The 144,179-nt window shown below is 38.8% G+C and overlaps 4 protein-coding genes across 7 annotated transcripts; 3 read left to right on the forward strand and 1 right to left on the reverse strand.

The window, feature by feature from the left end:
- Positions 1–15,778: 15,778 nt before the first annotated feature.
- Aos1 (SUMO1 activating enzyme subunit 1) lies at positions 15,779–17,674 on the reverse strand. The gene is made up of 6 exons (XM_014358441.2): positions 17,458–17,674; positions 17,067–17,238; positions 16,733–16,989; positions 16,446–16,618; positions 16,210–16,342; positions 15,779–16,139 (listed from the first exon to the last, which is right to left on the reverse strand). Exons 1-6 carry the CDS (start codon positions 17,550–17,552, stop codon positions 15,980–15,982), a joined length of 990 nt encoding a protein of 329 aa, XP_014213927.2. The 5' UTR covers positions 17,553–17,674; the 3' UTR covers positions 15,779–15,979.
- An 809-nt stretch (positions 17,675–18,483) lies between these two features.
- On the forward strand, positions 18,484–21,205 carry LOC106643347 (FERRY endosomal RAB5 effector complex subunit 3). Of its 2 annotated transcripts, none has more exons than XM_014358442.2 (9): positions 18,484–19,041; positions 19,109–19,330; positions 19,411–19,614; positions 19,685–19,803; positions 19,894–20,030; positions 20,103–20,229; positions 20,300–20,418; positions 20,486–20,611; positions 20,682–21,205. In XM_014358442.2, exons 1-9 carry the CDS (start codon positions 18,545–18,547, stop codon positions 20,793–20,795), a joined length of 1,665 nt encoding a protein of 554 aa, XP_014213928.2. In that variant the 5' UTR covers positions 18,484–18,544; the 3' UTR covers positions 20,796–21,205. The 2 variants fall into 2 exon arrangements, with proteins under 2 accessions (XP_014213928.2, XP_089445648.1); XM_089589522.1 differs by having other exon boundaries at positions 19,688–19,803; positions 19,894–20,024.
- Positions 21,206–22,739: 1,534 nt separating this feature from the next.
- Positions 22,740–27,027, forward strand: LOC106643344 (uncharacterized). The gene is made up of 4 exons (XM_014358438.2): positions 22,740–22,977; positions 23,455–23,811; positions 24,655–25,262; positions 26,284–27,027. Exons 1-4 carry the CDS (start codon positions 22,897–22,899, stop codon positions 26,651–26,653), a joined length of 1,416 nt encoding a protein of 471 aa, XP_014213924.2. The 5' UTR covers positions 22,740–22,896; the 3' UTR covers positions 26,654–27,027.
- Positions 27,028–44,382: 17,355 nt separating this feature from the next.
- On the forward strand, positions 44,383–100,023 carry Optix (optix). 3 transcript variants are annotated; one of them, XM_089589387.1, is made up of 5 exons: positions 44,383–45,924; positions 59,323–59,331; positions 75,794–75,814; positions 97,438–97,848; positions 98,557–100,023. In XM_089589387.1, exons 1-5 carry the CDS (start codon positions 45,245–45,247, stop codon positions 98,993–98,995), a joined length of 1,560 nt encoding a protein of 519 aa, XP_089445513.1. In that variant the 5' UTR covers positions 44,383–45,244; the 3' UTR covers positions 98,996–100,023. The 3 variants fall into 3 exon arrangements, with proteins under 3 accessions (XP_089445513.1, XP_089445512.1, XP_014213916.2); XM_089589386.1 differs by lacking the exons at positions 59,323–59,331; positions 75,794–75,814 and having other exon boundaries at positions 97,438–97,864; positions 98,528–100,023; XM_014358430.3 differs by lacking the exons at positions 59,323–59,331; positions 75,794–75,814.
- The last annotated feature ends 44,156 nt before the right edge of the window (positions 100,024–144,179 follow it).

Here is a 144,179-nt window from a genome sequence, read left to right on the forward strand (position 1 = left end):
AATACTTTGATGTTGAATGGACAATTCATTAAGTGTTATTTTATGGCTTACATATATTCAAGGACTTTTTTAGTTTTATTAGAAATTCAAAAAATGTTCTTCAAAAACTCACATTTATATTCGTAAATTTAGACTCGATTCCTAATTTATTTAATCCAACGGAAAGTATGTCGGTTTCATAAATTTTTAGTATAATAACAAAGAAGCAAAAGGGTTTACGTCAAACCAACTTATTTGATATTAAGTATGCCTAGATATTGTTACAGATGTATCATGTTTAATGCAAACAAATTAATAACAGAAAGAGGTCTAATATATACGACAGGATAAAGAGGGGCTGTAGCTCAAGGATGAAAATATTAAGCTCTGTTAAACTAGCATAGAAGTTTATCAGAAATAAAGGGAGCGCAGGAAAATATAATGCTTATGTTGTTAGCAATGCTGAGATTACCGAGTAAATTCGACTGATGCTGCCATTTTCAGAAGCCCATAAATATGTAATACTTGCTATGTCGAGGCCACTTTTTCCTCTCTCTCTCTTCTCGTTTTTTTAACATCTGACTTAAGATTTAGTTCTCTTCATGTCGTATTTTCTTCTCAATACTACTATGACAAACCTCTTGTACTATTGTTTTTGTGCGCGAGCATTGCGGCAAAAGCACTGGAGGAGAGAGGAAGCTTCGGTAAATCATTTGTCGCAAAAGAAGATACAAGGCCTTGTACAAAGGAAAGAGGGAGCTGCGTATGATGTCCTAAGGGATGAGCGTCGCGAGCTAAGAAACCTATAAATCAACGATATAGAACCAAAAATACTTTAAAGCGCCACCCAGCAGCAGCAGCAGGGGTTCAATCGGGGTATGCGATACATCGCAATATATCGAAAAAGTGTAGTGGTATTAAGACTATCAAGACGTCAATCACCTTAAACTGCATTTAAATTAGGTTATAGTTACGTCACGTTTCATCTCACTCTCGATGTATCGAATACCCCGATTGAACCCCAGTAGTGCCTCGGTGCGTTCGTGTATACATAAGCTCGCGCTTATAAGCTTTCCTCCACTCTTACTCCATGGCGGTAATATGTATACTTTCAGAAAAAGTTCCTGCAAGACAACACATACTGGGATGGAAACATGTGAGAATATCGTTTGTCTCTATTTTATCACTCAGGAGTGGAGGAGCAACGTTTTATTATTGGAAGTATGAATGGCCGGCGACGCAGAAAATTGATTTTCCAATGCCACTGGCAGATAAGAGTCTACGCCCTTCCACGAGTATAGATTAAGAGGAACAAAACTGTACGCTTGCCAAGTGACTGTTTCCACTGTCACAAGCTGCTTTTGAATACAACAATATGCATGCGTTACTCATAACGATAACTTACTCTTGATATATATTTTTTTACACTCAGTGAATACTTACTGTATGATAAACAACGTAATTTCGACGTTTGCTGTACTGCTGCCATTTGTATCTAAATTATGATAATATGATGATGATGATAATAAAAATCAATAATACTAAGGATGTACTGTAACTGTTTAATGTAAAATACTGTTCAATTATGTTTATACTGCAGAGTGAACGTATACTAAAATCAACAAACAACTTTTTTAATAAAAAGAGTGTCTTAGTAGTTGAGCTGTTTCTCCGTTAACATTGAGAATATTGACTATTTTATTGCGTATTCTTTAACAAATTAAAATTAGCTTGGTTACGAGATAAAAGAATGTTCATCCTCAAAAGTTTTATTTGGCTTAATTAGGTAAAGATTTTTATTCTATAAAGAAGCAATACGCGTACACATACCTAATTAAAAAAAAAAAAAAAAAAATTAAAACTTGTCAAGTTCCGCTTATGTCTGTGAAAAAAGTCCAGATAATAACTGAGTGTCCCTTTGGATTTTAACTTTTTGTCACTTCGATGGAAATCAAAAACACATCTAGAGTACGAAAGCTCACGTGTTCCGATGTAGTTGTACAGGGAGCGCGTACGTACGTGAGCACATAGTTCAAAAGCTTCATAAACAAACGTACACATGCGAGTCATTCGGGATATTAATTGAAGATGCGCGTATAATAAGCGAAAGAGCGAGCAATAGATTGACAACACGGCCAATTAGGTACTGTGGTGCGCACAATGCGCCGTTATACTGCGAAAAACAACGTTTGGCGGTGCACTCGATGCATCTCTGCCAATGTGCACCGTACGTGATGATAACTTCTCCCTACTATTTTTTCTTCTTCGTTCTGCCTCGAACCCTCCAATCGTGTGGATATACACTGCACGTATACAGCGCTTTTATACGCTCGCCCCAGCACTCCGTTTGTTTCGAGAATAATAATGGAAGATGACGAAGGGGAAGCAGCCGGAGGCAAAGTGCAGCTTGACAGACCTTGAAATTTAAATTTCCGACGATGCAGACAGTTATTGGGTGCACCGAGTTGCCGATAGCGCGCATTATACAGCTACAAGCTTATTTTTTTCATAGGCCTCTGTGTTTTTTGAGATGCTTCGTTTACTTTGAATTAAAAATTAATTTTTAGGAAACACATTGGTTTATTGATGTTGCATACACTTAGGTATAAAATTTAATTAATAGAAATACGACTTTTTGATCAATATTATTTCTTAAGTCGGAATCAATGACACAGGCTGATACCCGAAAGGAAACAAAAAAAGAGAGAAAACACAGAGTACAACAGGAAACGAAACATACGTCTTTTACACTCATGGAGTTGAGAAAAAAAAAGAAATTTGTGATGTAGTGGGGAGTACGACACGCGTGACTTGGCGAAGTTTGATGCATTTCTCAAGGTAAGATGACTAAAATAACGCTCGACAGAATCGAACAAAAGCGTGAAATATAGACTATGTACGTGCTCCACCCTCTCTCTCTCTCTCTCTCTCTCTCTCTCTTTATAAATATATACATACATATTTATATATATATTTATATATATATATATATATATATATATATATCTTTCTCTTTCTCTCTCGCTTCTTGGCTAAGTTATGATACATTTCCGATTTGCTCTGGTAGACAGCAATGTTGAGAAAAACATAATGGGCAGGAAGGATACGACACAAGTACGCGAGCATTCTATTACTGTTTTTTGCGAAACTGATGAGGTAGGAGAAAATAAGGCATCGCTTTATGTTTCAATGAAGTTGTAAATTATCGAATTTATTGTTGCTTACATTGCTTTCTATTCTATGTATGGTAATCGAACAAAAGCAACTTAAATGTAAATTGAATGATGATAACCACTTTTTTTGAAATTACTAAGTTTGACAATTTACTGTTTAATTTAACCACAAATGTATTGGTTGACAAAATAAGTGTTTGCGTCAGAGTTTAAGCATAAATTGTTAAGAGAGACTACAATCGTATAATTTTACAACATCGTTAATGATATGGCATGAGAAACAATAATTACCACTAAGAAATATTGTATGTTTATTATTCAAAATGATAAATATATCATGATAATACACTTTAAAAATGATCAATCAATTTCTCATTTTCTGTAGATTCGATTTGTAACCATTAACGTCTTGTGAATTTATAACCAACATACATACATTTACGTAATAATGAGATTGTTATTTAAAAAGTAAATGAGAATACAATTCTATGAATTGTAACTTAAGAGACATTTAAAAAAACATGAAACAATAATAATGCCGTTAATTTATGATTAACATTACAAAATAAATGAATGAACAAGTTTTGTGCTTTAACATTCTAAAGACCATGATTGATGTATTCTATTAGACTGTTTTGATCGATTGCTGCTTATTAAGTTTGAAATCTCTGCAATTTATGTGCTTTTTATGATAAGTTTTCTTAAACGTTTATTAAAAATATAATTAAGTTTTAAATTTTTCGCTTTTTAACTAGCATTGCCTTATCGAATAACACTACTGTAAATTCAAACAAAAACAATAAACCAAGTAGATAAAGTCCCAAGCACTTGACATTTTGCCTTGCGACACCCAATCAAGTTTATTAGCCAAAGACTACTGAACAAACGCCCATGTATATATACATACAAAATGATACTTTTTATTTATTATTGATATGTCAAAATAATGACCATCGTAAGTATTTGTATACAAAATAGTAGAGCTTTCTTACTGAACAAAAAAGAAAGACAAGAGAGTCAGAAAATGGGTGTGTTTTACCATTGATACAAGTTTGCGCCTGTACGCACGAATCTTGATGGCTTAATACATTATACTTAATACAAAGAAATCAAAAAGCAGTATACGATTGACTGACGCCTCCATGGCCTGAGCGAATTCGCTTGAACTCGTAAGAAATTTGAATATTCTTGCATATGCATAGGTGACGGCGAAAAGAAATAAAAGCGTACAAGAGTCTCGGATAATTAAGTCGTGAGTAGAACCAATTCATAAAGAATTCAAGTGCACGAACCTAGCGCACGAACGTAGTTGATATGTGTACATATGTATGCGTATTAAGAAGTTGGACCCTGTCTGTCTCACGACTCATAATATTAATGCCTCGTATGAATATACAAGTGAGCAAATGTGTCAGAGAGAATCGATTCTGTTTCGTCTGGGCAATTGACCCTTTCTTTACTCATCAAAATGTGTTATGTATTCACATATATTCACAGAATGCACTTTTTCTTTATACCTTTTTATCAGCTGTTTAACCTCTGAGTCAGGCAGTAGCTTTCCCAGCATAAAAAATCATTATCAGTAAGAACTTCTTTTCTCATAAAAGCGTAAAAACAATAACGTGTTAAGTATAAAAAAAAATTACAGTCTTGTATCTATAATATACAGCCCAAAGCTAAGACGCTAAGATCCCTATTCATGTTATAACGAATAGTAAGGCCATTTCCGCTTCCCGTTTTCCTGTCTTCCAGACGTAAGAATTAATTGTTATGACCTTACCAATACTCAGGTTTTCAGCCGTTCAAGGAATAAGATTAAATTTTAAGTTAGGAGTTAGAAAATTTAAAGATCGTAAGTCTTTTGTAATTAAATTTTCTCCACTGATTTATGTGAATAAATAAGTAGTTACTGATCAAGCGATCGTAATAGCCAGCTGCAAAGCATATTTATGTATAAGTCATCAATGAGCTCAACTCCAACTATCTGCCCTACGTATTTGAGCAAGGAGAACAAACACAACTACCAATATAAATCCAAATTAATTCTAGAGCTTGATGATTGTTAAAACAAAGCACTATTTGATGAGGTTGTAAGGTACCGAAATAAATTATGAGCGACTCTACGCGTGTGAGTCTGGTGATGGGGGCGTGGCCTCATGCGTTGCCCCTTCTAAACAGCGAAAGCGTCGAGGTTTCTTGCGAGGAACGAATTCAAAAATCGACCTAATTGCTCGGGAACTACCGTCTGGGCTGGACCTCTCTTGGCTGACTCACGAGACCGGTCGCCCGTCGACGTCTGGCCACAAAAAACAAAAACTAGCCGCAAACCAGCACCCATATCCGGTCAGGAGGTTGAGACCAGGTTTCAAAGGCCCTGGCGCTTGGCTCTGAAGATCGGAAAGGTCGGCTCACGTGCCATGATGGCAGAAGCAGTCCTGTGACCGCGACGGCGTCTTCCGCATCGGTTCCCGAGCAGGAGCCATCACGTCCGCAAGAAGGCGTCAAGCTAAGTACTTGTAATATAGCGGGGAAAAGATGAATCTTGCGAGTTTTCCTAATTGAATTCTATTAACCTAAGTACTTATAATATAGCGGGGCAATTCTAAATGTATTTTTTGTAATATTGCGCAATATATAATTTGGTTATATCTAGATAAATTTTTGTTTATATTATTTGGTACCCGCATGCATGAGTAGACCTTCCGCCTGACCTGGTGAGCGTTCCACTCTAGTGACGTGGAGCTGTGTTTTTATATATAAATAATTTTACAAGGTAAAGGCAGAAACATTAAAATAAAATTTTATAAGAATTCGTAACACCATAAGACATTTCGGTGATCCTGAATACAAGGACATCATAAGACAAATTTTAGAATTAGTAACTAATCAGGAATGAAAACAATGAAAAGAAAGATATGCAATTCGTTTTACGATATAAAATCCAAAAAATTCTATAGAAAAACTATACAACAACAAGGCTCCTTATTAATACGGAATTATCCCCCATAGCACACTCAGTTATAAGTATTGTCTGAAAAATCATATTACCTGGAATCCTGAAAATAGTTAAAACCCTTACCTTTCAGATTTCAAGGATTTAATGCAAAACTTACATATTATACACCCATTATCAAATTCATAACTGCTGAAGTACTTGCAGATGACTTAATGTACCATAGCTATTCCCATAGTAGTAAACAAATACTCAAACATAGCGTGATTTATATAAAAGTATTTAAATGCTGTACTATCATGAAGAAATCAAAACTGAAAGAAGTACTTAAGACACAATACGTTGTACTAACATCGTATGTGAGAGTAGTACTAAATCGCAAGCTCATATTCTATAAACTCATGAATAAAATTACCACTTATTTGAAAGAAACTACAGATATCTTAATTCCCTTATTGAAAAAATCCAGCTAATTATTATTCACACACGAAGTAATTATATAAAAATTGATTAATACAGACTAGCAATACCAGATTGCAAAATATTTAAATCGGATATCTTAGAATAATATTAGAAGCCTACAGATAAATCATTATTACGGAATTGCTCAAGGGGGGCCATTTTCAAGAGCTACACTCCGTGAACTCGAAAAATTTGTTTCATATCAAAAATGGACGACTAACACAAAATTATACTTTATGCGTGAAGATAAAACATGAGAAAATTCTGAGAGCCAAGTTGAAATAAAGCTTAAATTGTATCGATGTAAAATTCATCCCAAGTAGAAGATAACTATACTCAATTAGTGTCGAGTTAATTTAAAACTAGTGTTACGTGAGAGCTAGGTTAGAAGAATGGCCGTTTTTAAATTACTCTTCTAGATGATTAAACATATTTTCCCGTCACACTTCATCCAGGCTTCGGACTGGCAGTCTCAGAACAATACTGGCGTGTTTAAAAAAATATGTTTGGCATGTTGAGTAGATATATATATGCATCATAATCACATCTCATGACTTAGATATTTTTCATGCAGTATGAATGCGTTTTTCGTCGACATATTAACTTAAGTAAGAAATAATTAAAAAATTTTTTTAATTTTTGTTCAGAATTCATACATTGCAAAGTATTTCCTTACGGAATATATACTTGATTGTTTGATGATATATAGAATACATAGTTAAATTGCTACTTGATAAACGCATTATCTAGCTTACTTTTTTACGTATTTTAAAATTTTTTATCAAGATTTTAAGAATTGATAGATTAAATACATAACAACTTACAACTTATCAAACATTCTGGTAAAAAGAGAATTTTATACTTTTACAAATATAAAGTTTTCCAAAATCAGATTCAGCATATTTTGAACGGATATTTTGTTCCTTCTTGAAGACATACAAATTGGTAGCTCAGTTTTATACTGTAAAATAACTTAGTTCTGTATTACAAAATCGGAAATCTCTAACCCCTTTGTTCCTCTAGGACGAAAACTTAACCTTGAAACAAAACAACTTAAATTACCACGCTCTAGTAATTTTTTTTGTCTGAGATTTTTCTTTATAAATTTTTCAGTAATTAAAAAAGGACGAGTTATCGTTTCTACCGTCTTTTTTTGAGCACCTGTAAATCGAGAAAGCAAGAGTTTAAAAAAATATCATGTAGTAAAACATAGATTGTCCTATTTATGAGTTATAAATTTAATGCAATGTCATGTACTTAACTATTGTATTGATATTGTAAGCTTCAAAGAAGTTTTTATTCAGCTTGGTTTTTTGTTTTACTGTACCTACTGTAACTAACATCCACTAAAATTACATTAGCACAAAAAAATCGTGGCTACTACCGCAGACGGAAGCCTAAAACATTTGAAACTATCTTTACTCAGATACCATCAAGGCAGAGTAAATTTTTAACTCAGAGTTAGTTCGACTTTACTGGACACAAAGCAATAGCATCTCAGGGCTAACTTGTACAAATGCGGGTATAAACGTCCCACGTGTCCATGTACACATTGAAACTGATGTAAAAAGCTTAGACCAATAAAACTGTCAGAGGGCGAGTCACGTGATATGCTATTTTTTCGCGATATGCTGACTTTGATAAGAGCGAGTGGAAAAGGCCACCCATTGCAACTTCCATGAGCGATTTCGGCTATTATTCGTTTATGTAGGTGTGGATGTACGTACCTGAGCAGAGTTCAAGCCATTGCGTGTTGTACAGCAACACTCCTGCTTCGTGTTCCCATGTATACTCACTTAACGTTCATAAAGAATATGCTGCTAGCGTTCTTTTTTTTGCACACTACAATGAAAAAAAGGGGTGGTCGGCGTGTACGATGTATCGCGTTTTACGAGACGCTCGTCCTTTATACTTTCTGTCTGCTCATTATCGCACGCCTCCTTGCTCTCTTCGTGTAGCTTACATCTTTTTTTTGTCTAAACTCAGACAGGAAGGCAGGCAGGCAGACATGCTTTCGGATTTTATTAAGGTTATTTTGTTAATGCATTCATGCGAGACCGTAGGATGATAGCCGACATTACGATGTTATGTTAGTTTTTTTCGTCTATAAGCCTACATCATCGCAGAAAAAGAGTAGTCCATCGGTGGGAAATATTTTTACACCTACAACGCCGACGTTTGATTTTGTCGTCTTTTTTTTGGTCATTGGCTCTCCCGTGTTGATATTCATGTACGTTTGCATCATATAACTCGCCAGGTGATGGGAACAAATTTTTCACTGTCACGCTAGATGGCCTCTCAAATTAAACAAAGGTAATTTTTAAGGTTTTGAAATTTAAGACATATTTGTAGTTAACAATTTATAGTAAAGATTCCTTTGAAAAAATAAATAAATAAATAAATAAAGCTAGTGTACTTTACGTATTTCCGCCATATCATTGTATAAAATACCAGTTTTAAAATCCAATTTGTCAAAAAGTAGAAAAAATGGTAAAAACAATCTTATGGGTCACATTTGTTACATTGAAATTTACTCGAGTCAGAATCATTCCAGCAAATTTTACATGATTTAACTGAAAATAAAAATAAACAACAACTGTTTAGGACTTTTTTTATTGAAAAATTTCCACATCGAACGCATCAACAAAAATTAATTCTCCCACGAGAAAACAAAAACGTCGACAGAAACAGTAATGCCCGTATTTAAATTTACCCACGAATCTCCTGCACCATTTTTCCATGTCCGGGATACAATAAAAATTCGTCTACTCATTGTTTAGCTTCATCCTGAGTCCATTCCGGCACACTTATTACTTTCCCGGAGTGTACAAACAACACTGCGCATCAAGGCTTAGTAGAGAGCGGATTATTTTTCATTATAGATAATTAACTCCAAGCCTATAAGAGCGAGAGAGAGAGAGTGAAATAAAAAAGCGCTGAGTCTCTCTCCTGTACAGTCGACGAAAATCTCTCACCCCTCATTTTCATTTGAGCTCGATTTTTTCGTACAACTACACACAAAACAGAAATCAGAGAACGGCGCATGGAAAAGGAGGAGTGAAAGACCAGAATCGGGGGAAAAAAGGAACATCAGCAGAGAATATTCGTTAACCGGGAGGATATAAGCCGCCCACAAAGGTGGATTTTCTTTGTGAGCCTCCCTTCACCGAAGAATTTTCAGACTTTTGGTGTTGCTGCGTTGCGTACTTTCTTTCTATTTTTTTCCTGTAAAAGCTCGGGTCGGTTTCCACGTTCATTTGCTGGATGCTGTATACATATATTCGGTATACGAATACTATACGTACGTGGAAAAAAGTTAATAAAGAGAAACATCGTATACACCCAATCTGGGGAGGAAGAGGAGGAGACAATAAGAAGACACTGATAAGGAAACGCATTTCTTTCGGAGGCAAACAGAGGGATTTTTCTCTGGTCGTTTGGTCCGTACTTTTGCACTTGTATATATATTTTTCAGCCAGCCACATAGAATGGGTATCTCGGCGGGGCAGTTTGTTCACGTGTAGGCGATTCATAGCACTGTCGACAGAACGTGTGCGAGGGTGGAAGTATACTGTGTACACCTACTCTTCAACTCCGTGCCTGTACTTTGGGTAGTTGTGAGACTCGTCGCTACATAATGTTTGCAGGGTATATGGAGGGTACACAGTCTAGAAATACCGGACAATGTACACACGTGATTAGAGAAAAGATAGTGTAACAATGGGAGAATTTTTTTTTCCTTTGATTTTTATTTTTCTGAAACATTTGTGATTTTTCGCTTGGATTAGAGTGCTTTATTTGATTTGTTTCAATTAGAATGTGAACAAAAAGTTACATGGTCTTGAATGATGATCGAAAAACTAAAAATAATTTTCGTTCTTTGAAATGAGAATAACGATACAGAGAGAAACGTTTGAAAAAATTTTTTATTGATAAGTTTGGCGCTTAACACTTCAGTGTTAAGTTCTTATATGTTTTCCAGATAATCAATAGATAATACGTTTACAAACCTGAGACAAAAAAAATTTTTAAATGACTATACTCTAAAAGTAATTTGGTATACTGCTCCATCGACTAAAATTTTTACTTTTTTTACAATAATTTACTGTTTCAAAAAATAAGTTTTATCGTAAGTACAATGATTTGATGATGTTCTGAACCTACTTTTTGCTCTGATCAGAATATTAGAAACTTCTCTGAAAAAGTTATACCTGTGAAGGAAAAAATTTCATAAAAAAATCAATATTTCAGCCGTATGATATCATGTGTAAGAAATAAAAAAAAATACATAATAAAAAAAAAGTATTTAAAGTATTACTGTTATAAACATTATCAAAATGCACTGTAAGTATTCCAATAGACGACAAAATAAGAGTGACAGGCAAGTTCAGCATTTAACAACCCATCGTTGAAGAAGTATAAAAACGTCACTCTGGTCGTGAGTACATTTCTTGATTTTCCAACCCAATCGTCACGCAAAAACTAGTGCCCAAAAATTTAAGCCTTTACAGCCTGTAATATTAGCACTCAAGCCGCTAAACGTCATAATGAGATACACAGAAGAAAAAACTTCGGTTCTTCGAACTTTTGCATCTAAGCAACTTTATAACACGACCTTTGCTCTTACTTTAAAAACTGTTTTTATTATTAGTATGCATTCAGTCGTTCACGTCGTTAAAAAAATTGGGGGTTCAGGAAGGCCCACGCGGTCGTTGCGGTGCGGCTTTTAACGCCGCATTGGCAATAATTTTTCGAGTCACACCTCGTAAATCATAGGCTCGTTTCGGCACGTACCAGAGTGCAAAAAAAAGACCGAAATTCTGACGCGCACCCACGATTGCATACGCTTTTATGAATATTCAATTGTGTACCTATACTAGTGGATGTTGTAAGTCAGCGTTACATATGCCAGGCTGGCGTGGATTAATCAAGTTTCGTGCGAGTGTACGCGTTGGATTGATTTTTTTTCACTTTTTTTTTTTAATGGATACGGATAGCGCTGGTAGTAGTTGAGTGGGTGTAATTCATCAAGCCGGTGCCATTTTTTTATTTTGGCAGTTTTACTGTTGACACCAAGGCTATGGTTTTGTTGATTTGCAAACGCTCGGATGAATGTGTATTTATGGCGTGAGGGCTTTTTAAAAAAAAAGCGATGACACGACCAAAAAAATCTGGAAATTAATCAGAGTTTGTTTGGTTGAGGGGAGGAAGAGCGTACATTGCGAGCCCAGGATTTTTTGGAGAAACTAAATGAGAATTTTTATTCTATTGGGGAAGTAACATCTTTGATGGGTATTTGTGATTTTTTAATTCTACGTTTAAATAGAAGTTTTGCTACTGTATTACTGAATACATTTTTTTTAACCTTATAAAATACAAGCATGTCATTTTCCATGACCAAATGTAGCAATTTTCCGTCAGATTTTATTTCAAGTGATTCGATGAATAAGTCTCGGAGAAAGTTGTTAAGAAAATCCACGCAAGAATTGGACTAGGAATTTTCTTTAAATGAATTTTCGTTGTCATTATTTGACGATTAAACGTATGTAACTACGTTTTATATGTTTTTACGTCAGTGTACAATGAAAATTTTCACAAAATTTATATTAACATTTAAAAAATATTACATCTGTACTATGAATACAAATTTAGAAAATAACAGTAAATGAAAGTACATAAGGTTTCCAACTAACTGACTACGATTTTTTTTTTAACGCAACACTTCTTCAACAAAAAATAATAACGTGAATTTGATTAAGCCAATACAAATTGAGACTTTTGATTTTATTTCATAACACTGTTTTTTTACTCGACGAAACAAATAGTGAAAAAAATTTTACGTACATTTAAGGCAAGACAAAGCATGATTACATACTAAATATTTTACCTCTGACGCTTTAACTTGAATGTATGAGAATTAAAAATAATGAATTAAATTTCAATTTCCCTTTTTCATTTGAAAAACTCCTTGAGTACTTGCTTCTTAGGTTTCAAATTGAAATAAATGTTAACTAAAAAACTTGGTTGTTACAACAGAATTGACTCTGTTTTGTATTGCAATATCTCTTAATAGTTCACAAATCAAATTTCTTGTATAATAGCTCATAAGTTAGTATAAAAAAATCCATGTGATTTAAAAAAAACTCTTCAAGATAAGAAAAGTAAATTTTAATTTCTCCGTATACACGCAAAGTGATTATAATTATATCCGTACGTCTAGTTAATTATTCTAACAGTCTGGGTTTTCCTCGAAATATTACAAATGGTCACGAAAGCGAGCACGAAAGCCAAGATATAGATAGAGAGACAGAGAGTGGGAACTACTAAACTGTCGCCTCACGTGTTTGCTCGGTGCTCAGTATTCGAGTGGCAATCAATATGTGTATGCCTGTGTACACATACATATATTCGGTAAATTTACTTATATATTTGCTTGAATAAAAAAAAAGTGGGTGGACAGATGGAGGCGTCGAGACGAGCCCTTTGAATAGGATATACATATATGTATATATATACAGCGGAGTCAATTTTTTTTATAGTATGGTATAGGTACATGCATACGTATATATACCTATGTAAGTAGAGTTTATTAAGTGCAGTGCAAAATCGCGTGACGGCGCAAAAAAGAGAAGGAGAAAGCCCGTCATGAATGTCGACGACTTCTTGCGAGTACCTATAAGTACTGTACTAACTTACGTATTTCACCTCGCACCACTGTTTTTTTATACCCTACTTTGTTTCAAATTGCTTTGTGTACCGAGGAGTCGCATTTTTTTCAAAGGTGTTTATCGCGTTCAGGTGAGGAGAGTTATTGAGGCGCCAGACGGTATGCTTTTCGACGTTCACAGAAGTGGAGTATTAAATTTGCATTAAAACGTTGGTCACGATATAACATTGTTGGGACGAGGGACATCTTTTATTCTCAACACTATTGACTTAATTTGTTTTGATATGTTATGAGGAACCGTTATTTATCGTTAAGAGATAAATTTTACTTCACATTAAAGATGTAATTTTTCAATATCGATGATCATTGAGCTCGACACTTTGCTGTAAAATCAAAATTTTCCACTGTACAAACGAAAAACCGATTTTTCCATTACTTTTAGTGATTTTTGCGATCTGGGATATTTTGTCACTTATCAGAGAAAATTTCTTTGAACAAAAAAGTAGTATTTTAAGAGATCTACAATTATTTGTTTGACATTTAGTTTTAGAACGGATGGTTATGGGAAAACTTGACTTTGTCACCGTAATCATAATTTTCATGTATTGCAGAACTTTTTTTTAGGTCCACTTGCAAAGCTGGAAGTGCTGAAAATATTTATCAAATCCTTTCTGAATGCAATCCATTACATGACCAGAGTTACTATGGAACAGTGACTCATTAACGCGTCAAAAAGATAACCCAACGTAGTATAACACGTATAATTAAAACAGCCCGCCTTTAACAATCAATCTGAAATCACCCATCAGTTGCATCATCACAAATACCACTTCTACACAATAATCGCGATGACCAAAAATGAAAAGACGAGCATGACAACTCGTGAGATCCGATTGTGAGTACGATCAAGCAGTCAATTATTTATATCCCACACGTTTGTACGCAGATCGACTTGCAGTGTGTCTACTCGTACACCATATCCGTGCAGGAACGCCCGCATACAAGTACACATACTTCAATCCATCCCTATCCATCAGTAAACGGGCGCGTGCAAGAGGAGACAGAATGAGGTAGAAAAAAAACGGCACCAATCGTTTATCTTCTCGTCGTATCTCTAACACTCGAATCGACTATGAAGCCGATTCGACGCGCATTTCACAAGGGACAGTGTATAGGTGGGTGCACACGTGCCACCGAGGATTCATAATGAAACGTCAGAATCTCTGCACTGTTGGGCACAAAAGGGGAGGAAAGGGACTGAGGGATGATGGGTACTTCTCTTGTCAGTGATGGAAAAACGAAGCAAACGAATGACGATTCGACGCGTTCGTTGGGTGACACGTGCCAGCGTCGTTAGAATCTGGAGTTTTTCCGAGTGTGCGGTGGTGGACGAGTGCGTTTGCTCGTATGTATACCTGCTGGGAGATGGTTGGCTTTTCTCTTTTCACTCGACGCGTATTAGATCAAGAGGTCTGATGGCCCAGCGGACGAGTTTCAACATTTAGGAAATTGTGTTTATTAATCTTCGTTTTCGGATGCAGGGGGTGCGACTGATGAGGATTAGCCTCGTGGTTCTAGGGGAGCTATTAGATTATGATTAATCTTTTTTAACGGACTCGTGTGCGTTTTTACCTTTATTGCGTGCTGATGAGTCTACATTTTGAGTTACACGGTGTATCATATTGTATAACATTATATATTATAGCTTCGATATTAGATAGGTGTTTTTTAGTGATTGACTTCTTCATCACAAAAAGTTATTCATTTTTTTGTATTAGAGCTTAGAGCTGGCTCGGCGAAAAGAGTAAAACAACGCTGCTACAAGAAGTCGAGAATTTAATTCCCGGTAAAATCACTCAGTTGTTTCTGTGATACACAAAGACAATACACAGTGTACGTTAATTGCGACTGCGTGGTTTATTGTACATGCGATTATAAAGCAAAAAATACAAATCATCGTAATATGTAATGTTAAGTTTCTATGAGTTTATAGTATTGTGTATATAATATATAAGTATAGAGTTCAGTTAAATTTAAGTGCAAACACCATAGATGGTGCTATGCACTCCATAATATTCTGTATGAAAAAAAAAGTTGTTTGGGTATTGACTACTAGAGGAAGACGATTTTGATTTTTTTCGTATTGTTAGTGTTATACTATGAAGAATCTTTTTGTACATCAACAAATTTTTCAATAACTAATAGTGATACTATAGAATGAAGAAACGAACAATTTTTTTTCAACATAGCTACTTTTTACAGAAAATTGACGATATCACATAAATTCTAATTGAAATAGTTTACTCTGATGTACAACCTAATGAACGGCAGTTCAAAAATCGTTACACAAACTACTGTACGTGATACACATGCATATTGAATGGTGAACATCTAGTATTAATTGATTATTCAAATATTATATGTAATATTATGTGGCACTAAGAACACATTGACGACGATAACTTGAGATATTGACTGTTCGGTGCGTAAATATAAATTAACTGGAGTTTTTTACAAAATTTTATTCAGAAAACTTTACCCAATAACTGGAAGATACAGTACATATTTAATACTTGTTTCACATAGTAAAAAAGGTATTTTACATTTTTCAAAAATATATCAGATTTTTCACTTTCGTTGATTCTCTGAAATAGAATGCAAGATTCTATGAACAGTTGTTTCATAAGGAATGATTATACTTAATATAGATATTTATTCTATCATAACATTAAACATATTGCAAGTTTATGAAAGTCGAAGAACCTGTCCACACAATGTATCTGGATTGAAAACGAATAAATTGTTATGAGGTCGTTCCTTCTGAGAAACTGTTTTAATAATCTCTTGGCCCATTACACCTCCCACAATAGCACACACAGGGCTGATTTGTGCATATAGATCTCCACTAAAAGTTATTTTTTCCATCACTTACTGCAATTTTATTTAAAAAAATTTGTATGTACAAATACACTTACTTCAACAGATGATCCAACTTCTCACCAAGACTATACTTTTCAATCACTTTTTTGGCTTCATCCCTCAAAGTATTTAAACTCCTATCACTTGGCAATGGATCTCTCTGATGTTTTTCACGGAAGTTTAACAAAACTGTAAAGTCATTAAAATTATTTTTATGTCAATTAGCTTTAAATAGCCTTTAAATAAAAAAATTTCAAGTTAAACCAAAATTCTTAACTTAAAAATGACTTACTTAGCATTAAATAATATATTTCAGTATCTTTTGGCAGTTTTTTAACATCCAGTATTTTTTCAAAAGGAACAAATTTTTCAAAACTCTTAATAGTAACTGTAATTTTTTCAAACTTTTCTTTTCCTGCATCAACACCATCCAGCACTTTAATTTTTTTATTTTGGACTACATCCCTAATTTGAAAAAAAAAAAAAAAATGAATCGTTTGCACACATTTGGGAATATTTTTTGTAAAAATGTTACAAAAACAACTCTAATGCATATTTGTAAAAACGATTGAAACTTACTCAGCAAACTCATGGTTTACCAAATCTGCAAATGTATAGCCAAAAGTTCCAAAAACATCTCCAGCAAAGAACTTTTTGTTGTATTTACGGCAGATAGTATTGACTCTCTTCATTTGATCAGCAGTACATTCAGAGACACAAACAACATCAAAATCCTTGAAATATTCTTCTGGCTTGTCATCAATGTTAGCTGGATCAGCAATGACATTCACCATAGAATTCAAACTCTCTGCCCTTTGCACTGATGCTTCTGCCCTCTGAAACAGACAACGTAATTAACAAGTCAGATATCCAATTTAGCAACTTTCGTGCAAGCAGAAATCAAATAACTTACGTTTTTTCCAACTTCAGTGCTTGGGATAAAGAACTGGTTACAGGAATCTAAATCTGTAACTGAACGATGGTCCAGAAACGTGACTGACTTAACTCCAGCAAGAATAATGTTCTTGGCCACCTCGGCATGATATCCATTTAATCCTGCCAGCAGAACACTTGCAGCCCTGAGACTACAAAAACAAATATTTAATGTAATGTAAGACAATCACTGACAAAGGTTCAATTAACTGATATTGTATATACCATAAACTGATAAGTGATAAAGAACCTATTATATTTAAAAAACTAAAATAAAATGCTAAACAAACAATTCTGTCATGCGTCAGTATAAAAAATAAACGTTCACTCTGAAAAGACCGGTATAAAATAGGTTATGTAAGGTATCTCACCGTTTTTGCGACTCGAGACCCCACAAACGAATCTGCCTGTCGTACAAAGCAGCCTCATCTTCTGTCAGTTCTTTACTGTAGTCCAAATCAACCATTTTTCAAAACCTAATTTTGTATTATCACTGTAAAACTCTTTACAATAATCAACAAGTTGACAACAATGACAACACTGCAGGTAACGCGGCTTCAGGCTTACCTATATATAATTTCTGCAATGGAACTGTGGACGTGTGGTGTGGACACTCATCATTTCTGCTATGGAAGATACATGTGATATATATATATATATATATATATACTCAACACGTGTTCCATTGTTCTACAGACATGCCGCATATTAAGTATTCTAGACAGTATCGACACCTCGCGGATGGCTGAATGCACTATTGCACTACAAATATCCTGCAAGCAACAAGCTATAAGTTTTCTTATGTTGGTAAATGTGTGATGATAAAAGCGCGATTGACTTTTGAGTGACTCACCCCAGTACATATATATATGCAGACGACAATTGTAGAATATGTCTAATTCGTACTGATGTAGACTGTAGTGGCCTTACTTACAGTTGGTAACTTGGTACTGAGTAAGCTTGATGTTGTGTTGAACTCTGAACTCTGACTACACAACTTTTGCTCTCTCTCAACGTAGCAATTTGCGTCCAGAGATACTTACAATGTTAAATAAAAAATGTATGTATGTACATATCAACAAGCAACTTTAATTACGGAATATCATGTGAACGTATAGAGTGAAGTTCAGGCATAAAAATGATGACGAAAGTACTCTGACAGTGATTATTTAGTGATTTAAAAATATTAGTCAATAAAGTGTTATTTATTTATTTATTTATATATTTTTGTTAATGAGTGTTCGATAAGCAACAGTGTCAGTTAAGTGATTTTTATCATGAAGAATTATTTTTCAAATTGTACTACTGCAAGATTTTTATTTTTACATGTAGGGATTTTAATTTGATTTTTTCTGTTTAAGTTATTATTTATACATTGTATTAATCGTTAATTTCAGCAATAATTTTTTTGAAGTTCATTTTCTGAATCATTTTCGAAAAGTGCAAGTTCATTTTATCATGGAAGAAAATTGTATTGAAAAAACATTTATCTTTAAATTCCCAACATGTACGTCAAATCAAGAATACACTTTAGAAGTTCCTGTAAAGATTCCTTTTCAAGGATCAGTAAAGGAAATGGTGCATCGAATGATGACGTCTTTTAAACTGCCCAGTTATATTGAAGCTGATCTATTAGAGTTTTTGAATATCAACATTAAACAGTGGACTTTAAAATTTCATGATGATAGAGCTGAAAAACTGCTTGATGCAGCCAAAAAAGGTAAACTTGATGTAGAAGAGGTCATCAAAAATTGGGAAAAAGCTTACAAACAAAAAACTGTTGAGCATGCTGAGCCATTAGGAACTTCAGATGAAGAGCTTTTTGCTGCAGCTTACCACAAATTGGTTCATTCTCCATCATTGGAGCCTATTTTACAGGCTGAACATAAATTTGGCAAAGATGTCACAGAGGTCGTCCAAATGAGAGATAAAGACTATGAGCAATTAACTCTAAAGTAATTATTTGTATACAATCCATTAGAACATGACGTTTTAACCACAGTTAACTCTTGTCAATTCTAGACAAACTGAGGAAATGCGATTGGCTGTGGAAACTCTTGAGTCTGGTTCAACTGAAAAATCAATCAATAACATGGCAGGTCGTCACTTTGAGGAGCAAAGCTTATTGCAGGGCCAATGGGGATCTAAAATTGATGCTCTTAAACTAGAACAAAGGAGACAGTACAGGAATTGGATAATGAGATTGTTAGAAGAGCAGCAAACGAATATGGTTCCTACCCCAGTGTTAGTAGCTATCACTAAATTGGAAAATTAATGAAATAGTTTTGTTTTGTATATATCACATCAAATTTGTAATCATTTAGGGAATCTCCAATGGTCTCTATGCCACCACTTGGTCCAGGATTAAATGATTTTATTAAAACTGACGAGAAAAATACTTGTGATTACCAGCAGTTGGAAGAAAGTTTTACTATACACTTAGGTTCTCAGTTAAAACAAATGCACAATATTAGAATACTCACAGGTGATGTCCTTGACTTTTGCCAGACGAGGAATTGTAATTCAGAGTATGTATCCTATGTAATTACTTGAAAAATAAGTATAAAAAGCAATTCTAAATTTGATTTTTGTTTTTAGAAGCTTAGATCCTACTCCCCAGAGATTACAAACTGCTTTAGGGCTATATTCTAACGATTTGTGTGGACTGGTCCTGTTGAGCGATAATCATTTAGGTAGCTACTCAGGAATGACTAAAGGTTTGTATACATTACAATATATGTTTGCATTAATTTCTATTATTCTTAAAATTAACATTAAGAATACATACTAAGTAGTAACTATTTTAGAGCTTGCTTCAATATCACAACTAACAACAGAGTTTCACTTCCTTCCCATTGATGAACAACTTGAAAAAATACGAGAAGATGTAAAAGAAGCAGTAGCTTGGAGACAAGCTCATCATAAAGAAGATAATGATGTGCAGGTTTGTTGTATCAGTTATAGAAGATTAATTCTATGAACTATACTATAATTTTAGTTAATTTTTGTGTTTTAGCAACAAAATAAAAAATCTACGTCGAGCAAAACGTTACAAACTGGCGATGTTTTTATTACAAGGCATTCCAATTTAGCTCAAGTTCATGTTGTATTTCATATGGTAGTAAATGATTCTCTAAGATCAGGTAAAATATATTTAATTTTGATCTAAAAAATTTGTTTAATTTACATTTTTATTTTATAAAATATTTATAGGAGACATAAACTCAAGACACCCAGCTATTTTAGGTTTAAGAAATATTTTAAAAACGGCTTGCTGCAATGATGTAACGACTTTAACGATACCTGTTCTTTTGGTGCATGAGATGACTGAAGTAAGTCAAAATTATACTAAAAAAATTTATTTAGAAACAAATTTAAAACATAAATTGTGATTTTTAGGATATGACGGTTGCTTGGTGCACCAAAAGAGCTGAACTTGTATTTAAATGCGTTAAAGGTTTTATGATAGAAATGGCTTCTTGGGGAGGTGCAGAGTTGAAAAATTTGCAATTTTTAGTTCCTAAGGTAAAAAGTTATTTTCATTTTTTTTTTGATTGTGTCAAGCTTAACATTATCATTTCCTTATTTTCAATAGGGAATGTCTGAAGAGGTTTTTGGAACCTTAGCGACCATGCTGCCAAGTATTTTTAGAGTTTCAAACCCATTGATTTTTAAAGCCACTAGCACACCACAGACACCGAAAAAGTGACGCAAAAGCAGTAGTAGTGTACATTTTCATAATTGTATATTTAAATTATAAATATTTCGTTCATACTTTCTATGTATTATGGATCGTGATTCAATTTATCAACAATTATACATAAACAATTAGTTGTAAGAGTAAACATTTATAGGCTGCAATTTTTTTTTTATTCTTTTGTGTGTAATATTTCAAGACTGACGACTTGTTAAAACCTTTTTAACAGCCTAAAGATAATACTAATGTCATATTTTTTACTAATTCGAAGAAAAAAACGCTTTGTAATAATTAACATTGCTACTATTGAAAAACTTGAGAATCTAATAGTTAGAGAATTAAAAACAAAAGTAATTGCATTACTATTTTAAAACAAAAATACAATAAATTTTTACAACTACTTTCACAGCAGTGCATATAATACGCATAGTAAACTGCATACAATGGAGAGGGTAAAATTTTTTAAATTGAAAACTGTAAATAATAACAGTCGATGTATTTTATCATCATGAACATTAATTTTTTATAAGAGCACACATTTATATATATGTATACTACAATCAACAAAGAATAAATTACTTATTAAATGTTAAAGGTAGTTTTCAATCATTTCATTTGTATTATAATTTCGCGAAATTTAGACGCAAACTCTACAAATCATCAATGTATTCATAAATTAATATTAATATGTCTCTTCCTTTACAGTGCCCAAAAAGTAGGGAGGGCCATCACTGTTTGGCCGATTGATCGTTACATCTTTATCAGATTTTTATTTTCGTCGATTTTTCCTTTTAACAAACATCAAACCACTCGTATTACATTTATACGTAAAAGTTTAAGTACCAAACGCAAATTTCAATAACGCACTGCTTGCATTCTCGAACTACTTTTCTACTTAAAACGTTGGTCAAATTTCAGATGCCATTGCATATTAAATTTTATCGGAATCTCCGCGTTAGTTACGCACACGAGCTTGTATGAACATACACAAGTCATATCAAGCTCATCACGAGAGAGCTAGCCAATCGGCTTATCGAAAAAGTCTTCGGGCAAAAAATTCCAACTACACTTGTCTCGGCAAAATTTTTCTGCGACTCTGACAGAGAGGCACCACCACCGTGGCTCTTCGTTCGGCTAATTATAGCGCGAACTTTCGCAACAAAACCGATAACACTGCGCCCGGGCGCAAGTTAATTGAAAAATACGCGCAATCTTCTGAGTCGTCCGCGATTATCCGCTGAAAACAATTAATTGTATCTGTATGTACTTACTTGGAACAAAATAAGTAAAATGAGTGCAAGATAAAATGAAAAATATATTGATCGCAGTATTAAAGATGGAAACGTTGTTAATGGTAGCATTAATATTTTCTAAATTTTTTTTTTTTTTTTAGAAAAAAATTTGCTTGGATATGGAAAATTCACTCTGTTTTGTTTGCTCAATATTATAATCGAATGTTACTGATCCATGAACAACCTCATTAACTGAATTGAAACTAAGACTTATCTAGTCTTAAACTAAACTTCAGGAGTCGTTCTAGATCATCTGCAAATGACTTAAAGTCATCTAAAAACTAGTCTTCACACTTAAAAAATCTACTAATCGAAATGATAAAAATTTGGCACTAATTAGAGTTTTCGCCAATACTTCAAAGTTGTTGACCCCTTGCACTCAGTTCATAGAATGATGATAGTAAGTAAAATAAAAATTTGGCTATACATCGTTATCACAAGTAGAGGACACAATAAAAAAATCCCAAAAACGTGGCAAATTCATCTACTCCCCTTCTTCGGGGCGCAAATACCATCTCGATTCCCTCCAATACATGAAGAGTTGCATGCGAATCGGACGAGAGCGGACGAGAGATTTAATCCGAAATTATCTTTTCGAAGTGTGGCTGCCAGAAGTCTCAGCGTAGCTCTGAACTTCTGACCTGCCGATGAATTCTCTCTGCCGCTCACGCGGATCGTCCATCGGTGGCAACTCGCTCGGATAACGGACTGTCATCGGTTTGCGGTGTCCTCATCGAGCTTTTGAAAACGTTTTTTTGTCACTAAGTTTATTTACCTTTTCACTGTACAGTCGAGAGTGCTAAAAAATATCAGAAGCGAAAATGGTCTCTCGATTCAAACTTGTGGTCCTGTCCCTTGGATACCTGGTTCACTGCACAGCGGCGTACGATTCTCTGAAAACGGTAAGCTTGCACCTTTGTCGGTTGATGGAACGAAAAACATTCAATCCCATATACTTACTGTTGGCTTTCATAATTGCTCTAATGATTCGCGACGTACTAGCCAATTGTAGATTATCTCGCTCAAGAATTTCGCAATTCTCATGATAAAGCGTGCTAAAGACGCTGGTAAATGTGTGGAAAGGCCGCAATGATCCTATATGCAAAAGGCAAGATTTTAACTGCCCATATTTACGTATCTTAAAAAATCTATGTTGCTCTCAATAGAAAAACAATTGTAAAAGTTGATGAAAATGTGTATCATATTATTTTAAAGTAATAATATTTGTAGCTTACGATTGTCCTTTTTAATAAGATCAATATAGCTCATGGGTTATAAAAGAATACGTGGGTAAAACATGAAAACGAGTCCAATATGTATATATTTTTAAAAAGAAGAAAAAATATTTCCACATTTAAAGCCTCCTTTGAGTTTAATAGGTCGACCTGTCAAACCGCGGCCTTGCACGGGAGGACTTCTTTATCAAGCTTCAGCACCAAATCGACATGCGAGAAGTCAACGAGCTGATACTGCGGGGCAACAGGTTCGACAGCTTCATTGATTGCTCGACAAAGCTTGACAGCCTACGTATCCTCGATCTCTCGTACAACAATCTCAGGAAGTTCTTCTTCCTCTGCCAGGAGGAGTACAACTTGGTCTCGTTGAATGTCAGTCACAATGAAATCGAGTACATTAACGACGAGGCTCTGAGCCACAGGGTCATCAACCTCAAGATACTCGATGTCTCCTATAACAAACTTTACGTCGTCAACGATACCATGTTGCAGCATATGAAGGTATGAGTGTATTTTTTTTCTTTGCTTTCAGCAACTGTGATTTAGTGAAATTTTACTCACTGGCGCAAAAAATTCAGAGTATTTACTTATATATTGAAGTAGTTAAAAAAGAAGCCACCGCGAATCAGTACATGATTTCCGGTAAAATCAATCAGAATTTGACTAGTGAATGACTAAAAGTTTAGTGAATATTCACTGAAAAACAATGAAAAACATTGATCGTTAGATTCTTTCACTAAAAATATATGTGAATTTTTCATCAACTCGGTTTACGAGATTAGGAATGGGTTATGTTTACTTTTACTCCTAGACAGAAATTAAAACAGAGACAGAAATTGAAGCATTTCAAGAATCGTGTAAGCATGTTTCCGTGTACTTGTGGGCAGTCAAAAAAACACTCCTTAAAAAAACATGATAATGTCAGAATATCAAGCCATAAAACTGATTTTTATTTATCAGCTTTCGGGCTTGCGAGTCAAGTACTCGAATTTATGCGAGAGATTGTGAGGGTGACATTGTACTTTGGGTTGCAAGATGTTAACAATTGGCTTTTTAAAATTACTCATCGATAATTTTTGATCATGCTTATACGCTAATTTCGCTAATTTTTCAGTAAACACTTACTCTTTATTAATTTCCACTGACCAACTAATAAATATTCAGTATAAATCGGTGGAATCTCATTGATGTATAAGAATACAAAGCCAAATTTTTCTTACTTTTCACAGATTCATTTAAATGTTGAATAAATTTACTTTGGAGTGCATCCTAAAGAAAAATAACAAAAAATAAGGATATAAAATAATTCCACTGGGGTTTACTACAGTAATCACAAAATTTCAGAACCTGGAAGTTCTATCGCTCGCAAGCAATCCGATCGAGGAGAACATTGACCCATGGGTCTTCCAAAATCTAACGCAGCTGAAGCACTTGGACCTACGCAATATTTCGTCCCCGTACTTCTCCCCAATGCTCTTTGAGCCACTAACGAATCTCGAGCATCTGGACCTGTCCTACAATCCGATCGAAGACGTGCCACCCCTGCCATCAGGTCTCAAAGTCCTTTACATTTGTGGCACGAACATCCTACACCTGGGCAGCTTTGTGATGCCCCAACTGCGCGTCCTCGCGCTGGAAAACTCGTTAAACCTGACATCGGTGCTTCTTAACAACTTCGAAAACCTAACGCACCTCGAGATCCTGTCGATGCGCGACTCTCCAAAGCTGGCCCAGCTAAGGCTCAGGCCCATGAGCATTGGATCGCCACTGCTACCCCAGCTCAGGCAACTGTCCCTGCAGGGCTGCGCCCTCGAAACCCTCGACGCCGATCTGCTTCCACTCGTAGAGAGAGTTGCGGTGCTCGACTTTCAGAACAATCCCTGGAAGTGCGACTGCCATATGAAGTGGCTGAATGCCATCAATATGACCATCGATCTTGTTTATAGCTTTAGGTAAGCAATCTTTAAATTTGTTTTAATATTTTTATTTTTTTGAATAAAGTATTGATAATCGAGAATTTATTGTCATCGAAATATGGCAACTTATCGACATTTCTCTGTCAAACTTTGTTTAGATACTCGTAGGTGGCGCTAAGAGTTATTTCATCTCAGAATGAAAATCATTTACGAGTTCATACTTTACTTTAATATTTTATATTCAACGTGTGAAATTGTTGAAATACCGATGTTTAATTGATACGAAGTTGTAGGTTATTTCATTATTACCGGCAAGTTGCTAAATTTATGAAAAAAATAAATACATTATTTCGTGATAGGCACTACTTACTAACATTAATCTATCACACCACAGCAAAATGTGTTATTTTATATCATACATGAGAATAATGATACCTGATTTAAAACGATCCTCAATGTTTTGAGCGTCCAAATGATAATATAGGTAATGATTGTTTTAAAATTTTGTGTATACTTTTAAAGGTTTCCAACTTTTGTATTTATAATTTTGTCATACAAGATTGATTTCTTCCTGTAATATTTTTACAGGAAAATGCATAATGAAAAAAAGACGTTTTTTTTAGATGCTTACAACATAATAAACTAAGTAAAACGTCAATTAGAAATGTTGTGACCAAAAAAAAAGTATTTCTAAAATTGTTAACAGAGTTTATTAACTCACAACGTGAATTACCTGAATCGCCCTAACTTATTCAATGATAAAAGTTTTTTCAAGTCCGAAGGAGACTTCTCATGTATAACGATTACACTTTTTGCTGCGGTAAAAATATGAGATACCTCACATGGATCAGTCGTGCCAAAAAATTATTTACATTGCTGCTCAATTTCTCTGAGTCAATTTGACAGTGGTACAATAGCAATTCGTCAAAGTTCGAGTACTGTCCCAAAATAAAATAAAAGACTACAAAATAATTCCCAACATTTCCCCTCCCCTCAAAAGTATTCTCAAACAAAAATCTAATTCCCCCGTTTTTTGCTGTGCACTTTCTTCGGTCAGATGCCAGACACCAGCGAGGTACCGAAACCGATTGCTCAACAACATCACGGACGATGAATTGGAGTGCAAGAATTCGCTTAAACCTAGTATCGGTATGATGGTCCCGGGTACGATCCTCTATCCCATACTTTGGGTTAGCTTGGTCATACTGACTGTGGTTTTGTTGGTGTTTTCAACTCTACATTACTCACGAGGCTGCGTCACTCAGCTGCTCATAAAAATACGCCATAGGGGTAACGACACGGTCAGCTACACCACTGTCATAGAGACGACCAACGACACGATTCGGATACTACCGGTTGCAGAGACTCAGGATGCCGAAATCTTACCGAATCAGTATCAACAAACAGGGAATGAAAAGACTCCTTAGACGTGCGATATGGCAGATAAAACGTACGTGAATTTTTTATGATGTTTGAGGAATTACAATTTCAGATTACGGGACGTTGGGTCATAACACATTTTTCATCGTTGGTCGAGTAGAACAAAATCGCTCACGGAAGCAAGATATATTTCACTGTGATGATGGATCATACACTTATATGTTGACTTCAATGATATTAATGTCACAATGTTTTGTATTAATAATCAATCATATTATTGTCATGAATTTGATGCATCGATCAGTGCTTAAAATTAATTATTAAAACTGTAAAGATTGTCATTTTTCTACGGAACATCAAGTAACGCTAGATCTCAGTTAAAACTTGACATTATTGTTATATAATATTAAATTGTACTTATACTGCGTATTTTTGTTCACAAATAACAATTTATATTAAAAAGTTTGACAACTCAAGGTTCCTCATGTCCTCAAAAAATCGAAACATCCCAAAAACTTATCGATGGCACGTGTATTATCAACTAAACTATTAATTACAATAATGCATTGAAAAGCTGCTATAAAAATCCTCAAATCAACCGCAGTTAGACTAAAACAAAGCAACACACGAGGGGTCCACGTAAGTGCTCGTTTCCACAACAACAAAAAAATATAAAAACATCTTGAAATCGTCAGGCACCCACTGCTATCCATTTCTAATACACCAACAATAAAAATACATCCATTGTACCCTTTAATTCTTTTGTAGTTGCCGCGTACAACTACGTACACAAAAGAGGAGAAGAGACCAACGGCTCGCTGGCCCCGAATGCGCGATTTTTCTCGCCACTTAACGATGCAATGCTGCAGACGCATCACGCGCACTGATAATCGAAGTGCCGCCGCCACTCACGCAGCCACGTTTCATACGCGCCAGAGCTGCTTTTGGCGAATCTTTAGAAAAAATAAACGGCTCATCGGACGGAGGGACTCTCTCCTTTTATTTCAAAAAGCAACGGTTGCACGAATATTTTTTGTTACTAATACTGACACACTCGACAGTATTGCTTCAGAATGCTGTCCTGATTCTTCGGGAAGATCAGTCAAGCCTGAACTTCTAGAGGTCAGGTAAGTAGGAGCGAGTTGCTGTTCACGGTTTAGTTGACTCTGTGCTTCAATGGCTAGGAGATTTTTTATGTTGTAGTAGTCTTTGAATACACACCAGTTGCATTGGCCTCAACGTCCCATTCGTTAGACTTTTAATTAATAATTGGAGTCCGTCGTTTGCTACTTTTTAAAGATCTAAATATTAGTATTCGTTATTATATCGTTCACATGTCTTACTAAGTCTTAGACTTGGACTAATTTACTCTCAAGAGCTTGAATGTCGATTCTAACTTACAAACGTTTGTTTTAAAATTTCATAGAATGTTTATACGTATAAAAATTGAAGACACATCATATTCATGACAACCAAAGAAGATTCAACGCTGTTCCCACGCAGATTCCATGAATTTTTTCAATATATGCACAAAAACAAGAAATTCGATAGTTCGCAACAATTACAGCACCCAAAGAGTACACAAAATATCTGATTAATAATATACTAAGCTAAATGGAATATACACTTGGTGACGAACACTTACAGAAACAATAACAGAAATAGAGATAGAAAAAGTTATTTAAGACAGATACAGAAGCGATTTTGAATTAAAAAATCATGAAGACTATTGAACAAGCACATAGAAATATGAAATTAAAAAAGCTTATATCACAAATTAATTAATAAAAACAGAGTGAAATTATACTTGAAGCAAAAAAATGGATTAGAGAAAGATACACAGAGACTTAACAAAAAGGACAAGGATGATAATTTTTATGATTTATTTTTGACACACAAAATGCAGAAAATAACATGGGCATAATAGTTCAGACGAAGATACACAAAATAAAGAATTAAGAGAAAGAGAAACAGGTACAGGATCAAAGTAATAAAAACTTCGAGGCTAAAGATCACAAAGGATAAAAACTTGGAAACAAACAATGCATTATCGAATCCGTATAATACATATATATAATATACATAGGAACAAAAATCTATAGGTATTGAAGTTAAATAATTTGCAAAGCAATGCAAATACCGTAAACCATACAAGATATAGAGGAGAACGAGACATAAAAAAACAGAATTTAAAAATATAAAAATACCAGAAGGTATAACTCTACAATAAATGGAACAAAATAATTTACCACCTACCACATTGAATTCTTCATAATTCAAGTTTTTTTTATTAACTACATTACGTTACGGCGTAATTTTTGTTCACTAATCATTATTTTAATACATCTTGTATATGTTACTCATTTTTTTCTATATAAACATGACTACTTAATCTTCTAAATATTCGTATTTAATGGCATTCAGAGACAGCCAACTAAGGCGACTAGTACATGGTAAGCTATATGGTAAATCAAAAGTCTTGATTTCATCAAGTAGGTTTGTTCGCTCAAGTAGCTTTACATTCGTTATAAATTTGTTTGTTGATGATAAAGTTGTAAAATTACACCGGGTACGAAAATGGCTATTAAATTTACTAATAATTGAATAATACATTTTGTTAATTTTAAAGTTCTGTTGTAGCCAAGCAGAAGCATTTCTAATTTTTATAAGAATGTGGATTTCACAATAAACGTGATCAAAATTTAGTACTTTTCAATTGGTTTTTACAAAATTTTTTCCTTTTAGATGATGGAGATACCTAATGTGAAATAAGTAACGTAATATAGATGCATCAGTGTAGTAAAAATTAAACTTTTTACCTTTGATTATGACTTATAGAAAAAAACTACTGCCTTATAGTGTATTTATCAAACCGATAGCTCTACAAACGGGACTGTCTCGAGCTAAAATTTTCTCTTACATTGCGGGTATACAACGTAACATGTGAATTTTGTACGTATGTGTATACACGTATAGGTCAAAATTAACTGTAGCGTGTACGGTCCTAAACTACCTTTTTGCATCGACGGATGTCGAGCCGCAAACTTGACGTATCGAATATCATCTTTTTTGTAAGTAATCCAAGAAATAAGCCTCTGCCAATTTGCAGCCATCAGAAGCTGAGTGTAGCATGAATATATCTATCTATAAATACGACGTATTATATGTCCACTGGAAAAATAATACTGTGCGAGTATCGAGTCTCGATCTAACTTCACAATCGGCCGGCAATTTTGAGGAGCTCGCGTACTTGACGCTGTCCGATTTTTTTCTGCTCCTTTCTGTTTAGATTACCGGGTGGTTTCGTCGATTACGTATTCAGCGGCAGCTGCGTATTAATTTTCTACTCATGATGTGGATGCATTCATATGGAGGGAAAAAATGTTGTCCTTTTTTTCAAACCAAGCCAGGAGAGCAAGAGATCACTTTTTTGGGTAGGGCTATCAAGTTTCCGAGCTGTCTGTGCTCTGCTATCGGTTCTCGAGTTATTTTAGAGTAAGATAGAAAAATAACTTCACTTCAGTGCAACGACTCTGGACATAAAAAAACGTTTAAATATAGTCGCAAGATACGTTTTTTCCTTTTTGGAAGTAATATGCAGTTACTCATGTGAGTAGTGAAAAAAAAAGCTCTTTGAAAATGAACTTGTAACTGCACGAATTTTTTTTCTACAAACCACAAAAATCCATTTTTTCTTTCGATACTACTTTGAAAGTTTACAATCCAAAACATCTTCAAAAGTTAGCAAACATCAATCTCCTAACCTTCAAATATGCAATTATTCATGTAACGTATCACACAATCTTTGTTATCTATTCATGCAAAAAAACGCACGTGCACACCAACCACAAAGCATAACAAATAAAAACGCGTTCTATCGACCATTAGATGTGAGCTTCAACATTCATCTGATTCGTATGTACACACTCATGTACACCTATAGGGGTGCAAAAATACTAAAAATAGCGAAGGGGAGGGGCCAAATCTCCACCGCAGCCACCAGAGACAGAGAGCACTCTCTGGCCCGCTGGTGTATCACAGGCGCGCTGATGCGTGCGTAATCCTTGCAGCCCTACGATAACCATCGCCCATGGACATACGTGTATATATATGCCCGCTCTCTGATGATCGAGGTTTTATTTTCATTATTCGTTTGTTCGGCCCGATGATCATGACGTTCCCTATGGACGGTGAGCGTGAGTTGATATACCTATCCGACGACGCTAGTGGCTTACTAGCGTAAGACCCCGTGTTTCCATGTAAATTAAATCAGATAAAGTAACTCGTGCTGCGTTTAAGGCCTATGCTGAGATGACCTGGAATCGAGGTGTGAACGCGTATAGGTACGCGTGCGTGCGCTTCTCCTCTGTTTTTGAGTCTTTTTTTAACTTTATTTTTTTTTTCTTGATTGATTTTTTCCCACAGAAAAAGAAACAAAACTGAAACCATTAATCTATTTTTAATCTAACAATGAACAATTATTCTTCATTTAAATATATTTTCAGTTTTAATTACTAGTGTTATCTCTTGGACCAATAAGAATCCCTCAGTTTAGTCTAACTTTTGAAGTCACTAAGGATCACGCTGGTTAAGATTACCTCTGAAATTGACAAGAATCACAACTTTTAACCTAAAGGTCAACGAAGATTAAGCAACTCGAACCTTATAATTTTACTATTAATTAACCCCAACGGTCACATAACTGGAATCCATGTCTATCCACTAAGAGTCACACATCACCAACTAACCACTGAGGCTGCTTATCATCACTTAGTATGCTTTTACCTCTGGAGCCGATATGGATTACGTAGCTCAAATATTTTCCTTAAACTTTCAAGAATCGCACAGCCTAATATTACTTTTAAAGCTGCCAAGGGTAACACATCTACCAAACTGAAATTATTTTTATTTTTATTATTAGTGTTGTTGTTATTGCTTTCACATTTCGCCTTCTTGCATTTAGGATAATAAGGATTTTTAGTTTATATTTAATTATGGTATTCATAAATTTTAAACATACATTACATATACACGCTCATAAAATTTTGATATGAGGCAGTAACGAATTTTACTAACAATGTCCCTTAACTCAGGTACAGTTGGCAAAAACATCCCAATAATGCGCAAACTACAAAGGACAACTTAAGACCATCCAGTCTAAAGATTTTAATTCTAACATCGTCAACTATACTCTTCATTTAGCCATTGTTTTGCGACCCTTCCCCCTCCCAAATACTTCCAGAATCTTCGGTCAAAACCAATTGTCTTTAATACATTCCACTTAATTAAAACCGCAAAGTACACCTAGCAGATTAAAAAAAAAAAAAAAAAAAACAAAAAAAAACAAAAGCCCACAAAGATTTGCTCGTACCCATCCGGATTTCCTCCCTTTAAATAATCTAGAGAGCTGCAAACCTGTACGCAACGAGCGCGTATTTGCGGACCTCAAAGCCTCATACACGCAGACCCATGGCTTAGCGGCACTTGCACAAAGACGCGTAAGCGGCTAAACACGGTATTGAGGGAAAGAGGAGGGCGTGGAAACAGAGAAAGAGACTGGGCTAAATTTTCTTGTCACGATCGTATTGACTGTGTGTATATTATTATGTATGTGTATACCACATACATACGAGGATGGTATGCATGGTCTATCTGACATTTTATAATGCATAATATGTGCGTGTGTAGTATAATGTTCTGGTCATCACGGTGCAAGCGAGTATTGTGCCAAGGTGTGAACAGGAGACTGCTGCTACTGATGCTCTCGCTGCAATGCTGGACACTCTGAAAAATACATACAACATACACAATGCATGACTAAAAGTACAAAAGCTACAATACGTGTATGTATACCAATGAGAAGAGGGATGATGCGTTAAATATATACATATATTTGTACGCACATACATGTATAAAAGCCGATGGATATCCATAGAACGAGGAGGTGTGAGCTTCTGGCTCCCGAGCACAAGCCGCTTAGGCGATCAATATATACCACGAATATGTACACCTACTGATCATCAGTACCTACCACCATTATATACCAGCGTCGCCGTGCTACATATTTTACGTCTCTCTGCTCTCTAGCACGTGTGCACTCCCCTCTCCTTGCTTTTTTCTATAAAGGTAAGTAAGCAAGTTGGACAATGGGCGAGTGTGAAATCGCCCAAGATAGGTTCTTAAAGTGACTGCTCCCACCAAATTCCTTTTTTTCTTGTGTGATATGTTTTTGTCGAGTCTGCAATGATCTCTCTTTTCCCCAGGCGCTCTATTTATGCGTTCTGGAGGATGAACTTTTCAGAAGCGTATAATGGGAATGGAATGGACAACTGGCCGCGTGTATTATGCACACATTGGACGTTTCAAAGGAGAGGAAAGAACAATGTTGCCATGAATGAAGCTGTGAACGATCTGCGTATAAGCTGTCGAGGTATGCCGGGCATGTGACCAAGGGTTGAGCGGAAGTGAGTGTGGTCTTATGGACCGACTGTAGAAAAATGTACATGGTCGAGATTCGGCATAAGTTTTGTAGAAAAGTCGCGGTGATCACTCTGTCAGATTGTGTGACAAAAATTTTGATGATCTTCTACAGTTTTAAATTCATTCAACTTGCACTAATTTAATGTAAATTACATTTGTCGCTATAAACGTAAAATTTCATGATGTTAAAGAAAGGGGGATTTGATTATGTTTGATTTAATTTATTGAATACACCCTAGGGTCAACCCCTATATTATCAGTCTTTGTTTTACATAATTTAAATATGAAAATAATAATTTTCAGTACTTTGATTACATATAAGTTTTGCAATTTAATAAGTGATAGTTTGGTGAGCGGAAGAGAGAGAGAGAGAGAGCACAACTTTTGTGTTTTAAAAACACAAGTTTTGTGTGAATTGATGATCTAAATTTTTGGTTAAAAAAAAATAAGACGATTTTTATACAAATTTAGTGGTGCAAAAATGCATTAAATACACAAAAATTGTACATCGTGATGAATCATACGTACATACGTATTCTTTATGTACAATATTCTAAAATGAACTACAACTCGAGCCAAACCACCATTGGTTATTGTAAAACCGAATAAACCACATTCTCAATGATTTCAATGAAGCTCTTTTTTATCATTCATAATTGACTCTTTCGTTTCCCGACCTCACATCATCCGGAACAACCTGGTATTCTCCACGATTGGGTCACAAAAAGAGCCCATTTGCTTATTCCAGGCTCTTGAGATTCTCCTTGAAACCGCATCGAACGAGAGTCCACTGCAACACTCGCCAAAAATCGTCCCGGCAGCACATAGCATGCCTCAACGCTTCTTCTTTCCTTCCAATGATGCAAAGAAAAGCAGCGTCCCTCTTCTTTCCCTCTCCTATTATTATACTGCTGCACTCTGGCTCTCGTCTTATCGCCAGTGAATATCTTTTCCTTGACTCAGGAGAAAAAAAATAAGATCGAGGGTCGAGAAAAAATAATACGCAGATATGCAAAAAAACTTCCGTACAATCCTTATGTCCACGCATACATGCTTTTTCCCAAAGATTTGTTTACACTACGGATCGTTCGTCTTTGGAAGCTTTGCGCCGATACGTTGATTAGGCTGATGTTATGCACCTTTCGGTCTCCACAGTAGGCTTCTTCTAATGTATGTAAGTACACCGACAGGTAAAGGGCCGAAGTCCCGTTTACCCAGCCTCCATGCAGACCAAACACCTCGAGGCCCCCGGATAATACTTTTGAGGTCAGAAGGGGGAGAAAAAAAACCTGGCATTATGGAAAATTTCTTAAGCAGGTTGTATCCCTTAGAGAGGACTGAGTGTATTTTTCTTGCGCGTGTCAAGGTTCTGCCACTGCAGCAGCTGTTGTTGTTTCGAATTATAAGTCCATAACGGTTCTATTGGAAAAATGGCATTATCCTCTGGTCGCTTTCTTTTGTTCTTCTCATTTTTGAAAGTATTAGCTCCTGAGTGCAATTTACACTGTCTCAAAGATTCAATCCACGCGTTCATGAAAAGTATGGCACATAATAATAATTCACAAAATGTATATGGCAAATACCAAGACCCATTTATATCAAATTTGACAAATAAATCGATGAGTAGGCAAGAGTGCATTGCTCGAAAATCAAAAAAAAAGCAAAAAATTCCTAAAAATAGAGTCGAAAAGAAGGAGACATACTTGCAAAAAAGAAAAAAGAGAAAAAAGTCCAAGTACCGTACACTTGGCGTTCCTCCGATGATGAAACTACCAGCTCGTCATAAATATTCTACCAAACTATTCTCGCGTTTCGCACCCCTCTCCAATCCTCGTCATCATCTGCCTTTCTCCACCTGAGACTCTGCAGCGCTTTTCTTCTATCCTGTGCTAAACGCTCGCTCTCTTCTCTTCGAGTCGATATATACACCTCTACCTTATACACACACATACACACACGAATCTCGCTAATCCGAGTTTCCGTCGAATTGTCACGTTTGAGCTGTTGTTGTCCCTCCGAGAGAGACCAGTAGTGGAGTTGTAACTCTCCGTGTGTGTATATATATACACCATACGCATCTCGTGCACTCACCTGACCTGCCTTCTGCTCGAGAGTCGAGAAATGGACCCAACAATGAGGGAAACCAGAAAGGTCGGCCGATGGTCTCACTCGCTTCCGCGAGATAATTACTTCCAGATGCTCAGGGGCATTTACATCTGTCGTATAGGTACTTCAAGGCAGTAGACGAAATCCGCGAAGTATAGTGTTTTATTGTCGTCCGAGAATGACGATCTCCAGTGGGTGTAAATACCTATGTGCTTGCGTGGATCAGCGGGAAAAAAGAGAGTTGGAAGCAGTATGGAAGGTGTTTTCTTATTCTTATTCATCGAGCACCATGACTTCTAGAACGATTTGGAAAACTATATGCTGTAAGTATCTCTGCTAGTTCATTACATAATAGTCTTCAGAGTGACGTAGGACAGGTTCTGACTTTCAAGAGGCCGCTTAAGGTTGGAAACGGTTAGCAGCGAAAAAAGTATTGTATTAACGCTATTTTCAGTTGTGGAGGAGCAAATAGATTTCTTTGTCTTTTAATAAAAACGTTTTTTCGACCAGTCTATTGTTCACACGATTACTCCAGCTGTATAATAAAAGAGACAAATATGGCTTCCAGATGCATTGATACAGTCACTCGATTATCTCCCTTATCTGCTTGGAAAAATTACTTTTTAGACACGTTTTGTATCCTGTGACAAACTTCCTGTTTTTCTCTTTTATTCAAAAACAATAAAGTAAAAAATTCGTGTACTAATAATAAATAGCTCGGTGCTCAGCTTAGCTGAGTTACAACTAAAAGTGGAATGTTTGGGACTTGTATGGCCACTGTATAAGTATAGAAAAGGGAACCATTGTCGGAAGTAAAAAAAAAACTTAAAACCCAAACAGGACCATTGTTATGAAGACAAGGTGGACTGTTCGATATTTTTATCCGAGATATCTGATTGGTGCGCTATCATATTTTTTTTTTTTTTTTTTTTTTTTTTGTTACATAAATATATCAACATATCTTGTGGGTTTAGCTCGTATAAGAGAACTAAATACTTGAGTTTCGCATATCGTCTATAAAAGAGATAAAAAATAGACAAAAAATATTACTGAGTTCTGATCAAACCTTTTCCTCCATATTTAATTTAGATTAAAACTATTTGCAACAACATTTATAATTCATCTGTTTTGTTTGTATTTACTGATAAATGAATGAACGGATCATTCGTTCGTTCCACTTTTGCACATACCTCAAAGAAAAGATAGACAGAGACAGCGTGTGTACACACTTCGTTCTCTCAAAAGGACAGAAAAGTGAGGGAGAGTTTGTCCACGGCACTCTATACCTGATACCTGTACCAGGGGAAATAAAAGTAGTTCTTTCGGAGTGAAATAGACACTCTGACGAATAGTATTTGGAATCCTTTTCTTCGTGAAACATATGACTCTTCGGGACCATCATTTTTCACGTAAACTATTACGCGTTGGAAAATAAGTAAACTGAAAATCGTATACCTCCGTACGAGTAAATAAACTAGGGGTTAATAAAAATTGCAGCAAGCCATGCCAAAATCTGGCAATGTCGTAGTCATATAGCTATTATTATTATTACTTTCAATTGATGTTTTATTATGTGGCAAAACATCTACCTTAAAAACTTAACGATAAGTTTAATTTTACTTGGACGCTTGTCATTTTTACTCATTTCTTCCTGATTGACATAAAACTATGTAGAATATAAATGCAGCTATTATTTCCTCCACTCAAATATACATTTTTTTTCTGAACTTCCAAAATAGCAACTTTTCCTCCATAACACGTGTAACGGAATACCATTTGTTATCTTTAGCACATACATACATACATACACACGTAGCTACCATTCTCTCTCGTTTTCGGCTGCTCTAGGACAGGAGTCACCAGCTATGCGGTGCAACAAAAATACGCGACGAGAGTTACTCCCGTGTTAGCTCAGAAGGGGTGGCGCTCGTCCAAAGTATTTTCCGGAACAACGCAGCTCTGGCGCCGCAACTCATGTATACTTGGATAACTTATGCAAGCGCGCTGTGACTTTTAAATCTTATGTATATCTTACATGCATCGATGTGTGTACATAACGTATGCTTGTGAAACGAATACGAGTCGCGCAGGAAGTGGCTGTGATGCTTTCGGAACTCTATCCGTCTATCTCAGTGACGGAAAGAAAATATATGCTTACATGCGACTAGCAAATGAGGCTTGCAGTTACTTCTGTGATGCATGTGGTGTGTGGCACTTTCATTAAAGGTTATAGGCTAGAAGAAGCTTCGAGTACAATTAGAAACGTCAAGACACTCGTTTTCTTGTCCCCCATAAGGCTGTAAGCTCTTAACTGAGCTTTGCACTTTTCTGTCATTTAAAGAGTTTTGTTGGAAAGGGAGAAAGCTTAAAAAAAAGAGAATGATTAAGTTTCAGGTCTCTACATATTTTCTAGCAGTTTTTAACTATTAAAAAAAAATGTTTCGTTGCCTAAAGATGTGTTGCTACTTGTGATGAAGGTAAGTTTTATTCCTCGCATTCTGATAATACAATGCATTTTATAATTTAGTATATGTCGTATGTTCCCCTGTTCAATCATGGAACACTAGCAAAAAATCTTATTAAAAAAAATATTAACTATGGTTACGGTACCGTAAAATAATCGTGTTGCATGTCGAAATTTCAATTTCCAAGCAATGCATTCTGTCCTCAATAGTTTTTCTGCCACTCACTTAGTTATTTTCTGATGCTACGCCGCGGCCAAAAATTTTCCACGCCTCTTCACTCCGGACAAATTCAAAATTTCGATCAACCACCGCGTGAAATTCCACAGAGATAAATACTGTCAATGCTTCATTGTGTGGAAATCACGCACATCGACATTACATAAATCGAAGGCGCGTATAGTTGTCTACTGCATAATACATTGTACTGCAGGAGGGAGGAAAAGCAAAGAATATAAATTATGGGCAGAAAGAGAAGCGACGACGCGTGAAATGACGGTATTGGCGAGCCCGAAATTTTCGACGAGCAATTTTTGGCTCTATTGCGCGTAAGAGTACCCACTGGGCGTGAAGGCTGAAACAGGTAGTGGACGCTCGGACGCCTGAGACGATTAACCGGCAAAGTGTGCGTTGAAAATAAAAATCGAATTGTACGCGAGTATGAAGTGCGAGCTCGATCGAGTTGGGTGATAAAAAAAAGTCCTTTCACATACGAAATTGTGTGAGAAGAAGCACACGAACGTCGAAGTGCGTAAAATTAAAAAAAAAAGGCACTAGCGAAAGCTTTTGAGAACGAAATCGCGTTTCTCAACGTCCATTATCGTCAATGGCCTTTACGAGCGTGATAATGCTATTGGATCTAGTACGGCATGTGAGAGAGTGAATAGACATGGTATGATTCTTTTTTTTTCTTTTTGTTACAAGAAGAGTTCACATTAATATTCTCACGTAATTTTATGACATTCATAGCGAAAATGAACAAAAATTAGCATTGAAAAATGAAAAATTTAATCGGAAAATGCATGTAAAAAAATAGAATTTTCAATTCAAACTAATTTAGAAATGAGAAGAAAAAATTCCCATAACTTGATATCATTTTTAACTAATTTTGCAACTTGTTGGTCAGTAACATGTTTATTGAATGAAAAAACTACTTGATAAACTCTTCTCAAATGTCAAACTCGCTCGGAATAAACAAGGATGTCGCTCGTTGTGGCGTTAAATGATGGAATGAGTTGATTCTGCACTTACGAGTAGAAGTATTCATCAAAACGGAATCGTTTTTTTTCCAAGGGCTTGAGAAAAATATCACTTATTCTTTAATGTAAATCTGAGTTATCATATTCTTCAGTGCTAGGCTGAGTTACCTCTTTGTTTCTTTGAGGCGAAAAAATGAGCACGTAATTAGGTACCTAAAAAAACAATCTGCCCTAAAAAGAAAAACCCTTAAAAAATCAGATCAACCTCATTCGACTTAATAGTAAGGTACACTCTGGACAAACTACACCCTCGATAGGGATGATTGGTTTTTTAGTCTATCCTCTTCATCGCGTGCAGCAGCATCAGCTCTACACAAACAAATCGGCCTGGCGCCATCGCACATGTGTCCCGTCATCTTTTATCTGACCAGACTTTTTCTCCTCTTTCCTTCATCTCTCCCGTTATACGTGTACACATGCATATAGACCGTGAATCGCCCGACTGCTGTGGTTTAATGAACGAGAAAGAGGAAGATATATACACATACATATGAAAGCAGTTGGAGAGAAAGACGAGAGGGAAGGAAAAGAGACACCTCAAATTTCAGTCAAAACGAAGTCAAGCAAACTCGAGGCTCCTGTGTAAATAGACGGTGAAAGAAAGAGAGGAGCCAACCTGATGGGGGCTGCAGCACGCGAGACGATGGAAACGCTAGAAGAGACTTCCTCGGCGCCACTTGTAACATAGTCTTCTTCTGATCATGAGTATCTTTGTGAATTCATTTTTAATGTATTCAAAAAAAAGTATTCAAATGACAAAAAATTACAACAATACAATAACGGTATATTAGTATTTTATTGAGCTAGGAAGTATAATCACGTTTAGTTAAAAAAACATGTCACGTAATCTATTTACGTAAGTAAATGATTTAAAGAAATAACATTGGCAAAATTGTAATTACTGTATTTAAAGTCAAAAGTTCAAACAACGTAAAACGTTTATTTCTGTAAGAATAATGTTTACAGGGAGGGGATGTCTGCCATCAGTGGTCATTTACAGGCAATATAAGCAATTAATACCTTAGACCTTCGTTATTTACGTCTCTGGCGTTGAAAAAATAACCTGATATTAATTCAGAAACTGTGAAAAATTCAACATCACTCCAAGTCACAAATATTTTACGATTTCAAAATACAAAGTCACGAGTAAGTATATATATACATATATATGTATATATATATATATATATATATATATATATATATATATATATTCCATAGCTCCTGCACGCGGAAGTGAAAACCAAATAGCTAACAACACTTACGGTTGACCGCACGCAACGAGTGAAATTCACGATTACCCACACATTATCCCCATACCAGCAGCCATACAGCATGAAAAATCTAAAAGGCTTTGGACTCTCACTCGTCCGTGACAAATTGCCCACGACTGCATTAAACACAGCAGTCATATCCGCGTCTGCAATAACTATGCGAAAAGAGAAAGAAGACCATAAGTACTGCACAATAAGGCTCTTTTCCCTCCTCATAAGACAACCGTTAAATAATAAAAGGCCGCCATACTGCAAACGCACGCACGTATGTGTACTCTAGCATCATCCCTCCCTTTTCGCACGCGCATAATGGGCTTTGGGGCCCCACATATATTGGTACAGGGGCGCAGTTGAAAGCGGATTATCCCGCGTGGCGATACGTCCCCGCGATCTCCACCAGCCACCCAATGGCAAACGAGAATACATTGGGTACATGTACGTACACACAATGGGTCCCCATGCACTGCAGCCTTCCCTCCTATCCTGTGTAGCGCACGTGCGTGTGTGCGCTTAAGCCAGCGTCCAATAATGGCACGATGATTTACGCGTATCGGGTATACCGGCTGCTGTTCCCGATGCTCCGAGATTTCCTCGGCAATTATCCTTTCTAGGCGACTCCTTTTTTTTCTCAATTTGAATACCACTGATGTTGTCAAGGGCTCTACTCGGTGATTCTATACTTATTGCGTGGCTTTGCGCGACCAATGCAGTGGAAGAGCGAACCAAAGTATTGCCAATCGGGGATTGAAATCTTGTTTGGAGCTGCGTGCGAATTTTTTTTTTTAAGGCCCTCAAGCGGTTTGTGTTTGGCGCTTGACGTGTAAACACGATTTTGAATGATGTAATAGGAAAATAAATTGTACGAGTTGTGGTGTTCCAACGTTTGGTAATTCGTTCTGTACTCATCTGCAAGGTCAAACTCGCGGTCATCACTCATCTTGTTATGAATCATACATTTTGCGCAACGATTGCACTGAATCGTACCTTTTTCATCCATTAGTTCGCTCGAGCGATAAATCATCTATCGACGTAAAATTTGAAATTCCGTAAAAATTATACCACAAAAACACAAGCTTATGCCTCGTGCAATCTTTTTCCTCGACTCAGCTTATCGCGCGTGTACACACGCGCGTTATATCATTTTCAACGCGAGGCTTCGTCAATACATTTTCACGTGAGCGACAAACACCACACTTATCAGGAGACGTCAGAACAAGATGACAGAAACGAATATTACTTGTATGGATATGTACGTCCGTACATGTACTTACATATAAGTACGCAGGTAGTAATTTGCGCGGAGGTCGCCGATGCGACGGTAAACAATAGCTCGCACGCGATAGAGCGATCCTCCGTAATCAAATGGAATATATCGCAAGTTGTACACGTAAAAAAAGAAGCCGTGCGCTACTTTTATTCTACTGGTGCGATCGTTATCATTGCAGTAATTCTCGTATGTGCGACTTTGAGGGCAGGTACGTGAGTTGTCCAATATACAAACATATACAGGCCAGTTCAATGCTATAATCAAACGAGCGAGCCAATCTATTGTTTCAAATATGCATGAGGCATCGATCCTTTGGTTATACGTGTTTTGTATCGGAGATTAATATTTACACATGATTAAGGTTGAAACAGTGGTGAAAAATATCGAAATTTTGTTCTATTATTTTTCCTGTGTTTGGTTGAAATATATTAACATGAAAAATGTTATTCAAGTGTATATATCATTTACATAAATTTTTCAAATATTTATTTGTGACATTTCAAGAAGGAAACGTTAAGAAATGAGAATCATAGACTGATTAATGTAGAAAAAAAGTAAATATATTATTACATACGAAACGCTAATTTTAATAATATTTATTTTAAGTTTTCAAAAAAAAAAAAAAATTGAATTTGTAAGAAAATTGTTTTTCGAGATTCATATGATTCGTATAAACAACAAAGTATAGCATGAGAATCTCTTGAGATGTAGGACGAAAAGATAAAAAAATTTACCTTTCACGAGTAAGCACCTTTTTTTGAAACATACCCTTGCAATACCTGGCAATCGAATGATAAAATACGATCATACATAAATCGTTTCGATGATAATTGTGAACTCATCAATATTTCCTCGAGATAAAACAACTGAATCATCATGGCAAGCAGGAAGAGTTTTTCCCGTGGCGTGAAATTAATATTTCTAAAAAACGAATGCACACAGAACCTAATAGATCATAAACTACAATGGCACACAATTATATTAAGTATAAATTTTGAAAAATAACGCTAAAATATTAACAACTTTTTTTTAGCTAATATTTAGTACATTTGCATATAATGTTCTCACAAGAGGGTAACGATTTTGCTTTATACAATCGGTCAATACGAACATATCTCCCTACCTGCACATACGCGTTCTCTTGGCACATAGTATGTATATAGACTTTTGTATAATGGTAAAGAAAATGTATATCAAATTGAGAAATGTGTCTCATCCAACTACCCCTGTCATCGAAGTTTTATAGGCTTTCTTCAGCTTAGGCTCGTACATATTATCGGATTACGTCGATTCCTCGACCTATAGTTATTAAACGGTTATGTGTACTATCAGCTCCACAAATAATCTTGTGGGTTTTTGCAAAGAACTAAAATAATTTGTCAAACTTAATTAAAGACTAAAACCAGTAGCCAGTAGCATTTTTATAATTTTTATAACTACAGTATCTCAACCAATATAATCTATTACAATTTTTACATATAATCTTTTCACAGTTTTTCGCAAATTCACATACGTAACCACCCGTATGAAAAAACAAAAAAATTAATTTTCTCGAGAACGCATGTTAATTTCTTCTAATGTAGAATTCATTGTCTCGCAGAGATAATCATCAACTACAAAAGATCTTCACTATAGGTTACAACATTAAAAAATATGCTTATTCTATCCATAAGACACTGCTCAGAAAAAGATTAACCTCACAACCATCGAAATTTGTTGTGTATAAAATAATTGAAATGTTATTTAGCGCTTTAAGGTAAAATAAATCCAAAGTAAAAATAGACCAACCTTGGATTTGAAAAACTTTGGTATCTCTGTCTTTGACAAAACGATTCAGCTAAAAGTAAACAAAAACAAAATAAAAAAACGTAACGCGTATAAGATATAAGAAGAAGAAGAAGAAGAAGCTAAAAGGCAGCTTGACTGATATTTATAAAAGAGAAAAGAAAGGGAAGCTGTCAATCTTCCGGAGTTATTGTAAAGCAAAAGAGAGAACGCAAGACACCCAAGTCAAAGTTGCAAGGGATGAAGCGAGGAAGATTTGCCCTGGAAGATCACGACGCCAACAACAGCATCAGATCGCGAGAGGAAGATCACATTTCTCTCAGCTCTATCTACCCGTCGCACCCGCGCATCCCGTTCTAAGCTCGCCCCTCCCGGCCCTTTCTTTTCTTTACACACACCTATACGTCGCCATATTTTGTACATGCTCACTCACTTCATCATATCGCAGCTCACGACAGGGGGGCGAGATTCAGACAGCAAGAGAAGGATAGGGATGAATATATATATACATAGACATATAGCGAGAATTACCAGGGTTGTGCGTTAGAATCGGGTGATGCACGCACACACAGAGCTCAGTTAGCTCCCCATAATGGAGGGGATGAGTCCCGCGTGCATGCACGAGAGACATATATATTCCAGCAGTGGGGGTAATCAAGCCTCGCGACTCTCGCGAGTCGCGGGTATGGGTATACCGTTACAGAGTGGGGATAGTTCAGTAAGCCCGGTCGCTCCTGGCAACGGCACACGGATCCGGCCAATCCGGCTGGCTCTCAGCAGGCGTGGCTTAGACATTAGCCCCGACGGCCCAGTGGTGGGGAAAGAGAATGATTAAGCCTCGCCTATGCTGAGGAAATGGGTGCCAGGGAAAGGAGGCAGGACCACAGGGTGGGTGAGGGTGCGAGCGAGACAGCCTGCCCTCCCCCTTTACTCTCGAGCCATCTGTGTGAGTAGCTACCACCAACGCGATGCCGGTGTGACTCCTGCTCCGGGGCTTGGCTTGCGGAGGAGGCTGCATGTGTGTGCCGGTTAAGGATACGCAGAGGAGAAAGAGACGTATCATGCTGAGGGGTAGAGCCGCTGCGTGGCACGGAGATGCCGGCTTGTAAACTAAACCAGTTTGCCATCCGATACCATCGAGGCAGCACGCTGCTCGCGCACTCGCTCGCTTGTACAACCTTTTGGCTTAGCCCAAGCTTACATGCGCATGCGGCCCCTCGTCTCATTTACTCGTTTGTTTGTTTATTGACTCGTTCGGGGCATGTTTTGACTTTTGCCATGGGCACGGTCACGTGATTGCTTAGCTATTCAGCGTGGGGAGGGACGTTTGAGACATGAATAATGTGATGCTAATGGTTGAAATTAGTGGAGTAAAAGTGTCGTCGGACAGAAATGATGAGATTTTTTTGCGATGACAGTGGAGTACCTGGCATGAAATGGAAAAAATATACCAGCACCATCGCTGACGTGAACTCGTCACTAGTGCAAAGAAAACCAGCTGTCATGCATGTGTACCAACACTTGTGATAATTGTGTCACTGATAAACAAAAAAATAAAATAAAATAAAACAAGAGTAATGATCTGGTCATTTGTCCCCAAGTGTCGAAGCTGTCGAATTATCATTACGTGTAAACGAACAGTAGCCGTTGGGAGTGATAGGACAACCAAAAATTATCTAGTGCAATCAAGTGGGAGGTAAGCTAATCCATACCCTTTACAGAAACAAACTGAGGCCCACGTGTTGTGTGTTTAGAAGAAAGCTCGAAACAGTAGTAACAACGATGTTAAGGTCGACAGTGAAGGCAGCGAAAATATGAGCGACAACGTGTGCACAATCTCGCGAAAGGACTGACAGTCATATCGTTTCGCGAGAATAGCACCAGAAGGACAATCGCAGCAGCGAAAGGCGGTACCATACGGGCCGACAAAGTGACGAAGGGCCAGGCGAGCGAAGCCTTGGTGTCAGGCGCGTCGTCGTCAGACTTCGGTGGTAGTGACAACGAGATGTCATCGACGATGGCGCCGGCAATGTCAACGGCACCAGTGGTCACCCCAAACAGCGCCCAACCTAGCAGCCCCGCAAACGGCCCGATCGTGCCGTCGCCGGTCTTCCTGACGGCTCTGCCAACCCTCGCGTTCACGGCCAAGCAGGTATCGACGGTCTGTGAGACCCTCGAGGAGTCGGGTGATATAGAGCGGCTTGCGAGGTTCCTCTGGAGTCTGCCCGTCGCCCTGCCCAACTTCCAGGAACTCAACAACAGTGAGGCCGTCCTGAGGGCCCGAGCGATCGTCGCTTTTCATTCGGGCCACTACCGCGAACTATACTCGATACTGGAAAGGCACAAGTTCACCAAGGACTCGCACGGCAAGCTCCAGGCCATGTGGCTCGAGGCCCACTATCAGGAGGCCGAAAAGCTGCGTGGCAGGCCGCTCGGGCCGGTCGACAAGTATAGAGTCCGGAAGAAATATCCACTGCCGAGGACTATATGGGACGGTGAACAAAAGACCCACTGTTTTAAGGAGCGGACGAGGTCGCTGCTGCGCGAGTGGTACCTGCAGGATCCCTACCCGAACCCGGGCAAGAAGAAGGAGCTTGCCATGGCGACAGGTCTAACGCCCACGCAGGTCGGCAATTGGTTCAAGAACAGGAGGCAGCGGGACAGAGCCGCGGCTGCTAAGAACAGGTGAGTTTAGGGGGCTGATTATTGTACATGGAAAGATCATCGAGTATATATTAGTTGCACGAGGGGTGGAATTAGGTGCCAAATTTATTACTCATAAAATTTAGTTATTAAATTTTACTGTTTGAATGTCCAAAATACGAAAGTAAATATTAATGTCAATAAAAATTTTTCTTTAAATGGCACTAGAGTCATGCCAGAATCGACAGCAAACCATACAATATGAGTAAAGTAAGGCAATAAGTATGAGCATAAAACATATGTCACGTGTTTCTTGTATTTACAATCAATACTTGATTCTTTTCGAAAGAAAAAAAAAAAACACAAGCAACAAAGTTTTGAGAACAAAATTTTTAAGATCCTGTGTTGATTTTTTCACGATCCAACGCGGTACGGTATCTCATTGAGCTGGAACAATCTCATTGTACCATTTTTGGAGTATGCTTTTTCAAAAACTTAATTATCCCATACATTTAGGAAATTAATACTGATAATCAACTGTCAGACTACAATGTTGCATCCAGATCTTATTGCTTCATATGGCTCTTTTAATTTATTTTGTATTTAATGAGTAATTGTTTGACGTATTGACCAAAACAAACATTTTTTTACTTTGTAATCATCCAAAACTTGATTTTTCAGTAGTCAAACAAACAATAATCCCGTTAAAAAGATTTCAAGCAGCCCTTCGCCCTTACATTGCCGTTCATCAAGTAAACAGACTCTAATGAAACTTAATCGAAAAACGATTAGCGGTTTAGAGATCGTCCCCTCCTCGGATTCCAGTCCAAATTGTCGTCATGTTGTCCTCGGCAAACGAGAAGCCTTTGTGCCCTTGCCTCCCGAATGAAAGAGAAGAACCGAGGGCGAGAGAGAGAAATATATATAGAGGCCGTAATACAACGTACGCGCCTGTCGGATAGCTCGTATAACCGTAGGGTCGCGTAATTTCATTTCAGAGTCCGACGGAGGGTCGCCACCGCCATCGCACATAGTCTGGCGGGTGGGCGAGCAGCCCGGCCGATTTTCAAATTACGTCTTTCAAATTGTATTTTCGGCGAATATAATACACTCGTCGTCTCGTTTCTTAGTCTCCTTGGTACACGCGTTATCTGCACATGCACCCTATGCGTTATAACAGGAACGTGTGTTACCGTTATTTTCCACTCACCAAGCGCTGCACTGTACAGGACTACCGATACGCTCGGCATGAATGAACGGTGTGTCCTTCCGATCGAAAAAAAATTGGAAAAAGCAGTCATCGGTATGCAAAAATGATAATCCGACTTGGCGGCGATCGCTCACGGCTTCATCATCGCTCTCTTGCAACAGCTACACTCCCTCGAACGGTGCATGCTTCTCTATCTATCGGCTCAGTGGCAGACGGCTACGGGACACCTGTAAAACATCTTCCGCTCTTCCGGCGCTGTTGTTTTTTCTTCCCCTTCTATATATCCTTGCGAAAAGAGAAGACCTTTTTCGACGATCCCCCATAGGTTTCCCCATTGAGGAATAGCGCGACAGGTAGGTATGTAACTGTGCGACTGGTGATTTGCGTTTATCCTCCTCGCTAGGGCTAACAGTGTGTCTCGTGTGTGTGTACATGTATAATGTATACGTGAAAAGCGGAGTAAAAGAAGAAGAGGACCTGGCACAGAACTGCTCTCAGGAGGACAAGACGAGTCCTCGAAAGCGTTTCTATTGTTCAGAGGTGTGGCTCACTTCCTTGGTTTTTCCTCAACAGTATAGATCTACTGGTATATGCAAGACAGAGATAGAGCGGAGGGAGAGGGAAAGGCATGCGCTTTGTGCACACGCCATCCGTCTCTTTCCATCTTATCTGGCGTGGGAACTTGCCGGAAGAGGACCGCTGCCCACTACCGGTACAGCATAATATAAGCCCCTGACGCATCTTTGGGCTCTGATTTACGGGGGGTCTTTATTTCACTTCCTCCTCGCGGCCTCCACCTACACTCTATCGCAACATATTGGGTACAAAAATATATACACACCAGAACATACTCCCAACTCTGTCATCCAAGTTCGTTGGCCACTCTATGTTCTGTTTTACCTTTTCAACTATTTGCACGGTTCTCAAAGCCTTTTCTCGATGAATTTTAGGAAAATTTTGAAAATGTGCTGGTAACAAGGCGCCGATTGTACTCCAACACTCTCCTTGTTTACTGTTTGAACGATGCGTCAAGGATCCTTTGAGATTTGATGCGAGTTAATAAGTTGAGATTTCTTGAGATGTTTCTCTGTGGTATTTAAAATCATGGATGTTTTTCGGCGAAAGAATTATTTGTTGGTGATTAAAAAGTACAATATTCTGGTTGTTTCAGATCAACTCGCTAGTTAATAAAATAAGAGGAGACTTTGAAAGGTTATAATTATTTTTATTTCATGAGAAGTTTTCACATTGACTTTTTAAGAAAGAATACAAAAAAGAATCGCTTGAGGAGATCCTCAATAGATATTTATAACGTAAAAGTTGTCATAGCAACTATTAACCATAACATTCGAACTAACAAACAAATTGAGGCCTCCGTCCGTGAATGAGCAAAGCTCACTTCACCCCGTGATTTCCGAACTCTTCGAATTGCGCATCAACTGCTGATTCGAGGGAAAGAGTAGCGCCCGCGGACGATCCCTGTGATCACCGTGGCGTGGCCTAGCACACTTACTCTCCTTTACGTTCAGTGTGCTTAATTTGATTGTTAGCTTACTAAAAAAATATAAAAACCAAATAGATCGACAATAACAATGAAAAACAAAGTAAAAATAACGAGAACACTGGTCATACATAAAACCTGTTGGTCCAACTCAGATATTTCCACGAACACAGTGATTTTAGTAGTATTTCTGTATTCCCTTATTTCGTGATGGAAATTTCCTTTTGAATCAAAACAGTTGACTCACACCGTGGACGAAAAAAAAAAAACAAAAAAAAAATTATGACAGAACAGAAAGAGAACAAGAACAAAAGCCACAGCCAAGAGTTAAAACTAAAAGTGCCGTCACTTAACAAACGCTTTTGCGCTCTCGCGCATGACAGCAGCCTTTTTACCCCCAGCAAAATGGCCAGAAAAAGCTACCTGCCTGGTACAAATGTAAAAAAAAGTACTTTGAAAACAGAACCAAAAAACCAAAAAAAACCCTTGACATTCCCACGTTTCTGTTTATGCTGTTCTACGCGCGAAAGTGGTAAAAAAGCCTTGCGACGATATACACACAGACACACAGCCATGCATGCAAACAACAGTATAGCGGATTACCGCAGCTTGAGAAAAATTGTACATCACGTTCCCACTACTACCACGCACATAGCTCTGCAGTGAAAGCAGATTTGCATTTTTCCGTAGTCTTAGTCGAGCCAGCAAATTTTATAGCGCCCACGTGCTGTATGCGTTGAGTCAGCTATATAAGTATACTAGGTGCAAAAGTAAAGGTTGTGTTCTCTCTCTCTCTCTTTTATTTCTTTTCTCTCTGGACCGGTGCCATCTGCAGGTACTACATGTAAAAGGGCTTAGTACACCACGCATAGCAAAATGTCCCTCACGCGACGACTGTATGTGTATATTTATTCGTACGAATATGCATTTGGCACGTCAACACTGGAGACGCAAGGTATGCCTTATAATTCTAAAAGCTTAATACTAAAATTCTTGTTAAGCTACGAATTAATTTAATTTAACATCCAATCAGATGAGAACTTACCCATTCTTGACTGATACACACAGTCGATTTCTCGTAAAAGTACCCACAAATTATCCACTAGAGTTAGATGCAAGAGGGGACTCGAAAAAAAAAGCAAAAACCGTAAAGTAGCCATACGCGAACCATTATCCATCAGCAGTAACATACATACAATGCATAATATGCCAACCAGTGCGCGAAAAGGCGCAAAAACAAAAGGGGGTTCACAAAGCGAGCAGCAAATCCGCGCAGAAGGCACATCGTATCCACAATCTTGCAGAGGAGATACGAGATTCGCCCCGAGGATACGGTCCTTTCCACGCTGGGACAGGATAAAAGGGGGAACAGAGAGAAGGTCGATCCCATCGTACTCAGGGAGGGGGGCGGTGGCTGCTCCTGCCACTGCTGCGGGTATATTTTCGTGGTCCAGCGAACGAGTTATTCAATATGCTCGGGCCCGTGCGCGCCCCGAGGCGGTATCTCTTGTGAGCTCTGCAGCTTCATCTCTCTCTCTCTCTCTCTCTCTCTCTTTCTCTCTTCCTCCTCTGGCAACACGATGAGATATCTCGTAGGTGTATATGTATATGCGACTCTGGTTCTCTATACGTTAGTGTATTTTGCGCACATCCAGGCACGAGTAAAGATGCACAAGCGTGTAAATACGTGAAAGAACGAACGTGTATCAGGAGCTGATGAGTATGTTTCATAGGATGTTTGAATGAAAAAAGAAAACACGAAAGGTTATCGCACTTGCTTGCCCCTTAGAACCTTTATAGCAGCCCTCAAAGTCTCGGTAAAACGACGTTCCATATATATAGTCGTGTTCCTCTGTACTTCATGTTTTCAGAATACAATAAGCCGAAATGGTAATACGTATATAACTCGAGGTTAATCAAAGTATCGCTATCCGCCCATCGTCTTAAAACTAGTACGGGATCGTCGAAGGCCTAAGTAATCGTGATCTTTACTTAGAAAGAAATTCGACGAACGGACCTTCGAGTTCTTACTTTATTCTACCTGTGTCTTTGTCCTTCCCGTCCATTGATTTATGCCGATATCGATTTCTCTGTGCTGCAGGATCGTGTTCACCTTTGTCACAACCACGATCTACATCACTTGAATAACAAAAATAAACTTGATTATTCTAACCAAAACTGTACATTCGAAATTCATTGTATAACTTAAGTGTGAACAAAACCTAGAAAAAATGATTCCCGCATTAGTTTTAATTTTTGTATTATTCCGATTAAAATAAATTTGGCCGTGTGTTCAACAGGCTCGATACAACGAAATCCCATCTAACGCATCACAAGAAACAAAAGAATATCACCACACAGCGGCACTCGACAAAAATTACAGTCATCGCTCTCTCGACGTATTTTCCTTGGAGAAAGCCTTTTTTCTCTTGTCCCCTCTTTTCTGTCATACGGACAAACACGTCAAAGTGATTCAGAGCGAGAAAAACTCTCCACACACAATGCGAACAGAAACCGAACATCAGCGGATACGAATCCGCAAGGGGGAAGGCAAGACAGAGCGGGGAAGCTAACATACAGCTAACATAAGTCTGAGGACGAGTCTATGAAAATCTGATAACCCCGGGAGGATCGCTAGGAAGAGCCCTCCATAGCCTTTCTTTTTTTTCTCTACTTGGGGAAAAAACTCCTCGACACGAGAAGTTAACTCCGCCACTCGTGAATGTATGAGCGCTAAGGCCGGGTGACTTTTACCACCCTCGACTTTGCGCGAGCTTTGCCCAGCAACGGAGTTTGCGCATATAAGTACATGTGCTGCTCGTCGGAGAGCGATCGATGAAGAGGAAATACGCACGGTAACTTGTATGAGCAAGTCGTGCTTCTCGAGAAGGGAAATTTCGCAAAAAGTTAGCAAGGGATAGGGGGTCGCGGGGGTTAACGAGAAATTTTCGAGACAGGTTTTCATGCGTGAATATTGTACCTACTCAAAGGATGGCGTTAATAGAGACTTTTTTGTAGGGGTTTTCAAGTTTCATCTCAGGTAACAATGCTACGTGTGAAAAATAATTCATTAAACAATAAAGTTTTTGTCTACTTTAGAGATTAGTGTCACTAGATATCAAGTTTAAAATAAAAGTATTTCCACAACTGCAAATTTGAGGACTGATTTATTCTTTACAATGAATTATGCTGTGGTCTGCAATTTGCAGTTTATATAATATGCATTGATACAACTTGATGTATAAAAACGAAGATTTATATTAATACAAAAATTTCACATTCAAATGAATTAATGCAATGAAGAACTTGCGTATCTTAAGATTGAATAAAATAATATCATAATAATAAATAATAGTTTGTCTTGCAATTTGTACAAGGTTCAATTTTTCATATTGTATTCCATTAGATAATGTTAAATCTCGTTATTTTTGGTACGTGTGCTGTATGCTCGAAGCCCCATGCATCTTGTACGTACTGTAGTGAAAATAGCCGAGCATTTTGTCAAAAAAACGTCTCGAATGTTTATGTCATCAAATTAAAAGTTTTAGCTACTCATCAAGTTACTTCGACTCTTGATATCATTGAGTTTCTAATAACACATGCTAGTTCCCTTGTGCCTCGTGATCTACAGCAATCCAAATGCATCAACTGATAAATGTAATTTGCTTGGAGTAAAAAATATCTTAGCCCTTAATCGAAGGGGAAGTTCCCCGGTATCGGACCAGCACCATCGTAAATTGATAATTGAAGGCCATCCATTTCGTCGAAAGCGAAAAAAAAGGAAAACAGAAACAAACAAAAAACAGGATCACCAGATCGATCTGCCCTGCACGTCGGAAAGAGAATAATACTAAACTTATCATCGAGCATATACTCCACCACCACAGGCGAAAACAAAAGTGCTGCTGCTGCTGCTGCTACTCCTACGGTGGTGATGATTAATATCGTTTTTCGGCCGCGTCATTAAGCGAACCATGACACCTGCCTTCCACTCGTATAAGCGCACCTCTCGCATCTCTCAGCCCGGTCCGAAGTGATAGATTGCACCCTCGACTTTCTAATGATTCCGAATTTTGACGTTCACGAGATGTGTATCACGCGTTATGCAGGTTCATACATATATCCCTCGCTCCTCTGGCTTTTGTAAAGAGGCGGGTGTTAACTTGCCGGCCTCCTCTTTTCCAGGTCGACACGGGGTGGGTGCTCTTACACGTCACCTGATGATTTATGGCGTGTCACTGGGTGCATCGCTTCTCGCAGACGTCTTTTTTCCCCCATTTCCGAAGGATGTAGGATTGAGCTGGTCTTCGTTGAGGCCAGATTGCCATACACCGGTATTTTAATTTAAAAAAATTTTCAGCCCGACTTCTTTGATAATGCCAATATCATCCCAAGTCTTGTAAGAGTATTGGGTGGATGAAAATGAAAAAATTGCGATTCTGGCAGTTTCTCGGTAATTAGATCTGTATGAGTGAAAAAAGTTCTGTACCCTTCGAAAACAAGAAACATTCTCGTAACAAACAGTTGATTAGTTTGTGCAGTATACCTACCTAAGGGTGTCCAATTCGATCCTGGCACGCAGCTGCCATTACTTGTTAACACGTCAGCCTCGACGTCAGAAACAGCTTGCTATATGGTTTGGCTTTTTGTTGTCACCTACGTAGACGCTTCTGTTGGTGCCTTAAGTGGTATGTACAGAGAAGGAAGAGAGGGTGTATATACCTACGAATTTTTTTTCATGTCATGAATTTGTTGGAGACTAAGTTTATTGGCCACCTAAAGCTAACCACTTTTTCTTTTATCGTTATATTTTTTTTTTCTGTATAAACACAATTTTCACAAAAAATAATTTCATTACCAACGAGGAAAAAACTAGAGGTGCTATTACAAATTTGGATATAACTATAAAACAGGTTTTCTTATGGCACAACATGGAAAACACTGTAAAGTTAAAATCCACAATGTTGTTGTTCTGCAGTTGTGACCAATACTTGCATCTATTCACGTACATCTGGGTCTTAAAAATCTTCCATTTCAATATTTTAAGCGAGAAAAATCGCGAAACCTTCATGTATACTTACTCAAGTACACCCCATACACATAAGGCACTGTTTTTTGTTCCAAACCCCCTTCATGGTAACCATCAAAACAGACAATCTCAATCGAGGGGGCATACGAAAGAGTCCGATCAATCCACACCACCAGCAGAGTCCAATCGAAGAGACAAATGGGCTCTCGCGATCGTTAAGCTCCCGAGAGAAAGATGCGCTCTTCTGAAATAGCCATCATTAGGTTCTGCAGTCAACAGTACTACATTTATGCATGTTGAAATACAGTCAGTTACAGTAGTTTTAGCTCATACTCACATTGTATTTTGTATCTTATTCAGGTGTCTTTCATCAATGCACTCGTGCGTATGTGTCTCCGTGTATAAAGATCCAGAGCTACTGTATGTTGGAACTAACAGGTGCACGTGCAATTATCTAATGTAAATTGATCGCGCGCGTACTTAGCTCGCAATACCTACATTCTTACAAGTGCATTTATGTGACTTATTATTCTGCCTTTCCTTCTTTTGTTATCAGATCAAAATAATGGGCTGTGATATTACCTTGTCATGGCATTACAGAGTTGTTCAAATGATGGTGTTGCGAAACATCCCCCAATCATCGTTGACGATTGCACAGCCGCGTGTCTGATTAATTAACTGATCATAAATCGAGAAGTGAGAAGAAGACTATTCACTTCTGCAATGTACAATCGTGAAAACCGCAAAAATCAGCGTCACTAGAGTTGCAGGCAATCAAAAATTTCCCATAGGAAGTAGACGTGGACAAAGAAATAGCGCGCGTAAATGAAATGCAATTTTGCGATGATGGATTAGACTTCGGCCTGTCAACTTACTTGTACGCCTTGCGACAGTGCGAAAGTAAAGATGTAGGGGGGGGGGGCGCAAAAAAAAGACAATTCTCGACTGGAGCAGCAAGCGGTAAGTGATACCGTGAGTATATGGTACGTATAAGCGCAAGTGAAATATGGCGATGAAATTTCTCACCAGGTAGATAAGCGTGATGAGATTCTTGAGAGATGCGTCGTGATTATTTAGGTTTTTCCAAGATTTTCGATGATGCAATGCGCTGGTGGCATTTTAACGAGCACATACAAAACGATTAGATAGCGAGGTATCTGGAGAATGCACGGAGCGATGGGTGAGGTGAGCTCTTGAAAGCTGATTATATGATTAATTTGATTATCGTTGGATACGAAAAGATTTTAAACTCGGGTGATTAGAGCCGCTGATGAGGTTACATTGTAGCATATTATTGAGACATTTTTAGAGTACAAAACGTTTTTTTTTCTCTCAGATCATATAAATTACTCCGACGTTGAGTAATTGGAAATGTTTCTCTTTCAACGGGTTGTTTTGCATCAATTTGTAAAGAATTCAAGCTCATTACGATTTTATTATTTCTGTACATGAAGTATAATACATACAGATTTTGGTCACTCGTTCAGATGAGCAGGGCTTTTGTAATCAACTGTAACGTATTGATGAGTTTTGTTATTCGATGTTACTTTCTCAAAGTTATTGATAACACAGTATGTTCCGTCAAAACTTTGAATTTAAAACATTGTGGATTACTATAAATAACATATGTTTGTCTTTTTCGGGTATTGGAATGAAACACTTTGTTCGATATATAACAAATTCATTTATTAAAAACATTTCACTTTAAATATTTATTCAAACATACATATTTACATTGCACATTCACAATTCGTCATAAAAAAGTTTCCACTCTCTTGCACAATCCAACGAATCTAACTGTAGTGTTTTATTCTACACCAAAATGATCTCCTTCCATATTACAAAGTCGAATTGATACCTTCCATAAAAGGAACCTGGTTTTTTCCTCCACAAACAGTCGCATTTATAACGTTACTATACGCACTCAAGATAGTGAGTAGTAAATTTTTATACATAATATTTTTGTAAAAAGTTACAAAATAGACATTTCACTACTGCACCTACAATAGAAAAATAACAATTCTTTGTTTGCATTTTTCGCATTAAGTAAATACCTCGAATTTTTCTATTTTTCTGGCATGCAATTCAACTTTACAGATATAAACCATGACGTTAATAATAATAGTGATAAACATGACAATTACAATGACGATGACAACCTAAATTTTCATAAATTTTTTAACTTATCAAGAACTGTAGGGTTAACAATGACAGATATATTATGTACTATTTTTGGTAATCATTTACATATTAAAAAATTGACGAATTGGATATGACCAATATCTGGGAGACGACTTTTTCAGCAATACAGACAAATTTGAATTTTCCAGTACAGTTCCATTTATACTGGAAATTACTTTTAAAATTTCCTACCGCAACTGAATTACCTCCATTACCTCTAACAGAAAAAAAACCGCAGTAAATTCCTGCTCTCGTGGTACAAAAGATTTAACCTCCTCATGCTCCAAAAGAGTGTAAAAGAAGCTTCACCACGACATTATATTATAGCCAGTGGTCGTGCACCTGTGATATAGAATTCCAAGGAGCAGAGCTCTGCTCCAGATTGTCAGTATCGAGTTACGGTGTAGCGACGGTCCGCACGCACACTAGGAACAATGCCGCCTTGAAAGAAAAAGAACGAGACGGCAGAGACTGCGTGGTCAAGTACCACCTATACTCTTCTCTTCTCCACGCATATCGATACAGTGTCCGAAGGGATCCTTTGCGCGCGTGTAAAATGGTCCGTTAACCGGGTGCTCCATTGCCCATAGGCGAGGGTGTATCAAGTGTCCCCTGGATACTAAACGCAGAGCTGGTGGGTATTCGGTGTCTGGTGCAGGACTACCCCTCGCTCGTTTCACGCCTAATTAAGCAGCCGACGATCCGACTACGCGACGCATTTACTGCCGTACTCACGGAACATTCATATCGTGAATTTCATTGCGGGACAGACCTTGGGCTCATGGTGCGGTGACTGCCCGACGTGTTGACACAAAAATGGAGACCCTCTGCGGAACCTGCCAAGCAAATATCGTCGAACGTTGGCACACCACCGGGTCAATATGTTTAACGAGAGCCTTCGGTTCGTAATTGGTTTCTAGGGCGAGCGTGGGCGGGTTCCAGTGTTTTTGCCCATCATTAGGTGCTTGAGGTCACTTTGCGTGTAAAGAGAAAAAAAAAAAAAAAAAAAGATCGTTCTTGGCTGCACTACAAACGAAGACCGTAGACTGCTCGAAGCGTAAAATGTCGGACGTAGATACAGAGAAAAGGTACACAAGGTGCCCGTATACCTTACAAGAGCAGCTGAGATGAAGATATCGACGAGTAGAATAAGTATGAGACCTCCAGGCCTCGGGGCTGACACTTTCTGGTGGCTGCGCGCGTACCAAAAAAGTGGCTCCCCCTCAGATCAGGTGCGTCAAAACCTTTATTCCCCCCGCTGGAACTTGGCTCGCTCTCCTCCTCGTCAACTTTTACCACGTGCCATTTTTTTTACTACAGTGACACACAACTCGACTGTATACTACTGACACGACATTCGTATCGGCTCTTAATCCGACAAAGTATCCGACGTAGCGATTCGGATTCACCGCGTAGGTGGTGACGAATTCTTTCGGACCGACAGCTGTTTCAGTATTGAAGGAAATTTTTTCTTATTTTTTTCCGTGTGTCTTTAAATACTCGGCCAATGTATTATTCATGGGAGGGTTTTTTTACTTTCCGCATGATATGTATTGAATTGATTGCTCCGACTCTTGACCTACAAGAATGAAGGATCCCCACGATTCACAAAATTTCAGAGGATAAATTAAATATTGCGTATTACACTGCAACGTCAAGTTGTCCTTCCATAAGTAGAAAATTTATCAAGTTTGGTTCTTGTTAGGCAGTGGAAAACGTGTTGAGTTGGTTTTGGTATCATTAAAACGTGTAATAGAGTTGACTTCCAAGATTTACATAGTCAACGAAAATTACTACTTTTTCCGTCACACTTTATCCAGGCTTCGGACTGGCAGTACAAGAAACTTTGAGTACTGGCGTGTTTAAAAAAATAGTAATATTGTTCATTGACAATATAATGTGAAAATGAAAACTCACTATAGTCTGGCTCACTTAATTCTATAGAGTCTTACCAAAAAAACTTACCTGTTCAAGAAATTTCAATTTCCATACCTCCTCCTCGTCCTCTTTCCGAGTTTCTCCAAAATTTTCCGCTCCGAGTATATAGGGATCATCACCATCATTGACGCACTTCACACAAAGAAGGTCTTTAGCCCGTAGGTATAAGGTATACGTATACATATGACGTAGATGCGGTTCCTTTATGTCATATTAATACGCGCTCAGCTTTTTTCGATCCAACTCTTTTATGGCAAACGAGTACCGGGCGATATGTCATGCCATTTATGGATCGACGAGGAGAGCCTATACGTCTATTATACTCCTATACCAAGATAGTTGACGGATTACGAGCGGAGAAACAGGTATTCGAGCGTATGGGTGATGTATGCGGGAGCGATACTTTTTTTTGTGTGGATTTTGCCTCTTTGGGAAGGAAAAGGATTCCGATCCTTTTTTACGAGAATCGATGATGCTTTCCGCTTGATTCGTCATACACTTCCACGTAGGAGGGCCCGGCGTTGTTCGCTTTGATACAACGATATCTCTTTCGGCGGATTGTAATCTCGGCTTAATTTGTCGGGCATCCGAGAGGTTCTCCCCGAAAAGCGGCTGGAAGTGATATTCGCAAATCCTGTAGCACGCTTGATCGAACTCTATTTACCACAACTCGTCATGTGCTTCCTCAAAACATTCGAAAAACCACACTCCAATACGTGTAGCCTCATTAGAAAAACCACGTAGCCCAGCATGAGATCCGTCCTCTCCTACGCTCACAAGCCTTTAGTTCCCTTCACGAAGCACAAAAAAGACACAAAGCCATCGACCTTCCACGCATGTAGAAGATACACACATGGATGCAGTAACAAACGAGCCAAGCATGATTTAGCACATAACGTGTGTGGAGCAGAGAGCCTCGGGATCACAATTTGTGGGTATACGTGCACTAGCCTGCACGCGCGGCGTGTGACTGTTTTATAACTAAGCCGTTGCTCGCTGGATTGTAAGTACCTGTGTACGCAAGAGATGATTAATTGTTTTCAAATTGAAAAGCTTTGGTGCGTGGATCGTCGTCTTGATTTCAAGGTAGGTAATATCGACCGGCGATGGAGACGTCTCTTTTCTTTTTCTCCGTCCCACCCGTTAACAACAGTGATCTCTTTCTTTCGTAAGTACTGTGTGGATAGGTAACAACTTATCGTGTTTGGTTAGTGAAAAACGCCTGCCGATGCGTATCAATCGATCGATCGCTCCCCGGGGGACTACTCGGTTGCTTTCATGTTCCTTCCAGCGCGGGGATGACTCGAGCGCTTTGTTTTTCCCTGAGAATGAGTGTGTCTTGAAATCGAGGACACTTGCAAACTGCAAAATAATAGCTTGCCATCACAAAAGAATACGCCGGTTGCTTCGAACAAAAGCACCTAATAATCACTAAAAAAGACAGTACGCTGGACAAGCGAATTGAATTCCACGTCGCTCTTAACAGCATTACCATACTTGCGGAGCGATGTTACATATAGCCAAGCTTGCGTAAGTATGGAGTTTCCGAAAAATCAAAGAGACGAAACGCCAAATAAACAGCGAGCGCACGTAGGAAAGAGAAAAAAAGGATCCACAAGCGGACCGAAAGAGAGTGGATGGGCGAGTAGGAGAGGAGCTCCCGGGGCTGCCGAGAACTCGATCTTTTTGAGCGCAGTGTGCGGGCGCGCTTAGCGGAGCAAATAGAGACAGGGCAAAAGGGTGCCGGCTGAAAGGCAAACAGTTTAGCTGGAAACAATTGACTGCAGATTGGAGAGCGGCAGCGGCAAGTCGGAAAGGAGAAAAGGAGTAGGGGAAACTGAAGCAAGTGGCGGGGAAGGATGGGGGCGTGGGTTACATCTGGCTGATATGGCGAGGAGATGGTTACATGATAGAAATAGATTTTGTGCTACTTGGAGCGTGCACGTATCATGGTCAGGTACATTGGTGGATACGTATTTTTTTTTCACATTGGTTTTTATCATGAATCGATCTACATGATATAGTTTCCCTCGAGTGCAGTAGTACACGGAATATTGCGTCCAAGCTTTCATCCACCGTATCATTGCTAGGGGGTTGAATCTAAAAAATTTTTGATACTCTAAGAAAAAGATTCTTTGTCCCGCAAATGGTGCATTAACGTCATGGAAAACAAAGGTCTAGATCGTCCCTGTGACACTGTATCGATATAACAACCCATGTACTCACCCTTGCCGTCTCCCTTCCCGCTCAACCCATCGTACTATTCCCTACGGGGAGCTGAGCAAATGTCGCTCGATTCGCAATTCTCCTCTTGTTTTTCTTTCGCGCTCTCCTGAGAGCGCGGATAAACGCATTATCGTTTCGGTCCGTCACTTACTCGCCCAAACAAAAATACACGCACTGACCGCTATGTGTATGCAAATGCAATATAAATTCTGTTTAAACTCAATGGATGAAGGATATTTCGGAAAAAAAACTTTTGCTGCGAAGTTCGAGACTTGGGGGGGGTTACTTTCAAGATGCGTTGCTTTTATCACCAATGAGCACCGAGCATTTGGCGCGAATCGGAGTGGAAGAATTTTTTTTCAGAGAAAAAACGCTTCTACATTACTATCGGTTCATTAATAACCTGGATTATGACTCGTTCTTGATGGAAACAAAAAAAAATTGACGAATTTTCCGTCTATGACAAATTGGAAGAAAAAAGGAACTAATTGATTGACTATTAAACGCTGGGCTCACGATCAATTTTTCAAAATCCCCGTAGCTCGAAAAACAGAGAGAACTTTGAAAAAAAAACAAAGATAATTAATCGCCGCGAGTTTCAATCGATCAATTCGATGAAGTCATCATCTCTCCCTGCGCGCGAGAGAATGGAAGGACGATTAAGCGGTCTTGCGTGACAGGCGCAAATAATGCCAGCCGTCGGAGCGTGGGGGCTCGAAAACAGCTGAAAAAGCGAATTCCCCGGCGCCTCCCCCATTCACTTTTTTTTCCCCCTCCTTCATTCGTTATCATCTCTTTTTTTCCCTGCGGACGTCAGTTTCCCCGTTGTTTTTTCGCTCGTCCGCTCATCGCTCGATAAGCGAGCATATCGTTCCATCGATCGACGCAGCACTTTTAGAGCGTCAGTGGAGACTAAAAAGCCCCGACATAGACACCTTTTCTTATACTCTACCTGCATAATACACTGACTGGAGCTTTTTTTGCGGGAGCAACGTCAGATCGCGAGGTTGAGATCAGCTCTTTCGAGCTGTTGATCACTTTACAGCTGGGACGTCTTAAGTGATGCTACTGCTGTACATGTTTTCTTTAGTTTTTGACGTATAATATCGAAATAGTAGTTTTCCTACGAGTTTGAAAAGTCTCTGTTTGCGAACCGAGAGGTTTGCGGCCCGAGCCGAAGGCGAGGGACGTAACGAGGTTCGTAAAGGAGACTTTTCGAACGAGTTCCGAAAAACTGCTTTTTCGCCCGAGGAAGTACCAGCCTCCCAAAACCACCCGAGGGCGGAAAAGTATTTTTCGCGTCAATCACAACTCGTGCGGGAAATCTTTTATTCCACACTTGTAACGTAAATAACTATTTTTTTTTTTTTTTTTTTTCAAGCAAACTTTACACTTTATACTTACCCCTGGCTCGGGGAGAGAAAATATACCGTTTTCAAACTGTTTGGCTTATAAATATGAATTTTGTACTTTTTTCAACTTGGTATGACAATTGTTCTTTCTGTTCTGTTTGTTGATACAACAAAGCTCAAAGACTACTTTAAAACTGAAAAAAAATTTTCCCACAAAATTTTGAAACACTACTTTTCCCCCTGTAATTTCCTTAACAGCTGTTTCTTTCGACGGTACTTGAACAACCATTCCTCGACTCAAGCCGTCATCATGAGCCCTAAACAACCTCATAAGGCGTTGCCTTTACACTTCACCTTTTAATTTCCTACCTCAAGATTAACGAGTGTACCAACCCTCCGCTCCAGTAGTATGCAGGTATTGCAGGTTCGCTCGAAAAGTAAACTAAGTAAATATATAGTCATACTCTACGAGAGCGTCGATTGAAAAACAGAGCGACGGACGATGGTGGCGTTATTATACTTTATAATGCGATTTTACGCGATGTTTTTCACGCGACAGTACGTGGTAGGTTTACACCCTATATACACCAAGAGAGAAAGCCTCGCGTGTCAATTAGCGTTGGTATATTACGGAAGGCGCTTTGTTACCCGGGCCGAGTTAAGTGCGGCCAAGTCTTTGGCACTAAAATTTATAACGTGAGCGTGTATGGTACTGAAGGCGTCACTTGCTTTGCTGCTGCCTGCCAACAAAGTTAGATTGATGTGCGGCTGGATACCTTTGCACCTTATGCACCCAAGTTTGAATTTGCGTCGATTGATCGTACAGAAAGGGTATGGGATTCCTGTATAGGGTGACGCTGGAGAAACTAAAAAAAAAGTAAGGATAATTTATAGAATCAAATAGGTTAACCAACTCTCTGTACTTAGAATAATATTAGTTATTGCGAAGTAATGAGTACACAGTTTAAAAAACTGAGAAATAGTAGAAAAAGATCTAGAAGAGCCCTTCGATTTCGCAGAAACGAAAACAGCTGCCCAACCAACTACTAGACACTATGGTCAGTTTTTCTAGAGCTATTAAAAGCCAATATATAAATCAAGAAGCCAAGGCAGTCTCATCAACTAAATACCACCTCACAGTTACTACTCGCAACATACTTTTCACAGAGATCATTTCAAAACATTTCAAGCGTCACGGAGTCAGCATATCGGCAGACCGCGCACATAATACGTCTGTAAATCTTCTCCCCTGCCCTTAGCTCCTTACTCGTCTCTTTTTTTACCCGTCCGAAAGCCCAGCGCGCGAGCATCCGATTAGTACCCAACACAAATGCATATGATTGTCGGCTTTTGTACAGGCAGTAGCGCATAAATTAGCCCATTGGCTCTCACGAAGTTTTGCACTACCGTTTTTCCCGCTTCCCTTTTTCTTTTTTCTCCTCCGACGATTAATACCCGCGTCGTTTATCTTTTGAGCGAGTTGATCTGCGGAGCGAGTTTTTGCCGTCGATATATTGGTCATGAATCGATATACACGAGCGAATGTGCGTGCATGTGCGAAATTATTCGGAGCACTTTCAGTGCACAAGCAGACGGAGTTACGTTTTATTTGAATATTTAATAACTTATGATTGATTTCTCACGCCACGTAGAGAGCTCGTTCGAGCGTCCAATTGAAACGAAACTGCATTACGAGTATAATGCGTATGTGATTAAGAGAGCAAGTTTTACTTTGCGTGAACCTCTGGGTGTTCATCGATACTTTTTGTCTCCTTTTTGTTATTTGGTACTGCCATGGGTTGAAAATTTCGCGTAATGTGGAGTTCTCTGATACCAAATAGTAAGAGTGTATAAATTTGAAGACTATTGATTTGTAAACGATCGGTCAAGCATCAGCCAACACTCTTATCCTCCCATGCAGTCATATTCAAATTCAAAATTGATCCACCTGAGGCCAAAGGCACATCAACTCATCATGGACCTAGAAAAAAATTACGTCCATATGGTACAATGTGACAGAGAGAGTAGCAAATAAAAAGATACTACGTATCGGTCTGAATTAATGTCAGGTCGGTAATTCAGTGACTCGTGGCTCGATCTTTCACCAAAAAAAAGGAAAAGAGAACTGCCGCTTGAACCAAAAGAGATCCTGTGAATCCACAAAGTCTTTTACACGTATAGGTAATGTGGTACACTACCAGAAAGAAAAGCAAGTGAAAGATTGTGGCCTGTTTTGACGCCTGTAACAAAAGTTCCTGCCGGTAGGCCAGTGGCAACGTGCCACACAGTAGACAAATGACCGTGGGCTCGGGAACAAATGACAGTGACGGTAGTGGTGGCTGGCGGTAGCTTTTGTGGAGCGGCCGCAGAGGCACCTCATTACCCATGAGCACGAAATTTTTCACGTCCACGCGTCGTCTTCGTCATCGTCGCTCGTCGAGTGCGAGGTACAGATACCCAACAGAGTTAGCCACTACGAGCTCACGTATACTTGGACGCAGTAGATACATGTGAGGGGGAAAAATGATTGACCGAGCATGTCTCGTATTAGTGGCCCCTGGTATTCTCTATGAAAAGGTGTTGGCTGAATAGCGGCCCGACTGAAACTTGTATGTGTATGCGTATATGTACAGCAAAGGGAATGGTGCTGTGCAGTACAGCTAGTACAATACATAACGGTACATCTGTGTATTTTTAGAAATAAAGAGATTACGTAGGTACAAGGTGTTTGTCTTTTTTTATTTTTTTTTATCTTCAGATTCCGCAATTCGAGTGTGTGTACTCCAAGAATACTCATTTCTGTTATTTATTGACAATTTTGCAAATAAAAAATTTTAATTTTCTGTGTATTAATAAATTTTTCTAAATCCCTTGGTTTAATATACGCAGAAAAGGTAAACACAATATTTGGCACATAAAATTGTTATACAATATTCTTAATAAAATAATCAGTGCAATCGAATAATGCGAAATTATTTACAAGTACCTGGGTATTATCCAAAAGATCCCAACAGAGATTGTTCAAATTCAACAGGCAACGAGAGTCATTCCCGCGGCCAAGGTATAACACACACGAATACCTTGCTCGTGTTTCACAACACACCTCACAAGTTATCACGTGCGAGAACCATCAAGCCAATTGACAGTTCCGAAAAATACATCGACAATTAATCGGCCGTAAATCACAGTACTGGAGCTCTTGCACGCCATCCACGTACACATACCTACTCATAGAAGCGCCACCCACTAAGAAAACGCGAGTTGCTGCCGGCTGCGAGAGAAAGGGAGATAATCATTAGACGTGCGATGATCCCTTGCTGCAACAACAGCAGCAGTCCCAGAAGTGAGAGACAATCGAGCGCCGCGGGTCATCACGCCGATATTATTTATCGTAATTTTATGTATGGCACAATCAGCGAAACGAATACGGCCTGTGCCAGAACCCTCGATGCAACTGTAATGCGCCTACTGTACGAAATGTACATTATACGAAAGGGATGCAGGCAAAGTCATGCATACGAGGCCAGGAAGAGAAAATCACAAAACAAAAGCCGAGCATGATTTACTACCTTTTTTTCAAAGAGAAAGAAAGACTTGCTTTGTTGAACGTGAGAGCAGGTAAACGCTCGACGTGGTAGTTCTTGGATTTGCTGGATTCGGTTTTCATTTTTTATCGGTTGGACAATTTATTGGTCGCAGCAGCTGCTACGAATCGAGAGGAGATACACATCTCTTCTGCATAAGCATCCATACCTGGCATACATGATATCAATAATGTAATGCTTAATCGAATTAAGCTTTCGAATCAAATGTACATGCTATTACCACGGGTATTTCTCACACGCCCTGCCAATGCTCAACCTGTTTTTATGTAATGCGGGAGAGTATTAATATTAACTTCAACCGAACGGCAGTAAACTTATATGTTACGTACACGATCTATGTAATGTGGTCATGCTATATTCTTGACTGTGCTCTACCATCTCATGAGAGTATATATACATTTATTTTATTTTTAACTCCATTTTTATGGGGATGATGTATATAGTCCCAAAAACTTTAATTAATGCAGATGGTTGTATTGTCCATCTAAAACAAAATATTTATACTTTCAACAGGAGTTTGAATGTACAACATAGGACCGCAAGATATAACTGAAAGGTATACAAGGTGCATCATACATTTTTGTATTCTTTGAAAATCAATCCATGGCCTCTCAAGTATTCTTAATAACTAAATAAAGATCACGCACACCTCGTAAGCATATGTGCAATATATAATAACATAAAAATTTCCAGAGATTTATGAAACGAACGATCTGACACATAGTACATAGGCATACAACAAAAATCCTCGCACGCACGCTCAATTAATCCCAGCAGAGAAGGCAGGAGAGTTGAGCGACAAAGTACACATTAGGACGCTCTTACTTACTGCAAATACAGGCGTACGAGCTTTAAATCTCGTAGACTGCGTGGAGCGTGAAAGAAAAAAAAAAAAAAAAAAAAAAAAAAAAAAAAAAATCGCGTGCTGGGCAAACTGAACGGGGGAGCACGTATGGAAGCGATTCGCCATCAGAAGATCAAACGAGCGGTGCGCAAACATACCACACGTCTGAGCTATACTATGATAGTAAATAGTGGTGGTAGTAGCAACGCGAGAAGGCATTATAGGGCTGCAGAGTGCAGCGTGTTAAATGCGCGCGACGACAAGATGAACAAGTTGTAGTCGTACTTTGTGCGTACTGTAAAAACACATGTACAGAGCGACTCTCGTTACTTTATTACACGCTACGACTACTGTATTAGTGTAAGCTACGTGCATGCACGCGCGTGTACATGAGTAGTTATCCTTCTGTGGGGAAGAGAGATTAGCTTTGCAGCCGGTAAATACACCCCAACCCCGTGGGTGTGTACGTACATACACATAGCTTTTTACTTTTGTCTGAGTCGTCTCTCGGTCGACAAAATGCAAACATACCTTAAAATCTGTGTAACTGCGCGAGTGACTGTACTGCATATTGAATGTAGGGTGAAGCGCAAGAGGATCGCTTTAAAGGCATTAAGTGCCTCCACTGTGGACGGTGGATGGTGCATGTGTTCAGTGACTTATAAAAAAACAGAGCCGTAGAATAGTACACACATGCGAAGCATTGCGTATACATGATGTATCGGGTGTTTGAACGTACTACTGCCCCTGTTGTTTGTTTTTAAATTAACGCACCGGATATCGCGTAATAGTAACAGTAGTGCTACACTTTTTGGGGGAGGGTCCTACGCGTTGGCTCGGAGATACGCGAAACAGGAGATTCTGGGTGAACGTACGTTGTACGGAATATTGAGGGAGCGTGGGAGGGAACTTGGTGGAATATCCCGTTACGTCTGACAAACACTGAATCCATGTTCACTGGAGATGGTCGAACGACTCCAAACTGTTTCAATCTCATCTTTTGCAACTTATGAAAAGAAGAAAATCACCATACACGGAAACTAAATCGCAAGACTTGCAGTCTAATTTGCACTCTCAGCTGTCAGCTGTTTCGTTGCAAAAAAAAAACCAGCCCATTGCGCTCGAAAATATGTAGAAACGAGAGAAGTAGAATTTTTCGCCGCATTTCCAAGCGAGTGCTTTACAACCTCATCCTGCTCCTGCCAGGAGAAAATGAGTCCGCGAGAAGAGGAATGTCTATGTCACCGCATTCTCGGGGTTGGCTGGCAAAAAAACGCCGAGGCCCTTGCAGACTAGCCGATTACTGGGGAAAAGTAATCGGAACGCGCTTGACAGACGAGAGGTCACCTGCTGCTACTTACCTGGTCCCATTGCTGTTGTAGGGGGGGAGGTGGCACAAAAAAGTTGGAAAGGGGTATAACCCAGGGTATTTTTGCGGCAAGGTTGGATGAGCGATGGATGGTAATTCGAACGATGACTTTACGCGGAATGATTGAGCTGCTGCTAGAAGGCGAGGGATAATAGAGTTTGGAGAGTAAATTTAACAAGTGATCCAAGGTTACATTGTTTTTTTTTATTTTGTTAACCATTGTAGTTAAGTATCCCATTCGTAACGTGTAACTACTAATCGGATTTTGAACACATGGCTTGAAAATTATGTAGTTAGTAGTATCAGTGCACATAAAATAACTAAAAAGTTTTGTACGATCAGATTACTAGTAGAAAAATAGTGGAATTGGCAAATTTTTTTCTCCCGTTTGATAGTCACCCACTCACAGGCCATTTTTCCATGCGCATGACAGCCCGCGTACCGCATTAGCGCAAGTTGGCGACAAGCGTGACTTATTTGCGACGAATTATAATCCAATCTGCGATTATCGTCGGCACACGTCATTTCCCTTCCACCCGAGCAACGCGCTTATGTTCTTCCTCTCCAAATGGCTGATGAGCGCCGTGTGGTGCTATGCGTCTATTACTGCAGACCCATCCACAGAATAACACAGTGGCGCGAGCGAATGAATTTGACGGACGCTCGAGCCTTCATTGCTTCATTATTTTATGTAACAGAGTGATGAGTTTTGGTATTCCCATTGTGAGGGAGACAAACATGTACGCATTTGTTCTTTAATTGTGTGGTGTATCTGCCAAGCGTGAGATAATGAATTCGTAATGAGAGAGTTTGATACGTGAAAATCAAAATCCCTTTTCCTGTCTAGATCAAATAATTAAGATATCCAGAAAAGTGTTACAATCAGAAAGTCGGCAGATACTTCGAGATCGCTTGCACTTTTCGGGCAGTGCCTGCAGAAATAATCGTTGCAGCAGAGTAGTGGTATAAAAGCAAGCGCAAGAGGGATCTATTGTATCACGGCGCGTTTCTTCTCTCCAAGAATCCGAGCGATGATTATCGCTACCTCGGCTTCTTCCACGAGAAAGCTATCGCACGCGCAACGAGCTTATTAAGGCCCGAAAGAGCGCGAGGCGACGGCACAAACAAAAAGCGCCGTCTCATCGGCGCGAATCATCGCCCTGTGGCTATACGTGATCCATCAAACTCGTGGCTTATTTTGTGTACCTCCTTCTTCCTCGACCCCTCTCTCTAGGCCTAATTAAAAATAAACAGAGAGAGAGAGAGAGAGAGAGAGAGAGAGAGACTCGATGCATCCCTCGATATTTTCTTGTAGGAAGATCCTTGTACATGTGCGTGTAAGCTGAGCACAATAGAGACATAAATCATCGATCGATAATCCGTGCGTATAACCTGCAGGTACACCTATTTGGGTACGCGTGTGTTACACAACATAGCTCGGAGTGGTGTTGCATTGTACTCGGGAGGAATATACATGTATCACAAGTAGCTAGGTTAATTTTTCAATTTTCCTTAAAAGGTGTTTACCGGAAATAATGTTCCATGCACGCACTCGGTAATAAAAATTAATTGTTACTGTAATGTATTGAGCCACAGATCGAAAAGTAAATTGTTAACGAGATTAATTTGCAGCCGAATTTTCAGCATTGAATCTTTTTTAACAAAATTACAACAGTATAGCTTGGTTTGATGCGCAATAAACAAGAAGAATTTATTGTTTATCACATCTATGTGTCATGCATAAACATCGCTCAATAAATACTGCACCAAATGAACTTTCATGGCTCAGTGGTGCGCTAAGAGCGATCCTCGGAACAATCGTAAATAACGAAAATGCCAACGCTTTCTTCACAGAGCACCTAATTACCTCAGTGTCATGTAGCCCTAGTTGCAAATACGGTAGCTCGTTTAAAAAATAACAAAACAAAACAAAAAAAAAAGGATGGACGCAGACAATCTTTAATTAAAGCCATAGGCGTGTGCGATATGGGAGGAGCCGCGCGTTGACGCTTTTTACCACTATATGTAGCGTGTACCTGCAGCAGTATACACGAGAATGATATATACACCCATAATATGTGTACGAGAGGAATATCGCATATCGTAGGTATATATATATATATATATATGTGTGTGTAGACCACAATCGTTGATATACATCAGGGCTCACGATCGCCTGCTCAGTGTGTGTGTATGTGTGTGTATCAGCGAGCGCAAGTTGTATCTGAGGATCTCAGCTCCGAACGAAAAGCTTTTTCCCTATACAGACTTACGGGTAGGTACACCTATGCGCCGGATGTGACGCGGCAAGAATCAAGCGACAGGCCAACGATATACACCATATATTCGGAGTTTAATGCGTATCCTCGTCTGTTCTTTTTTTTATCTGTATCTTTATTTTTATCATCATCACCATCATCATCATCATAATCACCATAGTAATGATTATTATTATGATGTCTATCATACATACGTATGCGTGTGCGCGTGACGACGCTAAGTACACGAGTATCAAAATGATAAGATCGCCAAGCGGAGGATGAATCGAAATTTGAGACAAAATATAGACAAACGCACCTGTACCTGTTACCGATCTGACGTTATAAACAAGATAGAGTCAAAAACTTGAATGGGAAAAAACTGTACTTACCCTTACGAGTACAAAAGAACGCAACAGATTTTTTTTCGATGGCCATTACTTTTTTTCAAAATTTTCCAAACTACAAGAGCTAAAAATCATTCGTTCCCTATTTGCAATGTACCAAAATCTCCACGCGTGTCGCAATTACTCCATCACTGAAATACCTCTGCTCTTTTACTGGCTCTTAAGGAATGCTGGCGAGGACTCTAGAATCCCCGCGATTTTTATCGCGGTGTATGCCATAGCATCGCTTACTTCACGCTGAGGGCTTGTTTTCTCTTAACCTCATGTTCTCGGTGAATTTAAAAAAATCCACAGCTCCCAACAACGCTTGCGAAATGAGTACAGAAAAACTTATGATTTTATTTCACAAGCATAAGAAAAAAAGAAGCCAACTCATACGAGTCATGTCACTTGAAACAGAGACCTTCCTCCGGCCATCAACGACGAGTGAGCTGAACGCGTATACATTGTTAGTCTGAGGTCTTCATCGGTGCTTCGGATTTAGATGTGTAAGTAGAAACGTTCTACTTACGCGACATGCATCGATCGCACTTACACACACTTGAACTCTGTACCATTTCTTTTAGCACCTGCTCATGAACGTTAGTTGGGTTTTACGTAAGCCCAGAAGCGCGCGATAACAGTGGCTCTGATAGAGCTCTTCGAAGGCCTCCTCTGTTGTATCACTTGGAGTTATTGTCTTTCTGTGCTCCGTGCATTTTGTTCTTGATATGGTTCATACTATTATTTATTGTTATTTTTTTTTTTCATTCGTTTTTCTTACTGTTTTCAGACAAATCATTTAGAATAATTGCATACTAAGACTCAGCTCTGCAGTAGAGAAAGAAAAAACTCTGTGTTTTGGATTAAAAAGGAGTAATTCGGTGTTTTATTCTTTATCACAGAGCTAAGCTATTTTCTTTTTTTCGCCAAGACAAAGAATTCATGTCAATTTAATTTGAGGAGGTAAAAAAAGATGTCAAATATATAATGTACCTACACTCGCAAAAAACCAAAGTAGCCTACACAGAGTCGTGATCTTCATTCCTTCTCTTGATTTACGAGACGTGAAATTTTATTAGCTCCAAACGAGCCTAATCATTAAAAAACAGTCTTTTGCCATCTCACACAATTTCACACTCGCGTGTCCGAATGACATTTCAATTGCCCGCCAACGACAGTGCACCAACGTACACAAAAAAGCGCCATCACGCGAAAAATACCATTTCCGCACCAATCGGCCGCGACGTAGGGTTATTATTTGCGATGAACAGGCGGAAAATGCAATCATCCCGTGCTGGCCAATAAAGTTCTCGCTCCCTTTCTCTGTATGTACTGTTTTCTGCGCAATGACCACGACTCATGTAGTCAAGAGTCATCCAAAAAGTCGTTGCGATACGCAAATCAACGCACAGATATAGGTACAACGCGCACCGGCTCTTTTATCAATTTTACGAATCGATTTGCCGCGCAGCATGCGACGCAACAATGCATAATACGCCGGATGGCCTCGCGTCATCATCACTGCGCAAACTTGGTGCAAAAAAGCAACGTCGTCGCGCGCATTAAAACGTGAAATTAATACGCGCGAGCCGGCTACCGTCTTTTTCCTTAGCTGATGGTATATTATACGCAACCACCACCTCGTCGCTCGTCCGATAATTACCTCCGTCCCCTCCTGTATTACGTGCCCCTTTCTTCTTCTTTCTCGCGTTATTACCCCATCCCTTCCTCCCTCTTCTCTTTCTTCACAACCTTTTTTTCTTACATATGTATGGCATACACGCGTATACTCCAAGATAATATCTCTGTTACGTCGTAGCGTGTCTACGTATAAAAAATGAAATAAAACACAGATATATAGGCATATACAAAATAAGGTACATGAACAAGGGAACGGGAGGACATATTGTTCTGGAATTGGGGACACGGGGGCTTGCCTGTACACCATTCCCGCGAAAAATGCATAGCCAACGTGAGCTCTGGCAAAAAAAGAAGCAGTAGTGTGTGCCACAGAGTCGGCTGGCAGGCGTCACCTTCAATTAAAATTCAAATCGAAATCGACGCTTCGGAAGAGAGAGGGAAAAGAGCGCACTTGAAAAGTGAGCCTGTAATTGGCCGGTGTCGAATTTTTGCGCGCTCGAGTGCCATTATGGTGTACAGCATCCCTGGTGTTTTTTTTTTTTTGGTCCTTTTTTGTACAGATGCATGTGACTATCAATTGACAGTTATTTGCTTCGCTATTTATTCCAGCTTTGTGATTTGTAACAGGTATACCCGTGTACTTTGCCTTAAACTTCCGTTATTTTTTTATCAAGTGTTGTTGTTGCGTTCTTTGTTTCTCTTGTGATTTACTAGATGGTGATGTCTCGTCTTTTCGATTACACTAATGTTTTATCGAAATTAATTATGATTGTCTCTTGCACTTATGTTTGATCCAGCCAATGTTTGATAAGTATAAACCTCTTTTTTTTCATTTAAAGTTGCAGAATTCATAATAAAATTTGACGCACGTAGATTTTATCAAAGACACTTTTACTACGTACCAACAAGCAATAAGTAACCTTAATTATCACAAAACACACATGGCAGATACACAAAGTTTCGTATTTACTCAAATACTAACAAGTCCAACGAAATATATAATTACTCGTTTACCACGAAGGGAACATCAGACACGACCATTGCGTAAAATTAGCTAATTTTACGAAAACCCTTGCTGCCGGAACCTCACTGTTTGTGGTGTCTGTGATTATTACGCTCTAGTAGCTCCAAGTCCCCGATCGACACTACGTCCGCAAACGCAGAGATTTCGCGTACTGCATCGTCGTGTTACTTTTTTTCGCACGTAACTTGACTACGATGCATCCATAAGCGAGAGTCCGGAAACCAGAGCATGCGTACACCATAGGGCATTGTATTTTCGCGTCATTACGACGCCACATGGGTAACCATTATCTCATTTTATGTAGTGAAATGAAAAAGCGTGTTTTTGACTACCGTCCACGTTTTCATTATTTTATGCGTGGAAGCTTAAAGTAATTACACCCAGAGCAACATGTTATTTACTCGTCGCTATCATGCTCTTGGTTGTGGATAAATTGCCATTGTAGAAAAAATTATTGAAACCTACAAGAACTGTACTTATCTATTACGGGCACACCTCACTTGCACGAATCGATATTGGATATACACGTAACACGTACATAATATATGTCAAGAGAACTTGTTCCTGTCTAATATTACCTTTATAGAGTTTGAATCAACTGATTTGGATTTAAGAGAAATTTATTTTTCATAAAAAACCTATTGGCAAATCCTGCAACCTATCAGGTTATACCTCCGGGTGAGTCGGATTATAGAGGGATGGGCTTTTAATCTAGCCATTCTCGAGATTCGAGTATCAGACTTTAGTCTCCCATTGTAATGTGTTAACAAGAGACATAGAACATTTGAATGATCCTGTACTTAATGACACAAAATTATTTATTTGCACCATTGCTTGAAATTCTCATCATCATTTTATTATTATTATTATTATTTTTTTTTGATACACGTAAATAATTATGTACCAACAAAAGAGTTCGCACATCAAGTATCGCGAATCAATCGGGTCCCCTTCACTTCCATCATTCCGAACAAACAAATCAAGCGCCCAAACGGAAATCAGCATATCTCCTTCTCAGACGCCCTTGTGCATAATGAAATAAAAGAAACGCGACAACGAGCGCCCCGATGATCCCTTGCAGATACACTTAGCTTCGTGGCAGAAAACTCGGTTCTTCTCCCCTACGTCGTCGTCGCGTCGGTCGAGTGAGAGAATAAACATCTATTCGCGCAAATACTATATCCACAACGGAGGCCAACCAGCTATGTGTATACGTGTACTTGTAGTAGTTGTACACCTTATATGCAGATTGATCCGATTCCCCAGAGTACACACACCCGGTACTCTCTACGTGTCTGTTGTTGCCTCGGTAACGGAATTTTCCCTAATAAATATACGGTCGTCGGCGCCACCAGCGCAGTGGTAGTACATAGTACTGATGCTGCGGGTCCCCAGTTTTCCAGTCTTTTGAAGCAGATGCAGGATTTACATACTTATACCCATATGTATGTACCGTATAGGTAATATCTATATTTGTGAAGAATTCGAGTTTTCCATAAGCGTATGACACACGAGCCTTGGGAGGACAGTAATAACACTGATGGGCGTGACTACTGCCAAGTCGTCTGATTTCATTGGATACCTCTCTTGGATAACTCTCTGACTCCCGAGATATGCGAAAAGGAGGGCAGAAAGTGTTGGTAATAAGTAGTGCTGTTATTTTTAGCACTGCTATAGCGAGCCAGAATTGGTTGGAGTGAATATGATCGCGCCACCCATAGCGTCATCAGTGAGAATTTTTTTGTTTGTTCCTTTGACTTTTCTTAATGACCGGGTCAATCTGCATCCATTGCGGACGAGAATGTATTGTCACGAAGTGTAGCTAATGACGAGAGCTAGCTGTTGCGCTCTTCATTGTCTTTAATTGCGTGAAACATAAAACCACCGTTTGAATCCTTCACACGACGTTATTGATAAATTTTTACATTCCGAGTGCTGGAGAGGTTCGCGCAAGATTTTTCTTTGTTTTCAGTTGTAAAGAATAAAACAGAGTTTAAATCTCAATTTTTTTTCGGACCACGGGAAGATTGCGCATTTTAACAAAGTTTTGATGTGCGTGGCGAGAATCGAGGGTGGATCTCTCTGGCTAAAGGAAACATCATCTGTGTACCTACCTACGCGGGGTAGCCATTATTAAATTTGACACTTCAAGAACTTGGGACATTGAAAAAGGGGACCACCGTATCGGCCACGCTAGACTGGCTATGCACCACGGTGGTGCTGTGCGATATCCCAGCTCATCGTCCTGGGGTTTATGGTGGAGAATATGATGTGCTCGGCCTCGGGGGAATCAGGATATTCGTTAATTTCTCACTGGGATGACAAGAGCACGCGAATTTTTGCTCGTGTTTTTTGTGTACTGCTCATGGTTGTGTTAGATAGAATTTTGTGATGTAGGATACTGATGCCATTACTGTTGTAATTATAGCAAAGAGGTGAAATGGAATATTAACGAGATATGCTTTGGTAATTTTTTTGTAATGGAAAACAATAATTTTTTAAATATCCTCTAAAAGTTTACTTTAACGACGAAGAAACTTTATAGCTGAATGATATGTCTTTAGTAATTTTTTTGTATCATTATGAATGTCTCAAGTTGAATTTGAAAATAAATTATTTTGTTGTATGAATTGCAAGCAAAGAGATAACACAGTAAAAATATGTATACTTTCAAATGACATGTTTAAAAAGTACCATTTTTAAAACTTCCGATGATTTTATAATAATTTAGTCTCTGTCAGAAAAAGGGACTGAATAAATAATATTTACACTCTAAGCTGTTATACTACTTAAAAACAATTTTTCATAACATTATTTTGACAGACTATTACGTACAATTAATATTGTATTATCTTTAAAAAAATTAAAAGTATATTTTTAAAAAATCTTCAATTAATAAATGCCAGTTCTTATCGAAATAAAATCATGAGATCATCAGAAAATAGTCAGATAATAGTATTTATGAGAAAAATGTTTATTACTACACATATAAAATAAATGATAAAGGAAAGGTCTATATATACGTGAGGGCACAATAACACATGAGTATTTCAGAATGGATCAATCAACAAGTATACAGTACACGTCAGAACGCAAAGAGTCTTTGACAAAAGTGTCATCGACAAGTCCGCCACGAAGAAGGAAATCTGACCCAATCTAATTTCTCCGTTCGCACACTCTTTATGTGTCCGAAGAAAAGCTTTGTGTGAGCGTTCGCCTGTACGCCAGCGTAGACGCCATCGTCGATATATGCCACTCAACGCAACACACGTAATGTATATAGGGAGACGCTATTTTTGCACGTCTGGCTTTTAAAATTGGAAAAGTCCTCTCACCTACTGAAGCGGTGATGGTACAGAGGAAAGGTCAATTCGCCACTCAAGAGGCTATTCTTGGCGCGAAATTGCCTGAAATTGGTTTACACGCTGCCATATAGGTACATGCTCTATATCGGTGGAAGTGATTGAGTCGCTTTCTTTACATGTATATAAATATATACATTGACAAGTAGAATTTTCTGGCCACCCTAAGGACAGTAGCAGCCAGCAGCTCCAGGCAAGATTCATTTAATTTTTCTCTCGGCAATCTTGTTTGGAAGAGCGTGGACGACTCCAATGCTCTTGAGGATTGCTAAGAATTGTCACCTTACCATCGGTCTGTTTCCGAGTTTTTTTTTTTTTTTTACTAATCGACAATTTCATCAGACTTCTTTAAAATAAATTAAAACCTTGCTTTTGTCTTTCGTAATGAAAAGAACTTTTTATACAAATTTTTTTTATACGAATTGTACTTGTATATAATTGCCATTGAGTAAAAATGAATGAAATAATTGTTACAGACAAACCTCACTTTTTTATTTTAAAAAATAATTCTGCAAAAATCAGTCAAATCGTAACAAAAGAAAACAATAAAAATGTTGTTGCCGTTTATCTCCACGTCAACGAATGGGAGAAAAAAGAAAATTGGTCATCGGTAAAAAAAGCGTAATGAAATAAGACATAACGGGGCAGAGAAAGAGAGAGCCGAGACAGAATGATGTACTAGTTGAGAAAAATCAGGGGATACTGGGAGCGGGAGGGAATTAAGATAAAGAATTCGTTTAGCTAATTTGCATCCGGCCGTGTCTCTTTCGGACCCTCCGGCGCCGTTTGTTTATTCATTTTATTAATTTTTCTCATTCCACGCAATAACTCGATCCACCAGCGGTGGCGAAGGAACGAGAACCCACCAGAACACTCGTGTATATAGGTATACACGTGGATGTAAGAAAATTAATAAAGACCTGTGCCCCCACCCTTCCTGTCCTCAGAATTTTTCCGTCTCGCTTATTCTTTTATTTCGTCACTACCTTAGTCTTAAAAACGGCTCGCAATCAGTTGCAGTGCAAGTTTTTTTATTAGTAATCATAATTAAATGGACTCTCTGAATGGCTTAAACGATGAGAGCTTGACGCTAACCCATCAATAGGCAACGCTGCTTTTATGTGTACCGTTACAATAAAATTTCGAAGATAAAACCCAACGAGGTACACGATCTGTGCTGTGTCAGCCAACGTGACATTCGTTCTGTACTGTAAATCCAAGTAGATTATTTTAATTTGTACACTTTCCACTTTAATCACAGCCATCCTGATAAGTATTTACGAAACAAGACGTTTAATAATAAATTAATGCAGGAATACAATACAGGATGGGAAAATTTGTTATTATACATTATTTGGCACATTTGCAAGATCATCAAATCTGTGATGGACATTTTTGCAAACATACAGTTTTTATTAACTCTTGTAATACAAAGTCGATCACTTCAGTAAAGCTGGTAAAACAGAAGAAAAAAAATATAGATTTTATTGTTCTTAAAACACTTACCATTGTGCTTTTTGTAAGAGTACTAACTTGAATAACAAGCTTTGAATGTGTGCATAAAAATTTTGTCATCTTGTACCATGTTGTCTCACCATTGTTATTAAAATTTCATTTAAAAGTAATGGACCATTCATCAAAATCACCCAAACAATATTTTTTTTCCCTCGATATCTATCGACGAAACAAACAAGCTCATCAAAAAGCTCATACGCACATCAGATCCCGTTCTGCTCGTGACATTATTATCCGAGCCGAGCAAACGACCACTAAGCCGCGGCCTGCAGCGTCGCAGGAGCCCTCCGCTCGTAATATAAAGAGAGAAAGCCTCACGCAGACTCCGAATGTGTCGAATAAAGAACAAAAACCGGCCGCCGCGCACACGCGTGCTGCCGGCGACGTGAGCACGTCTCGTTATTAGCCTCGATAATTAACGTTCTTCTCTCGCTCCGCCGTCTATGGTCCACTCTGTGCACAATCGTTAGCCTAACAACCTGGAATTTCGGTCTCTTGCGCGGCAGAAAAGAAAGAGACGTGTAGCGCTCACTCGAACTCAGCTTACTGCAGTACCTAGGCACTAGCTACTGCAATTAACGGCTCTGAGTGGCGGGATTTTCCAGGACGATATTCGCTTCGCACGCGAAAATAAAGAGGACGCTTTTTAAAAATCTTCTTTATTTTCTGTGTCCTAACTGAAGGTTGAATTAACATTCATTTTCAGCTAATCGGATGATCGAGTTTTTCATTCTTTTTGCAATAAGATAATAATTATAATAATAATATGAATGTGCACTCATCAGTTCAGTCTTTACATTAGTACTTATATCAGTTAATCAAGAATTATCAGTTAGCAGAGCTAGAAAGTGCGATAGGAGAATCTCAAGTCATTGTTGTGTAAAAAATTTTTGTTAGATCAATTTCCAAAAGTGAAGCAAATTTGTTTGCTCATAAAAAAGACTGAATTGAAAATTACAACAAAACAGAGCCAAAAAAAACGACTCAATGTCAACAAATCACTATTAAGGAGTCATTAAAAAGTTTGTGTATACATAACGGAAAGATATACTTAAAAAATGTATAATATTGGGTACAACGTTATATACGAACATGGTTCAGGCGTGTTATACGCGGGCGTTTTGTGATAGCCAGTGAGCAAAGGAGCGAGAGGTCCATAAAGCATCGAAGCATATAAAAAGGAGATAGGGAGAGATGACGCGGGGCTATATTAAATGCTAAGGATAAGGAAGCAAAAAGCGTTTGGTTATATACACGCGAGAGATAGAGGATCACTGGGGCATATATTATACGTGTACACAGGTAAGAGCGAGGAGGAGGAGGGAACAACCTGACAGAAGCCTCTTAGTCTCACTATACTCTATTCTACTCTAGCGAGAGTTGAGAGTAGAAAGTGTATATAACGATGCCGGCGCTGCTAAGAGTGACTCTATAGCGTAGCGTAAGGAGCGCAGGTATAGGGCAAAAACAGCGCAAAGAGCAGACTCGGCGCGCGGCTTAATTGCTTAATCAGACGTAGTAAATCTTACGATACAGGCATTTACACGCGCGATACACCCGTGCTGTGTACTCTCTCCTTCCTCCTCCACCTCCTCTTCCTCCCAGCTACTGCTGTTGAATCTTTTTCGTCTCGTTTTCAAGCTGCACCTCTTATCTATGGCTCGCGGTAGCGAGTAACTGAGACCCCCTCTTACCGCTATAGGTACTGCCCATCTTTTAGCTCATTTCGGGATGCTGCTCTACTGTACTGCGCTCCAAGACACTGATGAAATTTGTGAATTGTTACATTACCTTAGCCAGCAAAGTACTTTTTCCATCCCTTGACCATCAGTATATCTTTGATGTGAAAAACAAAATATGGTACATTGTTAATAGTGGCTTACGTTTTTATTGCAATCGATGTATTTTTAAAAATTTTTTCTTTTTCAAGACAATACGTCGAAAGAAGAAAGATCAAGACATATTTTTGTTATTTATTCAAATAAAAAAAAAAAAGAAAAATAAGATATATCATCATTGCTTATGTCTACTTATCAGATAATAGACACTTGTCACTGCTTATTACAAATCACTACTAGTATACTATAGACTGATCATCACTAATCACTGCTTAATATAAATTTAAAACCAGTAAACACAACTTTTAGCAGATCTTCTCTAATTATTAAATACCACTGCAAATCGTTGAATTGTTTATTATTTCTTGTCGTCGCTTATCATTGCTTATCACCAATAAAACTTTCATAAATTATATCATCACTGCTTGTCACTACTTATAATTACTTATAATTACTTGTAATAAGTTATTATTATGTGTCGTTGCTTATCATTGCTTGTAACTGTATCTCATAAATTATTATTGTTTATTTTTAATTACCATTACTCATCATTGCTTTTTACTGGTTGAATTATCATTATTTATAACTGTAACTCACCAATTCTTTTCAATGCCCGTGCATTATTATTTTTTTTCACTATTTCACTTAATCTTATCGTCACTCAACATTGCTTATACGATAATCTTTCAGTATTTTGGTTAACACAACTTTTCACCTGTTGATTTTCTTTCGTAATATTCTAATCATAATTTAACATCACATGTCATAAACCTCATTATCGTTGCTTATACTTCTCATTACTAGTTAGCTTATCATTACTTGCGAACGTTTATCATCTTTTATTATTAGTTTTCATTTTATTATAAAATTTTGACTCTGATAAGATAATGTATTCACTAATAAACTCTTATAACATATAAATGAGTAGTTACTTAATCATTGATTATTATTGTCTACTATAAGTTTACTTATCTTTACGTATGATTGCTGATAGTGGCTTCTAATCTTTTTTCACTGATACTTACTGCAAGGGGGCACTTCTAATATCTAGAATTTATTATACACGCTTTACATTTATACTTATATTCTTTTATTTATTATATTTTCTTATAATCAAAAATCCGTCTAATAGACCATTCAATTTTTTGTGTACGTACATATATTTCATTTTATAAAAAATTCCTATTTTCAAATTCAAATTTGAACGCCGCGCGCGGGGAATGTGCGTCTAGTACGTTAAGAAAACGCTAGAGCGCGGGAAAACCTGCTACTCAAAAGGAAATAACGTTATAACGCCTCACATTATAATAAAAACAGCATGAGGTGAGGGAAAATGTGTTGTCAGTGTCGTCAGTAGTTTGGGACAAATATCAACCGTATAAGTATAAATACATAAATAACAAACCCTTAATAGATGGGGAAGAATGCCGAAAGGAGAATAAAAAAAAAAAATAGAAAAACTAAAGGAAAGGGAGAAACAACTCCAAACACTTTACCATGGGCCACGTGACCAACGAAGACAAGTTGCAATGGTACGAATGGAAAGGAAAAAGGAGAAACATCTGGAAATGATGAAAATCCAGCAGATACGAGTGGAGCAATGGGTCATGGGGCTCCCGTACCCAACAGATACTCAGGCTCCAATCGTCGCACCTTCTAAATCTATCCTTCCTACGATTCCCCTTCCCCCACTCCTAACCCAAACCCCACCACCACTCACGACTCATGCTTTTCATGAAAACCCCACATCAACATCCATCGAAAAAAAATTACGAGACGCCCTCAACACACTTTTCGGTCCCCCACCAACCAAAACAAAAATCACCTGCTCCCGACTTTTTGACTGCGCTCCCGTTCAAATCAACCAATCCATCATTCCACCCATCCAAATCACACAACCAAAAATCAAATCAATCGTAGTTATTCCACCCCATTCCAAATTCAGTCAACAAAACAAAAAAAACAACACATGAAAACACAACAAACACGCCACCCAAACCCAAGTTGGCACCTACAACCACACCCATCGCTACACCTACAAAAACCATCACACAACTCCATCCTTTAATCAAGCCTCGACCACATCGCCTCCGTAAAAAGTTCAAGCCAGTACAAAACATTCAGAAATACTTAAAAACCGATGTAAATAACAATAAATAAAGCTCATTACTTCTAACCTAATTTGTTCATAGAAAAATATTTTTTTTTTATTTTCACAAATTAGAGGGGGCAGATGCAAGGGGGCACTTTTAACGCTTCGCTTTAAGCGCGGAGACGACGCATCCCCAAGTAGTCGAGGCACTAGGGTCAGCGACCACGTTCTTAGGCGAAGTTCCTGGGTTGATGACTTGAGCAGTGCTCAAGACACCCAAGGGCCCTGAAAACGACCTAACCTTACGTGACTTGGTCGGATAGGTAGTTACCTAACATTTACTTTCCGCGGTTGTAATATAAATTCGCATTAGTCTAACCTAACGTTTTTAAGCAGAGATATTAAGGAGGGAAAATTCAAATTGTCATTTATGTAAAATTCTCTATTAAAAGGGCGGATAAATTTTAAGTAAATTATCGAGTATATTATATATTGTTTTTTATTATTAATGTAAATAATTGCGATCACTCAAATACAATTAATACATGTAAAAATTTAAGATAAAATTTCCTTAGAATCATATGATTGAATAAATATAAGATAATTAAAAATAAATTGATTGTACTTATTTAAGCAAACCTTCCCCTCCACATAAGATTGCGAGTTCCTTTTTATAGTTTAAGATAAAAACTAGAAAAATAGCTGTTAAGATTTGAAATCGTTTAATAAACTGAGAATATTATCTGGACCCCAAAAAAGGACAGGAATAAAATAAAAAAGATATTAGATTACAAAAATATTGAATAAGTTGAAAAAGATATTAAATTATTAAATTAATTAAATTAAGGAAATATTCAGGAGAATTCAATAAAGTAATAATCAATAAACAATTGCTGTATATGGTGCAGGAATTAATTGATTATTCAACAGATAAATTTTGAAACTTGATAATAAATATTTTTAAGTATTGTATATAATCGGCAATTTGAGCAATTTCGCTCTTTTACACATGGCCACGAACCCGCCCTCCGACATATAAACACAATCATTGTTTGTATGTTGGTTCCTAATCTTAGAGTTTCCTCGGTACAGATAATATTCTTAGCCGATTGTTACCACCACAAATTAACCGGGGTTTAAACTCGAAGAAAAGGGAGTCGTATTACTTTGTTTAAGTCAATTATCACTTTTTATCATAACTTTACATATCAACATACATTATTATTAAATATATTCAACATATTAAATATATTGAATTGCTTTTTCATTCATTTTTAATTGACTAATTATTGTCCAAGAGAATTTCTCATAGCTTCGTAAGAAAATTTTTAATACAAAGCTGGAAAATGGAATTAATATTATTTTATCACACATTATTGCTAACCACAAATTACAATAGCTTATCGTACCAGCTGCTACCACCACAGGCTGCCACTCGCTACTAGATCAGCCTATCTCGTTTGCCATTCCCGTCCTCGTCGCGTATACGTATAATGTGCACACACGCACACCTCCTGTCTTTTTATTTTCTATTTGCACATTACGCGTGCTTCGTTTCTCACCCACCTCCTCTATCTCTCTCGTTGGTCCACCTTTTTTTTATTCCTTCTCTGATTTCTTTTCTATCTATTTCTCTCTCTTTCTCTCTCTGAAACTTTTTATATCCTTCATCTGGGGATTATGATTTATCGAGCCGCTTACTGGCGAGACTCGATCGTGTAATTACACGCCGCACGGTGCAGGTTCGCGAGCCGATGCTTGATATACCACATGTATATGTACACGTATACCGGCTAATAGCGTCGTCTCGCATTTATTATACCACTATCCTTTGCCCATGGCCCTCGTCGTACACCAATACATATGGGTACATGGATATGTATATATATTTGTGAGAGACCGATTTCATTTCTCATTTGCCTCGCGGCGCATCGCTTGCTCTCTTTCCCCGTACACATATTATGTGTATGCATATATATCCACGCAGAACATTATCCACGAGTGTCATACTGTGCTTTGATCTGTCACTGCTTATAAGAGACCCGCATTCTCTCTTTCACTATTTGGGCTCAGAAATGCGTTTACATTTAAATCGAGTGTATTGCGATCTGGAATATCGAATCAAGTTGATTACCGTACTTTCTCTGATCGAAAACTCCATTTCATCCGACTGATTGCCGGTTGTCTATATGATCTTTTCGGTTTCACCTTTACTTTTTTTGCTATTGTATTTTTTTTTTTCGGTACATTTGTGCGACAGAATTAGGTACAAACTATACAGCAGGTTATGACTATTCACGATTTTTATGTCTTCATTTGATTTTACACAAAAGTCCAAGCAATGCAGTTGTTTATCCGTTTTTCCCCCAACTTTATCAAGTACAAATTAATCCCTAATTGCAATCAAGCTTTGCAAGAGTGCGAGACGAGAGTACAAATGACAACAGATTCCTGCGCATCGCATGTAACGTTGTTACTGTGCATTTCCCCCTTATATAGCCTAACGACTCACTTGCGGGGCCATTCATTCGTCCTGTAAAAAAACAGAAGTCTCATAATGTGCAGCTATAGCTTTCAATAGTATACATGTGTATATAAATAAGGAACAGGGCGCGTTCGCGACATTCACGCGCGGATGTAATGCGAGGCTCGTTTGGCGGCTCTCATTAGCGGTGCACGCACACACTCACACTTGGTACATATCAAAGGGGGGATAATCGTAGCCTCCGGTGTAACGTAATACTGGCGAGATACTCATATCCTCTTCTGTGCGGGATGCGTCTTACCGATCCTATCTCTTTCACTCTTTTTTTTTTGCGCGTAGGATATACACATGTGTGCCCGTGTACTCTCCTCCTACCTACTCTTGCGCGATGATCTTACATTGCAAAAGTCGTCGTCGTCGTGTCTTATTCTTTATACGGTTGAGACACAGCCAGGAGGAAGAGGAGAGGGGAAGGCTTGATTACGGGCTTGCGAAAATCCGACATATCCCGTTCACCCCTTTCTCTCTCTTGGGGTCAAGGTGTTAGTAATACGTGCCGATAAATTCGTGTAAAAAATTGTGGGAATGGAGTGGGAGCGCTGCTATTTTTTTAGATACTGTGCAATAATTTTAATTTCTTAAGCACTATTTGGGATATTTTTGAAAATAATTTAATTAGGTATAATTTGATTTGAGATTATCGTCTTGAAAAATTGGGTTATTGGCCATAAGATTTTACACACACCCTGTAATAACACTGCTACTTATCCAACATTATTAAAGACGCACGATATCTCGAGTAAGTAGTCCTCTAACATTGTTTTCAAGATAAGCCCTTCTTTGATTGTCAAATATTGGATACCATATCCTAGACTTTACTACTTGAAGTAGCCGTAACTCTAGCTTAAATTTTTCCAAATACCTCACAATATTTAGAAATTCGCAAAGATGTTTGAAATTAACACTGTCGTCATTCAACGTTAAAAAGAACAATAATCACACACAATGATATAGTTTTTAAAAACAACCCAGGCGCGTGTTACACAATACGACACTGCAACACCACACCGTATCATTTCTATATAATAGGCCAATAAAACAGGCGCATTTCATCGACGCGTGAACGAAAACGATCCGTCAAAACAGCAGTTACTGCTGGCGTGTAACAAAAGAGAAAAGAAAAGAATCGGAAAAGAGAGAGAGAGAGAGAGAGAGAGAGAGAGAGAGAAGCAAAAGTCAACTGCGTGTAATCACAGCCTCACGCCAGTAGCAGTAGAAACTCAACGGCAGCAGCTTCCCATTAAAATGTAACATTTCATTGAACCGTCAAATGACGCGTTCCCTCTGTCATTCTCTCCTCCTTCGCAGCACCAGATGCAAATGTCATCGATACACGCGCGCACAGGCGTATCATGTGGATTATTCTCTGGCAATAAAAATCAAAGCCACCACCCTCTGGGCTCTCTTGTGCACGTAACACAGACGTCGTCGCAGTGTATATATATGTAGGTATATACACACGTACAGCTCGAGGGCAGGAAACCTTACCCCTATCGCGCACGTCGACGTAGTCACGATGACAGACTCCGCTCTGTGTCATGTATAGCGCAATGATATACTATGTACACCACGAGGAGTTCGGGTCACCGGTGCATGAAGCATTTAAGCATCGACAATGTAAGCCAATCAAGGGACCCTGCAGATTATACACACGCGCGATCGCTCATTGACATTGCGTTAAAGTTACACGCACACGTACGTATTTGCAAGCTTATTTTATTTTATTTTTTTTTTTTTTTTACTCTCGAGGTATATTACAATACCCCCAGCGGGTGCTTAACAGCCTCGGGGCGCGAATCCACGTCTGTTCGTCTAGCTGTGTGCATGGATGCGTGCGCCTTTTGATGCTCTCAAATGGTAGGTATGCCTGATACATTTCTGGCCTCGGCGGTCGGCTTACGTACATACGTATTGCTCGGTACGTCTCGAAATTACTTTTCTCCTCTTCCTTGCCTCCATACCCGCCTTTATCTACTGTACATCTCCTGGTGATCCTCGACTATAAGTATGCTCAGCTTGCGTATTTCCTCTTTTTTGGGGTCGGGAAACAATTCGAGGAGAAAGTAGATTACTTGGACTGGATTTAAATTCGGATTACCTTAGGTTCTGGTGTCTGATGTTTCTCACATGCGGAGATGAAGATGTCGAATGATATCCAAGTCAACTTGTTTAATATATCTGTAAAATGAGTCATTTTTTTTTCGTTCAGAGGAGCTACAATCCACCAAGCCGCTCCACCATTGCTGCTCCGGAAACAACAATGGCGCGATCGTACGCGAGTCCGCGGAATTCTCCTCGCAAATAGGTACAAAAAGGGAAGAGCTTCCTCCTTGCTCGATTCTCCCTTAAAACCCCACGGGGCGTCGCAAAAGGGAGGGAGAGAGAGAGAGAGAGAGACGGAACGTGCGAGGGAAATAATAACATATTCCGGAGCTTATATACAGAAAGGGATATGTACATACACACACGCACGTACGGAGTTTGAAACGTGTGCGCCGACTAAAAGGCTTTACGAGGTAATTTGCGACGGCTTAGAGCGGGCCTCGGCCGATCCCTGATCTCGCGCCCTGCTCTCGTGAAATCTTACACCGTAGGCCGGATGCTGCTGGCTCGTTTTCCTTTTTCTCCTCGCAGTAATTATGTACGCGTAACTGGTGCCGCTGCTTTTTCTAAATCCATGTGCTTGCGTGTGAGCGATCATTTGCGGTTACCAAAGAGTTACTTTGTTTTCACTTTCTGAGATTCGCCACAGAATTTAAAATAAGATATCTAATACGGTCCACGAAAGAACAAATGGCTCGGTTACCCGTCCAGTATCGGACGCGAAACGTAAAATCCGATACTCTTCTACCGAAAAAATGACACGTCATGTGGAAGGACTCGGCGAGCCCGAAAGTTATCGGAATACCTGTGGTAATGCGGAGGAGCGGAGGGTCTTCCAAAATTACGAGGCGAAATCGAAAAGAAAGAGAAAAAGAAAGGGGGAGAGCCGAACTGCTGCCTTTTTGAAAACCGATATGCAGGAGCCTCTTCTTTCTACGTGCTCTTGTCTACCGCGCTACAGCCATCGAAGACTTTTTGTTCCAGATTTTGTCCCTTGTGTCGGATTTTTTTTTCCAAATTCCTCCTTCTACTCTGCACGCGCGAGTTCTCTGTTACACTGTACAAGTTATTATACGCGTGGTGTATTCCACATTATAGAAGCCGAGGTCTGGTACCGCTTTACGGGCTGTCACGTTTGATTTTTGTTGACGGTAAATCTTTGGGTTTTTTTTTGTTTCCCCGAAAATGCGTAATTGAGCAAGCTGGAGTGCAAACCATGTCGTCTGCAAGGGTCTCTTTTATCCTTTTTTTTCTCCCCTTGAGTCTTTCCTACTATACATACATAAATAGATGATACAAGTTTCTTATCTGTCGCAATCCATTAACTCGAGCACCAAGTTTCAATTACGAGGATCATCAATGCTTTGGAGACCAAGACAATTCAACGTTTAAAGATCGCAAAAGATAGAGCCGCGGACGCAAGGGGAAGAGTGGAAATTTAATTCGACCCGAAATGCGCTGCAGGACTTGACTGGCATCGATTCAAGGACCCTCGAGCGCGTCCTGTGGGAAAGAGAAGCGAGACGGGAGGAAGGGAGGCGCGTGGCCCAATCACGCGGCGCAGCAACCCTCCTCGGCTATTGAAATTCTCCTTCATCTTGGGTGTAATTGCTTTGCGGATTGCAGGGCGTGAAGGCGCTCGCGACTGTTGCACGTATACTTACGGGCTTTGAGGATTTTTCAGTGTTAAGTCACTAGAAAAACAGTGCCAGTTGATGTATGTACACTAGAGACTGAAGTGAAGAATCGTAAAATATAGTAGACTCGTTTTTTTCTATTTGGCATTTGTTGTCGCGTGTTGCACGTATCCTTCTATAAGTATCCAAACAATGCGAGACGATGGGACATTAGAAAACATCGGTGGACAGCAGTTTCGTTGGAAATGTGAAACAGTTAAGTAAATACATCAGCAGGTCTCGGATTTTATGTGTGTTCTCGTATCTGATTTGATCTATTTAAGACAAAATTTCAAGTGATCGACACCCGTCATCTACTCCTGAAGTCAAAAAAGATCACCGAAGCGAAGCATCAAGATTCGGACACGCACGTTTGGTTTTCTATTTCGTGTGAGTATCGTGGGTCCACGTGAAAGTCAGAAGAGAAAAAGACAGCGACGACAAATAATCCAAGCAAGCAGCCCACGCAGAAACAATATAAAGCATGTACAGAGGAGTCGTCGAAGGCAAAGGCACACGAGACCCCGTTAAGAGCCTCTCGAGCGCTGTTTGCTGGCAAACACCCTTCCAGAACTACTTCCACTTGTGCTCGAGCCGAGAAAAGTAGTGTAGAGTAGAATAGTGAAGTACACATACCGGAGCTCCTGGCGCCCTTGCGCTCCTCGCGGGCGCATCATCCTTCGTCCGTCCTTTTTCTCGCTCCCTCACTCACATATACGACCCTTTACTGCGTGTACTTGGGTTGGCTTATGTACGCAAGCTAGCCCCGCCTGCCTGACAGAGAGGCTTGATTACATATTAATTATTTACCAAGCGATTTTCAGAGAAGGGCCTCTATCTCACATAGAGATGGTGCATTCGCTTACGTGAGTTCGATATCGACAGTATTATATACATGGTCCTGTTTTTTGTGTACAGGGGCTCTAAAATGTTTGGATAGATACAGAAAGTGAAGAAGTGCGTGGAATAGATTTCGGAAGACTTTTATACCTCTTCTTACTGGACTTGTATTAAAAACATCATTCCTTTATGAAAAATCGTTTGAACAAAAGTTTACAGGACTGAACACTTTACTGTTGCTTTCAGTATTATTCAGTCCATCTTCAGATCTCAAACTAACATGTACCACCAAAATCGAAATTTTCACTTTCCCGTCATGGCCACAACAGTTGACACTAAAATTACCCTCGAAAACTCCGAATGAGCAAAAAAGATAGCACCATCAAGATAATGCAAACAGACATGCATACACGAACCCATGTCCCGTATATGATGGGGCATAATGTACATCGCATCGTCGCGTCGGCACATAGAGACTTTACGTGTCATTAGTTCAGGACAACGGAGTCCGACCAAAATCTCGTTGCGCGTTGTAATAGCCGAGTAGGCATTTATCTTGCTCGGCTGCCAAAAACAAGTCCCAGCGCCGGAAGCTGCGTTTCCTTCCCCCTGTGCTCGAAAGGCCAGCGAGAGCTTCGCTTAGGTTTGAGCTTGAGACTGGCAATTTTCCGAGCCGCGTGGCGATTTCGGGATGCTCCACGATGAGATTAGCTCATCCTTGTGTGTGCTGTGTGTGTCTCCATCTTTTCCACCTTGATCTTGGAGGTATTCATGCTCTGGTTTGCTTCGTTGTGCTATTTAATATTTCACCGTTTAGTGACCGATGCTCTTTGTTGCATGCAAACATGATATCGATGTGCTTTTCGTGTTTCTTTCTTCGTTTTCTCTCTTTCAACGTTATGCAAAAAAATTTCTTTGGCTGACTTTGTGTAAATGAAAGGAGAAGAATGTACACTTACACCAACATTGTAGTGTTTTTTTTTATTTTTTACTTTTTTTTATTTTATGATAAAGTACCGAAGTTTGATAGGAGTAGTCTGAGAAATTCTTAATTTTTATTTCCTTCCCACGAGTCGACAAAGACTCGTGGCGCTCCGTAGATATTTATGATGTATTTGCCTGTGTGCCCATCAGTACAAACACTCGAGATGTCTATGCGCTTGTAGGAAAATGTTTGCCTTTCGTTGAAGTTCTAAAATATTCTCAACTGAAAGAACTCGTGATCAATCGAAAAATTCTGAAGTTTTGCTTACAATTTTAGGAAAAATTTGCACATAAGCCTCCGTTTTTGTTAAAATATACAAATTTGGTAGCTGTTTTTTTACACAAGTTTTTATTTATAACTCCAAAAAAAATAAGCCAACCGGGAGAACTCACTGTAGACACCAATCCTTTTTTACAACCATCGATGTACACTCAGCGAGAGTCTCGATCTCAGACATGTTTCCTATTCTGGTTCCAAGGAGAAGCAAAAGGGAAAGAGTCAGACAGGGAGGGGTCACTTATGGACGAAGGCATGGATCACTTTCTTTTCTTGCCTGGCCCTCTCGAAAAACTTTTCGGACCCAAAATCGAAATCTAGAGAGCCGAAAAATAAGGAGCCAGTCAGCTAACGTGTACCTTGTACCTACCTACGCATGAAGAGGTAACGCTTGGCTTTTGTTCTTAGGCAAACATTCGTCCGCAGCTTTCTTCTCACAGGGGCCGAACGGGACAAATTAGTCGTAGGAAAGGAAAAAAATAGACGCCAAAGCCCAAAGAGTGAGAGAAAAAAAACAATAGGATTAATGATAGCCGTAATAAAAATCCTGTTTTTAATTAAATTTTCTCAGCTCGATTAAAATTTTCCCAAGTGATGGGTCGACGATCCTGCACCTGATCGACACGAAAGCTCCGATTTTTCTCTTACGTGGGCTTTCAAAAATATTTTCTCGCTTTTGGTTTGCAACACACTTGCCCAAAATATCGCGTTGCTGTTTTCTCAAGTCTTCTTTTTCCGAAGCGAGTGCTTTCAGAAATGTGTATTTTCGGAAGTATGCGCGTGCACATAACAGACAGAACGATCTCACGCCTGTCAACCGTTTTCCGGCGTACATACTGCAACGTCGCTGACGTTGACACAGTGAAAAAAAAGGATAGGGGTGCGAGAGTGCAGAAATAGAAAAAAGGGAAAGATCCAGTGTTATGCGAGGTTGAAATGTTACGAATCACTCTCGTCGTAGCTGTGCATCAATATTTTATCAATGTGTTGAATCAAAATTATAGAAGAGCCCCACGTTTTTCTTTTGGTAGCTGTAATCTTATACATCCAATCCGATGATGTATCTCTATAGGTCAATCGAAGAATCGCTTCTGGGCACAACACTTGTCACTAATTTTACACTCGAAATCATAATACTTATAAACAAAGTGTACAGTCTGGTACACAAAAAACAGTGATGTTTTTAATACCCTCACCAGCATGTGTAAGTATTTCGAATAGTACGCAATGCAAGTGCCTACGGACTTTGGTAGTTCACCAAGTGCTGGCACTTCTGAAATGTTTTTCTTAATGGTTTTGCTGATGCTGATGTGTATGTATATCTGTTTGCAGATACGAGTCCAAGCTCTTATGCGATCGAACAAACGTTTGGTTACGTCTCTTTAATGATATTTGAGTACCTACGTTTACCAAGTTATGTTAATTTTCGTTCTCCGAGCTGGGGATTTGTTTACACGATAAAAGTAGTTGTGGTACACCATAAAATCGTATAAGAAACACTTTTCACGTCAGAGTATGTACCTGTGCTCAATAATATCGGCTTTGAAGACCAACTAGCGTATAATCCGCACTCGTTCAGGGTCATCGACAGGAGAAAATAAAATACCGCATACATTTTGCGCCTATGCAACCGAACCTACACCTACTCGCAACACACACAACCCCTTGAAACTCATCATGCACGCATCATCGTGACTGTGCGAGAGGACGAGATACAGAAGGATGCTGCCGCACTATAAAAAATGAGCAGCATCGGACACACTTTGGCGTGGAGTAACGAAACAGGACAAACATCGGAGCTCCACAGCGAAGATGAGAGGGCTCGAACAAAACGAAAGATCGAAATTGAAATAGGAGTTATGGAACTGAGCATCGAAACAGAGAGAGAAAGAGAATCGGGAGGAAGAATGGAAGAGAGTAAGAGAGCTAGTATCGTTTTAACGTCTCTATTAGCAGCTATTAAAAACGTAGGGTCTCTCCTGTCTCTCTCGCTCTCCACGTGTACCGTAGTCTTTTGAAAAAAAGGGAAGGACTGTGTACATGCGAGATGTCGAGTGAATAAAAAAGCGAGCAAGAAAGAGAGAGAGAGAAAAATGAGAGAAATAAAAAATAGGGGGAGGGGAGGAGGTCGCTCTCTTGTTCGCATGCTCTCGATCCGTTCATAGCCCCGCTGGTATCAGATTACCTTTTGTCGACTGTCTCTCTTTTTCTCCGGAGCTCAGATTTTCGAGCGATACATAAGTATGTGCGCTGTACATGGGTGTACGTATAAGCGGCCCATTGTAGAAACAACTCCCTCCCATGTGTCCAAAGCTTTTCGGGGTATTTAGCGAGCCCAGATTTTTAGGGGTGGTGGATGTTGCTCCAAGTACACGAGTACATGTTAAAAATATGTGGGCATGTACGTGTATTCCGCTGTATATACTTGTTATAAATATAGGTGCGTGCATGAAAGGGCGAGCGGCTTTGCGGCACGGCGACGACAGTGTCCTGTGTCGTGCTGAGTTTGTAGATTTCGTTAAAGTGATAGGTGATCTACTGTTCAAGCTGACTGTTCGTTCGTACCTAAATGCTACATGGACTGAATCGGCTAGTTGTGTATTATTATAGGCATGTGCGACTCTTTCTTTATTTTTGCTTCCTCACGTAAGAAAGACAGAGAGAGAGTTTTTGTGTCGGTAGAAAACAAAGTTTGTTTTTTAAAAAACGTTTACGAAACGTCTTTTACGGTGTTACACTCTACTTTCTCTTATTGACAGATTTTGTTATTCACAGCAAATCACGCTAATGTATGCAAAAACGCGTTTTAATTAAATTCTTAACAAACGCTGCCATTTCTACCATAAAAATGTACCTTAATAAGAAACGCTAATTAATGACAGTCAGCATTTAAAATACATTGAAAAATTTTTCCAGTCTGTTTATTTTCAAGTCGAAAAACGACTCCAACGTCATTACAAGAACCTACTTTTTTTACGCTTTTTGTATAATTAATTGCACTTGGAGGAAAAAAAGAAGAATAAGAAGAAGCACCGGTCCCCAACCCTGACTACTTTTTTCAAAAGTGACGCGTCATTCGACAAGTAAAATGTTTGTGCGCTATCCCGCTCAACTCAACACTTCAGGAGCCTTATACTTTTTTGCACCTGAACTTAAATTTATTTTCCTCCTTGCTCACACCTGGACGTGTCATCCTTTTTATACAACACAACATGGAAGTAGCGGTGAAATTACAAAATGTAAAAATAGCGCGTTGTCAAGTACGCGTGGCAATGAATGAAGCCACCAACTTAATCTTAATCTAAAACCCTTCTCTTTTTAGTATAATATTTTACAAAAGCTGCAACTAGGTAGTTTCAAAAACTTCCATCGAGAACACGATCCAAGAAACCAAAGTAATAATGAACCTTGCGATGTAATTGCTCTTGACAGCAAAACACTGCGCGAGACTAGCTCGGCTCGCAAACAAAAGCCATAGCACTAATTCTATTTGGGCAAAAAGGAATCGAAATCAAGTAGCGAGGACAATGTAACAAGGAACGAGCTCGACGTACCGCATCACAGACACAGAAAAATACACTTTGCTCTGCTCATAGCCCACTTTATCCGTAGGTTCGCATGCACGAAAAAGGAGAAAAAGAAAAGCAAAGCGGATCCTTAGAGCGCGCCGCCCCCATTGTGTGACACTGAAAGGCGCTGGCTTAATTAGGTGTTAATAACCGCGACAAGGTACAGTGAAAAAAGAAACGAGTATATGGCTGTTGTTGTACGCCCGAAAGAAAGGAGAGCAGCACCTAATCGCAGTAGCACGCTGTAATAATAATACTTGGGCTCTGGATTTTTATAGGGGCACAGTTCTTCTCCCAACAATGGCATTCCCTCGCGGGGTCTAGATCGAAAGCAGAGTGTTGAAGGGCGAAGTGAAAAGAAAAAGAAGAGAGAAATAGTGAGACAAAGAAGGATGGTACGAGCGTGTATGTGTGTATATATGCAGGCATAATTAAAACGCGTTGGAATATTATTACTTTCCAGGGTGTGCTGCCAAACGTAAGTGTGCAAGAAAGAGGAGGGAAGCGAAAGAGAGCCAAGGTGTACCTGGTGTGGGGGTTCGATTACCGGGAGCTGCCGGGCCTGCAAAGAGAAGAAAGAGAGAAGAAGGAACGTGGGGGTGGGTGGCGTTCGTTCAAATTACATCGCTGCTATACGCTACCGCTGCCGCCTTTCATCGTAAGGATCTCCTTTTGGCGCGAAAACAGATTGACAGCTGCCAAGCTTCCAGGGCGCTCTTTATCCTCCTCCTCCTGTTTAACTTGCCTCCTCCTCCTCTTCTTCTTCTTCTTCATCTTTTTCTTTATCTTTCTCTGGTGCTTTTGCTCCTTATGTTCTTTAAGAGTACTTACTTATACGCTGTACTTGGCGAGTGCTACTCACTCGCCTCTGGATTTCGGAGTCTCAATAACACTCTTTCGCCATTGTTCCCCACTACCTTTTCGGTCCGTTTTGAGGATCGTTTGGGTGCTTGTAATAGGTGTACATGGGGGTGATAGTAAAATTGACACGCAATAAATATCTCTTTATGATTTAGCGCTAAATACTATACGACTTTGACGCCACCAAGCACTTGAGTATAGTTTTCTTGTTAAATTGGTGGCATATCGATATTGTAACAGGAAGATAAGTCAACTATTAGCGAGGATTAAGATTCAGCTCTTCGATGAAGAAAAGGCTAACCTGACATTAGGAGAATAATATTTAATGTTTGGTGCAAAAATTAAATATTTATCAGAAGATGTTACCTTCCTATACCCAGTCACCTCTTTTTACGTATTATTACGAAACTGACGTTTCATTTATCTTAAAGCCGAGTTACTCAACTTTTTATCGCAAAGTTCAGTCACCTTTTTATTCCTCCGTTGTGATGTATAATATTCAACCATTATGGCGTAAAATCCATATTAGATGTGCGTATTGATCAGGACAGTAAAACCAAGAGTGTTTGAACATATTGAATGATTTTAATGGGTCAAAGGAATGGAAAATATGAAAAGCCGCTGCAGCAGCCATATTGGGGACCAGAAAGAGCATCCGTGCAAGCATCTTCTATACAGGTACCTACGTCTCACATCCACCTAGTTGGTATATATACCTATACGCGAAGCTAGAAAGAGAGAGAAACTCGATGAGAGAGGATCGATTCGCCGCAGCAGCACAGCAGAGTGTGTGCGCAAGCACGCCACGTATAGTACACTCGCCGCAGAAACGCCCGCAATCCGTCGTGCGGGAGGTGTAGGTGCCTCGCACGCGCATTATGCGCACTCTCCCTTCCCATTAGCTATATTGTACAGCTGAAAATGAGCAGGGACGATCCGGCAAATGGCTCGCGACTGTTTGGCCAACGAGCCAAGTCCTTCTCCTGCTCATCTTTTTACTTGACTACTTATATATGTACTCAGCTACCTTGCCTCTTATTTAGACAGTGTCTCAGCCAGCCAAGGTTCCATTTTAAACCAGTGGTCGTACTAAACGGACTAGCAGAGACGATCGTTTTTGCGAGAAAGTAAGAGAGAACATTATCATTGTCTGACTTTCTGGATCCATGTCTGTGTATACGACTACTTGGTCTGATGGCTTGTGGTATATTCTCAGGAGCTGATTCGCTGACTGAAGGCTTCTATGGTTCAGTCCTGAATTTGAACATGATTATAAGAAAACTTACGCTTGTGTAAAAGGCGACAAAAAATTCATGAATCATATTTGCAATGATGCATCACAAAGCTGAATAAGAATCCAGTGAATTGCAAGAGGGACTCCTTCCCCACGCGTACTACATCGAGTAATCTATAAATTACCATTCATCGTCCCCATCTCATCGCGCACTTTCTCGCCCGGGCGGGTAGAAATATCGTCTGAGCGGCAATACCCACCACACCCCCTTGCCCCTCCAACGACGACGCACAGTGGTAAGAATAATATTTCAAAGTTCGCGTCGGTCGTTGGCTATGCACGAGCGCTGACACCGTAATTTAGCCACCATTCAATTCTCGTAATTTTACCCGTAAGAATAGGCCTGACGGAGCGCGAGAAGAGAAATAAGATAGCGAAGGGAGTCGAGTTCAAAATAGAGAATAGGGTAGAAGGAGCAAGAGTGTGTAAGAAGGGTCCCGAGTTTTATCGGAGCGCTGAGATTTCCATATCCGCAATGGCGCGAATACGCGTTTGCGTGATGGTGATGGTGAAGTTACGCAGAGAAAGAAGAACGGGGACGCATGCGCACGCATGCTACCGGGGTACCGGGTGCCATGAAACTGATGAAACCTTTACGGCACAGAGATGGTCCTCCAGTACATGTATATGGGGGGGGGGCGATGGGGTATGGAAGGAGTAGAGGAAGAATCGCGCGCGCGCATCAATCATCAGCCTCTACTCTTTGCTACCCTTTCTCCTCCTCCTCCTCCTCTGGCACCCCGTCGTTGTCGCATCACGAGGAAAATTAACGTTTTCATCGCTAGCCAACTCCCGTAATACCACTACTGCCACCTGAATTTGTGTGTACTTGCGTTTCTAAAGATGAATATTCTTTTTTTATTATTATTATTCCTCGTATGTGAATCGTCCGTGAGCCCCACGTATGGGTCGACTTACGTGCATGTACGTGAAAGGCGAGTGACAATGAGAGATTTCGTGAAGGAAGAAGCACCGAGTCATTCGATTAAAGTAGAATTTCCTTTCGTGTCTTTGCTCTGTGAATATTATGTGCTCATAGCGCACGCGTTTTGTACGTATGAATGTCGTGCAGAACCCAAGGGATTGGACGATAGAGCTTAATTTATCTTTGTTGCGTGTGTCGGTACTTACGATTTTATGGCCCAGGCAGGGCATTAAGCAGAAAAAACCTGCGACGCACAGCATTTAGTTGGGAATTTTGTTTTGAAAATATATGACATGTTTTTCCGAAAAAATATGAGCTATCTAAATGATACCGTTAAATTTTCAGAGTAGTAGAATATTTAAAAAATATACTCACATAACGAAATGAAAAAATTTGAAAATTATAAAATTCATAAAAATTTTCAATATTAAATGTTTATAAATCAAATGAATAATCATGCAGGGAAAGATATTCATTTACTATATTACGTAAAATAAATTAGATATTAATCACAAACTAAAATTGTGTAAATGTTATTACACTCATATTATACCTTTCCAAGTTAAAGGAATTTTTTTCCTTTATCAAGTGTATAACGTTGTTTTATCTGTTACATCTATCTCATTTGCTCTTGAATTCATGTGTTTAAAAAAAATCCAAAACCTGAAACCGTTCAAATAATCAAGCTAATAACGTACATTCAGCGTACGACATTTTTTGTGTCCATCGCGAGTTGAATATCCACGTTTCACCAAAGTTCCGTTTTTACACATGGGCCTAACAGTTGTTCAAGAGTTAGAATATGGATCCGTGCCGTGTATTTTTCCCGAGTGGTACTATTGCTTATTCACATAACCATAGGTTTTATTTACATTTACTTATTTTCGTCCTTCGTATAGCACGTCACACTATTTTCACATCATCATTCAATTAGCGGTACACCGTTATACGACTCTCAAAAGTCACACAGCAAAGTTTCAAAACCATTTCCCAACAGTTGTATATTTGTAATGGCACCCAATTACACCATTGAATTAATTATAATTAACAACTTTATTAGCAAAAGAAAATACGAAAACTCAACAGTTGGTTCTCTTTTAATTCCAGACAGCAGCAACAATCAGGCAACGGTAACAGTGGCATGTCGCGGACCCTGAGCCCAAGCCCGGGTAGTGACAGCGAGGACTCGGATATATCGCTAGGCGGGACCTCGCCACCGTCCCCAAGCTTGTCACCTCCAGCCTCGCACCACCACCAGCAGCCATCGCCGGTGAGCTCACTGAGCTCGGGTGGCATCGGGCCCATACCCACGCCGTCACCCAACTTCCGCTTTGATCCAACCCAGTACTCGTTTCGCTTTGCACCAGCCCCAAGCTTCAGCTTTGCACCCCAAAGCTTTCGCTTTTCGCCTCACAGTCCCCAGCACAACCACCACCCGAAGCCCGGAGGGAGTCTCTTCAGGCTTGCGGAAACCAGTCCATTTCAAGCTGTTGGCCCGCGTGGCGATCTCGGTACAAGGTATGTACCTACTTTTGTCAAATATTTGCAATACGTATTTTTGCACTTGTTTGTTAAGAAATTAAGTGATAAATTCTTTCATTTAACAGAATTATATCTATCGACGAAATGTATTGCTACCTCAAAGGCTAGAACTAACAGAAAATTTAATGTAACACAACAGGAGTTGAATTTCCTTTCTTTTTTTTCAGAATGAAAGTAGATTACGAGTACTTACATTTCAAAACAATGTCAATTAATGATTGCATATTGGTGTGACAAGCTACACCTTATACATTTTTTTCTGATGTAGGTCCACAACAGAGCTTATTATATAAGTGTATACAATAACAAAATTGATACATAAAACTAAAAAAATACATTTCATCGATAAGAAATAGTTTAATTTCATAACTAGATATTAAATCACAAGAATTAAAGGCAGTTTGGGCATAACTAAAGTTTTATTTGTTACAAATTCAGTCGTTTAGATGCATAACATTACTTATTGAATAATTTTATTGAAAAAAAAAAAATTCATTCTTCACCTTCTCAAAAATAATTCATAACAAAATCAGAGAAAATTTTAGTAAAAAATGTGACACAGCTACAAAGTTCAAACCTGTTGGTAAGGTATCTAAAATTGCATTTATGTCCAGACTGCCCTTGACTGAAAGCTTCTTCAACTAAGAAGACACAGATGCACAACTTGTGTCGCTCACTTTACAGACTCACCGAGCCAATTGGCCTCCCGCCACCGAGACTCTACCCGCACGAGACGCTTCTTCACCATCCACATCCTCAGCACCAGCTGCACCCGGAGCCACTATCCCGGATATCCGAGACCTCACGGCTCTCGGACGGTGGCATATCACGGCTATCGGACAGTCTGTCAGAAGCTGCGCATTCTCCCCCATTGGTGGCAACGAACCTAACGGTAACGGGACCACTGAGGGTCGCGGTCCCTAGCCCGCACACGCCTTCGTCCCGCAGTAGTCCACCAACGCTGCCGCTGCTGCCCTCGGCCATGAGCCAGGCCCATATGTCGGCCCAGACCGGCCAAGCGCTTCCGCAGACGCAGACACCCCAGGTTGGACTCATCAGGGTGGCCACGCCGCCCCCGCAGAATCCCAAACCACACATCCACCGGCCCTTCTCGCCAGCGTGATACGTGCGTCCTGCGCTTTATTATAGTATAGGAGACAAGGTCAAGGAGGAAGACGACGAAGACAACAAGTGCTTCGTCGAGCTGCTGTGAGTTCAGTCGTGAGCAAGACTTTTAATTTTAAGACGAATTATTATTACTATGGTCATTGCTATTATTATGACTATTAATATTATTTGCATCATCGCTGCTATTATCGTCGTTTTTGTCGTCATCATCAACGGAAAAGAGATGCGATCGTTGTAGAAACCGTTCCGTCGGTATAGGGTTTATATTTAACGATTTTAAGCGATGATGTCAGGGGTGACGTAGGTCGGCGCTCTTGGCAATTGAAATATTCTTCGATGTGCTTCGGAAACGATACTTTTTGTCATACTTGTGGGTCAATGCGTATTTTTTGTGGTTCTTGTAGCATTCAAAGGTCAATTTTTTCAATGGCGCTTTTTTTTATGTACAGAAAGTTTTTATTAAAGATAAATTTATATTTCATTCGAATTTTTTCTATGTACGAGGGAAATAAACGATTCGCTACTTTGTCGTAAAGAGAATAATAATACTGATAAAATGAATAATAATATTGTATATCTGATTAAGAAAATTTCAAAAAGATATCACATTGAAAATTACAAGTTCACCACAAAAATTAAGGCTCACGTGAAAGAAAGTATTATAGGATTTATTCGAAAAAATTTTCAGGAATTTCCGTTACTTAGTGACAGAGTTATCAAGTATATATTTTTATAAGACCAGCTCATAATTTTTATTACTTGTAACAGTGAAAATAACTTATTACATTTTCAAAAAAACGTTGCTTCATCTATAAACTACATTGCTCACCAACCTATTTTTAATATGTACCGCTCGAGTGATTCACTAAATATATATTTTTGTCAAATAATTTAATGTAACTATTATTTTTTTTGAAATTTTTTTTCCTTATAGACATTTTAACTTTCCAAACATGTTAGTTAATACTGTTAACCACTAAACCACCAGGATACAAGTAATTTTACGACATTATATAGAAAACTTATGACATTTCATGATTTACACTATATGGTAAAAATAATTGAAAATATGATAAAAGGTCTTTAATGTTGGTGTACTCTCATTTATCACAAAAAAAGTCCAATATTATTATTAAATTTGTCTGTGTGGCAAAACTAATGAAATTCTATTCAAAACTGTTCAATTGATAACAAAAGCACTAATTGAAAAAATATACCATAGAGATACTACGGAATCTCTTTGAAGCCTAAGTATACGTACATTTAAAATTCTCTTCTATATCAATTAAACTAAGCTATTAAAAAAAAAAACTAATTTTTCGTACGTTGCATATTCATTCAACAATATTTAATAATGATCACGAAGGTACATTCAAATAGGTTGTTGAGATAACAGTTGTTTCTTCTCACATAGACAAAAAAGAATTGTTTCATTAAATTAAAAAAATTGTTCATTACTGATTTCTTTCTGTGTTAGTAATATTTATACATTGACAAAAAAGCGTTACTAAAACTTTTTTTTCATCACTTTTTCCATCGTGAAAAAGCAACAACAATAAATTAGCTTCCAATTTATCTTTTGGTATTTTTCCACCTGAAAATAACCCGCTTTTATTTTCAATTTTATTTTAATGTCTATATATCAACAACTTATTTTTGTCAATGTGCAAAAGTTAAAAAAGGCAACTGCGATGGACAATTACAGAATTCGTAATGGATTTATAAAAGTCTCGTCACTTGAAGATCACCAAAAGAAGTGTATTACTATTGAATATAATGAAATTATTGCTGAGATGAGGTTGTAGTGTGTATAGTTTTTAAACTGTCAAATAAACGACTATAAGCTATAGAGATATTTAAGTAAAAAAAAGGTAATGATAAAAAAAAGGCCTTTCGTTTTTTCTTTGGAAGTTTTATTATTGGTTACTGCGTTTCGACACCTCGATATAAAGTTTTTAAGTTGTGTTAACTCGCAATTAATCGTATAGCTTATTTGTAATTGTAATCTTTATTAAGGTAAAGAAAAAAATACAAACATTATTTACATTATAGCTGAGATCGCAATGTTATTTATTTATTCCGTAAGTTCATTGCTACTTGGATTTTTATCGAGAAAAAAATGTTTAGCTGACTTTAGATGACTACACTCTAAAATGTTGTCTCGCAAAAATGCAATGTCAAGTGAAATTCCGTTAAAACGTAATATTGTAACCGACGAGAAAATATAAAAAAAATAGCGGAATCCAGACACTAGGGGAGAATTGACTGTTTTAACGCGCACACACTCCGAATTAATGATTGTTAAAATATACATATAAATAAAAATTTTTAAAAAGTCAAAAATCGTCACCTGGTGGTAGCATACACAAGGTCCTGCTCTGCGTTTACGGAGCAAACAAAAAATCTCACGGATACCAAGTCTTGTCCACACATACGCGCACATACACACATACGAAAACACGAGAATACGATTCCTTAAAGTTCTTTTCCTAGGTTAATCATAGACTTAGCAAACTCGCTAATTTGAATTATCGAGCCAGTATTTGAAAACGCGAGGGAGATAAATATTATGCTATCGAGAAAACTATCGCTCCGGGAGCGATGGATCTTTCCTTTTTCATCAAAAAAACGAAGCGAACGATTAAATGTACGCGAGCGTCAGTGTGAGTGTGGTATCGAAGAGTATATTAATGGATAAATACAATTAAAAAAAAAAAAAAAAAAAGAAAAAAAGGAAAATAATTTATGGAACGAAATTTAAAAACAAAAAACCAAGCGAATCACTCACTTTTCCTTCCAGTCTTTTTTGTAGATAGAAGTGCACTAGGGTCAGTAACATCAACAAAAACGGAAAAAAAGTTTTTTGTTTATTCGCTCTTATAAATATGAACATATATAAATATCAAACAAATATAAATACATACAAAAATATAAATATTATACATAGGTACCTTATTACGCGTATACGAGGAATGAGTAATGCAAGAGTTATACATATATAAATACGTGAAAGAATGAAAGAATGAGCATTGTTATTATTATTAATATTATTAAATTCATATTATTATCATTATTATTATTTGCGCCTGTAAATACAATTACGCGAAGAATATATAAACAGATTACTATAAAAAAAGTTTTTTGTTTTGCACTTCATTTATTTTCAACCTAATATCCTGTAAAATATTTTAGAAAACTTATTTGTTAAATCATAAAATTTCCTTTATAAATTCTCTTTATGTCTTTTCGCTTTATGTCTTTAAAAATTGTTTAAATATACCCATAACTTTTATACAATCATATAATCACTTAATAATGACAAAACAGTCATATTCAAACATAGCATTTTGAGTTTTAAAAAAAATATTATTATGTGCTTTATTCTGTACAATAGCTAAATACTTGAAAATTGTATAAGTAAGCTTCTAAAAACGAGTCTTACGCAACTTTATTTGCATTGGATATTGGCATAAAATTTACACAAGCCTTTACACACGTTACGACATCCCTATACTACGTATTAGCTTCGTATCCAAACATTAAGTATACATAAGTATCGCAAAAATTGTGAGAAACATTTACAGTTGCTTTATAATCTAAAACCCAGTTTTTTCTTACACAATACTTTTTCTATACAGTAAAAGCAATTATTAATCGACAAAATCTAATTGCATAAAAGAAAACAAAAAATTCTATGACAATGAAATTTTACGCTATCATTGCGTTACCAACACACGACGTGCAACAAAAAAAATATCCTTTGCGTCGTAATTATAATGGCTATGACACTGTTAACGCACAGTAGCATTGCTGTAAAAGTAGAGTGAGATATTCGTTGCAATGCTCAGGGCAACGGAACGCAAAATCGCGTCGTCGTTCCGTGGGGAGACAGAGTGGAACGGAAAAAAGAGAGGCGGAAGTCACATACCTACTTATTTTCAGCCCGACGTTAACGCTGAGAGCCTGACAAGCCAGGCAGAGCATCTGAAGGTATAAGCCAGTGTATAGCAGCGGGAACCCCTCTGTGCGTGGGAGTACAGTGGTCGACGTCATCGTTGTGCGGCTGTGCGCTCGGCGGATGAGGAGGAAGAGTAGAAGTGGAAGGTTCGACTACGGTACATTACGTGAGGTGGAATGGAAGGAGGAGAGAGAGAGTAAGTGAAAAGGTCGGGCGTTGTGTGTAGGTGGCAACAACTCTCATGGGCTTGGTGTACAACGGAGGGTATTATAAGTATAACAAGTATCAGTATGAGTTTGTGTGCGTGGCAGCATAGAGCGGGGCAGCTGATGGTGTTGTGCGTGGGCGGGTGTCGCTGACAAAATCAACCAATCCCGAAGCGTTCCCTACGGTAAACGATCTCATAGGTTCACTCCTGGCGCATAAGTGTATCTATATACACAACATACGCACGAGCGAACGAACAGGCGAACTTATATACTCCTACCTTGAAGTAATACGTAGCAAAGTTGCTTTAACGCGAACGACATATGCTGATAGGTTTTCGTGCATGACGCTGGATTTTTCTGAGTATAGACGTGTATATGTTATGGTTTCGTTATCACAGCATGGCTGACTTGCGATTACTCTAAAAACTAACCGACGCCTTTTGCGTAGAATCATTTCAACAATGGACACCTTGTAGGAGGCCAGTTAACGTTCGTATTATTCCCTATCGCCAAGTGATATAATGATACCTGCTTTCGGATTCGTACAATCGCGATAGCTGGCTGTATGTAGGCTAATGGAAAAACGTAGGCGAGTTTTTTTTGTTATGAGTCACGTTGGTAGGTATCGTTTTTCGAGTAGAAGTGTACACACGAACTCTGATGACCTTCAAACAAACCCTATTGGAACAAAATTATTCAGCTCAATTTTTGTTGCCCATTCAGTGCTTTACGAGATCGATAAAGCCCAAGCTATGGTACAAGATACTATCTAGTTGTTTTCATTTGAATAAAGTATTGTATCAAAATCTATTTAACATACTACGTTTTTCAGAGTAATAGAGATTGCACTGTCTTTAAGACTAAGACTGAAATATCATCTTCTTTAAAGTTAAAAAAAATAAAATAGATAATACACCTTATTTCTCATTCAAATCGTAATGTTAAATTTTTTTTCAATTCTGATTTATAAATTTAGACAAACAAGAGGTGACAAAATGTTAAAAAGACACATTTGGTTACATTGCTTTCGTATTGTTCCGTAAAAGTTCATAGTTTAAAAATATTGTATTTTCAGTATACACATTGGCTCAAAAATCCAAAAAATGTATTATTTATACTTGAAGTATAGTAGACTTTGTTGAAATCTTGTTGATTGCATTTTGATGTTAAGAATAACTACACCATATCAACATCACTTGTTATGAATTCTCATTATTTATAAAAATTTTATTCTACTTGTATTTTACTTATCATTACTTATCAGTGGTTATAAATAACAAGTTTTGTAGAATTAAAAGTGAGTCTATCATTTATTATTATTGATAATCATTACTTTGATTATTTTAATCACAACTAATCGTATTATTACAATCCTTGTTTATCACTATTTATCGTTATCACAAGTTCATCTTTGATTATTGCAAGCTTCCTACGAATTTATCTATATGATTTGAATTGCTCATTAGAACCTATATAAATTACAAGTAAGCATTTAATTGGTTGTTAAATTCTGTCACAAGATTTTTTTCTTATTGCTCATCACCAATTTGTCATACGACTCATTCGATTTTGATATCATTGTTCATAATTGTTCAATAAGTATATTTGATTAAAGTTATATCTTGTAAAAATAATGAATGTTTCTTATCTATTTCTTAATATTATTAATCACCAAAAAATGACTGTTGGCGTTGCGTTTGTAGTAATACAATCTAAATGTACCGCATTCTCAACTACATGTAAAAAATCTCACAGTGTACCACATGCAAATACCAGCCGACCCCCCTTTATCTTCCAAAAAAGTCGACAACATTTCTACAAGCCCATCATATCTCGAAAGACGACAAGGGTCGGATAAACACACGTATATAACACTTATATGCACGCACACACTCAGCGTCGATGGCAGTAAAAGAGCGTCACAAAATGCACTTAGCAAGCAAAGATCATCGACTTAATGGAGCGGCGCGCCTGCATGCATATGTATTTGTGTACATCCCGTATAAGTATACATATATAAATACTCTCTTCCCTGCTCCCGAGAGAAAAAAGAGCACGCATTGCTCAAGTATAGCACGCGCTTGTTGCTCTTTAGCGCTACTCGCGCTCTCATATTTTGTGCGAGAAAAGAAAGCTATCGCACGGCTCGATCGCGATGAAAATCGATTGCACGCGCTTATACGAAAGGGAGACTTTCTATTGGTATAGGTGGCCACCAACCGTTATGTTGTACATGCGTTTGACGAGGGGCGCGTTCATTGTGCGATACCCCAGCCGTTCTCTTTCTTTCGCGATGAAATTCGTACACGTGTACTTGTGTACTGTGGATGGTGTCCTTTTACTTTACAGTAAAATCGCGCGAGCACATGGTCAGCTTTAAATTGCATAAGTGACGTGGTCTTACACATGTATAATGATGGATGTACCTCTGCATTGGCTCACACGCATTTACGGCCGTTTCACTGCTGCGCTAAATTAGCGGTTGGGAAAATGCTTGTTATTGATCATGGAAGCTTGCAAAGAGAAAAATAAGTTGAGTTGAGCATGTCAGTTGGCAAAGAAAAAATGCTGTCTGAGCAAACCTTTTACACTTGCCACCTGTTGGGTGGGATCTAGGTTTTGCAATTGAACTAAGAATTAAACAATTATTGTCTAGTGATGGGCACGACAATCTTTTGATAATAAGAAATCCAAGATGATGTGAATTCTGCGTGACGATATGTCAATTTAAAAAAAAAATAGAAATTGCAATTATAAATAATTATTTTGCTGAAACAATGTTTTATAAGCGCTCAGGTGTCAAGACAATCAGCGTTATTCTTGTTGCTCATCTAGTAAATCTCGAATTACAGTACTCGATCACTGCAGGGACAATTAAAACGATCGTAAATGCAAACGAGTGTCTTATACTTACGCGCAATGTCACTGTACTTGGCTTGCCAACAGTTGTGCATCTGCACGATCCATCTCTGTTGCACACAAAGACCGCATTGTCACGAGTTATTCGTCAAACGACGAAGCGATCGGTAATCGTTTAATCGCGATCGTATCGATAAACATCGAGAACACAGGAGGGGCGATAGGGTCCCCCGGCTTTTTGTCCTCCACCTCCTTCATTTTTTTTGTTTTCGTGAATGCTGTCTCCTAAAAAGCCTCCTCCCTCCTCGCGTTCGTGCGTCGCTAGCCGTCTGCCGTCTCTCTTAGGGCTCAACGCACGCGTACTTATACAGAGCTCAGCCTGTGTTTTGACAGTTGCCGCTCCGACACCTCTCCGATGGCACATTCATTAAGAACGGGGTTCTCAACCCAGTCGCGGTAATTATGTTTTGCTTTTCTTTCCCCTCACCCTTCTTCTCTACAATTTTTTTCGCTACAGCACACCTTTCATATTTTCCTCTCTCGGGCAGCTTTTTACCGTTGTACTTGTCGGTTGTGTTTATACAAGACACTTTTGAACTCAACTATTACCGTTGTTTTTTTTACAATTTGAATTATTTTCGTGCCTTCTTACACAAGAGCGATGCACTTTATTTGACTGTAATTCATACCATTTTTCTTTGATTGTCCCGTCAATGTAAAATTGATAGTGCGTCCGAACATCCGTAAAAAAACCAACCAATAAGGCAGTTTTGGAGAGAAAGGAAAAATTTTTGAGTGCACCTTAACGAGCTTCAAATTTCTGCGCACTCTTCAGTCGCGTATAATACTCAATATAGGTTTCCGTAAGCCGAGACGAAAACACGTTCCCCGAATCGATCTCCTGGGTACCGAAGATGCATATAATAAATACCACAGGGAGACGAATAATAAAAGCGAACGGTATATGTACAATGTATACACGTATACAGGCATCTCTCGAAAAATAGAGAGACGAGGGAAAGAAGAATGGAAATGTAGTGCACGTGATACTCGTGGATAATACATTGTGGTAGTGGTGGAGAGTAGCATGTGTATAACGAGACAGGCGGGCGTATCCAAATTTGAGAACCTCATCATTCCGGGATGCGAAAAAGAGAGAGAGAGAATGAAAGGAAGAAAGGGACACGCATTCACCCAGGTATAAGAAAGTATCCCCCAGCTGTTCGGATTTAGATGTTTAGGATAATGCGGTCTGGCTCTGTGGCATCAAGCCCTCTACGAATAATCTAGTCCGCTTTCCTCCCCTTCAATACCCACCACCACACACCCAAGCGACGTGTCGCGCGCGCGCGTGCGCCCGTGTTAGCACTGTTGGCTTGTACCTAGTATAGGTAGTTGGTGTGTGGTGTGATCGGTACCTATACGTCGAGGTATACATACTTATAGACGGGGCTTCGACACCTCGACAATGCGGCCGAGAGCGTATGGAATCAACATAATGGAGAAAAAGGGAGGTTTGCCTATGCCTACACACTATAGTGAGATTGTTGCGCTCGGCTGGCTCTGGGTATACACCATCCGCGTTTGAGCGCGAGCACAGAGCAACTTACCGGAGGTGTGAAACGCCGCCGCCGTCGCTATCCTTAAATCCCTTCAAGATCTTTTTTTGGAAATCGCGAGAGCCATTGTTGCGGCCTAAGAAGGTTTTCCATCATCCCCTTCTGTTTGTGCTCGGGGTTGCTTTCTTTTTTTTCCATCGTTACGATACACGGGCTATTTTTTTTCGAGGGGAAGGACACGCACCTTCGACATCCAGAGATGGGCTCTTGGGTGCTCGAGAGCGCGGATATTCCGATTACGATGACGCTAAGTCCGGGTATAATGGGTGCTAAGGACAAAGTATGTCGGCTGGCTTAGGGAAGTAGGTGGGGGATGATGTTCCATCGAGGGAAGCAGGTATCGGGTATTCGGAGCCGTCGACTGTGATTATTCCTTATTATGTCGCAGTCAGTGGGTGACTCTCGATGAAATCGAGTTGCGGGTTATAGGTGTTATGATGGTTCGATCGGATTGATTGATCCCAGTTTTGGCTGATGTACATCAAGATTCATCAAAACTTTAAACATTTGGACATCACTTGTGATTAAATTGATGGATCTTGGAAAGGAAGAGCTACGGAAAGTGTGTGTCAGAGCATATTATATCAGAACGAAACTACACTGAACCAACAACTATACGTAGTTATGAACAAATCTGTTAATATCTCGAGTTATCTTTCATAATTTGATAAAGTGTAGGTGTATATATGATTTATAGGTTTCGATTCAAAGGAAAAATGTGCTAACGATGTCAATGCGAAAAACTATTAAAATTTAGTGGAGCGCAAAATTTTATAGATATTTATAAAGAGCTTATAAGTGGACGTTAAATAAAAAAATTATTAACTTCCGTCAACAAAGGATTCATGTGTAAAAAAATTATTCTTATCCTGCAATCACTTTAACTACTATATCAAATATACCTACCGAGTGTTACCCATCATAAAACATATACCTTTATCAAAGGTATTCTATACAGCAGGACATATACGAATATTACGGAGAACACGAACGAAACTGTGTACCCCGATAATGCAGATGTAATAATAGATCCCATGCGAATGTACTGGCAAAATGCGGGGCACGTACAGTAGGTACATGTAATTTCGAATTTAGGAATCAAAGTCTCGTCTTTCGCTCGCTCGTCTATAAATGCACATACCTATTTAGTATACATGTCCACGTGCACATTTCACACGGGTACTATCATGTACTACACAGCATAGAATTGCAGACAGCAGCCGTTAATGAGAGGTTAGATATAAGTTGACATTTGGGCCCGAGGGCGACGAGAGGGGAGAACGAGCAGCGTTTAATTTGAGCTTTAGATTGATACAAATGTATATGTACGGACGCACAAGTATACGCACACAACCGTGTACAGTATGGGGTGTCCGACAGTCCTGGTGTACCTTCGTTAGATTCAATGGGGGGTGTGTCTCGCGCGCCAATCTCGTTCCGACTTAAAGAGGACGTCGACTAGAAGGAGGAAGAGGAGAACGAAGTCGAAAGTGAAAACGAGGGGTTCGTGTAGGTGCTAGCTCACATGGATTCGGCTCCTGGGAAAAGTTCGAGGACGCATGGTATACCTTGCACTGAGGAGTGGAACTTGTACGGCATATACGGGTATACGGTTTAAAAGTACAATGTGCTGACTGACTGTAAATATACTTATTACGACGTACAGTACGTACAAGGGAGATGAAGGGTATCAAGTATCTTCAATAAAGCAGTGCAAAATGAGTATAGTATTAAAGTCGTTTATGGGGGTACATGTTATATAAAGATTAGGTCAATCTATAATTAATGGGTGCGTATGTGTACATACAGTGTTCTTATCGACTTCTGTTATTTTGATGTTTGGATCGTTCAAAAATTGGTTGATTTGGCTACATAAAAGATGATTGTTGATCGTATTCGTAATTTGATCGCATGATCAAATTGATTTGTTGTATGCATAGCAAGTCAAATGTATCTGTTTGAAAATTGTTACAAAGTTTTTGTGCCAAAGGGTTCCTTAGCTGGATAATGAGACTATTCCAAACTTGTATGGCACTATGCACTTAACAAAAGAGTGGTAGAATTCTGTAAAAGTTAGAAAAAAAATTGTTATCAATTTCTAAAAGCCTCACCGTACCATAAATTATCATTCGTTGTTATATTTCATCATTACTTCTTCTCACGTAATTTTACAATAGATTTTTAGAGGATTACCATATTATAGAGCATGTACTAATTATCATTGGAAATGGGCCATAATTGCATAAATAACAAAACAGAGTAATGTATGTGTATGTGCACAAACTTTGTTTCTATGAGTTTATACAACCAATAAATTTTCCAGCATAGAAATTATTGTTCATCATTTATATTTAAGGGAGTCCTTGAACTGCAGTACACCACAAACATGAATTTTTGGCTTACAATAGATCATTATTATTATTACATGAGATTTCAAAACAAAATTTTCAATACACTTAATAATATGTATCTTATTGTTTAATTACAGAAGAAATTATTCTTGATTTCGACAGTTTCAAATCATCCAATAAGAAAGTTGCCAAATCTTAAAACTGAAGCTAAGATTATAATTATATCTAACATAGATCACAAAATAATTACTCCAGCCAAAAAAAATCGTTTAATCTTATTGTTAGTTCGCCAATCTCATATTTTTCTTGTAAAAAATGAAATTAATGTGGAAAATAAAGCTTGCAAGTGACTCTGATGTTCGTATTAAAGCTAGAGCGTATAAACATACGGAAGCAGTGTATATGGAGTACATATAGTTTGATAATACTGATAGTATAGTCAATGTTAAGCACCAATGGCTTACGATGTATACACACACGTGCTTATATACACTACGATAACAGAAGAGAGAAAGTAAAGCTGCTTAGCTTAGCGTCGAGCTTATGTATTGAAAGGATATCTTCTCTTCTTGCACCGACGTCAGTATAACACTCACTCTCTCTCACTATGTGAATCTATTGCTTTGTAAATTTTTAGTAAAATGGAACAAGCAAACAAAAAGTTTATTAAATGTCTGTACGAGTAATGAAAATTATTCAGTTTTTCAAGATCAACTTGTTTAAATAAATTTTTAATTCATTGTAGTAACAGTGAAAACTCGTTTGTAAAAAAAAGCGATATAGAGACAGAGATATAGTGGCAAGATGTAAAGGTGAAATATTAAAGATATGGAGATACAGAACCATAAACTGAGAAAGAGCTGTAAATTCAAATCAGGTAAATACCTACATGCACAATGTAAGGTATTTGAATTGAATATATTAATATAAAGCTACTTTTTATTGTTTGAAACCTATTTTATTTTTTTAGATTTTATGAAAGAAAAAAACGTAATATAGTAAGCAGTAGTATCATTTACTGTTTGTTGAAATCAAGTATCAAACTAAGTAAATAAATCGTAAAATTTGTAAAGTCTTTATAGTTTTAAATATTTTTAATTGCCAGATTTTTTGAAATTATTATTTTATTTTCATGTCTAAGGCTTAAAGACGACTCGTAAGTTCTAAGAGCATTAGCTAATCGAAATCCACAACCTCATTAAAAACTCACAACAAATCATCAAGTACACAGCTCCCCTATGCATATACATTTACGTACCTACGTAACCAAAAGCTTTATCCTCATGCTCCAACTAAACAAGAATCCGATGATGGTGGTGCTATAATAGTAATGGTACACGTACGCTTGCAGACGAAAGGGCGAAGTTGCGTAAAACTACGAGCTGAGCCTAACAGAGAGAGCCTCGAGAGAAGGGGTGGAAAGAGTCTAGCTGTCTAAAGTCCGTGTTTTGATTCCCTGGACGGAGGGATCCGCCAGTGGATACTTAGCTAAGCTTTTGCTGCAACGGCGTGCCAGCAGCAGTGCGGATTAAGGGGGTCGGCCGAAAGTGTTATTATTGCAACGAGGCGGTATGCCGCGTGTAGTTGTTTTGCTGCTGCTCCGCTCCGCTTTGGCCCTAAGTAGCTGCGTTAAGTATGTTGTTTGAGCCAACACCGGGAGGGTAAGCGGCCAAAGACATTTGGCGAATTCTCTGACGCACGGGCTCGTAATGTGTCTGTAGGCCTTTTCCGCTCCACTGTTAGTTACTGGCTTTTCCGAGGGTATATGTGGCAAAGACAGATGGTCAATCGGCAATGACTCGCGCTTCTTTTGTGCCTTTGTAGATTGCCGAAATAGTTTTCTTTATCTTTTTTACTTTTCCTTAAAAATTTTTTCTTTCGCAACGTATAACGGTGTTTGTATATTGGATCTGCGACCATACAGATAAAAACTTCTGTTTTGGGCACACTTAAACAAATCCTTAATTACTAGCGCCTTTTTTGCGATTCAATGGAACACTACAACTGTAGTCGAATCTCAAACAGTATAATGACCATTATCATCCCCCATTAATCGATCTAATAGGTGCAAATGTACATCTTGTTACATGCACATCGAAAAAGCACCACAATCCAAGCTCGAAGTACAGTTGCTGTACAGCAAGAAATGCAAGACTCCCTGAAGAAGCGATACACAAAAGAAAAGAATGAATACCCTCTGTCCCTCGCGAAGTTTAGCGACGTCTCGTTGATCACGGGTTCCTGGCGATAGAAATAAAAAAAAGAATGAAGAATAGCTCCCCACCTCAGGACATACATATATATGTACGCTACCGCTTACAGCGTCAGGCAAAAATGGGAAATGGACTCGTTCGAGCTTTAGATTAAAATACACCAGCAGCGCTATTAGAATCTTACTCACGGTGGAGCAGAAAGAGAGAGTCGCTAACAGACGTATAATTTCCTCGGCGGCGTAGCACCACGAGGAGAGAGATCTTTGAATTGGACGACCTTAGACCTTGGGTAAAAGGAGAAGAATGAGGGGGCGGAGGAGGTGAGATGATGATTGTGAGAAAGTGAGAGAGCAAGACCTAACCGGCTTTCCGAACTTTCGAGGGCTGAGGAAGCTCATTAACGAGAGCTTTCTCGCGGAACCACTGTGCCGTTCTTCGCTTCTCTTCTCGCCTATATACTCCTCTTGTTCTTTACCTTACACCAGGACAAAGATACGTGAGACATTTTTTTTGTTATGATTATCTCTTTCCAGCCTATCTATTTGGCTCTACTAAGTCATGTATTTTATTTTAGTTTCGTTGGCAACTGTATTTACATACCAAGTGCACACGTGCTCGATCGTAATGGAACTGTAAGACAACGTTGTATGAATTTACCACAAGTTTACGTGACTTTCTTGGCTGTATAAATTTTTAGCAACAATATCCAGTTATCAAGTAAAGTTTGAATATTGGTGTCTCTACATAATCCGTAAGAGTAGTTTGTGTAAGAGATTAAAAAAAAAAGTTTATCGATGAAGAGCTAGCATGCCCATGGTTTATCGAATAATAGGTAATTATCGAGTGTCGATTGAGAGCAATAATAAATACCTCTCACGTGGAATCCCAATGATTAACCAGCCGACCCGACAAAGCGGTGACGATTCGCGATTGGTTATCCGAGGATGCACTTTTTCATGCACAGCTGCACTTTGTTGATCTTTTTTTCCAATCCGTACAAGGACCATTGAAGCATAGCGTGGTAGATACATGTACCAACCGCGTGATGCGCGTGTAATTCGAGAATAAGGGCTTCTGCGAAATCAACAATGCCTCTCGTTGCTCCCCATCAGTTATAATATGAAGACGATCGAGTCGAGTACCATCATCTTTATTATAGTCTTCCTCTCTTACAACTTGTTTGTTGGATTCGGAAGGTGAACTATGTGTTCTAGAACTATCTTTCACGTTGCTCGTGTTATGGTTGGAAGTATTATTGATTTGTAATTTTACGCTGTTATTTGTTGTAAGCAATCAGCAAAATGTCACCCAAAGGAATATGTAGGACTACCTATTTTTAGACACTAACTATTTTTTTTCTATTGAGGATTGATCGAACATAAAGAAGATGTTTTTTTTTTTTTTTTTTTTTGTGAAAATCGCACGCAGATCTCGCAAAATTGAAAGAAAAGGCATCGTATTACCCATCTCTGCAGACGGAAGAAGTTGTTACAGTGAGGACTGCGAGAAAGAGTCGAGAAAGCAAAATAAGCTTCCACAAAATGTGCGAAAGAGAAATGAAAGCAAGAACACATGTGTGTCCGCATAGTATAAGAAGATGTACACTTGGCTCGCGCTCAACTTTACCACGTAGCTCGCACTTTTAACTTCTAATATGTAGAGATATCTACACCTACTGTCGTGTATATGTATCTCTAGCTATGCGTGTGTACTGTGTACCTGAGATGAATAAGTATACAAGGAAAAAGAGAGGGTACATGCACCTATAGGTATGGTATGTGGTTATAACGACGCGCGCGAAAATAAAGGGCGTGGTTTACGAGGGGAGGGAGAGGAGCAGCGCTGAGCTGTGGATTGGTTGAGCGTCGCGGTCGATACCTATGCCTGCTCTCGCGAAGGATACACACCGCCGTATATCTGCAATGTATACAATACTCTTTGGCCTGTGTAAGTTGCATGTGTAGATGTATCCACTATCCAGATAATTGTATGCATGTATGTGATGCACTAAGCTTTGTTTTACGTACAATATCGGCGTATACGCAGATGCAGAGCTTGAGAAAGGCACAGAGAGCTTTACACTTGATACTTTATCATTTGACGCCTCACAGCTACTATATCTTAAGCTTGGAGTTTTTTAGGATGTAAAAGCTTGAGAGCGACATATAAGCATGACAATTTTGGAAATAAAATAAAATTTTGCTTGAAATTTTCATGTAATAAGAAAACAGACATATTTTGTGTATTCAGTTAAAATCGCACATACGTAAAATAAAATATTTTAGAAACACTTGATGAAATACAGAAACATGTGATAATTGTACCACCACGGGTCAGTAGGATACAAATCATTTGACCATCATCCAGCGTGAAAATTCTTCTTTACGACTGCAACAAGTTTCTAACGGCTAAAAAGATAGCATGGTGATCAATCTATAAATCTCAGCAATAGACAAATCACTTCAACTAGATAATTATTGTTGATAGCAAAGCCTTTATCCTTGGTTTTTTTTTTTTTAATTTTCGATTTTATTTTTTCATTATACATCATCCTCTTAATTCATTTTTTTTTACTTTTGATACATTTACTTCATTGGGATTCCTTTTTTTTATCCTAGTATTACTTTAATTTGAATACGTATAAAATCTCTTACTTTTCATTGTTTCTTATATTGTTTTGATTTTATTTCTTTACGTGCTTGTCTTCATTGCTGTGTTTCCAATATTTGTCAGTATGTAAATATATGTGCATATCTTTAATTTTTTAAATCTACGCTTCTGTTACGCTTGTATCATCAACATTATTATCCTCATTACTTTGCCATATATGCGTTTATGTATTTTCACTGTATATTTGAAAAAAAATTTTTTTTAAATTGATTCTTTACCTTTAAATAAAAAATATTCGAATAACGATCAGTGGCCCAAAATAATTTTTTCACATCACTTGAAATCAAAATTTTTACGGATTATAATTACTCAAATGTCAGAAGCAGAAGTGAAAATGTATCAGTTAATCTAAGGTCACCAACATATATGTGTATTTATAAATTCTTGAGATACCTACAACAACGATAACAACAAGAAAAGAGTAAAACCATCAGCTATGCAAGCACATACAACGAAGGGCTCACCTCGCGAACGTCCCGTTGATTGAGCCCAATAACAATGGGGATGCCCGACGGACTGCGGCAGATGAGTTAATCGACAAGTTCCTTCCAGTCTCCACGTATATTATACTTTGGAGAAGGGCCACTGTGTACATGAAGCTTGGCTACGTGTCCAAGCCTTTTGTTGTTATTGTCATCGTCGTGATCATCGTGCAGTTGCAGCGCATAAAGAGGATGAAGAGAAGGTAACATCAGATCCCCCTTGATGTGGCCTGATGTATATATTATAACTGTGGCTGCACTGAACAAGTCTATGATTATAATACACACGATGCTACATATACATATATATATATTATGCTGTCGTTGATACAAGCTCGCATTGTGTACATGGGACTCGTATAGGCGGAACGGTATCATCGAGGAACAAAAGCCTGTGACTGGCCAACTGACGTCCACGCTGATCTGATCGGTTCTCTTGACAGTAAAAACTTTAATCAATCGGATAATTATATCAACCGAGATGCTGTTGAAATCCAAACACAAGAAAAATTAGTAGGTTGAGTCCAAGGGAAAATTAACTTACGAATAATAAGTTTCATGACTATAATTTCGGAAAAATCAAGTGATACTCAGAACCAAAAAAACATCCCATCCAATAGCATATAATTGCCAGCTCAATACTTCTTCCATCCATCCATCTATCTCTATTAACAACGTTTTTGCTGAGATATCCTCACTTCTTATTGAAAAAAAGGGAGCCACTGAGAGAGCCACTATAGAATAGATCGGGAGTCTGCGGCAACAACGAGGAGAGCAAGTATAATTCATCGGGCGAGATGAGGATGCTCCGAGTAACTCGATCTGTTCTCCCTCTCCTCGCGCGTCTGCTCATTTCATCATCACAGATCGCAAAGCTTCCTCACACGAGCACAGCAATGATGATGATGACGGTGATTTTTTTTAACAGGGTCGACTAGGTCGCTTTGGGGCTCGTTTATGGTTACCACATCGGGATCTCATAGCAATTCTGATATACACTGTTGGTTCGCACAAAATTCTACACTCATCCCTTTTTATTTGCATGATTTTAAGCTACGCAAGATTTTATTTAATTGCTTTTTTTCAGAGCAATTGCAAATGATAAAAAAATTAACATCTCATGCAAAAAATGTTTACACAATGAGTATTAACGTAGTAAACTTACAGTTAAGAATCTATAGATTTATTTTTGCCTGTGCTGTTAAACTTCGCCCACAAGATACTAAAAATTCTGATAAAAGTATACTTTTATTATATATACCCATAATTGCAACTTAAAAAGAAAACAAATTTTTATTAAGCTGATTTCGTTTGTTTCAAACGTACTTACGATAAGCGGATAATTATTTTATTTTACAAGTAAAGTTGAAAATGTGTGGTACTGTTTTCATTTAAAAAAATAAATAGCACACTTTGCTGGAAATTAAAATTATTATTTTATTTGACTACCGCTGCTTCACTTCGTTTCTCTTTTTATGTATGTTCGTTGCACGATAAAAAAAAATAAAATTAATACCCGTAAGCTTCAATCTGCACTTATTACGTTAAGTTCGAAGTTAAGCACTACACTTTCTTTTTACTTGTATTCTAGCGTCAGTTACACCTCTTTTATTTATTTCTCTCCAAACCACAGCACTCTGGCTGAAAAAGATTATATGCCAAGCATGATTGCCTAAAATTACAATTTCTCAATTGAACTAGTGGACCCTTAAATTTTTCGTGAAAGAACAGGCGTCAGGCGTAGACACTCAACTGGATAATGATATGGATATTAGTAATAAAAGATGTGCCTGCACCTAATAAACAATACCACGTCGAAAACACCCTGAGGGTTATTACAAATCCTTCCAAACGTAAAATGATACCCACTCAAAAAATTTAAAATCCCTATTAGTCCGAGCAGAGAAGCCTGATACGATGCATTCGTGACCTGGCAGGGCCGGAAAAAAATTAGACTCATAATACTCGAAATCAATCACCTCGAGCATAATACCATGCGTCTATCCTCGATCTATCCACGTGATCGCCCGAGTTGAGGCGTCAGGTGTGACTACGTTTCGACTCGAAACTTTTGATGCCCTGCATTCCTTTAACGCACAAAGAAAGCTTGAAAAATATCCTGCCAATCACCTTTTTTCAAGTATAACCCCACTAACTCGTACTCGTTAGCTTGTATCAAGCGCAATAAACTAAAAATAGTAGCAATAACGCGAGACTGATCCGATTCCACGATTCTTCGTGAGAGTGAAACGAAAAAGGGCCGAGAGAATCATGTAAGTACTACACAGAAGCGACGAGGCCTCGATAACGTACGAGCGATCGTTACGGCTAAATGTCTCACTCTCGCACGGTGAACCCGCACCGCGGGGATAATGATATTATTACCGTCGGGTTCTTGCCGCTGTTCCTTTGACTCTGCTCTTTTCGCCTCTCGCACTACAGCAGCCGACACTATCATCATACGTCATCCCCCCCTCCCGCCCTTGACGCCCTTTCTTTCTTCTTCGTGGGGAATGCTGCTCTCTAATGTCACTTCTTTCCTCTCCGTCACATGCCACGCGAGGTGTATAAATACATACTTATAAAGGTACTGCGAGGGGGCTCATTTCGCCCTTTTTTGCGTAGGACCGTCGATCGCGTAATGGAATCATCACGGCAGCTCCAATCGTGAGTGTACACCTACCGACTGCTCAGCCGTGGAGGAGGCAAAAACGCGGAATACTCAGTGGCGGTACGCAGTCAGATGAAGCGGGAATGTGTTGAAAATGGGGAAACACATCGGCCACGCTCGTTTGTATCCTTTCTCCGTCTCCTTCTCTCTGCGCTTGTTTACGGGTGGAAGGCTTGCTTGCGGTAAGGTTCGCACGTGCGTTGGCTTGGATTCCAGACTTTTTTTTGCCCTTTGTGCGTTCCAACTACTCCTAATATGTCGATCGTGCCTCTGCTTTCATTACAGCGAGTGTCTTATTTTGACAAATTGCGGTTTCATACTGTTAAAGGGCTGAAAAGCTATCAATTGGGTAAAAATTTGGAATATCAACTCTGGCCTGATGCACAATAACGTTGTATCATATAAGGTGTATGCACGCAAAAACAAACACTTTAACAGTACAATGTACCCTCATAATCCATGGTGTACTCTCACGACCAAATACCGACAAAAACTTCTTGAGCGCAGCGAAATAGACGCGTGCACGCGTGGGCTGCCCTTTTTGCATTCAGCTCTGTATATAATACGCTCAAGAACGAAGACATTAGGCCCCGTGCGCCCATTCATTTTCCGAGTCTGGCGTGTCTTAATGTTACCTGATGCGCAAGCACATTATACACCACCATCACGGTGTATATACGTTCGAGCCAACGGCTTCATTAATGCTAAGGGGAGAGAATAGCGCGCTCTTGGTGGCGCTAGGTGATGTATATTAAGCGATATCTCAAGCCAGGGGAAGAGAAAGGAAAAAGCTATCTTGCAGGGAGCGAGAGAGAGAGGGCCCAAACAGTAATGACGCACGTGGCCAGCTGCGAGAGGCCTGCGGGCCGCAGAGTCTCTTGTACTTGCGGTTATTAATTAAGAGCAGAGAGAGAGCATGTGTAAGCGGTGTCGAGGAGCTGCAGTATAGCTATAGAGTGAATGCATAGATTTTTGTATTTTTTGGGCCTTTGCCCTTATTTTGAGGGTAGGGATGTAAGCTCTAAAATAATTGGTCTTGTCATAAATGATAACATAGGATTTTGTCATAAACAATAATGCTATAGGCATAGAGCGATTGAAATATCATGTTATTTCTAATAATCTTGACAAAAGTACTGATACGATAATTAATAAGTAGGATGTAAAACAACGTCAAATTTTCTGCCTATTTAAAAAATGTTCATGGTAATGTTCTTCTGGCGTTAACAATGGTCTATAGTCAAATTAAAAAAAAGTTAACAACTTTCGCACCATTAATAATACAATTAGTACAAGAGTAGTGTATTTTTGTAATGATAACTAAATTTTAGGTCAAATGTGGCATTTGACTTTAAAAAAGGTCGAATACATTATACAAAATATATTAATATTTAGGCAAGCAACGACGGGTAGTCTTGAAAATTGAATGGATTTAAAGTTGGAATCCAAAATTAACACAACTTTTTCACCACAACTATTAAAGTAAGGAGCACTGATTAAAAAGTTATCAGCACTCAGGGAAAGATTTTCTTAAAAAAGCTCTTATAGTTGGACTGAAGCTTACATTATAATAATGTTACACTTTCAGAGCCCTCGTACTGCGGATTTTTTATTTATTCGCGCGCACAATCCTCGTTTCTCGTAGACGCATATATTATATACAGCGAGAGGAGAGAAAGGATTACAGCTTTCAATTATTTCTGACCACCGACGACAAGGGCGCAGCCAACGAAGCTACTTAACTTGAAAAAGCTCGACCAGCTTAATAAGGTGCTTGTGAATGTCGGGGATTTTGTTTTATCCGTACAACATCTTTTACTGCTTTAAAAGGATAATATACCTGCAAGGGGTTACCCACATTTGTACTCATAATGATAATACATTGTTGTCAAGGACTAATAAAGCTCTAGTTGGAACACAGAGATTAAACAAAAAATAAGGTGTGAAAACTCGATTACCAATATAAAAGTATCCTTAACAATAATAGACATATCAGCGAGATCACCTTGTCAAGTCTTTCGTCCACTATACGCATGGCGTAGACACTCCACTCATCTTTGCACCTACACCTCTCAGCAAAAGATCAATCTCGAAGCAAAGTCTCGAGTAAAGTTACAAGGAACGAGCAGACGCTCTGGATCAACTTATGCGTGTGATAATATATTCCAAGCCAGAGGGAGAAAGAGCTAGAGAGGTGACGGCTTCCCAAGAATTATAACAACGAATGTTCAAATCAGCTTAGCTGCCTGGCTGGCGCTCGCTAACTTTGCCACTGCGACTCTCTCGCGCTCGTCACGCGTAAATATACTGAAGTGGCTGGTTGGTACGAGGGATGAAGAGAGCTTTTCGCGAGCTTTTCGCTAACGCGGAGCCCCGAAAGCTTGCAAGCGAAGAAGAAAATATGAGATGGGGGTCGAGATGGGAGTAAGATACAGTGGGAATAAAGTGTATGCGTGTTGAAAAAAAAAAAATTTCTTACATGCATAAAATTGTCAACATTTCAAAAAAAAATTAATGTAGTTTTTAGTCCTGCTATGTTTTTTAAAGCAATAAAAATATACTTTTTTTAAACTCTAGATGGTCTCATAAGTTTTCTATCGTACAGAAAAAGTCTGTACGAGGTCTTAAAAAGTGTAACGAAACCAAGGGAAAATAAGCCCAAGCAACAAAAAGAGCAGCAGCTGCTTGCAGCAAAAGAGTAGTAGAGTAAAAAAAGTCTTGCGAGTTTGGAGCTGCAGTAGCGAGAGATTTGTGCTTTGCCGGGAATGAACACAAAGCTCTTCTACTCAGAAAGCGAGTTTCCCCGGGGGTTAAGTTCATGAATCTCAGATGTGCCGGGGGCACCATCACCACCACTACTGCCGTTGCGAAAGAAGGATTAGAGTTTCACACGAGAGTAAGAGTTGGCTATGTGTTTCTCTGTTTTTCGAGAACTATTTACGTATACGGTTGGTATAAATTGTACGGTGTATAGTAAATGTAGCAGCATATCGCTGGAATCGGAAGTTCGGTGGGGCACTACGGCTGAAACACGTACTGATGTCGGTAATTTCAAGTCCCACGCTGTTATGATTTTGTTAGAAATATTCACCTGGGATGAATTAAAAAATTTTTCATTTTTTACTCAACTATGTTATTAAAATATTTCTCTTGAGAATAGTTTAAAAAGTATTATGCTACTTATGGAATGGACAGAAAATCGTGTTATTTCTAAAATTTTTGTCATGGAAAATTTATTTCCAATTGAAAGTACTTAAATACAGGTATACAAGATTTCGTTTTTATGTGTTTATGAAAGTATTTATTTATTATCACGTCGTATACTTAATATAATTTCTAGGGTCTTCGACGTGTTATTATGGAAACATGCAAATGGATTAATTTGTACAGTATTTGGATTAACCTTGTGTCATGGTAAATAGTTAAAGATTTAATTTCTAGGTAGTTGGTCTTTATGTTAATCCAACTGTAAAAATCCTGAGATTTTTTAAAAACTGACCAAAATTTAATTTCTAATATTTTGCATGCGAGAAGTGTATTACCAAATGTGGAATCTGAAAGCTTTTTTCTAAAATTCACGTAGAATCGTGAATGTGTTGTACTTAACAAATAGCCCAACAAATGTTGTCCGATCGAGCACTCATGCGATCCTTCAAAAACCTTTTTTAGTACACACGCAGGCCTCACTACTATACGGATATGGATACAAACCTAAAGAGAAAGAGAAAAACGCGTACACGTATACATTATTTTCTTTCTCACTGTCTCCCTCTAAACAGCGAATCCGATCCTGATTGACGTTTCGGATAAAAGAGGGGAAACTATCGTGAGGATTATCTTTGGCGCCACATCAGCCTACACGTATACAAGCATATAGACGTACCTCGATGCGTGAGTGAGAGAAAGCATAGAATATAAAATGCATTCACACGATATCATATACATAAATGTTGTATCCACACACTCGCAATGATGGGAATACCACTAGTCATTCCAGCAGAGAGTAAAAACAAAGGAGCTCATCATCGAGTGAGAAAAAAAGAAGGAACGAGGTTGCCCTAATGCGAGCCTAGCTAACGCAAAATCGTGGCGAGTGATCTATCCCCGAGGCTTTTTGAAGCATCGAGGGTCACGGATCGTAGCTGACGCTGATCCTGATGTTTTAAGCCCACAAATGAGTTCCTACCCACCAGGATTACATTCACAGAAATGTAGCTTTGCCATTGATTTTTTTAGATCCTACGTGCTTTTCATAGTCCGTCATTCCCGAGGAGGACCCAGTTGCCTTCCAATCAAGATTTTCAGTCCAGACATAACAAAAATAAACCTACGAGTTTACGTAAAGTATTAAATTAATGTTCAAGTTTTCCAACTCGAAAACCATGCCTACATCTCCAGAGGAATAATTAATTTACATTCATTACTCCGAGAGCTTACAGACTTGAGGGCAAACTACGACTAAGAGCGATGCGCACAAAGTTCATAAGTTATGGTAGTAGCTAAAAATTTCTCACTTTCAAAGTAGCTAATGTAAAGAGATTCACACGATAGTTGTACGTCGTGAAAACAGAGTTTGGATGCTCATTTAAATTAGTTAATTAATTAAACTTACTCGATGATGATGTTGTGAGTACAAAAAAAAATTGTCACGCGTGTCGGACTGTTTGTGGACAAACACAAGTAGAAAAGAAGAAGACCCATTGGCAACAACCAGATGCATATAGAATGTAGAAACTTGCGAGAGCACACGATGATGACATTTCCAGTGACGACCTCATTGGTCCCACTTTTCCTTGGTCCTCTCACTCTCTGCTGTGTACCTGATGTATATACGAATGCGGGGGAAAAAAATGAGTGTACAGAAGAAGGAGGATAAAATTACCGGGTTGCAAGTCACTCCTCCCTCCCTCCCTATGTCTCATGTTTTATAATACATACATACATACCAGCATGCGCGGTAAGTAACACGTTTGCGTGTATAATAGGAGGAGCGCACCAAAGTGGCGCGGGGTCTACGGGAGGAATGCACCTTCAGCTTCTTTTTTTTTTTCCATTTATCACCACTCAGCTTCTCTGCTTTCTCTCGATCTGATGTACAGCTCTCGTGGTTTTTTTTCTCCCGCTCTTTGTGAAGGTAAAAACTGGATTTCAGAGGCCAAATTTTGTCCCGATGATAATGCGCTGATAGCCATCACCGTCTCTGCTGATTGATGGTTACACGTTCTTTGAACCAATGTCAACCTTGTAATGAAAATTTTTCTGGCAATACGCAGCTAATGTGCGCAATTTGATGAGGTTCATGCTCGGCGTTTGTTTTTTTTCTAACTACACGGTACGCATTACATTTTTCACGAGGGACAGCGGATTGGACGTTTTCGAAAATATACTATAGTTCCGTTCTAACAACTGATCGGCCGATGGACGCCAATAAGTCTTGATTTTAAGAGCTTTTATCCATGAGTCGAAGATTGATGAGCTTTATCAACGTATGTATATATACATACATGGAGAAGTTGTGATCAGCGTTACAAGTACATGTAAAAAAATACTACTACTTTATACTTTACTTCAAAGCCCAATAAAAGCAAGTTCTTGATCTCAAGATTACCTTAAGTTGCCAGGATTAAATTTAAAAAGAAAATAAAAAGTTTTCTGAATAAGATGCTTCACTAATAACAATTTGAATAAGTTGTTTCTTCAACCCGCAACTAAATCAGCAGTTCTTCCAACCCCAAATCTATACCATTAACTTTTTCTTTTGTCAAAATCTGAATCAGATGTTTTTTAAGCCGAGTTGGAATTAGCTGTTCTTTTAAGTTAAATCTGAAACAACTGATTTTTTTTACTACCTCAAGTAACAGTTACTAGTAAAAATCTCTGTGAAATTATCTAAGGAATGAAGACGTAAAGTAAACACTCACGATTGAATGAATAAACGAGAACTCCAGTACATTTCGCCATGTATGCAAAACCATCACTAATAGACGGGCGCTAAACCTCCCACCAGATAACTTAAAATGAAAACCATTGCACAAGTAAACAGGTGGCCAGGTCTTTTGATCAACATGTGGAATATAATTGGCTTCATTGGCCCTGTATACATGTGGTTCTCTTAATGAAACGTCACCTCCCTTCCATGTTTGCAAAGCAAGTCCAGATCGAGAGCGAAGGGATGCGAGAAATATAGGTGTACGGTGCAACGCTGCATGCATAATATGCGGCTAACCAACTTCTATCTACTTTTTACTCCCACATACTTTATAGCATAGCAAATTCACCAGTTCTGACGAAAAACGGACATTTATTTCGTGTTTTTACAACCCTTTGCCTACCCTTGGTCAAGTCACTCCTTCCATCGGCTCGTGATCGTTACAAAACTTATTCCGCTCTCCAAGCTAGGAACGGTAGGATGGCTGTGGGAACGGAATGACAAACAACGTTCTCCAGGAGCGTTGCATGCATTTGCCACCTACATTATACACACGAGGTCGAATACGTGGGAGTAAGAGACAGCAATGGTGGCAGTGTGAATCTTCTCGGACCGACATAGGTATATACTCAACGTACCCACACAAAGAGAGAGGGAGGGCCAGGCAGATGAGAAGGAAAGCACCACCATGGTTCTGCAGAATGGAGAATAAGCATACGCAGGAGGACACGTAGCGGGGTTGCACGGTTAGTTAGGGCTTGTGTTTGCCGAGCGAGTTACACCCACACCAGTAATAGAGCGATGGTGGTAACGGCGGTGGCCCACCCTAACTCGTCCGCTTGGCGGAATTAAACGTTCGGCAGGGCCTCGTTAACGTCATGAATATGTACCCTCCATATCCATCCGCGTAAGCCTTTGGCTCTCTCTCCCTCTCTGCCTTTCGATTTGTATCTGAGCTTCGTCCCTTTGCTGTCTTTTTCTCTTCACTGGTAAATTAGCTTCACTGTCTATCTCTTGTTTTCCGAACAGTGCGGATAAAAATAGTCGTGTCTTAAAAAATAGGCTTTACAGCATTTTTACACCACCAATCAATCTGCAACGGATAATGATAAACGAATTATACGCACTCCGTGAGTAACCCCGCACCAAGTGGACGAGCTTTAATGCCAACCACCTTGTGTGGTTCTTTGAGTAAAGCACACCTTAAGCTGTAAAAATGACCGACCATCCATTGGTCAGAGCACCCTCGCGTGTTCTTGGTGACAACCAAGCTTCCATCACCACTACCACTGTTATTCGTTTGTCCTCCCTTTCTGCGCAGAGTCCGTGTTTACTGGTTAATATTCATTGGTCTCGCATGGCATAGGGGGAAAAAGGTCGAGAGGAAGTCGAGGATGAATTTCGACGGCTCCACTATAGGCGCTTACACGCTCGATTTGATCGCCTGCTCCTGTGTCTGTCCATAGCGATCGTTTTTGGTACAGTGCGTTCAAGCGTTATCTTTGTGGTTTGACTTTTTCTGGGCTTCCTCCTTTTTTCTATTCACGAATTCGTTGGAAGAGGAAAAAAATGTTTTTAAATCATTGCGTTGGATCTCATCATATTCCGATGGATTCTCTTTAAAGCATTCAGATGAGTTTTGTCTCCCAAGTTTTATATGCACAGATATAGTCGTTGCCGATTAATCGAATCGATAAAGCGAATGTTTTGCTACCCAGCTTACCTTGTTTTGAAAGCTCATGTCAACGTGGATAATATTATTATTTAATTTGATAATAGGATACTGTGCAGTAGTGAGCTGGATGATTATTGCATTAGACTTCAAATTGATCGGAAAATCACCTGCTTAAAAAAAGCACTCGGCACTCATGAGCTTTTTTTAAACTTATATAATGAAAAAACTTCCCATGATGTCCAGGCCTTGTATTACTGCTTGTATGAAAAAAAAAAATGTCGATATATTTTCATACATTTTTTTTACTTATTTACTGTCATTGTTATACAAATTTAAAGCTCTTAACACATGAAATACGATGAAGACTAAGACTTGACCAAACGTGGCTGGTCCAAAAACCCGTCTTTTTATATACCATACAACTCACATTGTTGGAACACTAAATAAAACATATTTTTTGGGCATAAAAAAACTACATCTTCCAATACATCCTTGATCATCCGATATTTTTTAATGCATTTCGAGAATGCAACAGCTGCACAAGAAAAACTTTCGAAACATGTAGGTCGACCAAAATGGGTGTATCAAACTTAAACATGTTTAGAGAATCATGCTTTTATTCGAATATCCATTAAATTACCATTTGCACAGATGCATGGGTTCACTAGTTTGAAACACCCGAGTAGGCACTTTGGGTCTAGTCACCCGCACAATCGAGAGAAGCTCACGCCCGTACAAATAATTGACGCGCAGCCGCAAAAGACAGCTCGCTGATGCTGCTCCCGCGCACACAAAGTCCAGCAAAGATGGTATGATATAAAGCGTTGCGCGCCCATTCCGCTGGTCATTTCTATAAATAAGAGGTAGAAACGATACCTGACTACCGTCGGCGGCCCCGTAGCGACGCGACGAGCCGTCGCCTACCAGTCCGTGACTCCACACTTTTCATTGTTGGGAGGCTCTCTTCTCGGCCTCGTGTGTTATACAGAAGTGATGCGTACACGTATACATTATCATCTTGGAATGCGAAGGAAGTCCAGCAAGGACGCCTCTTTATATACACACCTACTCTGATGTAGTAGGTATAATAATTCCCCAGCAACTCCTTGTTACATGTCACTCGTGATGGTATCTCATCATCTTTTTCGCGCATACCTGTTTTCGGACGCGGTGTATGCCAAAAGTTGACCAGTGTTGTGTTAAAATATGGTTTTATAGTGCGTTTATAGCCATCCAAGCGTGTTCTACATGTATGTATTCAATTAGGCATCAAGGCTGCATGTGTTGAAAGGGCAATACACGCGAGCCCAACAGCAATAATGTTTTTCTTCGAAGGCGTCGACGTAAGCGAGTGGGCTATCCTTGTATTTTTAGTGATATACAAGTAGGCACTGCCCCAGAGTAAGTACAGTGGCACGCGCAGAGGAGACTGCCCCCTTATGTCGATCGATAGGGATATAACTAGGAGCTCATACACTTGATCTGTAATATTGATGGTGAAAATATTGATGTAACACCTATAATTCCAGTCTCTAATCGATTTCGTTTTTTATCTTGAAGCATAATTTCGTATGCATCCATACTATTTATGAATTAAGTGTGTAATATTGTGATGATGAGAAAAAAACATGTAAGTTTACGACTTTACCAGAAAAATTCGAATTTCGAAATAAACAAATGAGACCAGTAATTAAAACACGACTTTATGAGTAACGTTCAATCATCCCCTTACAGTTTATCCTCTGAGTGAAACTTGAATATGATTTTTCTGCAAAAATTAGTTTCCAAAGTAAAAAATAAAAACCAAACTTTGGCAAACAAAAATTATAACAAAAGCCGCAGTACGTCCTTGAAATGCAAGGTACTCATAATCCATGCGTTAACAGGCCGTCATAACACTCGTAAGTTTCGACGACCAGCCGGACAAAGGAGAGCCTTCCCCCCTCCTTTGAGCAAATAAACATTTTAACGAACCAGTTACTTAACTGCCTAGCTCCATTGTCCACTGCGTGTGTTCCCCTCCTTGTGGCTGCCATCCTTTATTCACCACATATCGACAACTTTACTGGCCATCGTTTTTTTCACAAGTCCTCTGGGGACAAAAAGAGTAGAAAAAGAGAGAAAGAGAGGGTTGGCTAAGAACAGCAAAAAACCGGTAATGACTCCAGATGACCTGGAAATCGCCAAACAGTGAGCCAGGCAAGCTGTGGAAATAAATATCGATAGCTCACCCGGTTGGCTCAAAAAAAAAACCAAAGGAACGGGTCGTCGTCTCGATGATGATGATGATGATGATGATAATGATGATAGACGTCTGCCAGACTGGCTGTGTAAAGGTGGTGCGTACATAGGCCGATTTCAAGGGTCTGCTCCTTATCTGCCTATTGCAGGGATGGAGTATTCATAATGTTGTTGCTTCAGCTTCTTCACTTTGCAAGGACTATACTGTCCTATTTGGCTCATCAGGCTGTATAAGCATTAAAATTGTTTTTCGACGAGGTCTCGTTGGTAGGCGGTTAATTGTTAGTATTAATTTTTGAAAATTTTTTGACACAAGAGCTGATGAAAGCTTGAATCAGCAACAAATACTTCAAATGGATTTTGCTGAAATTGTTATGTGAAAATAAAGGAGTAAATAAATGAAATATGCTTTTTCTTACCTCCAATGCGGTTTTCATTAATCCTTGTTAGTCAATTAAGCATCGGAAGAATTAATGCTGATTCTGAAACTAAGATTGAATCAAACATTGACAACAAACAGCAAAGAATTTCGACAACCACAAAAAATAATCAACAAAATCACTAAAACATAGTGTACTCGACTTTTGTGGCATGACTGATCAAACTCGTACACGCATCGTCAGCATGTCAGAGCACACCTGAATTCAAAACCACCCGACCAACGAGAGCACAATAACAGATGATACTTCGAAAAAGCTGATCTCTCATTGACGCTTACTGCTGCCTCTCGTCCGGTGCCAATTTTTCGAAAGGCCCTTTTGTGCCGATACTTATCCCTTACTACACATATACGGAGGAGGGAGGCGTGTGTAGTGCGGCTCTACTCAATTAGCTCGTCTTGCTACCGAAAGGCCATCAGCTCGCTCCTTTCAGAGCGTATGTACGCGGGTCTGTACGCAAGCGTGAAAGGTTCGGGAGAGGGCGAAAAACGATGGTGAAAACAAGTGGCAGGAAAAAAGAAACTTACGAGCGGTACAGCCAAGAAAAGGCTCGAGGAATTCGAAGAACGAAAGAGAAACAAAGCGCAAAAAGCAAATAACAAGGAAACGAGCGTTCCTGTATCCCTTCTCTTTCTCTCTCTTTCTTTCGCAACGACTCAATTAATTCGAATTTATCCTGCGGCATGACGGCTGTGATTTTAATTCAATTCTCTCCGCTTTTGTACTCACTCTCGTGCACCGTGCCACCTCTCGTCTTCAACTTTTGTGCACTTGGATATATCTTGTTATATCTGCACGTACTTACACATTCCTGTGTGTGCGTGCATGTGTGAGTGAGGAGGCATTAGACCCCTGGCAGCAAATGCCTATATCACCATACTACACCACACCGCGCGACTGACGGTGGTTTTGCCTTTGCACTCGATTAACCGTGATTATTCTCCTCGCTGAGCTATTGTGTTCAGAGTATAGGTATGTGTATACGAAACGACGGCGTATATGGGTACACGGAAGGTACACAATACAACATCACGCAAACATAGCGCAATCAGCCGTCGTTGCTGCCAACGCTACTTTGATGCCTAACCACTGAATTATGTTTCATGTGTCTGTGCGCAAGCAACTCGCATATATGTGTGTAAGTATATGGGTAAGAATAAGTACTTTAGAGCTTTTGCTCAGCGATGAATCGGACTTTTTGCTTATCTTCTTCAAGCTGTAGCTAATGTTGCTGAGGTTTGTTAGATGCACTGATTTTAGATGGCGCATACGGTACTTCTTGTATTTTTCGGGTCCATTTTCCCGTGAATGGTCGTTTCTTCATGCCATCTTGCTGTCCTTGCACCGTTGGAAAATCTTTTGTATCATCAAAGTGAACCATACTTGGATTAAGTTTCATGCACTTCGTACTTTTAACTAAAAATCTTTACCATACCGTTGCAAGCTCTTTTGATAATTCTAAACGTACCATGTCAATTGTACTATATTGGATACTAACTACCAAATCATGAGCGTGTGATACAGGGGGTAAACGATAATTTTATACATTAACCTTCATAAGATATTAGGCACTCGTAGTGTCGCAATCATATTTATTTTTTGTGCATGCCTTTACTTACTGTAACGCATGGTATTAGGACCTGTTCGGACACTCAAGTGGCCGGGCCCAATTTATTACCTTTTGGAGTGAGCGAGTGATTGGACGTCTCCCCTTTTTTTGTTTCTCCTTCTCTCTTTCTCTGTCTCGCGGAAAAATGATATCATCAATATCATGTGCTCTATGAGCTATGGCGTATTTATTTCTTAATTGTCAACCTCAAAAGTACTTGGTAAATTGTATTCAACAAAAAAAAACTGGACACAGATAACTATTTAATCTTATACATTAATGAAATGTAAAGTAGTTCAATAAAAAATAATGCTGCAGCCAGAAATAGACAGAAAAGAAATCAATTCGCTTCAAAAAGTTCACTTCCAGAATCACAAAATCTCGAGATGGGTTCGAGAGCCTCCGAGGAAAAGTTAATCCACATCAACAACAGAAAAGCAGGGCGGGGGACGCTGCGAGCGTTGTCCGACGCACAGAAGGCAAACACACTTGAAGAGATTGCCGCGCTTCCTCGTTGCGCGAAATAGTGGAACCCTCGGCGAAGAATCGCATCAAAGCCAGAAAATCTCGGCAGAGGGTCAAAATTAGGCGTTCCTACATCTCTAACGGGCGAGCTTTCTGAATCCATGTTTTTGTGAAAACCCCACTGCATGCGATATTGCAATAAAATCTGTGTGCAAAATGGTAAAATGTTTGTAGCAATGGTTGTTTATACCATTGGACGCAAAATATGTAAGCATCAAAATTTAGTTAATGCCAGTGAAAATCTCATGGCACAGTACCCACAACAAACAATTCTGATTCATATAATCTTTGATTAAGAATTTTCTTGGGCCAAGAATTTTTTAAAACGCCATTCCCACACAAGTTACCATTAAACTACTTATTAAAAACAGGAATTTTTTTCCTCTGATCGCAGCAAAAAAGCTGTCTCACCTTTGAACTAAAAAAAAAATAAAAGCATCTCAGCAGTAAGAATCAATCCAAACGGTAGAGCTGCTGTCGCGAGTCCAAAGATGCGATCTTCGCACTTGAAAGCAAACGAGAAAAACGAAGTAACAAAAAATCCTCACAGCGGCTCTCCAGCTAATTCAGCATCGCTCGCCGGTCCCGCGATTCATCGGCGCACTATGCTATCTCTCTCATCCTCTCTTATCGAACTTCACTTCTGCCCTACACACACACACACATGTACATGCTCAGAGCATTAGTAGATTTCCGCGTACAAATTTCCGCAGTCGCCAAGGGCGACATACAGAAAAGAATCTCGAGAAGGGGAGAGCAAGTGCGCGCCGCTGTTTGCCAGCACCTACCTTGAGAGTATTGTTGAATCGCGGCCAGAGCTACTACTGGCGTGAAAGAAGAGCAGATAAAGGAACGAACAGAGAGAGAAAAAGAGAGAGATACAGGACGAGGATGTAGGAGCAAATAAAGGGTTATTGTATTTGCACCGAGGCTTTTCTTCGCGCGAGAGCTGCTTTTCTCATCTTTCCCCCGGACTTTGATTTTCACCCCCTCTACCCTTGCCCACACGTGATCTTGTCAATCGAGAGCTTGCACTCACTCGCCAGCCACACGGATGATTTCCTCGCCTCCGGCAGTTTTCCCCGCTCTCGATCTCTGTCCCTTCGTTGATGTAAGTGTACTTGGACACATGTGTGATGTCGAGCGTATTGTGCGAGAATCGGTTTTCGGTTGCTGAATTAGGGCGCACTCTTTTGTACTTGGGTCTCATCAAGTCGGATTAGGAAATAAGCGTCTGAGTTATTGTATCAACTATGAAGCTCGAAAGACCAGTAATGATTTATTATTTGATAGGGCTTTTTGCAGAAAACAAGAAAAATGTTCTGTTCATTTTGATTCAACGCAATTTTATTTGCGGAAATTCGTGTATCACATAATGAAAATTAAAAATGTTCCAAATACCATCCAAAAAAACCAATACCATCATTCGTATGAACAATTGCACCAACAGTAAAATAAGCGCACGCAGAATACAAATACGAAGGTGTCGTTGAAAAATAAACATTCAAGGTGAAAAAGAGATAATAGTTGAAGGATACTTTACAGGATCAAGTAAAACAGAAGTTATGGCAATGACCAAAGATCTAACCAGCGTAGAGCTCAAAAGAGATTCCAAAAGTAAAAGGATGAGAAGTAGCACGGCACAGCCCTCAGCTGGATAAACTATTATCGGAACTCGGCCGGGTGTTTAATCAGTCACCCTAGTTGTCGAGAGGAGAGGAGGAAGAAAAGAAGGAGGAGCCAAAGCGCCGCGAAAACGCTTCCGTATACATACACTCTGTGATACACAGCTAGGCAGCTATAGTAATGAAGCGTGTCGATAGCCCCCAGAGCTGCAGGTGGGGCACGCCGACTTTGTAGTTATCGAGTGCACGTGTACACGTGTGTGTCCGTTTCGAGGCTCTATTTTGTCCCTTTGAGAGTTACTCGATGGGACACGTAGGGATCGAGGATTAATGCTCGTAAATTAGCATAAATAGAAGATCTCGTGACACGAGGATCCCAGTAGAAAAGATTAAATGAAATATTAAAAAAAAAAATTGATAGCTTACTATCAATATCATCGGACAAATTGAATGTGTAATTTCGTTGGTTTTTTTGCGCTAACGAAATTGACTCTGCTGTTCTTTTACCTCTTCTTGTATTTCAAGACATTTCAAGACGCTTACCGATGACAAAAATCGAGTCTCAGACGCAACCACTCACTCGATGACTTCAACAACCACTTTTAACTCTTCGATTAAAGGAAAAATTTGTTTATTGTAACAAAAAGTATTATGAAGTATGAGTAACGACAGCTGTATCGTCATGGCAAATCATATCTCTTATTTTCTTTACATTAAAAAAAAAAAAAATAAAAAAAAATTGTAGTAAATCCCGTACCATCGGACTAATGAAATAATATTTAAATCGCTATTACTACGAGAGTAGGTACTGCTCTGTGTCCTTTCCTCGATTTTTCTCCGGTTATGCGCCCATATCAAATATAGATCTGAGACCACCCACAAGTGACGCACCATTAGCTCACATTAAAAAGAATTTGAAAAATAAAATAAAAAGAAATTTTTACCACAGTGACACCCGTCACTGCAGTAGCGAGCGGCATCAAACGAGCATCTCTCGAGTGTATACGTTTTCGCTCGCGCAAACTAACGAACGAACGAACGGGGATCTCGTGGCGCAGCAGCGCGTCATCAAGCCTTGTGATTATAGCCATGCAGGGGGACGCTATCCTATCTTTCTCCCTTGGCGTTGTTCCGTACGAGTGCATGAGGCACGAGAACCGGGTGTATATGTTGGCTGGTAGGTGTAGCGCAGGACGGCCCTCTCATTACGCCGGTCTCTCGCGTGGCGCGCACGAAATAAGGGTGTATCGTCGGCCAGGAAAATTGTAAGTGTCGCGAGATCAAAGGTGCGCCCGGTAACGCGATATCGCTCATACCCGACTCTCCCTCCTGCACTCCGCCCACGCGCTAACGCGACACTTTTACGCGCGCGTGTGCGAAAGGGCCCTAGGTAGCACCAGAATCCGATTTCTTGCGCGCTTATGCTCCGTCTTCTATTCCTGAGCTGAGAGAGAGAGTTGATGGTCTTTAAGAAAAGTTGTCAGAAGCAGAGACACGGAGACCTGCGACATTGAACGATCGAGGAAAAAGAAACGAGATTACGTCTCTGTAGCTTTGCTACTGCCAGGGCACTTTAATCAAGAGTTCTTTGATTTCACCTCGTAGCATGAAACTTTTTTTTTTTTAATTTTTGAGAGGTCTTTGTTATCGTCAATGTACTGAAAGGAAATATACAAAAACGCTAACGAAACAAAACCTTCATGCTAAATAAGAAACAAGTATAGGGGAAAAAAAATAAATAAAAGAGAGAAATTTCGTTCATCGCGCATCCGGCCGTTTAAGAACCCGATACGTATATTAGCGCGCGCATCTGCATATTTATACTCCATCGAGTGAGAGAATCCTGCCTTACTTCGCTATCGAATGGAGAATCAAAAAGAATAGCTCCGGGGGCTACTGTTATTGCTGCAGTGATATATACAGCAGTTTGGTTGCGCGATTTCACCTGCATATATGCACGTATAGCCCCTCTACAAATCACCAGCCAACGTGTATATATATATATATCTGTGCGATAAATACATACCAAGCCGAGAGGTGCGAGAAAGAGAGATGAGATATGCCCAGCCACCCTGAGCGTCGGCAGTTGGCCCGCATTTTCGAGTTGTGTATCGTTACTTTTTTTTTGTCCCAGGCTTCGGTGTCGTTTTGTCTGTGGGCAGAGAAGAGGGTGTAATATGGATATGTACCTACACGTACACTCGCGCGGAAGGAGTAGTGGTGGTATTTTCGATTAAATGGACAGTCTCTCCTCTATGGCTGACAAGTGCTGGCGATGTCATTGGTTATGCTCGACGCGAAAGGACTACTCAAATTACTCGCCCACCGGAGACAAGAGGACAAGAGAGATACTCAAGAGTGCGTGCGCCTTTCCATTAAGATAAGTGTATGTTTTGGTATCTAAGTGGAAAGGAAAGCACCTGTTTTTACGTGCGATTCCGATTTAAGTTGAAGAGATAGACTATTAATTTATGTTTGAGTTGAAAAAACAACTAATTTTTATTTAGATTGAAGAAACGAGTAATTTATATTTTGGGCTGAAGAAACAGCTAATTCACAATTGTAAGTTCAATAAAAAAGTGATTTAGAGTTGAGCTAAAAAAACAACTAGTGTAGGTTTGGATTAATGATACAATTAATTTTGATTTTAATAGAAAAACAGGTCATCTAGATTAAGATTTAAACTAGCTATGGTCAATTAGACGTTGGATTAAGAGAAACTACTGATCTAGATTTGGAATAAAAAGTATTCTAGTGACAACTTAGTGTGATCCTAGAAGTAGTAATAGTATGTCTACATTATGCTTATAAATAAAATGACAGTACTGAAACTGAAAAATTCTTCGAAAATATTTTGTCAATCCAAATCATAATTAGTGGTTTTATGAATCTAAATCTAAAAAAAACTAGTTTATTCTATTGCTGAAATGCGCATTACCACTATTTCATTATCCAATAGAGACAATAACTTTGCAACTATACTTCTTCCAGGTCCAAGAAAAATTGTTATCAACCCCGTATTAAAAGCCCATTTGTATGTATTTACGCAGAATACAATGACCTAAGAAGGCGAGTACAAAAGGGGAACGTACCGACAAAGATTGAGACCAGGGAAGAAAAGAGAAACCCAAGCATGCCATTCTCTCGCATTTCCTTTCGATGTGTATGAGGCGCGCGGGCAGGGTCCTGGTCCTGACGGTTATCTTCCTCTTTCTCGCGCGTATATACATGCATCCGAACCGATAGAATCGAGGCGTTTCAAATGCATATATGGGCTGCCGCTCGCTGCCGACGTTATTTACGATCAATAATTAGTGGTATCTATCGCTGCCGGCGCCAACTTCTTGCTCCCGCCTACTTTTTGCGCTCGGCCGTTCTCTCGGAACATGCATATATACATGGACACCTATACGCAATTCTACGCTGTACAACAGTGGCAGTCTCGTGCATGTATTGTGCGCCAATTCGGTGTGTGTTTGTAACAACCACACGCAAGTTATATGAGATCGTCTTTCCGCCTACGGCCCCTCTGCGTGTCTTAAAGGACCGAGGAAGTGTATAATATGCAGATACATGAACGTGTATGAGAATTAAGCATCCCATATCGCACAACCGACTCACATTTATCGTATCGATTACTACTGCTGCGTTTTTCACCCCTCTGAATCGTCGTTTCTCTTATTTCGATACAGCCTTTTATTATTGTTATTCTAGTCATTACTATTATTATTTTATTATTATTATTATTATAATAATTATTATAATCATTATTATATAATTATGCGTACTATTATGTATTGCTTTGTTACCTGCATTTATGTCTGTTTTTACAAGCAAGATCATTTTATTTATAGTAATGTTTAATGCCAGGAATGAACGATTGAGTAATGCTTAAAGTTGTGTTGAACAAGATCTTTTATAAAGTGGAACTTGATGTGTGTATAAAAAAAAGTAGAAATCAATAAAACAAATCTACTCATGATATGATAGGTTTCAACTGATGGCACGATGTATGTTACGAATGTAACACGTTTTTCGGTATAGGCTTACCGTAGAGAAAAATAATTGAAAAACATAAAAATGCATATCTATCTACTAGATTCCATTAATTACTTCAGAAATCTAAGACAACGTAATTTGAATGAGTTTTCTAACCAAAAAAAAAAAAAATTACGAACTAAAATTGTAATTCTTACGAGAAATTTACATTCAGAGACCCAAAATTTTTAGGAAAAAATGTAATCTCATTTACTGAAGAAAATTTTTTTTGTCGAACTGAATTAATTCAGATAGGCCTGATAATTTTGGAAACGAATTTTTCCATCCGCGAAAACCTTGTAGCAAATCGATGCTAAAAATAACGAAACAAGAAGTCACTTAGAAAAGAACCAATACCAGATGCTACACTATAAACAATGTATGTCATTTTTATTATCATTGCCGTTTTAATAACGTAATCGTCATAATTATCTGATGTAAATTAGTCAGCTCTTGAAAGCTAAAAAAACGCCAACATATTTTATGTAAACGCGTAGGTATACGCGAGAGAAAAATATATTAGATGAAAAGAACGAGGAACCATGTGGTCGGCAGGGAGCGAGCAAGCGGACATGATAATATTTATGCCCCGCGTATAACTGTCCGCCTTTCCTACCAGCTCTTCGGCACTCTTTTTCTATGCACGCGGACAAACGAAAGGGTTTCTACTTCATATTACATGCAAGGGTATATAATATCGCTTTCTCTCTCTCTCTCTCTCTCTCTCTCTCTCTCTCTCTCTCTCTCTCTCTTTTCTAAACGCATCAATTTAAAACGCGCCGCTAAAAAGGGCGTGAATATTTGTAACGGATATCTATCTTCCAACTCACTGTTATTTGTAGGTACTCCTGGCATCCGTTGCTTTGACGCTTTCGTATATACTTTCTTATCTGTTTTTCTTTTTTTTACATAGCATGTTATTTTGGTATTCGAATTCGTTCGACTTTATTTTTTACTACCAGAATATTAATAATATTAATGTAAGCTTAAACTTAAATACTTAGTCAAATGTTAAAAACGTGTTATCAACATTATTTTAACATTGGAGGTAAATAATGATATCATGCATACAACACATTCTTGTTGTTTTCTTAATACATTCATTATGCATACAATACTTCATATCGTAATTTTCTTCGATAGGGCAACTACCACAAGTCACGAGAATATGTAAGTAAAGTCTCGATCAGCTCAACTTTTATCTCCTCCCTTGCTTTCTCTCTTCCTCGTCCTGACCACCTTTATCCCAAGTTGCCAGTCCAGCATTTGCCTTCCAAGCGATTAGCCTTTTTTTATTTTTACTCACGGCCAATTGACCATTGCGGTGAATGGCTTGTCCATAAATTGCGACTCTGTCTCTTTACATGCTCGTAAAGAGTAAAGACTACATGAGCAAGGCGAAGATAGAGGTAGCAAAGAGCTTTGTTCTCCGCTACCTGCATACTGTGTATTATGGTGCATGTATTTGGATCACGTTCGACGATATGTCAATATAAAGGATGAGTCCGTGGACCCGATGGCTCTGCATACCAATTGGCCGGCCGCATGCCCACCCACCAATAAGGCAGAACCTAGCATTACGTACCTACCCACAGCTCGCTTGTTATCCTAAATACACGAAAATCTTCTTTGCTGTACGTTGCAAGTGGAAGACCAAGCAAGAAAGGACTTTTCCACTGTCTAGCCACCCTTTATGTTTTTTTTTCTCTCCATTCGGAGGACACTGTTAGAAGAATTGACGATTTTGTCGATAAGTTATGCCAGTTTATACGTTGTAACGGAGTTTAGCTTTCATCGAGTGAGATTTTTGTAATAAAATAGATTTTGGTGGAGCTAATATTTATCCGTTGTATCACTTCATATGTTTTGCAATTGACAGAGTTTACAATTTATAATAAAAAATAGACATGTAGTGCAAAACTTTAAATTAAGACAAGTGATGTGAGAAAGAGATAATAGAAGGGGTGGAGAAAATGGATTCCTTCGTCCTTAAACATTTTATCAAAATTGTCTTAAATTTTTTATCTCTCAAGATGGCTTTGAATTACGAAAGCATTATAACGCGATTATTGTACTTAATCCTAGATTTCATTTATCGAATGTTATCTAAAACATTAATGTTCACTCTGAATACAGGCAGAAATCTAGTCCTTTACTCCAAAAGCAGCATCTTCTAGGAAAAGATTTTCCATCTCCCTGGACATAAAAAGGAAAATCAAAAGAGCGCAAAAAAAAGAAAGAGCCAACGATATTCAACTGACGCGAGAAAGAGTCGTGGAAAAAGAGAGGAAGACTTTTTTAGCATCTCCCTAGAGCGTATTTTCTCTCTGCTCCGCAGTTCTGCAGTTGACTATAAAATATTTGCTTTGGTAATGAGGGCACAAGCGGACCTTACCTAAAGAGAGATTGCTCTCTTTTTTTGCAGCGTGTACCCTACTCTGTATGACAGAGCAAGGCAGTGCTCTGTACTCGCTTTTTGCTTCTCGTTCTTCTTTTTTCGAAGAATTGGATGTGTAAATAAGGAAGGAGAGAAAAAAGGGGGAGCCTGCGAATTATCGTATGTAGTTCGTATGCACGACAAAGAGATGGAGGGTGAGACGATGTCGAAGCTTTTTTTCTGGGAGAAAGACTCCATGCCAGACATACATACACTCGTGGGTGGTGGGGTTGACGGATAGGCTGATTTGATACGAGACCAAGGAAAATCACAGAATTTTTAAGGTGCAACTTTTTTTTCTTTCTCACGAATCACACTTTCACATCAATACTTTCACCTTGTTTATCAAGTGTACATGTTGCTCAGCCTATCGATCAAAATTTTCATCTTCCAAAACGGCTATTACAACAGTGATCTAGATACAACAATAGAATTAACTTGTGTACCGCTCTCTCGACGAAAAATCATTTACAAGACAATCTCTATACACACGCCTACAATCGGGACGATCAAAAACTTCTAACAAAAACACAAACACACACGACACTAACCAACCGATGAAAAAATAAATCAACTCGCCGAGCGCGATACCCACTCACTCTCACAGCATCTGATCTCGTCTCTCTTTTCCTCTCACGCAATCTATAATTAAACAAGCGCCACATCACGGCTCTTCGATCACCATTGCTCGGCTCCACGAGCACCAATGACTGTCAACTTGTACCGCACGTGCAGCTCTCGATATGAAAATCAGTGTAACCAACGTGTTACAACTTCTCTTTCTCTCTCTCTCTCTCTCTCTCTCTTTCGATACATGAAAGAAATAAAAGAAGCTTACAAGCGCCTTGAGAAAAGGAGCGTTTATCGATCCCCATCTCGCACCCCATGGGATCTCTCCCTCGACTGTATATATCGTTCCGCGAGACGTGAAACAATGAGTGTCCTGTATAAGCGCGCTACATCCGTGTGGAGAGGAAAACAGACAAGGGAATGGCTGAACAAGAGACCGTGGCTCCCCTACAGTACCTGTACTAATCACGATATCAAATTCTTGGCCTGTCAGCGATGGAGGGAGCGGCAACAGCATCAGCAAAGACGAAACACCTGACCTGCAACACAAGATGGAGTTGTACCGCTGGTAGGGAGTCCCTCTGGGGATCCATGGAAAAAGTGCAGCCAATGAATGACTGATTATGATAAAGCACTTCTCTCTGTTCACCCTCGAACGCCACGTGGATCTACATATTGCTCGCTTCTCAGCTACACTAACGCTTCGTTCTCTTTTCGCGTTTTTTGCACCACACCCCCGAAACGTGTTTCATAAAAACAAGAAACAAATAATAACGTTTGGAACTGGTGGTGGTACAAGAACACGCACAAGTGTAAATATGTATGTGTGCATGGGTGGATAATAATTGAAACACGCGATACCGTACTTATGATCGTGCATTATATGAACACGCGTGTGTCATTTCGGACGGCTAACTTGGCCTCGAGCATCGCGCGAGCGAGCAGCCGGAAATTACATCTGCTCCTGCCTGGGTCACATTCGTTTCGCACTACTGCTCTCTGATGACCGACGACTGTGTTTTCTTTTGCGCTTAACTGCACGTTACTTTTTCTCTGTCATCGAATTTTGCAAGTCTTATGATTATTGGGGATTAATTTTTTTAGATTTTTACTCGATTCCATGTTAACTGGACGAGAGTTCGAGGAGAATATCAACTTTATTGGTAAAATATATACCTTTTATTTAATCGATTAGTGCAGGTTGTAAATATGAAAATTGAAAATGTAGAAACGTTCTCACCATTTTTTTCCAAATTTTGTTATCACTAATCAAATACCAAATACTTATTGTTAGTTAAAATATTGTTTTAAAGTAAAAAAATATAGCTGACAATTGCTCGTAGTATATGTATGTATGAGCACTAGTCCATAGTAAACGAAGCTTAAAATATCGGCAACATTTTATGTAATAAATTATAGTATTTAGTGTTCTTGCATTGTATGATTGTGAGATAAATGATTTTCGATGTGTAAATAAAACAACTTTAGCGTGACCAAAAAAAGTGAACACTCGTCGAACACACTTGTAAGTTGTAAGTATTATCATCAACGCGCACACTCACTACAGTCATGACCATCACACACCTGAGAGACGAAAAGGACTACATCTTTGTAAAATCGCGATCACAGCAGGGGCATCGCACATTTAACCACACGAGGTGGCTTGCTTGCACGCTATGATCAATCTGACACGCACAAATTCGATACGTCACACTCTACGAGTACACACATCCATACGAAGAAGAAACAGCACCAGCACTTTGTAATGACGATACATCTTCGTTCTTCTTCTTCTTCTTCTTCTTCTTCTCTGGCACGTGCGAAAAGCGGAGCATCAGCTTCATAATAGATATGTCGAGCAAAAATTTCTTCGTTCCTGATTCTTTCATTGTTTTTTGCGCCCATTTGTGTACACTTTCACATTAGTCAAGGATCGTTTTCGAGCTGGTTTTTTCAAATAAAGTAGGAATGTGGTTCTGGGAAGAAGAAAAAAAACCAGTGCATGAAGAAAATGACAATAATCTAATCAAACGAAATATTAAGCAAACAGCTTAAAATAAAATATTAATCTTTGAAATTAAACTGTATCATTGTACAATAATCTTCTTAGCATAATAAAATTATTAAAGGGACGTTCGAAAGATAGTTGTATAGTACAATAATTTCGACAGACGGCAGACGCTTCTGCGAATGGTCATTCGCCTCACAACAAAAATCGTAAACTTCGTTCCCGGGCCAAGGGAAAAAAAGAAACTAGACACACACAATCGTCATCTAAAGCATCTTCGGTCAAACTTTACGAGCCACTCCTCGCACAAAGCCACCACTGCTAGCCAAGATCGTTCGCCGCTGTCTCGTATACTTATTAGCCTCCCTTCAAGCCAAACGACATTCTTATTAGACACTTATTACCTCGTTCGTGAAAGAAGATGAAAATCGACCAGTCGCTCTGCTTCGCCGCCCTCTGCAAGGGAAAGGGAAAGATCCCGGGGCTTCACTTTACCCCTTGTACAATCTGTTACCCACACTTTTCTCTCTTGCACGTGCGTACATATGTATATGTATTAGTTTAGCAGAGGAAGAGCTGATCACAGGGTTGGAAGCTACCGTTTCTAGGGTGTCTCTGTCTATCTCTCCTTTCTTTTGTAGCCCTTATTATTTCGAAATCCGCGGTAATACCGAGTTTGGAATTGAGATTTTATTCAACTGTGGGTGACTTGCCAATATGCACACCGAGCATAGACGTACCATCTTTTTCTCTCTCCATTTATCAATCAATCAATCTATGCTCCTAACCATAGAACTGCAAAGTGTACAAGAATGTGCTTTTCCTATATTATTGACTCTAACTCTAAAATTATTTTGGACCAGTATATGTTGTTTTTTAAATCCAGAATAAAACATATTTTACTTGTTAATTAAGTAATAAATAATAAGATAATAAAAAATAAGTACTATTTCTGAATAAATCTGCCAGTATAGGGATTCTGCAACAGTATGTGGTCGGACTAACGTTGAGTTGAGATCTTGTATTGACAAATGTATTGAGATCGAGCTCATAGTCATTTTTCTTTTTTTTCAAGGTATAACCACTTATAAGATATTACTATACGTAATTTCAAAAAAAATTTTATGTGAAACACAGAAGTATATACTTCTCCACTGTACAATACGTACATAATCAGAAACTGTTTAAGGTCTTTAAAGTTCGGTAGATGTTAAATGTCTCTTTTTGAATTGGAGTTTGAGCAAGATGTAAATGTGGTTACCCATAGAGCTCCATATTAACGAAAACCAAAGTATACTCAAAACTTCTTACTCAAACATATTCCCTGTAAATTGATCTGAAAATTGTAAGCAAAAACATATTTATTTTCTGATATGTCAGTATGCAAAATACAAGTCCTAATTTGAAAAACACATAAGGTTTCATTACATGTTGATGCTTTGAATCGTGTCTTATTTTAATCATTGTCTGGATAAACAAAAAAGAAAAAATATCAAGACCATTATTGGTGATACCACCCAAAATAATGCGAGTAACAAGCACAGAACTGCACAGTACGGAGATGAAAAAAATGACCCTCGAAAGTATACCAGAAGCCGCCTCCACCGCAGGTAGCACAAGCCAAACGCATCATAGTATAAATCGACGAGGAAGAGAGCTATTGCCATCGAGGTACTTTGAACTCGCGGCAATTACTCGACACATCTAGCGTCGCACACTGCAAGTGCAAAGTACGTACGCATGCACATCCTTTATCGGAATCCTTCCCGCGCTCTGCCTCTCGCGGCTGAATTATGCAAATGGGATCCGCGAAGTTCGAGGTTGCGACTGATTCTTTCTCGAACTTAACTCACTCTCCATGTGCGCTCTCAAAGTTTAACGACGTTGTGCTCTGCTCGAGCGCGGAGAAGAAGAAGCGAGAGTAAAACGAAAAACACCAGTCGCGGCAGAAGCGATGTCAAATAAATATGCCAGCCCCGGGCAATTCAGAATATTAGGACATACAGGAACTGTCAGCCTGGGCGTGAGCTACGGTGATGACGTCCGACCACAACCTCTTTCTGACGAAAAAATTTTAAAAAAACGACCCACCCCTGTGCTCTGCTGACGATATTGCATCTCTTGAATAAGAGAGAAAGAGAGAAGAAGAGCGAGATGGTGTCAACCGCAAGAACCGAATGGTGAGCGTCTATATAGCAGGCGTACCTGAGCTCTGGCAGGATAGAGGTAAGTTTAGTGGAATGTTACCCACGTATACTTACTTAGATGCAAGATTATTTTAACACACTTCGAAAAAGGAAAGTTAGTTATACTTGCGAGCATTAGCTCTGTATCAATGCAATATTTTCTTTAGTTTTATTATGATTTTTTGGCAAAGAGATTGTTTTTCGTTGCATCTCACTGGTTCACAAAATAATTCACAGGTGTAAGCGTTTCAGTTTTCCTAATGATAAAAAAACAGGATGGATCGATGTCTCGTGAGTCGTCGTATCGCGGACGTGAGCCAAAAATAATCAGCCAAGTAGTTTAAACGCACACCGAAGCCCAGTCATTGAGTAGAAGTAATGCTGCAAGAATCTAGACTGCAATAAAACCCTCTTAATTGGACGTTCATTGATACCCGAGTGGCAGTAGGCGCTCGGCTGATGATGCTGCTACGGATGATCAGAGGCAGGCCATGTCCGACTCATCAAGGGTAATTTAACGCAGTGTAATCCCACTATTAGCTGCCACATGACAAAACCCACCTTTAAATGTCGTGTGGGTGGATACATACCATATGCTCTTCTGTATAACATATAATATGCATGTATATTTAATTTTGACCACAAGGGCACTTCTGTGGATAAGGATTGCTATGCTATGGGTATAGAAATGAAGAAATAGGTTTGTATAAATATTTAGAGTTTACGTTTGCTAAACAAAGGTAATTACGATGAGCATTTAAAAGAGTTCAAAAAGAAAGGAATGGCAACAGCAAATGTTACATATAGAGTCTAGGAGAATAAAAAAAAATTAGAAATTATTTTTAAAAAAGGTGGTACTTTTCA

Source organism: Copidosoma floridanum, unplaced genomic scaffold (genome assembly GCF_036245765.1).
Source record: "Copidosoma floridanum isolate Cflo_tuat_1 unplaced genomic scaffold, Cflo_Japanese_pri ptg000009l, whole genome shotgun sequence".
Lineage (NCBI taxonomy): Eukaryota > Metazoa > Arthropoda > Insecta > Hymenoptera > Encyrtidae > Copidosoma > Copidosoma floridanum.

Excerpts from the sequence above, each read along its gene's own strand:
- Aos1 (XM_014358441.2), bottom strand. The coding sequence starts at position 17,552 with ATGGTTGATTTGGACTACAGTAAAGAACTGACAGAAGATGAGGCTGCT. Across the intron at positions 17,239-17,457 it reads GGTCTCGAGTCGCAAAAACG|TCTCAGGGCTGCAAGTGTTC; the intron begins GTGAGATACCTT and ends TTGTTTTTGTAG. Across the intron at positions 16,343-16,445 it reads AATATATTATTTAATGCTAA|TTTTGTTAAACTTCCGTGAA; the intron begins GTAAGTCATTTT and ends ATGACTTTACAG.
- LOC106643347 (XM_014358442.2), top strand. The coding sequence starts at position 18,545 with ATGGAAGAAAATTGTATTGAAAAAACATTTATCTTTAAATTCCCAACA. Across the intron at positions 19,042-19,108 it reads TATGAGCAATTAACTCTAAA|ACAAACTGAGGAAATGCGAT; the intron begins GTAATTATTTGT and ends TGTCAATTCTAG. Across the intron at positions 19,804-19,893 it reads CTACTCAGGAATGACTAAAG|AGCTTGCTTCAATATCACAA; the intron begins GTTTGTATACAT and ends TAACTATTTTAG.
- LOC106643344 (XM_014358438.2), top strand. The coding sequence starts at position 22,897 with ATGGTCTCTCGATTCAAACTTGTGGTCCTGTCCCTTGGATACCTGGTT. Across the intron at positions 22,978-23,454 it reads CGTACGATTCTCTGAAAACG|GTCGACCTGTCAAACCGCGG; the intron begins GTAAGCTTGCAC and ends TGAGTTTAATAG. Across the intron at positions 25,263-26,283 it reads GATCTTGTTTATAGCTTTAG|ATGCCAGACACCAGCGAGGT; the intron begins GTAAGCAATCTT and ends TTCTTCGGTCAG.
- Optix (XM_089589386.1), top strand. The coding sequence starts at position 45,245 with ATGTCATCGACGATGGCGCCGGCAATGTCAACGGCACCAGTGGTCACC. Across the intron at positions 45,925-97,437 it reads GCCGCGGCTGCTAAGAACAG|ACAGCAGCAACAATCAGGCA; the intron begins GTGAGTTTAGGG and ends TTTTAATTCCAG. Across the intron at positions 97,865-98,527 it reads CAAGGTATGTACCTACTTTT|ATGCACAACTTGTGTCGCTC; the intron begins GTCAAATATTTG and ends AAGAAGACACAG.